Source organism: Anomaloglossus baeobatrachus, chromosome 11 (genome assembly GCF_048569485.1).
Source record: "Anomaloglossus baeobatrachus isolate aAnoBae1 chromosome 11, aAnoBae1.hap1, whole genome shotgun sequence".
Lineage (NCBI taxonomy): Eukaryota > Metazoa > Chordata > Amphibia > Anura > Aromobatidae > Anomaloglossus > Anomaloglossus baeobatrachus.
In genome coordinates, this window is record NC_134363.1 from 101,496,803 (window position 1) to 101,640,981 (window position 144,179).

Here is a 144,179-nt window from a genome sequence, read left to right on the forward strand (position 1 = left end):
CCAACCCTCAGCTGTCAGCTTTATCTTGCCTGGGTATCAAAATGAGGGGTACCGGGTTTTTCAATCATTTAAATAAAAAGAAAAAAAAAAGCTGCATGCATTTCCTGTTATTTTGATACACAGCCTAGATAAGCCCGCAGCTGGAAGTGGCATCCTGTAGCCGTGGCTCTATCGGTGCTGGTATTGGTATATGGGGGGAACCTACGCCATTTTATTTTACACTGCAGTTTAAGGCCGCTTGCAGCCAATCACAAGCGCTGTTCGAGAGGGTGTGGGCGTGGTCTACCGGCAGCCAGAGCCGTTGGTAGTCGGGAAACTAGTGAATATGTATCAGCGGACTGATCAGCGGACACAGAAGTAAATCGGGTTCACTCATCACTATTCAAATGCTATGTGGTGGTTTTGTAAATTTTGTTGGCAAATGAGAAATTGCTGATGAACTTTGAACCCTTCTAACTTCCTAACAAAAAAAAAATATATGTTTCAAAAATTGCACTGATGTAAAATAGACATGTGGGAAATGTTATTTAGTAACTATTTTGTGTGACATAAAAGATTTAAGAGAATAAAAAAAATCTAATTTTGAAAATTGTGAAATTGTCAAAAGTTTGCAAAAGAAATTCCAATATTTTCACAATTAAAAGCAAAAAATATGAGCCTAAATTAAAATGTTGCGAAAAAACACTCAGAATCACCGGAATCCGTTGTAGCATTCAAGAGTTATTACCTCATAAAGTGGCACTGGTCAGAATAACAAAAAATGGCTGGGTCATTAAGATGAAAATTGACTCGGGGGGTGAAGGGGTTAAAAAAAAGTTAATATTTTAAATTCAAAAAAAGAAAAGAAAAAATTTTTTTTTTTTTTTAAACGACAGTCCGTTCATAAATTGAGTTGTTTTGGGCACAAATATTAATGAATACGCCCATGAATTAATAGGATAATGAGTTCTATTTTTATTTATTTTTTTTTTAAATGTCAATAAATCTTATGTGGAAATTGGTACTATATGAAAAAAAAAAAAAAAATCACAAACGTCATGTTTTTTTTCTATGTAGCTTTTTTCCTGTATTTAAGCAACACACGAACTACATGATAGTATGCATATTAAATGTTTTACTTCAATTGGTTTGTAAGAATATAAAATTTTGTAATTTTTACATACATACTGGAATGATCAATTTGTAACTTAGTATATTGGCAATATATTTTCAAACTAGTAGAAAAAATACAAATAGTAAAATACAGTACAGAAAAATCTAAACATTAGGAACTATTTGAAAAACGTATTCCATTTTTTTTCTCATATGACAACATAACCCTCTATCTTTTTTACAACTTGTTTAACTACAGCGATCACCTTTTCTTCTTCAGCTGGGTGTAAACAGGTATTGGGGATACCCGGTGGAGTGTAGGAGCTCGGATACTGCGTTCGTTCTTTGTCCACTCCAGATGCTTTCAGTTGACTCACGTCATCGCGAAGGCTTTGAAGGCTGCTACAGTAAGAGGATACCTTTGTTGCTAAACAAACAATAGTGTCATCTTTGTTTATTTTTCCTACTTTAATGTACTGTGCAGCAAATAAAGCTTTCTGTATAGCCTGGTGTACTTTGTAAAATACCCACTCTGTATGGCCATGACCAACATCATGTTCTGCAGCTTTAAGATCACATAATGCCTGCCTTAACCACCTGTCGGCTTCTTCAGGTTTTGGGTGGGTGGCTGTGCTGTAGTATCCCCAAAAATCATAATTACATCTGGTTGTTCTGGAAAAATGTTCACGGTTGTTCCTGTGGTTGAATGCTTGACTGTCCCATTGTGCCCAAGAGTTGAACAAACCGCCAGCATTTCTAGTATGATAGGTTGATGATGGTGAGCCATGATGGATTTTTCTGGACCCCAATTCCTTAATTCTGTACTGAAGATATTTGCAAATTTCTGTGTAAAGTTCCTCTTGGGCCATGTTTTTGTCCGGATGGTATTTCAGATAAAGTCGTCTTATGGCCCGCCTGCGTTCACTTTCAGGCAATCCCCATATTTTGGTCAAATAAAGATCAACCTCTTTTTTAATATGGTCAATGGAAGAATTCTGAATGTTTGACTGCATTTGAGGTTGAGGATTTCCAAGGAACAGAAGAGCTTTTGTGGTTTGGCCTGCAGATCTTTTGAACTGATATAAATCAAAAACACCAACCTCAATGTTATCTTTTTGACCAATGTCTATAAGATACATTTCAACTTCACAGCTTCCAAAAATCTTTTGACCAAGTTCCTCAACAATCACAGCATATAAATAAGATTCCTCTTCGGTGGGAATCATGTAACCCACGTAGTCACCAACTTTGAATGTATTTGTGATGCTCATATCCAAACAATCATACCATTCAGTAGAAATTTTGTCACCTGGCCTTGGTAAAGAAAAAGTACTTTGAGTACTAATCTTATTCCACAAATCATTGTCTTTGAGTAGGTCAGTTATTTCATTGGGATCACCACAGGAAAGCATTTGTGTAACAACTTCTAATGAGGTCATTGTCAATTCTTTTCTTAGCAGATTGTTTATTTCATGTGCAAGAACTTGTGCAACTCGAATCAGCTTTGGAGTCTGCATTGAGTCAGTATGTTTAAAATATATTTGACAACCATTTTCTTTGTTTTTTGTTGCAAACACTGTTTTTTTCATTTGAGTACCATCCAAAGGTTTATCGTCATACATTAATATAGTTTGCAAATTAGCACAACATATTATTTCTATTGTTCCGAAGAGAAGGTTCCAGTTCCTTCCAGCCTCCTCCTGCATAATTTTTCCTTTGCTTTGGTTTTGAAGAAGGCAAACCAAAGCTTCTTGAAATATTGAAGAGAAAAATAGTTTTTCAAACTTTAATTTTAATGGACATTCATCGCCATATGGGCACAGGTTTTCTGCATCAAAATTAAGAGACTCCATTGTAATATCCGAGAGAATCCTAGGGCAAATCTTTTTTGGTAAACATTCCAGAAGTTTTTCTTGTGGGTAAATGGGAGATGGCACTTGTATGCCTGCCATGCAAATAAATTTAAATACAGACTGCAATTTGTTTTCAATAAGAGGAGATCGGCAATTATTCAATACCAGGGTACTTGACTCATAGAGTTTACCATCCACAGCTAAAAGATGTAGAGAAGAAAGCTGTGTAGTATCTTTCTTTTCTCTTAATAAGTTGAAAATTTGTTTTGTAGATTCTAGAACAGTCTTTTTTAGATTTGCATGCAAAGATGTCTTATCTAATGTCTCTGTATAAATTGTTGAAAGTACATTGGCAAAATGGAGGACAGTTGGCTCAGCCTCAATGCCTACTTTTTGAAAGAGAATGCTAAAACATGCATTGTATGGAGACAACTTATACAAATATGGTGAAAAATGGTTTTCGTTGTGCAGATTGAAAACTACTTGTCTTGGTAATGCAATATTTTTTTCATCATTTACTAAAATGAATGGAACTTCCTTTAAAGGAGTAGTGTCAATTTTATCACCTTCATTTTGAAGAAAGGTATACATTTGTTTCAAAACCTTACTTCTGGTTTCCTGTAAGTCTTTGCTACTACATGAAACTTTGCATACATTTTTTATGTTGCCAATAAGTTTTCCACTAGGTGGCTCAAGCAGCACTCCACATTGTTTAAGAAATTCAGTGATGATCTTGCTGTATCCAAATTTGTTTTCAAGTAACGGCATGGACGTCCAAACCAATGACTCATAACCATTGCTCATCAGTAATGAACCATTAAGTGCAACTGTAGCAATTTTCTCTGTAAATGAAGGGTGCAATGCTTTTAGTTCAGTGCGAACTTCTAATGGAATGACAAAAGCAATTTTTCCCACTTCACCAGCAAATGTCCAGTCCATTTTATCAAAATGCATGGAAAATAAATACTTATACAATGCTTCAGCCTTGATCTTAAGTGACTGGAAAGAAGTATTCTCTCTTGCGTTGTTCTCAATCTCTGTTGCAAATTTAATAAAATCTGTTTCTGTAAGTGAACATTTCAATCCAAGATTTCGCAGAAGTATAAGTAATTTGTGATTAATTAATCTCTTTTCAAACATTTTCCAGAAAGAAGCAGGGATGAAATGCTCCTGAAGCTCTAAGATAGAAAACAGTTCTACTTCCCGATCATAGAAATAGGACACCCTTTGAAGTACTCCACGCTGATCTCTGATCAGTTTTACAGATTTGAGTGATGCGAAAATCTGATCCTTCTTATTTTGGAAACCATCACAATTTTGCAGTTGTATTACCATATATAATATGTGCAGTAACTGATTTTCATTGAAGATTGCAAGATCCACGAGAAGATGGTCAGCAAGTAATTCCAAGTCAGTAATTTTGGGGATTTTCATATATTTACAAACCATCATGTTGTGAGATTTATTTTTTAGGTAAATTGTTGAAGGATGGAGATCAGAAAGTTGAAAAGGTTCCAAGTTAAATGTTGTATTAAGCAGATAAATCTTTTTGCAGCTAAGCAAATTCTGCCTTTTGCCTTGAATCGTTTCAAACAAGGGCAAAGACTTGATCTTCTCAAATGAAATTCTGTTTTTTTCTGATGACAATTTATTTAAGATACAAAGCAGAAGCCCATCAAGTTCTGTTGGCTTCATATGTTTCCAGTTAAGATCATTTCTAGAACCCAGTTGTTCTAGCACCAGATCAAAATTGTCTGTGTTCAACGTGTAAGGCTTAAAATACGTAACAAAATAACTATCAATTACAGACCAATCCAAATCAGGAAATCCTAATTTCAAAAGGTACTCGTACATATCACTGTCGCTTGGAAAGCAAATATTTTTTAGACCAGTAAAAGGAAAAACAAATTTGTTATATTGTTTGCCAGACGACATTTGAAATTTGACTGGTACAATTGCCCATTGATCAAAAGTAGCAAGAATCTCAGCAAAAATGTCTTTTTCCTGACCAGCTTTTTGCACCCTTAATTCATCTTTAAAGAATAACCATAGAGTTTTCAGCCAACCAGCTGCATCTTGCGAAAGTGGAAGATTGGATACATCGGTTCTTGAAGACATTTCATACATTGGACCCAGGTGGTTCTTAACTAAAGAAGCAGAACTCTTTATATCTAAATGTCTAACAAAGCCATATTTTTCTGAAGGAGAACTATCCCTGTATTTTATGAATTCACTGCTTGCATCAGGAAAAAGTGCAGAGAAATAAGAAGAAAATTTTGGTTTATCTTTGTCAAAGTAATGAAGCATGCTATCCACAGTAATTAGCAGAGGAACTCCTTGCAGATCAACTTTTTGTTTGTTATGGGATTTCAAGCAGAATTTTAAAAGGGAAATACAGTTGTCCTCCTTTTTGAATACAGAACTACTGACAGGGGCAGGTAGAGAAGCTCTACTGGGAAGTAAAGGAATTTTCTTCAAGAAACAGCATAGACTTTGTGGGTTTAATTCAATGATCTCTACTCCAGCTGCTTTAAAAGCATTGCACACAACACCTCCATATGCCAGCAGCATGTTGATGTTCAGGAGTACATGTTCAATATCTTTGATTTCTTCTGGAACTACAAAGAATGGTTCTTCAGTGATGGAGGATTTTCCAATGTTTGACCATTCAACGATTACAATATTTTTATTAGATATTTTTTCTGTATTTTTCTTGTAAACAGGAATTATTTGCAATCTTTGCTTAAAGATGGTTAAATAGACTTGCTTAATTACATTTTTCCACAACGGTGGCACATGTTCAGTATTTGTAGGGAAAAATGATAGATAATAATCAAGGAATAGCCTGCAGGAGTCAAAACTTTGAAAATGTAATAATTTTCTTGAAAATTCTTCATGTAAACATTCAAGAAGATAGCAGTATAGTGGTACTGTAACATTTGATAGGAGAAATATGTTCCATAAAGTCTTTTGGCTATTGCCATCCTCTTTGCAAATATTTCTACGTGCTGCATCCACAATAAAATTTGCATTTATGTGTACTGGGAGACCTGTTTCTAGAGGAAGAGGCAAAGTACAGAAAGCCCTACCTTCTATTGATTTATTAAAACAAGCAGCTATTGAGCCATGTGGTACAAGGATTTGACGGAAATTGTTTGACATCTCCTTTAAAGTATTTAAATCATTCACACTTTCAACTCCCAGTTGTCTAACTATAAGCCAGCGGGTGGTAGTGTTCGAACTGCTGCATTTTATTTCAACCTTTGATGATATTCTCATATATGGTAAGCTTCCAGATAAATCACCCTCACTCTTATTACTGTTGGAAAGTCTTTGTTGAAACGAAGATATTTCTTTTGAATGCATCTCGTCAATTTTAGTTTCAATAGAAAATTTCTCTTCCACAATTCCTGTGCTTGAAATTTCTGAGAAAATTATTTTTCTAATATGATTTAAAAACAGAATCATATCCACATCTTTATCAAGTTCTTCACACATATGTCTGATCTCTTCGATCGATGAAGTTTGGTCACTTATTTGGGATTTTGACACGGTGTTTGCCATTCTTAGTGGTAAGCGGAAAATTGTTCCTTCTTGTAGATTGAACATGGATGGTAGAAAAGTGTCATAAACATCTTGAAATGTCCCTTTGAATTCATTATTAACATTAAACATTGCGCCTGGGCTGGTATCCTCAGAATTTTCCAAAAACATAAGGTTGGGATCAAAGACACACATTATGGTATCAGCACTTACTAAAGAAGGACAATCTGTTATGTGGTAGACAGAATTAAAGCCAAGTCCAAACTTTCCTGTTTTGTCTAAAAGATGTTCCTTGCCACCAATACCAAGATGTTGAATTCCATCAATATCTTTAGAATTAAATGTTCTGTTGTTGTAAACACAAAGGGCAGGACCTTGTAGTGGGTGCCATTCTTGTCCAAACACTCTTCTTGTTTTATGCTTTCTGCTGTCTAACACAAAATGAATTTCAGTAGCCTCCGCATCATCTGAATTCTGAAGCAGCTCTTTAAGTATATCTTTTTTCAAAGAATATTCCTTCAAAATATTTTTGATGCGCGTAGTAATTTTTTCTTTTGGGCCAAATTGGGAAGACCATTTGGAAAGATTTGAAAGTTTTAATTTTTGAAGTGTATGATGGATTCTGGTTTTGACTCCCAATTGTGAAACCACTGCTCGAGGAATTCGTTCATTACAGAAATTAAGTTCTTTTTCACAGGGAAGCCATGGAGTGTCATTGTAAAAGATTTTGTCTACATGGCGTAATATACAGTTTAGGTCTGGTACAAAGATTTGACTTGTGTCAAGTGAATTACTTAAATTACTATCTGGTATTTTCTCAAGGCAATGACTTATCAAATTTACTACCATAGTAAGTTCATTTTGTGAAAGTGGGTTTCCTTGATGATTTATAGCAATTTGTTCCAAGATGGAAAAGTAATGGCGAAAGGAAAATTCCTTGCATATTTCAACACTATCCCACAGTTTTTCAAAATTTCCAAAATGTTTTGGTAGTTTATACAAATAAGGGGCAGCATCAAAAGGAATTTTGTGTGCAACCATATCCACTTGTACAAATTCATTATCAATGAACACAAAAGGGAAAGCAGAAGCTTCTTCCTTTATAAGGCCAGCAAGGCTCGGTTCCTTTTTTAGGAGTTTATTCAAATAATTGTAACACTCTTTTGTAATGTGAAACGACTCATCGTTGTTCAGCAAATTCACTCCTTCAGAAGCTTTCTGTAGTTGAGACATAACAACCTGGAGAGAAGGTTGACGATCAATGCCAAGGAAAGACATCACATTTTTAGTCAATTTAAGGTCTAGCAAATACGGTGGGCTGAGGATTGGCTGAATCATACAGACAAGAGCCTTATGTTTGTAGTGATACAGATCTTTTGCATTCATTAAAGTTAGATCTTTTAGATCAGTAGCATTGCTTTGTGGAGGCACTACAGGAAGGAAAACAATGTCTCTAAAGCCTTTGTTATCAATGGGACCATGCTCTTGAAGGAGATCATTTAATAGTTCCAGTATGCAAACAATTTGTTTTAATGCCTTCTTACGATCATATTTCCAGGTATTTTTTATTTTACATGCTCTCAATATCAGTTCTGTTAGAGGTAGTTTGTCCTTCAGTAAACCTAGCATATGCAGAGATTCTAACCTCTCCAGTTCAAGGAATTCTGAGCCATGAGGAAAACATCCTTCTTCTGGGTCATACAGTGCTGACACTTTTCCATTTGGGTGCACCAGATTTGTTATAAATTGTAAGTTGGCATGCAAAGATGATGGAATGCAAGGTTTTAACAGCAATAAACTATTAATCTGTCTATTTTTAAGATCAATGGCATAAATGATTAAGGCATTGCGGTCTTCTCTCTCCAGACGGTGCAGATTTTCAAATACTATCTCCCTGTAGAATCTTTCAAAGTTGTAAAAGTTTTTTTCTAGCTCGCTATAGCCGTTACTCACACTGAAGCTGTGTTTTACCCAGTCTGGCAGGTCAACTGCCAAGTATGGTTTTTTTAGATGAATGGAAAATACTTTTCTGGCAAGTTTTTCTATGGGTTCATCCTTGAACATTGACAAATCTAGAAAGCACGCATGTTCTATTGTGCAACATTTTTTCCCATTGTTAAACAGATGAGGTAAAGAGTTCTCTAGCCCAAAGGCTATTGCATGGTAAAAGCTTTTGACAAGTTCCAAGAAACGAGAGTTCACTTTTGTGATGTCAGGCCAAAATGTGTAATAGTAGTAGTCCTCTAGATCGCCAATTTCATTCAACGCTTGTAACTGCAGTAATGCAGTTATAACAGCAACTATCACGGCATCGCAGAGTAAATGTTTATTCCATTCACCTTTTGCAGTTGTCTCCCATAAGGTTTTCCTATTTGACATAACAGAGAAGGTTCCATTGATATGAAACGGCAGTCCAGTAGAAACTGGAAGGGGAAGGAAACAGAACACCAAACCTGTAAAATCTTCTAGATTAGAGGTCCATTTTCCAGTGCTATCACTTTTCTTCAAAGGAAGAGCAACTCCAGCAATTGGAGGACAAAATATTTTTTCATTTTTTATTACACTCTTGACAGATTCTTTTACTCCAAGGCCGGACTGTATTATATAGAATTTTGTGCCAGTTATGTTACTTTTCTGTGTGGAAATTGATATGATGTTTGTGCATTTAAAATCAGAGCTATCAATATGCTCACATAGTTGTTCAGATGCATTGGATTGCTCATGTTGTAGTGGCAAGTCTTGGGAAACTTGCAGTTTTTGAATTATTTCTTTTTGAAGATGTACTTTTGTGGTATAACATCCAGGACGAAGGTCATTAGACAAAAAACCTAAACTTACTTCTTTTACATTTTTTAAGAAAATTAAAAGAGTTTCTGAAGAGTTTTCAAAATCCAACATAAACAAGTTGATCTGTTCTTCTCCAAATGTTTGGCAACAAATTTCTGTGGTTTTAGCTTCTTCTTCTGTTCGAAATGGGAGACGAATTAGTGTTCCATTAAAGTAAAAAGGCTGTGCAAGTGTACAACCAAACACATTAGCGTATGGCTGAAATTGGTCAGAAAATATATCAAGCAGCTCAGAATTATTTTGAAGATCCAACTTCATGCCTGGATTTCTCTGTGAAATGTGTTTTTGTAGGTGGTTTGCATTTGGGTCAAATATCAGAACTTTTGATCCACTCATTATAGAAGGTACATCTGTTATATGGTACACAGTGTTGAATCCTAAACCAAATTTGCCAATTTTCTGCACCTGGGTTTCTTTAGTGGCTGCTCCAATGCGTATAATATTGGTAAAATCGGCATCCGTAAATTTATTGTTGTTGTAAGACCATAGTGCTGGCCCATGACAACTGTCCATTCCAGGGTCTATTAATTTCTTCCTCACTTCAGAGTTCTGTCTCATATCTACTAAAAAATGGCAGGCTGTTGCATCTGCGTCATCTGCATTCTGTATCATTTCTTTGAAAAGTTCTACATGTTCACTGTATTCTCGAAGGATATTTTTTATTCTTAGAGTCACTGGCTCAGAAGGTCCCCAGGGATCAAAAAACTCTGGCCTCAATATCTTGGTGCTTAGAAACGGAATATTCAGGTATTTGGCTGTAGCCATGGAAATTTCTTCATGTACAAAATCAAAGTCCATATAATTACCAGAAGCATTGGTTAAATACTTTTTCTCCATGTCACAATACAAAGTTTTTGACAATGGTTTAAGGGTAAAACACTCTTTGTCAGATTGCACTGGTATAGGGAGCTCATCTGTTCCACTTACAGAGTTAACCTTCATCCAGTCTAAGATGGAAATTACAAGCTTCAAGTGTTTGGGAGATGCAGAATCTGGATCTTTCTTGTCATTACAATCTTTTAGTGTAGACAGAATGCGAACGACTTCATTGGGTGGTAATGTACTTTTTACTCCACATCTAGTGAAAAGGTTTTTGTAAGGTAAAAAGTCAGGTGACACTTTATTGACATATGAGGAAAGATCCAAGCCTCCAGGGTAACATAAAACGGTCTCATCTGGGAAAGAGAAATCATCTTCAGTCCATATCACAACTCCATTGAGTAGATCACTATGAAAATGTTTAATATGATCTTGTATATACTTGTAAATGTCGTGGAGTTTCCTATAAAAGGAGTACTGGTCCACTGACTTGTAGTTAAGACTGAGTGCTTTAAGATTTTCAACAACTTTTTCAGGAGGTGGAAGGTCATTTAAGCCAAGAAGATAATTTGCATTTTCAATAAAGCGGTTAGTTAGAGGCATTGAAAGGTCAACTATATTACAGTATTTCATACTTCTCATATTTTTTGGCTCAATTAGTGTACTGTTCGAACTCCCACAAACAGGGACCCAAGAATGGCTACAGAGTACCTTTAAGTTCTGTGAGTTAAACTGTGTTAAAACCTCAGTGTTGTTGCAAACCTCAATGAGCGCATCAGCTTTTTTAAAGGAAGAAGGTACATTCTCATCTTGACTTAATTGTTGAGCAATTTTCATCACTTCCTTTGGTGTGATCTTATGGATGGAATCTATCAAGCCTAACATTCTTAGTGACATCAGTATTGAATCTTCGTGGTAGTTTTCCGGTGGAAATTTATCAGACTCAAATAAAATTCTCAATGTGTCGATTTTAGGATCGTAAAGGACAGATGGTGGTTGAAGATAACCATTGCAAGGTATAAAGCCAAGGTTTCTGCACATATATTTCAGTTTTTCACTCTGAGTGAATAATGCATATCCATTTCTCAAAATCCAGAACATCACGCATTGAACTTCACTTTGATTATTAATGTAAGAGCCTTTTTGAATAGCTTTAACCAACAGCAAAGCAACGTCTACTGCATTTAGAAGTTTAATGTTCATCAGTTGTAGTAGCCTCCTATCAGATTCATCTCTACATTGTATCATAACATCTGGGAACACTAAGTTGTCTGGTACAGATGGAACAGTGTTGGAGTCCAATGCAATCAAGCACCAGGAAGCTGCCAGCTTTGAATGAGCAGATGTAATGGTTTGGACACTACAAAAGATGGGCAACTGGTGTAAAATATCCAGTTCAGATAAGGAGAATTTGTAAGCTTGAGAAAACTTGTCACAAAATCTCTTCATATTTTCATTTGAGTCATTCTTGAAGGCTTCCAAAATTTGATTAAGATCCAAGTTGGAAAGTGCTTTTAGAATATTATTTGGTGTTGGAGTCAATATGAACAAATGAAGGTTTTTGTGCCACATCCAAGCATTCTTGTCTCGTATTACAGTGCAGCCAGCTTTCTCCAGTAGTACAGTTATGCTCTCTGTGATGTTGTGGCCATCATTGTTTTGAAAAAGAATTGTTTGCTTCTTCAACCTTGCAAGTAAAATGTCATTCGAATGTCCATTGATTAGTGATAAAGGTACAATTGGCTGGTTCTCAAAGAAATGCAAGATGTCATCGTATTGCTGGAGGAAGGTCCAGATTTCAATAATCCATTGTACAGGTGGGTTATCAGAATCTCGTGGATACCAGTGAAATTGGTTAGTACAATTCTGCCATTTCTGAGGAAGGGCCTCATGTAATGTCTTGTATATGACGTCTTTAGTCAAGCATACCAGATTCTTAAATGTTCCTGCAAAAAAAATAAATGAGAAACTATAATTAAAAAAATGTACAAGATAAGTTATTTCTCATACTTTACCTATTCTAACCCCTTTACCATCAATTGCAAGACTGGCTAAATACTAGTAAAATTATGGCTTCATATGTTGCATTTTTTTTTTTTTTTTACTAAGTTTTTGAAAATAACTACACTCTAAGTGATTATGATCTTGGTAGACAGCTTCAGACCAAATGAGCAATCAACAGGAAGTGAGTGGCAGCCACAGGGTCACTTCCTGTTGATTAACTAATGTGGTCTGAAGGCGGGGAGAGAAGCCGGAGGCGATTAGACATGGGGATCACGTGATTTCACAATGTCACGTGAGCCATGAACCATGGTTAACAGCAGCTATGGAACGGCGCCAGAAAGGAAGGTAAGTACAGAGTCTTTTAATGTAAATGGGGGAAACAAGAGGAAACAGAACGGTTTTGTCCAAGTAGTGGAAAAGCTGAAATTAATTTACGCAGGTAATTTGCCTTGAACACAAATATTGTGCCAATCAGGAACAGCCAAAGTATTTTGATGTTTGCCTGCGATTACATTAGAGGGACAAAGCACAGTTGTATCATTCCAAGGGTCTAATTATGTACACATGGAAAATGAAATAATGGGTTTATATAGGTTCACAGATACATCATCATTTACCAAAACATTGGCAAAGAATTAATAATTAAATATTTATGTTTGGTGCCCAGCAAGCTGGTTGTCCATGATTTTTCAGAATACTATTGCGGTGTCGGAATATGATAGGAACAGACATACTGCACATTGTTATTAGTAAGAGTTACACGGTAACACTGGAGTGTTGGACTGAGCTGCCCAGGGCCCACCGGTAACACTGACTCTGGGGGCCACCGTTCAGCTACCCCATTCACAAATGTTTGTGTACTATGTAATAATGCACTGGGTAGCTTGTTGAGTGAATGATCAGATGCTGCTTTTTTGTACATAGTGAATATTGTAATGGGGCCAAATTCTGCTCATATTGGGGGGTAAGTGGCTCACTCCAATGCAGAGGCCCACCAGGGAATCCCCTGATCCCTTGTGAGCCAGTCCAAGCCTGGCTGCTAATATAGATCTGGAATCATTGTTAGACGTGCACCGATAACGATATTGTACAAGTGCTGTCAGCGATCCCGCACTTTATTTTTTACAGCAAGTAGGGTTACCGGACACACTAAGACATTTATTGCTGCTAACAGAGCACGTTTCTCTGCTGTCAGTGTATTGTGAAGGTGCTGTCAGCGGTAACCACACTGTCACCAGGTTTTTGATATTTAATCTGAGAGCATCATTAAATATTGCAACAGACCTTGATTCCAAGGATGTGTGTTGTAGTTTCAATACCATCCGTGTTTTAGCAGCAGGAGATTAATCACTGCCTGACTAGGTCTCCTGTATATGCCAGATGATCTAATCCATGTAACCCCGCCCCTACCACTGATTGGCAGTATGCTCACTGCACAGAGTACACATGAAGCTGCCAGTCAGGGGTGTGGACTTGGTTATATACAGTTAGAGATCTGAGCACTGCTCTACATCTATAACAGAGAAAACCAGGATTGCAGCAAAACTGGTGTCAGCAGTCCAGTAAATGGCAAATTACTGGAATCGGATACTCAGCCATTACATATCGCTGCCCTCTGATAACAGCAAAAACGTGCTGACAGATTTCCTGTGCTTCTGACAGGCAGCAGAGCTACAGGACACACTGTAATCATGTCACAGATTGCCACCGATAGTGCACCCAATGTACTACTAGCTTATTATTTAATGAACATTACCTGTCCCACAATTTTTCTATTCCTACATAGTTCAGGGCATGTTAACACCTTCACTCCTAGGCAAGTTTTGCGCTGTTTTTCCTTTTCTTCCAAGAGCCATAAATATTTAAATTTTTCCATTAATATTGACATATGAGGGGTCGTTTTTTGTAGGCCAAGTTGTACTTTTGAATGAAACCATTAATTTTACCATATATTGTACTGGAAAATTAAAAAAAAAAATTCCAAGTGTGGTGATTGCAAAAAAAGTGAAATTTCACAATTGTTTTTTGGATTTTATTTATTTACCATGTTCACTATATGGTAAAACTGACCTTGCAGTAGGATTCTACAGGTCAGTATGAGTACACAGATACCAAACATGTTTTCTTTCAATTTAAGTAGTGGTAAAAAATTCTGAAGTTAGTAAAAAAATAAAAATTAAAAAAAAAAAAAAGTGCTTTTGGCTCCATTTTCCGAGACCCATAATATTTTGTTTGGGATCAAGGGCTAAGTGGTGGATTATTTTTTGCGCCCTAAGCTGATGTTTTTAATTGATACCCTTTTGGGGTAGATAAAACAAGAGTTGAACAAAATATTATATTTTTTTGCAATGTTGTTGCGGCCAAAAAACCCTTAATTCTAGAGTTATTTTTTTTCTTTACGCTGCTTACCGATAAAATAAATTAATCCTATGCTTTGATAGATCAGACATTTCTGAAAGAAGTGATACCAAATGTGTAGGGTTTATTTTTAATTGTTTTATTTTTAATGGGACGAAAGACGGTGATTTGAACTTGTGTGTTATTAAAAACTTTTTTTCTTCACTCTTTAATGAATTTTCTAGTCTTCTTAGGGGACTTGAAGCTGCGATCATCAGATTGCTTGTGCTGTGCAGAGAGGTGCATCAGCACTGCTCTGTACAGCAGAAATCTATGAAAGCCGGTTCGCAGCTGGTGTTCACAGGAAGTTTGTCATAACCGACACAGCGGTCATCAGCTGACCCTGGGCTGTCATGACAACCCATCCGCGCCCCATCTTCACGTCATGGGACCGCCGATGCGAGTGTGGAATGACAGTGGGATTTATCTGGTTATGGGTCAGCACACACCGAGTAATACGGAGCGAGTGGAATACGATAAAAATAAATAAAAAAAAATGCATTCCACTCGGACCAATATTACTCTATGGGTCCGCTCCCACGAACGATTATTTTCTCAGCGCTAATCGGACTGACAAAACAGTTGCAGCATGTTGCAGTTGGAATGCGATCCTGTTTAACTCGCACCCATACAAATCTATGGGGTGAGAGAAACATCGCACTGCACTCGCATTACACCGGTGTAACAAGTGCAGTGCAAGAATCGCATCAGCCGGCAACGAAGGATATAGGGAGATAAATCCCTCCCTCTCCTCCGCAGCGCCGGCCCTCCCCTCCACAGCTGTGGTCTGATCGCACGATCGGACCACAGTCGCATCACACTCGGCTTCCATTGTGCTGCAAGCGTGTGCAGAGTATCATGTGAGGACTCGCACAAATCCCTGTGTGGCCTCAGCCTAACTGTTGCGGGCAGATCTCCGATCCACCCTCGCTGTTACAGGCACATGGCGGCTGATCATCAATGTTTTTAACATTATTCTTTAACCCTAGAACGCATACCTGGGGCCTCGCAGGCCTGCTAGGATACTTGTTTTCTATTTTTTTTGTTTTATGCACATAATTATAATGGTTTGAAATATTCACATCTCAAATAAACTTTGAAAAGTATTTCTATTTGAGTTACTCCATGTTATTTGCACACAGGCCTAAAAGGCACCAGGTATGTGAAGGTGTAGATTTCTATTGTTGTGCATTCTAGGGTTAATACAAATTTAGCTTATTTTATCAATGTTTCTGTCACTCCTACTGTTTCAATTAGTACACTGATTGAATGTTGAGATTTCTGAACCTTTTTGAAGTGCTGTTTATCTTACCGGTGTTGGGACATTTTGGTATATTCAAATTTATAGAAGTTATCGGTGCATTTTGGACACTATACTGTATGTATATATAGCTCCTTGTACTTATGTAGGTTCCCCAAAACATAAATAGCAAAAATAAAATAAAAAAACCCTAACATTTGTATTGCCATTGGAGTAGTTGCCCGGTCTAATAAAATGTACAAATATTTATGTAATAAGACAAAATAACAACAAAACAAAAAAAACCCAACAGATTGAAATGCAAGAAATGCCTTTTTTAGTTTTCGCAGATACCCCATATGACATTATAATGCATTTTATAGGGATCAGAAAAAAGCCTGGTACGCAGAAAAACACAAGCCCTCCCACATCTGCACTGGTGGAAGAAAAAAAAAAAGTTACAGGTCTCAGAAAATGGCAAAAAACAGAAGGGTTTTTTTTTGTTTTACAAAGTTCAGAATCATATTCTTTTTAACCTCTAAAATATACAAGAATACATATAAGTTTGTTATTGTGTGAAGACTGAAGAGCCATGTTGCCAAGTCATTTTAATGTACAATAAACACTGTAAAAAGAAACCCAAAAAAAGACAATGGCGGAACTTTGTTTTTTCACTATTTCACCACACTTGGAATTTCTTTCCTGTATTTATGTACATCATATGGTAAAATGAACTGTGTCATTCATAACTACATCTCATCCAGCAAAAAATAAACTTTAAAACATTTTTTTATCACCGTCCTTAAAGAGTTAAATAGGACCCGTTACTTGCCATAAACATATAGGCTTTGTGCACATGTTGAGTATTTGGTTGCAGAAATGTTTGCACCATTTCTGCATCTCTTGGCAGGAAAAATGCAGCAGCAAAAAAAGTTGTTTTTGCATGAATTTGTCAAATTAAAGTAAAAACGATGAAAGTATTGACACGCTGCAAATTATTTTCTGCATCAAATCTGAAAGGCGAAAACACTCAGTGTGTGCATGATACTTCAGGATTCTTATTGAATTTGTTGGCATCAGGATTTGCTTGCTGTTTTGTGACAAATCTGCACTCAAAACGCATAAAAAAAGTGACAAAAATGCAACGTGCGTACACAGCCTTACACTGACGAGCAAAAGGGTAACAATGTATTGAACTTTTGACTTTCAGGCTCCATATCTCACCATCCACTACAATTTAGAACGGGAAACTACCTTCATTTTATAGTCAATCATCTTGGCTATTGCATACATAAATTTGACTTAATATGATTAGTTATGCAGATTCTTGTTATGTCACTGCATTGTTACAGTTTTGCTCCTGGTGGTGGAAACATATTTTTCTTTCTCTATACTACAAATTACAACCTGTTCTCACATTCCCTAATAGCTCAGTGTGTTATTGGGTTGATTTTCAAGTAAAAGATCATTGATTCGAATTGAGTATCTGTGAAGATTTGCCAAGAAAACAGCATCAACCAGCTGAACTGATAGGCCTGTGTTAGTTGCTCCAGACATGATAGACCTTGTCATGAGCTGACTTGTTGACTGTGATATTTTGCCTAGATATTTATGAAATTAACCTAATTACAAACTGAGCTCTTCTTAGGGAATGTGAGAACAGGTTGTAATTTGTAGGGTACAGGAAGAAACATTTTCCTCCACCAAGACCAAACCAGTTAACAATGAAGACCTAACAAGAATCCGCATAACCAATCATATGCTAAATAGCTGCAAGTCAAATTTATGTATGAGATAACCATCTCTAGAAAATAAAGGTCGTCTCAGGCTCCAAGTATATAGTGGATGGTGAGATATGGAGCCTGAAAATGAAAAGTTCAATACATTGTTACCCTTTTACTTGTCAGTATACTTTTTTAAAGTTGATCTAAATGTCAGTGTTCTCCCAAATCTGTTTTTTTTTTTTTTTTTGCTCCTGGGCTTCTCTGTTCCTTAGATTTCATTACCTACCCATCTTATATAAAAATATAGTCTCATTAGCCAAGGGGGCATGATCCTCAACTCTTGTCTATGAGAGACTTCATAAGGAAAACACAAGACACGTCCATTAGGTTTTAATCCGTATAAACGTACTTACTTGACTTTCCAATATTCACAAGAAACAAATGAAGATCATCAGGCAGGTCTTGTGGAATAAATCTTTGTGCAAGCCCAGGTAATAAGATCCTGTTAAAAATTAGAACATTTTAGCTTAACGTTTACACTTCAGCTGAGAAAAGCAAGTTCCACTTTTTATGTACTTTTTACCCCAATTAAAAACTTGTTTTCCTATAAGCAACAGTATAACACTTAAGGCCCCGTCACACTAAGCAACATCGCTAGCAACATCGCTAGCAACATCGCTGCTAACGAACAACTTTTGTGACGTAGCAGCGATGTTGCTAGTGATGTCGCTGTGTGTGACATCCAGCAACAACCTGGCCCCTGCTGTGAGGTCGTTGGTTGTTGCTGAATGTCCTGGGCCATTTTTTAGTTGTTGCTGTCCCGCTGTGAAGCACAGATCACTGTGTGTGACAGCGAGACAGCAACAACTAAATGTGCAGGCAGCAGGAGCCGGCTTCTGCGGAGGCTGGTAACCACAGTAAACATCGGGTAACCAAGAAGCCCTGTCCTTGGTTACCCGATATTTACCTTCGTTACCAGCCTCCGCCGCTCTCACTGTCAGTGCCGGCTCCTGCTCTGTGCACATGTAGCTGCAGGACACATCGGGTTAATTAACCCGATGTGTGCTGTAACTAGGAGAGCAGGGAGCCAGCGCTAAGCATTGTGCGCTGCTCCCTGCTCTGTGCACATTTAGCTGCAGCACACATCGGGTAATTAACCCGATGTGTGCTGTAGCCAGGAGAGCAGGGAGCCAGCGCTAAGCAGTGTGCGCTGCTCCCTGCACGTGTAGCTGCGTGCGCTGGTAACCAAGGTAAATATCGGGTTGGTTACCCGATATTTACCTTCGTTACCAAGCGCAGCATCTTCCATGCGGCGCTGGGGGCTGGTCACTGGTTGCTGGTGAGCTCACCAGCAACTCGTGTAGCCACGCTCCAGCGATCCCTGCCAGGTCAGGTTGCTGGTGGGATCGCTGGAGCGTCGCAGTGTGACATCTCACCAGCAACCTCCTAGCAACTTACCAGCGATCCCTATCGTTGTTGGGATCGCTGGTAAGTTGTTTAGTGTGACTGGACCTTTATCCACAGGATAGGTGAGAAATGTATGAGAGCCATAGGCTGCAAACAATGGGACTCCAATCAATCCTAAGAGGAGGGGCCCAATGACCCCTGTGTACACGAGTAGTGGTCCGCATGAATAATCATCATTCCATTCACTACTGTAGACTACTGTAGACTGATCAAGGTAGCCAAACAGTAGGTCCTATGAAAGCGATCTCACATGTCCACTATCACGCCACACAGATGGGATTTGCGGAACCCTTTTATAGGATCAGTGATGATTCTAGTGCTTTGAGCCCCAACAATGATACATTTTTCACCCATCCTATGATTAACAGGATACATTGAGCACATTGAGCAGAATGTCTGTTAGTCTTCCTGTAAACAAAGGGTGCACAACCTGAGACCATGGGGGCCCCCATGTGAGCTGTGATGTCATTCTGGGCGAGCCTCAAGTATCTGGTCATATACACGTCTATGCCTGGCCGTGTAAAGGTAAGACCGCACTTTGCGTTCTCCTACTTGCAGATCTAAATGCACGTTTTGGGCTTAATTGATTTGACCAAAGTTGCCTTTTTCTGAACTTTTAGCGCTGAAAACGCATGCGTATTTACCGCGTTTTAGATGCGTTTTCAGCGCTTTTTACATGCTTTTTCACCTGTGTTTTGACAGATGCGTTTTGAATATTAAGACACTGCTAAATAAAGATTAAATAGTCAAACAAAATAAAAAAAAGTGGAAAAAAAAGGAACACACATAGAATTGTAGAAATAATTTAATAGAAATATTTAATAAAATTATAGCGGTAATATACTATTTATTGGAAAAATAGGAAAAAATTAGTAATTTTCTTAAATTTAATTGTCGGACTATGTGTGTGTGTAAAGGGACATATGAAATCATTATTTTAATGTCAGAAAAGCATGCATTTTTGAAGTCCAAAACGCATGTTTTCTGCACATAAAAAGCAGGTAAAACGCAGGAATTTGAAGGATTCTTGATTTTTGCCATTTCTCATTGACTTCAATGTTAGCAAAACGCACCCAAAATGGCAAAAACAACTGACATGCTGCTTCTTTGAATGCATGTTTTTTGCCACAAAATATGCAAATTAAACGCTGCATTTAGAAACGCAAAGTGCGGTCTAGAAATCACCATTTTCCATTGACTTTGCTGGAAAATCAAAAAGCAGGCCATTTGGCATGAAAAAGGTGCTTCTCAAAACGGACCTAAAAAGCAGCTGAAACGCAGGTGGAAACGCAAAGTGCGGTCTTAGCCTAAAAGATAAGAAGATGGAGACAAGTGTCTCTGCTCTAGCATTGTGTATTAACCCCTTCACGACCGCGGGCAGTAAAATTCCGTCCTATTTTAACGTGACTTAACGAACAGGGACATAACTTTACTGCCTAAAGTTCATTCGATTGCCGTGGCCATAGCAACGGCTTTCAAATGATATCCCCTGCTGTTTCTTACAGCAGGGAACCTTTGCTTGACCCCAGGCGATGCCACCCCCCATAGGCGATTGATGTGATTGGCTGTTGAAATCGGAACCGCCAATCACATTGATCACACTGTTTTTGGCAAAAAAAAAATGCCCAAAATGGTGTGATCCGGTAAAATCCAGCTAGGACAGGGGCTGCAGCAGCTCCGATCATTGGCTGGAAGCCAGCAGACACGGTGCCCCCCACCTAGCACTGATTGGAGCGATCGTGCTATGACATGCAATCGCTCCAATCAGCGTGGAAAGGGGGCTGTCTGACCTGGCAGTGACCGCTCTCCCAAGGCTTGTTTTAGCCTGGAGAGCCCTCCCACAGCCATTCTGCGATGTGCATCCGCTGGGAGTTGTAGTGCCACGCTGCCCGCCGCCGCTTTCCAACCGCCTGATCACTGCTGCCGCCGCCACTTGATCTCTGCTGCCGCCGCCATCTTCACAGGTGCCCGACCTCTGCTGCCCCCCCTGATCTCTACTGCCCCCTGCCCCCCGATCTCTGCTGCAACCCCTCCCTGCCCCCCGATCTCTGCTGCCGTCGCCACCTTCGCCGGTGCGCGACCTCAGCTCAGCTGTGGCGTGATCTGTGCTGCTCCCCCGTGATCTGTGCTGCTCCCCCGTGAGCTCTGCTGCCCCCCCGCGATCTCTGCTGCCGTCGCCACCTTTCCCGGTGCACGACCTCAGCTCAGCCGCCGCGTGATCTCTGCTGCCCCCCCGATCCGATCTCTGCTGCCCCCCCCGATCTCTGCTGCCATCGCCACCTTTCGCTGCCTAATCTTTGCAGCCGCCACTGCCTGATCTGCCCCCATCCCCCCCCCTCTGATCGCTCTGTGCCACCCCCCCTCGTCGGCTTCTCCTGTCCCCCCCTCCCCGTCATCCCCTTGCCTGCTGCCGCTGCCTGGATCCTCCTGCCTGGGTGTCTGACGTCTTCATCATCCAGACTCATCTGCGTCCTTCCTGGGTCCTAGCTGCCTTCTGTACCTTCTGCAGTGACTGATATTCCTGCTGGTCCTGTGAGTATATATTTTTTTTTTTTCTCCCTATCCCTTGTTGTTTTTTTTGTACTTCATCTGTCTGTGCGTCCTGCAGCCGCCGAGCGCAGATCCATGATGTATATCACGAATCTGCGTCCGAGCTCAGTTTTGCGCAGGATTTTTTTTTTTCCGTATCAGTGGTTGCTTTTTGCACCTCATCCGCCGAGCGCAGATCCATGATGCATATCACGGATCTGCGTCCGAGCTCAGTTTTGCGCAGGATTTTTTTTTTTCCCGTATCAGTGGTTGCTTTTTGCACCTCATCCGCCGAGCGCAGATCCATGATGCATATCACGGATCTGCGTCCGAGCTCAGTTTTGCGCAGGATTTTTTTTTTTCCCGTATCAGTGGTTGCTTTTTGCACCTCATCCGCCGAGTGCAGATCCATGATGCATATCACGGATCTGCGTCCGAGCTCAGTTTTGCGCAGGATTTTTTTTTTTTTCTTTTACGGACGCCTGTTTAGTATGTTTCTTTTTTTATGATTCCAAATTTTAAATCTAGTTATTTTCTTTTTCTTTCTTTTTCTTTTTATTTGTCTACTCAAAGAAAATACAGAAATACACACACACACACACACACACACACACTTACACTAATAAAGTTTAGTTTGTTGTTTTGGTTTTTTTTCCACGCCCCACACACCCTACACAATGTCCCACTTGCGCAGCTAATCCCGACCACAACTTTTTTCGGCCCAGGAGGCATATGCCCATATTGCCTCCGAAACCGAGAGTGAGGGAGAAGACCCCACATTCTTGTACTCCTCCTCCTCTTCCTCCTCCTTCAGTGAAGAAGAAGTACGAAGAAGCCGCAGAAGAAGTGGACATCAGCCAAGGGTGAGTGACCCCCAATCCAGCACTAGTGCTACTGTCCCCCAATCCAGCACTAGTGCTACTGCCCCCCAACCCAGCACTAGTGCTACTGACCCCCAGCCTAGCACTAGTGATCCCCTCTGGTCCCCGGCCCCTGCAAACTTTGCATCACGGATTCCGGATTTCATCCCCCAATCAGGAATCCAGTTTGAGACTGCCAACCTCAGTGAACTAGATTTTTTCAAAGTCTTTTTCACTGAGCAGTTCATAAGTCTCATGGTGGTGCAAACCAATTTGTATGCCGAACGTTTTTTGGATCAAAACGCTGCTTCCTCATTTTCTGACTGGTCTCCCATTGACGCAGTTGAAATGATGAAGTTCTGGGGTCTGGTTCTTCATATGGGGTTGGTGAAGAAGCCTGAAATCCGCCAATACTGGAGTGTAGATATTTTATATAACACTCCAGTATTTCGCATGGTAATGACCCGTCACCGTTTCGAGTCAATCCATAAATTTCTTCATTTCAGGGACAATTCGGAGTGTCTTCCCCGAGATGACCCGAATTTTGAAAGACTGTTCAAAATTCGTCCGGTCGTTGATCACTTCAGCAACAAGTTTGCTGAAGTGTACATTCCCGAAAGGGAAATCTGCGTGGATGAAACCCTCATCCACTTCAAGGGAAGGCTGGGATTCCGTCAGTACCTGCCAAACAAGAGGGCCAGGTAAGGAATCAAACTCTATAAACTCTGCGAGAGTACCTCAGGGTACACTCACAGGTTTAGAGTTTATGAGGGAAAAGACACCCAGATCGAACCCCCAGAATGCCCACCTTCTCTGGGGGTGAGTGGGAAAATAGTGTGGAATTTGGTGCACCCACTGCTGGATAAGGGTTATCACTTGTATGTTGATAACTTTTATACCAGCATCCCACTATTCAGATCCCTCTCTGCCAGAGCTACTGCAGCATGCGGTACTGTGTGCAGAAACCAGAGGGGTCTGCCTACGTCACTAACTGGGCAGCTGCTCCGAAAGGGCGAGAGCAGAGCCCAGTGTAGCGACAACATGCTTGTGGTCAAGTTCAGAGACAAGAGGGACATCTTTTTCTTGACCACAATCCATGATCCTGGCACCACCACCACCACAGTTCGGGGTTCTCTTTCACAGGTCTAGAAACCTAACTGTGCCCTGGGGTACAACCGGTACATGGGGGGAGTTGATCTCTCTGATCAAGTCCTCCAGCCCTACAGTGCAGCACAAAAGGCTAAGGTGTGGTACAAGAAGCTGGCTGTGCACCTCATACAGATGGCACTGTACAACGCGTTCGTGCTATCACGATGTGCAGGCAGCACCAACACCTTCCTTCACTTCCAGGAGGTAGTGGTCAAGGCCCTGATGTTTGTAGATCAGGAGGCAGCGGCCCCCGGTACCTCTGGAACTGAAGGTTCTCGTTTTGTACAAGGGCAACATTTCCCAGGCAAGGTCCCGCAAGCAGCCAGAAAAGGTAGGACACAGAGAAAGTGTAGAGTGTGCCACAGGAACGGGATTAGAAAGGACACAACATGGCAATGCGACACCTGCCCCAACAAACCTGGACTCTGCATCACGGACTGTTTCAGAATCTACCACACATGCATGCCAACCTGACATACTCAACTCACACAACATACACAAAAAAAAAAAAAAAAAACAGCACTCACACATACCATTCTGACTTATTCCCCTCAACTCACATAACACACACACAGCCAAAAAAAATAAATAAATAAAAACAAAACAAAATACACTCCAATGCCAACTTGACATTACCTCCATCACATGCCAACCTGACGTTCACTCCCATAATAAAAACACATAGTTTCATCTTCAAGACGCAACACTGATTTTGGGATGGGGCATTGATCCAGGGAACTAGTCTGATTGCCATATGAGGAGTCGGGAAGGAATTTTTCCCCTAATGTGGAGTTTTTGACGCATGGGGTTTTTGCCTTCCTCTGGATCAACATGGGGGACATGGGGGTTCAAAGTGCTCAGCACATATCTACATAGGTTCCTTGGGGGGTTCTAGTTTCCAAATTGGGGTCACATGTGGGGGGTTTCCACTGTTTAGGCACATCAAGGGCTCTCTAAATGCGACTTGACACCTGCAGATCAGTCCATCAATATCTGCACTCCAAAATGTCACTTGTTCCCATCTGAGCCCTGCCGTGCGCCTAAACAGTGGTTTTCCACCACATATGGGGTATCTGCGTACTCGGGAGAAATTGCACAACAAATTTTATGGGGCAATTTTTCCTGATATACTTGGGAAAATTAAAACTTTTTAGCTCAAAGAACATTTTTGTGTAGAAAATATGATTTTTTTATTTTCTCGGCTCAATGTTCCAATCTAATGTGAAGCACCTGGGGGATAAAAGGTGCTCACTAAACATCTAGATAAATTCCATGAGGGGTATAGTTTCCGAAATGGGGTCACATGGGGGGGGGTTTCACTGTTTAGGCACATCAAGGGCTCTTCAAACGCAACATGGCATCCGCTAGCGATTCCATACAATTTTGCGTTTGAAAAGTCAAAATGGCGCTCCTTGCCTTTGAGCCCTGCCACGCGCCTAAATAGTGGTTTTCCACCACATATGGGGTATCTGCGTACTCAGGAGAAATTGCACAACAAATTTTATGGGGCAATTTTTTCTGATATACTTGGGAAAATTAAATTTTTTTTAGCTCAAAGAATATTTTTGTGGAGAAAATATGATTTTTTTATTTTCTCGGCTCAATGTTCCAATCTAATGTGAAGCACCTGGTGGATAAAAGGTGCTCACTAAACATCTAGATAAATTCCATTAGGGGTCTAGTATCCAAAATGGGGTCACTTGTGGGGGTGCTCCCTTGTTTATGCACCTCAGGGGGTCTCCAAATGCAACATGGCATCCGCTAATGATTCCAGACAATTTTGCGTTCGAAAAGTCAAATGGCCCTCCTTGTCTTCTGAGCCCTGCTGTGAGCCCAAACAATTGATTTCCACCACATATGAGATATCTGCGTACTCAGGAGAAATTGCACAATACGTTTTATGGTGTTTTTGTTTCCTGATACCCTTGTGAAAAAAAAGCTACCTGGTTGAAGTAACAATTTTGTGGTAAAAAAAATTTTTTTATTTTAACGGCACAACGTAATAAACTTCTGTGAAGCCCCCAAGGGTTCAAAGTGCTCACTAAACATCTAGATAAATTCCATGAGGGGTCTAGTTTCCAAAATGGGGTCACTTGTGGGGGAGCTCCATTGTTTAGGCACCTCAACGGGTCTCCAAACCCGACATGGCGTCCACTAATGAATCCAGCTAATTTTGCTTTCAAAAATTCGAATGGCGCTCCTTACCTTCCGAGCTCTGCCGTGCGCCCAAACAATTGATTTTTACCACACATGGGGTATTAGCGTACTCAGGAGAAATTGCACAATTGTAGGGTGCACTTTCTCTTTTCTCCCTTGTGAAAATGTAAAATTTTATGGCTAAAGAAACATTTTTGTGTAAAAAAGTAAAATTTTAATTTTTTCCTTCCACACGGCTTTGGTTCCTGTGAAGTACCCAAAGGGTTAATAAACTTCTTAGATTTGGTTTTGAGCAGTGTGCAGATTTTAGAATGGTGTCACTTTTGGGTATTTTCTGTCACCTAGGCCTCTCAAAGTCACCTCAAATGTGATGTGGTCCCTAAAAAAAATGGTTTTGTACATTTTGTTAGAAAAATGAGAAATTGCTGATGAACTTTGACCCCTTCTAACTTCCTAACGAAAAAAAATTTTGTTTTGAAAATTGCGCTTATGTAAAGTAGACATGTGGGAAATGTTATTTAGTAACTACTTTGTGTGACATATCTCTCAGATTTATTGGCATAAAATTTGAAAGTTTAAAAATTGCAAAATTTTCAAAATTTTCGCCAAATTTCTAAAATTTTCACAAATAAACGCAAAAAATATCGTCCTAAATTTACCACTACCATGAAGTACAATATGTCATGAAAAAACAATCTCAGAATCGATTGAAGCGTTCCAGAGTTCTAACCTGTCAAAGTGACACTGGTCAGAAATGCAAAAAATGGCCCGGTCATTAGGGTGTTTTAGTGGCCGGGGGTGAAGGGGTTAATAATACAATAACTGGGCCCTCCGTGTATCTGCTTCATGATGGTGTCCTTACCTCACTCCAGTACGGAGCAGGTGATGTGGAGAGTTGGCCATGCACATGTACAGCTACTGACCCGCCCTAGGGCTATGGGGTACTTGGTCCTGGGCCGTATATGTATGGGGATGCTGTGTCACAGATGTGTAATGGCCGTTGCCCGGTTCCATGACCCTGGGGGTTGCTTGAAAAGGGGTTATATATGTAACAGGGTGAAAATGTACATACGATAAACTTGCATGTTTGTTTATGTATTTTATATATTTATGCTATAATTTAAATGGCCACTAGGTGTCACTAGAGGGCAGGCACACTGCTAAACAGTAAGGGGTTACATTAGGTTTCCCTGGTAACATAGACAGAGAGACGGTTGAAAATTTCAGTCAAGATCTGAGGAACTGCGCAAGAGAAAGACGGCTGTTTTCCAGTATTTGGATTTATAGGATTGCCTTTTTTTAATTTTTTTTTCTTCTTTTTATGGACTGCTTACTCGTTTTTTTTTCTTGGAGCTCCTACTGCCCCTGACAAGGGGAATTTATCTGAGTGAATTTTTCTCCAGAAACTTTGAGAAAGTTTGAACTTCATAGGCAGGTGTATCCAATCATGAGAAAAGGTATTTAAGGTGGCCACTTGCAAGTTGTTCTCCTATTTGAATCTCCTATGAAGAGTGGCATCATAGGCTCCTCAAAACAACTCTCAAATGATCTGAAAACAAAGATTATTCAACATAGTTGTTCAGGGGAAGGATACAAAAAGTTGTCTCAGAGATTTAAACTGTCAGTTTCTACTGTGAGGAACATAGTAAGGAAATGGAAGTACACAGGTAGATGCAGCCACCGCTGCACAGTCTATTGCCACTGGGGCTGATGGTGATTGCAGCTTGGATGTAGGGCCGAGCCACAGGGGATGGATGATGGAGTGCGGCGTGGAAAGAAGGGAGACCACATGATGGAAATGCAGTGCAACTGTTGTTTACTCACAGCGTGCTGGTTCACTGAGGACGACTGGTTTCGACCCCTGGACCCTTTATTCCCAGTGGTGGTGTGGTAACCTGGTGGCTTCTTTCCCTTGCACCTCTCACTGGTTGAAGGAACCCCGTGGCTTGGAGCGTCTGGGGGTCCCCTACTGTTGGTTGTCAGTCTCTGGTCCGTACGGCGGGCGGGCATTGTGTCCCAGGGTTTTCCATACTGCCATCATATCTTAATAGTCATAACGACTGGCATTAAGTCGTTACATATTTGGCATAGTCGGCAGGATACGGTGCTCGCTATGGATAACCTCGATCAGGTGGGAGACGCTTTAACACCCCCTGTAGTACTTCACCCCCCCGTCCCCCTTGGGGACCAGTAGTGAGCGGCTAATAGGGGCCTCTGCAACGGGTGCGCTGCTAAATCACCTGGCTAAATTCGATGGGTATAATTTATTGTTCAGTGACTGGGTGGGTCGGCTGAAGAACGCCATTGCCTTGCACGGCGTACACCCCAAACTGCAACCCGAGGTCGCTCTGAATGCTCTGGAAGGGGATGCCCACAAGTTGTTCTGCTGAAACCAGAAGGCCAGCGGAAGACAGTGGATGAAATAATTCAGGTCTTGGAAAAGGCTTTTGACCATGTGGCAGTGGCTGGACATCTGCGAGTACAGTTTTTCGCTCGTACCCAGAGGAGCGGACAAAGTCTGATCCAGTATGGCATTGCATTGGAAGAATTGTATCAGGAAATTAAGAAGAAGTCGAAAGTAACGGTGGGCGCTGAGACCGAGGTTGATCGCATTTTACGGGATCAGTTCATTGAGGGGATCCAAAATGAGATGTTAAGGAGTGAACTACTATTGAAGGCAAGGAGTACCCCTGGTGTTACCTACGCTGAAATACAAGAAGAGGGAGTGGCGCGGACTCTGGAGGTGAAGCCTGCCCCTAAATGGAGTAACATGCAGGCGGTCGACACAAGGGAATTGAGTCGAGACCCTGTCCAGGTACAGCTAGCAGCCTTGCAGAAGACTGTGGAGGGTCTGGCGGAACAGATGCAACAAATGCGGGCTCAGGGGATGCCTCCAACTTACCCAGCACCAATGGACCCTTGTGCTCCCATGCCTAGACAAATGTCGCCTCCTATGTTGGAGATACAGTCATGGCGTTATACACAACAAGGAACAATGGCTCGCCCAAGATCAGAGGCAGCAAGAAGTGAGATGAGAAGGCCTCTTCAGTGTTGGAGATGCGGAGGGCTTGGACATCTGCAACGAGATTGCCGGAGGGGCAGAACATAAGAAACTGTGACGGCGGTAAAAGGGAAGCCCTCGCTGTAGCCGGGCATACGGCGAGGCAGAACCGAGAACCAATGCCCGAACTCTGCTCAGAAGATCTGATTGTGGAGAGTCCTGTACTGGAGGTACAGTGTGCTGGGAAGAAAGTTGTGTGTCTGGTAGACACTGGATCAGAGGTGACAACTATGCCGGTAGAATATTTCCAGACGTACTTCAAGGAGGCTGCTACACCAGAATCGGGGCATTTATTAAAACTGAAAGCGGCTAACAATGAAGAGATTCCAGTAGCGGGTATCACATGGATGAAGGTGCAGCTGTGCGGACAGGAGCTGGGAACCAAGGGTGTTATACTCGTGAAGACGCAGGCAAGGCCAAATCTCCCGGTGGTCCTAGGGATGAACATCCCGAGGGAACTGGATTCTCTTCTGTTTGAGCGCGATGGCCCAGGATACTGGAAAAGAGCAACAACTCATAAGGTCACGCAGAGGGCCCTACAGCAGGTGGTCCGTTTGTGTGGCATACAGAAGAGTTCAGCAGGAGGAAAGGCAGTGGGAGCGGTGTACGTCCCACGTGGCCCCGCTGTAACTATCGCTCCGGGTCAGGAAAAGCTGGTGTTGATGCCGGTGGGGACCCATAGGAAGCTTAACTGTGTGGAAGTAATTCTGGAGCCAGTGAGACAGTCAGAAAACATGGACGGCATCATGATCGCCAGGACGCTAGTCACTGTACAAAATGGGAGGGTGCCGGTTAGGTGCCTGAATTTGCACAGCCATGAGGCGACTTTGGTGGCGGGCTCAAAACTGGCCGATGTGTATGTGTGCGGTGGAGAAGTTCTCCACAAGAATCAGTTCACGTTGACAGCGAACCGCCAGACTGCTTGGACTCTGTCGATGCAGGCAGCAGAAGAAGAGTCACCCACGCCCATGTGGAATGGTAAGAAGATCATAGAGCTGATGGGGATGGATACAACTCAGCTAACGCTGGAACAGGTGCACCAGCTACAGACTACCCTATGGGAATACCAGTCTGCCTTTTCAAGGAGTGATGAAGACTTTGGCTGCACAAAGGCGGTAGAACACGAGATACCCACAGGGGTCGTGGCCCCAATCCGAGAGAGATATCGCCAGATTCCCCCGAATCTTTATCAGGGGGTCAAAAGTATGTTAGCGCAAATGTTGGATAATGGCGTGATCTGCCCGAGTCAGAGTCCCTGGGCTGCGCCGGTTGTACTGGTTCGGAAGAAGACGGGTCCATACGGTTTTGTGTTGATTACCGCAAGCTGAACGCGCAGACCATGCGTGACTCATACCCGTTGCCAAGGATTGAAGAGTCTCTGTCTGCTCTGGGAAAGGCAAAATACTTCTCCACATTGGACTTGGCTAGTGGCTATTGGCAGGTACCCATGGCAGCTAAGGATCGTCAAAAAACAGCTTTCATCCTACCAATGGCACTCTTAGTTTAATCGAATGCCTTTCGGCCTGACTAATGCCCTGGCCACATTTCAGCGACTGATTGAGTACTGTCTAGGTGATTACAATTTTGAATCTGTATTGATATATCTGGACAATGTAATTATATTTGGAGATTCGTTTGAGGATCACCTGAGGAAGCTCCAGCAAGTGCTACACCGGCTAAAAGACAATGGCCTCAAGATCAAACCCAAGAAGTGTCGCTTGTTCCAGACCCAGATTGAATATCTGGGACATGTGGTGTCAGCGGATGGGGTGCGTCCGACCGAGAGCAAGATAGAGGCTATCCAGGAGTGGCTCACCCCCAGGACTGTGAGAGACGTGCGGGCCTTCCTCGGTTTGGCCGGATACTATCGTCAGTTTGTGAAGGACTTTCCTAAGATGTCTGAACCGTTGAATGAGTTATTGAGGGGGGACATCTCAGGGCCCCAGGATTCAGCCTATTCGATGGACCGACCGACACCAACAAGCGTTCGATCAAATTCGGGCCGCTCTCGTACAGGCACCTCTATTGGCATATGCTCGCTTTGACCGACCCTTTACTCTGTATACAGACGGAAGTCTGCATCGGCTGGGAGCAGTGTTGGCCCAAGAGCAAGAGGGACGGGAGAGGGTTGTCGCGTATGCCAGCCGGTCCATACGGGACACTGAGTGCAACCCTGATAACTATAGTTCGTTCAAATTGGAGATGTTAGCCCTGGTGTGGGCCATGACTGAAAAATTTTCTGAGTATCTAGCAGGGTCGGAGGTTCTTGTAATGACAGACAATAACCCGCTAGCTCATCTGGAGAACGCTAAACTGGGAGCGTTAGAACAGCGATGGGTGGCGCGAATGTCCAAATTTAATTACCGGATTCGCTTCAGGTCCGGCAAAGAGAACTCCAACGCGGATGCCCTGTCACGGGTAACGCGAAATGTGCCAGAGCGTGAGGTAGACGAAGATCTCAAGGATACCGAGATTCCTGACCTGAGGCGATTACCTGAATTTGTAGATCAGGTACGTTCAAGTGGTATGGTGACACGAGTAGCCAGATTGCTGGGGAAGACTCGTCAAAAATGGGCTGATCTACAGAACGCAGACCCTGGTCTGTCACGAGTAAAGAGGTGGGTGAATCAGAAAACTTGGCCTGATGTGAAAGCTAGAGCTCAGCTGAGCTTGGAGGAGCAAAAGTTGTTACGGCAGTGGGACAGACTGAGAATAATAGAGGGAGTGGGAGTGTTGTATAGCTGGATCTACTTGCCGGCTGAGTTAGGATACCGATGGCAGGTGGTAATCCCATCCTCGGCAGCCCCAGACATTACTCGCGAGGCCCATACCCAGGGTGCTCACCTTGGGCCTGAGAAAACGTATCGATTTGTTGCACCGATTTGTATACACTCCCGGCTTAGAAGAAGTTGTGAGGGAGGTGTATGCTAGTTGCCGGCCCTGCGAGTTGAATAAGTCCCCTGAACAAAGGGCCCCTGTTCAAACCATCGTGACATCCGCCCCGCTGGAGGAGCGAATGGTAGATTACCTGACGATCGGGTATTCTAGGAGTGGGCATCATTCGTGCCTGGTGATCACTTCACAAAATTTGCCATGGTTGTCCCCACCAGAGACCAGACCGCTGAATCCGCAGTGGAAGCAATCTGTAAACATTTTATCCCGACCTAAGGGTGTCCACAACGGATACATTCAGATCAAGGGGCCTGCTTCCAAGGTAAACTCATGGCTGAGTTTCTGCAGGTCTATGGCATCAAACAATTGCGAACGACACCCTACCATCCGCAAGGGAATGGGGCCTGTGAGCGGTTCAATCGTACGCTGCTACAGATGTTGAGGACGCTTGAACAGCAACAGAAGGTGAGGTGGACTGAGTTCATCCCTGAACTTGTGTGGGCCTATAACAATAGAGTCCATAGCACTACCGGGTTTACCCCTTACATGATGTTTGGGCGGCCTGGAAGGGAGGTCGAGCAACTGAACTTGTCAGTACCTGGGGAACTCGAGTATCGCACAGCCAATGAATGGGTTCAGAGTCACCAATGGAAGCTGCGGGAAATCCACAGGACAGTGAGGGAACGAGTGTGGGATCATCCCCATCGAGATCGTGGACTGGTGCATGGAGATGAGTTCCTAGTGGGCGATAGGGTGCATGTACGAGTTACTCGCCCAGGTGGAAAGTTGGAAGATCAGTGGGAGGCTACACCTTACACTGTGGTGGACAGACCATTTACAGGGGGAAGTGTGTACACTGTGATCCCTGAAGGATGTGTCGGGCCGCGTCGTACGTTGCACCGGACTGGTTGAAAAGGTGTATCTCCGACACACCTACATGCCCCCCTGTCTCGCCTGATCCACTAATCATGGGTCGGCCAAATAACCTTGTGTATGACTGCTGTGATGATTTCAGCAACGTGGCACCAGATGACCAAGATCCAGATTCCAGTTGCTCCAGAGCTACCTCCAACTGTCGTTGATCCGCCAGACATGGAAATCACCCCCACAAACACGACAGGTACTGAATTACGAAGATCTGAAAGGAATACGGCTGGTGTTCCTCCGATACGGTACAACCCTGAAGAATATGTACTGCATGTAAGATGATTTGTCGGGATGCCAAATCTTAAGTGGGGTGGAGTGTAACGGTGAAAATGTACATAAGATAAACTTGCATGTTTGTTTTTGTATTTTATATATTTATGCTATAATTTAAATGGCCACTAGGTGTCACTAGAGGACAGGCACACTGCTAAACAGTAAGGGGTTACATTAGGTTTCCCTGGTAACGTAAACTGAGATAGACGGTTGAAAAATTCAGTCAAGATCTGAGGAACTGCGCAAGAGAAAAATGGCTGTTGTTTTCCAGTGTTTGGATTCATAGGATTGCCTGGTTTTTTTTGTTTTTTTTTCTTCTATTTATGGACTGCTTACTCGTTTTTTTTTTTCTTTGAGCTCCTACTGCCCCTGAGGAGGGGAATTTATCTGAGTGAATGTTTCTCCAGAAACTGTTTGGACAAAATCATCTAAGAGTGAATCAGAAGCAGTCTGAGGGGACGAACGCCATCTTGGGTGAAGACTTCAGTGAGTAACAATTGACCTGAGACCGATCGGTGTATAATAGTCAGTCAGGGACAGATAGATAGATATGATAAAGAAGGAAGATTATTCTATAGATTATTTACTGAGAAGGAGCGGTGTTTGCTTATCCTGAGGCGTTTGCTCTGAACCGGAAGTTATTGGAGGTTAAGCTGTGCTGTGCTGATAACAACAGACTATTCTGCCTTTGCTTCATCACACTGTCTGGGGGCAGTGAGGTACAGAATATCGAATAGAGGTACATGTAGAGGTAGAGGTATAAAGGTACATGTACATATATTTACTTGTTTGTGAATGTATATGGGAAGGTCGCCGGGTACCCTGATTGAATTGTAAACATAAGGGGAGGTGGTTGTAAGATTATATCCTTGGAGGGATCACGTGCCATTATCTGTAGTAGTGTACCCGGGTAAGCCCCATTTATAGATAAGGGAGGGAGCGGTATAGTGGGGGGATATATAGTCCAGTTCATCCCTACAGACCGACACTTGAAGTCCTCCAAGTTGCATATACTGTTATTGTTTATTCCGGGCTGTTGTGGCCCATAATTTGTAAGAGAACAGGTTTTTTTTTGTAAAATAATTTTTTGAGACTTATAAAGAAAACTGTTATTCACCATGTTTGTGTCCCAGGGTTTTCCATAGTGCCATTGTATCTTAATAGTCATAACGACTGGCATTCAGTCGTTACATATTCAAGAGATATTAGAGAGTTTATGTTGTGACACCACTTGCGGGTTGCGGCTAGGTAGATGGAGCAACCGCTGCACAGTCTATTGCCACTGGGGCTGATGGTGATTGCAGCTTGGATGTTGGGCCCTCCACAAGTAGGGCCGAGCCACAGGGGATGGATGATGGAGTGCGGCGTGGAAAGAAGGGAGACCACATGATGGAAATGCAGTGCAACTGTTGTTTACTCACAGCGTGCTGGTTCACTGAGGACGACTGGTTTCGACCCCTGGACCCTTTATTCCCAGTGGCGGTGTGGTAACCTGGTGGCTTCTTTCCCTTGCACCTCTCACTGGTTGAAGGAACTCCGTGGCTTGGAGCATCTGGGGGTCCCCTACTGTTTGTTGTCAGTCTCTGGTCCGTATGGCGGGCGGGCATTGTGAACCCTGTAGGGTCGATGTTCTGTTCAGGTCACTGGCTCTCTCGTTACTGCTGGTGCCCCTAGACTCTTGGGTCAGTGAGGTCCTGGATGGACCTCATTTGTCAGGTAGCATGAAGCGTTCACCTGACCTAGGGCCCTGTGCCCAGTCTGTGCTATTGTTTCAGGGGTATCTGCTCGTACCCTCCCTGGCAACCACTCTCCTTCCCCACCTAGGTCACTGCTACTCAACCCCGTCTGGAGACACATCTGTCTCTCACAACTGTCACTACAGACTGATCCAATATCTCTCTCTTCCCCCCCAGGTTGTCGGCTAGTGGACTGGATCGGCTCCACCCCTGGATTCATTGGGTCCCAATCTAGTCAGTTACACCTGATTGGGAGAGGGAAACTGGGGATGTTATGTGTTTTGATGGTACTGGCACTAGTCTTCCAGGTCCCTGGGGGTAGGCCCTGCATTTTTGACAGCATGCAGTACCTAGTAGTGCCCTGAAGGGTTCAGAGGCGCTAAACTACCAGCTATGTAGTTTGACTGGAGTAATAAATCACTCTGATGGATTAGCAGCTTACAATGCAATGGAGAGAGCAGTATGCAAGGTCACCGCCTTTGTGCAGTAAGAATAGGGAAGAGCAGGACCCCATCACCATGTTACAGGTTGGAGTCCTAGAAATAGAACAGTCAGAGACAGATAGATAGATAGATAGATAGATAAATAGATACATAGATAGATAGATACATATGCTTTCAAGAAGCCATTAATGTCTTAGAAGGAAATGCCCCTTTACATCTCATTATGACTCTTGGGACTGGTTCAATCTGACAATAAGGCCCTTGGATCAGAAAAGGTTGTGTATTCCCGGCTGTAAGCAGCCTGTTTTAAACAGGTGAATTTATAACATGTAATACCAATCTGTAATGCAGACACTGCACGGTCATTACAGATCACTAATACTACCTAGCTGCCCATTTGAAAAAAAACCGATGCTAAACTAGTGACACATTCATCAAATCTAGATGCATCTGTATTTAAAATATAAAATATCTGTCACTTGTTTGATGCAAATAGAAATATACAGTGGAACCTTGGATTAAGAGTAACTTGGTTTGAGAGCGTTTTGCAAGACAAGCAAAGCTTTTTAAAAATTTGTAACTTGGTTTAAACGATTTGCAATAAGAGCAAATACTCACCGTGCATACTTCCAGTTCCATCCTTTCACCACGCTTCAACCCGCTCTGTAACTTTCTGTACTGTATACAGCACAGTATATATTATATAGCATGTCTATCAATTTGCATTTGTGGATACAGTATTGTACTTTCTTTGTGCTAATCAGTACAGCACGTTCCTTATACTGTACCTCTCGCACACCAACAATTCTATTGTAAGCTAAAGTGCAGTTTAATTTCTTTTTTTTTTTACTGTACTGTTCAGTATTTTGTATTAGTGTCCTCTAATCTATATACTGTACATAAGAGCCGTTGTGATTACTCATGGTTACTTCACTACCACACGCGACTCCCCTCACCCCCGCACATCACTACCATATGCGGCTCCGCCCCGGCACATCATTACCACACGCGGCTCTGCCCCCCGCACATCATTACCACATGCGGCTCTGCCCCCCGCGCATCATTACCACACGCGCACCCCGCACATTAGGGTATTTTCACACTTGGGTTGTGCGGCATCCGTTGCAATCCGCTGCCTTGAGGAATTACGGTAACCGTTGCAGGAAGCCGTTTATTCCTCATAGGCTTCTATTAAGGGCGGATTGCAATGGATGGTCTTGTGTTGCATCTGCCCCACAGCGCATCAGTTGTTTTGTCGGTGACCGTCAATGCTCGTCGGGCGGAAGGAACGCTGAATGTAGCGTTTTTTGTTGCTGTAAAAAAAACGCACTCCAGGGGATTCCGTCGGGATCCGTTAAGAGGCGTAATGAATGTCTATGGTGCTGCATTCCGTTGCCATGCATTTGGCGACGGATTCCAGTGCAGGATTCAGTCACGTTCTACTGAGCATGCTGAGAATGTCCAGCAGAACGTTCTAAATCGTTTAAAATCACTCCTGGTTTCTATCTCTCTCTGTCGGTCGGTCTCTCTCGGTCTCTCCCTCTCCCCCCCTCACCGATCACTGGCGCGGTGCTGCACAGCTGTCACACTGCTCTGGTAGCTTTTCCTGCTTGTGAAAATGCCGGCTGCTCATTATTCCATCTCGTATTCACTGCCTCCGCTGCCCACCAGCGCCTATGATTGGTTGCAGTCAGACACGCCCCACGGTGAGTGACAGCTGTCTCACTGCAACCAATCACAACCGCTGGTGGGCGGGTCTATATCGTGCAGTACAATAAATAATTTAAAAAAAACAAAAACGCTGTGTGGTCCCCCCAATTTTGATACCAACCAAAGTAAAGCCACATGGCTGAAGGCTGGTATTCTCAGGGTGGGGAGCCCCACGTTATGGGGAGCATCCCAGCCTAAAAATATCAGCCAGCAGCCGCCCGGAATTGCTGCATCCATTAGATGCGACAGTCCCGGGACTCTACCCGGCTCATCACGAATTGCCCTGGTGCGGTTGCAATCGGGGTAATAAGGAGTTAATGGTAGCCCATAGCTGCCACTAAGTCCTAGGTTAATCATGGCAGGCATCTATGAGACACCCCCAATGATTAACCTGTAAGTGAAAGTAAACACATACACCCGAAAAAATGCTTTATTTGGAATAAAAGACAAAAAAACACCCTCTTTCACCACTTTATTAATCCCCAAATACCCCTCTAGGTCCGACGTAATCCACACGAGGTCCCGCGATGCATCCAGCTCTGCCACATGAAGCTGACAGGAGCGGCCGTAGAACACACACAGAGCAACTGAAGTGAATCGCGCTGTCAGCGGGGACGTCACTGAGGTAGTCCCTGCGTGTGTACGGTGATGATGGGTGCGGTAGTGCCTGTGTGTGTGCGGTGATAATGGGTGCGGTAGTGCAGGGGTGTGTGCGGTGATGATGGGTGCGGTAGTGCCTGCATGTGTGCGGTGCTGATGGGGGCGGTAGTGCCTTCGTGTGTGCGGTGATAATGGGGGCGGTAGTGCTGGGGTGTGTGCGGTGATGATGGGGGCGGTAGTGCCGGGGTGTGTGCGGTGATGATGGGGGCGGTAGTGCCGGGGTGTGTGCGGTGATGATGGGGGCTCTCTCTCTCTCGGCTACAAAAAACTAACGCAACGTGTTATTTCACAGGAAGCCATTGACTTTATTATTACACTATTTACAACGCATCCATCACATGCGTCACACAACGCATTGTGACAGATGCCAAACGACGCAAGTGTGAAACTAGCCTTACACACACAGCTCTGCTACATCCACACTCGAAATTCCTCCTGACCCACACAAACTTAACCTCATCCTGCACCATGACAACCAGCACAACCAGCACAGCAAAGTCCTACATACACTGAGAAACTGATCATGTGACCCCCTGACTCACAAATCCTGTTGTATACATTGTACACTCGGGGGAGAGCTGTATACCCTTTGGGGGGAGGGGAGCTGTATACCCTTTGGGGGAAGGGAGCTGTATACCCTTTGGGGGAGGGGAGCTGTATACCCTTTGGGTGGAGGAGAGCTGTATACCCTTTGGGGGAGGAGAGCTGTATACCCTTTGGGGGAAGGGAGCTGTATACCCTTGGGGGAGGGGAGCTGTATACCCTTGGGGGGAAGGGAGCTGTTTACCCTTGGGAGGAGAGCTGTATACCCTTGGGGGAGAGGACAGCTGTATACCTTTAGGGGGAGCTATATACCAAGGAGGTGAGCTGTATACCCTTGTGGGGGAGGAGAGCTGTATACCCTTGAGCTGAGCATTAGCTGGCTGAGAACAGCTAGTAATTTTATATGACTACAGTATAATATTTTGTATTACTGTAATAACTTTGTATAAATACAGAAAATATTTTTGGGTTGTGGAACAAATTGTCTGTGTTTCAATTATTTCCTATGGGAAAATTTGCTTTGATATAAGAGTAAATTGGTTTAAGATCACACTCCCGAAACAAATTATGCTTGTAATCCAAGGTTCCACTGTATTAGGAAATGCAATCCAATATAAATGATGTCTTGGGCTGTAACTTAAATTGTCATCAGACGGATTGTCAGAGGAAAAGATATCCGTGATGGTAGCATAGTAAGTGAACAGTCCAAGGAATGTGCACATGTAACAGAATGCCAAAATATTCATAAGAAACTCCAGAGAAGACTCAAAGGTTTTGATAACTCATCTCTAAATAACTTCAGACTCCAAACAAGAGGTTAGAATTTTCTGAGACTGCAGACTAGACCAAAAACCAAGACAGACCCCTCATCAGATTCCACCATTAGTTTATTTAGCCTTCCAGGTCCTCTTAGTGCAGTTACGCCTAGAGAGTATGTCCAGAACCTTATGATCTGGACTTTGGTGGTGCTCATGAGGTGAAAATTGGTGAGGACAGGCAACCATAAGTGAATTTGCTTTCCATCACAGCATTCACCACTAGTTCCTGGCTCACACACTACATACACAGACTGCATGCTCTAAACATACAGAATGGACTACATATATCACACACACATTATGTACACACACACACACACACACTACTATAGATATTATAGATAGATGCCCCTATGCATCAAAACTAATGGAACAGCATATCCATCTTGAACTGTACTCATACCTCTCCTCCTGCTCCCTCTTTGACCAGCTACAATCTGGCTTCCGACCACATCACTCTACTGAAACTGCCCTAACCAAAGTCACTAACGACCTACTAACCACAAAAGCCAAGCGACACTACTCTGTCCTCCTTCTCCTGGACCTGTCTTCTGCCTTCGAAACAATAGACCACTCCCTCCTATTACAGATTCTCTCCTTTCTCGGCATCACAGACTTGGCCCTAACTTGGCTCTCTTCATACCTAACCAACCGAACTTTCTGCGTCTCCCACTCTCACACCACCTCCTCATCCCACCCTCTATCCGTTGGTGTCCCCCAAGGTTCAGTTCTTGGACCCCTGCTGTTCTCCATCTATACCTTCAGCCTGGGACAGCTCATAGAGTTCCACGGCTTTCAGTATCATTGCTTGTGAGCGTTAGCAAGTGCACACTATATACTTTCTTAGAATGGCTAAAGGTATGATATAAGTGGATCATGGTCTATTTGGATAATATGCAGATTTATTGAGCCATATCAGACTGATGTCTTTATTTTGAATTTGGGCTATGTGCAATATTACTGAGTATTATATTACCTATAGCCATCTTATATCATTTTATAGCCATCTTATTTATTAATGTACACTTATTGAGCCTGATTGATTCTGCTATTTATATCATTGTGTATTATATCAGAGACAGCCACGCTATATAGAGGTGAGAGCTACTTGGACATTAGACACATTAATTGAGTCATAGCCTAAATATAAAATAAGTCTGGTATGTACAATATTACGGAGTACTATATCACATATAGCCATTATTTAGTGATGCCATCACAACATATTGTCTGTGTGTTCTGGTTTCCCTATTACCCATGAAGGGGTATGTTATGTATATAATGAATATATTTAACTGTGATGTAAAAAAAAATCTTGTCATTAATAAAATTGAGAATTTTTTTTTCAATTTTAGCCTCAGTACCCTTTGTAGCTTTATAGAGAGTAAACTTATAGTAGCTGAGTATAAAGCAACTTAACTTGCGACTATAGGAAGCTTAATTTCAGGTATCTAAAAACTGCCTTACCTTGGGAATACTTGGCTGTCAATGTATATAATGCCATTTAACTCTGTATTTTGGAAGCATGTGAATGATCCATCAGATAGCGGCAGTAGTTTCAGGTTCAGTAGTTCCTCGTGTCTTCCATCCCAGATTATGTACTTCAGAAGTAACAGTTTCTTCTCAGTGGGAAATTGGAGCCAATCGTTCTTATGCAACAGGTTTCTCACAAACTTTGGAGACACAATATTCAAATCGGACTCTTCTTTCTTAGCCATCTGAAGAATGTTAAAGACATGACTGGGAACTTTAACGAGAGGAACATTCAGAAGGAGAAGCAACTCTTCTAAACAATTATGGATGTCCATATCTTCAATTATTAGGAATACAGCTTCCTTTGCAGTAATCCACTGGGCCGTACCCATTGTTTGCAGTACTTCCTCATTTTTGAGGCAATGGGCAATCTTTTCTACTATATGGTGCCATCTTGATTTGTGTGTGGTATTCTCAGGAATCGGCCAAATGCTATATGACATGTCTACTGTAATCTTTAATGCCTTCACTAAAGACACGCTATTTTTTACTGCCTGAATATAAATCAAGGGTAAGACTTTCTCTACTAAGATTTGGTTCCATTTAGCACCATCATCATGCTGTTGGTCAATTTCAGGCCACTTCAAGCCTCTCCTGTCATCGGTAAGGTCAAAACATCCATTAATAAGACATGGCAGTCCAGACTGGTTTTCCTCCTTGTCAGGAAGTGGGAGGATACAATGCAGACGTCCCGCAAATAAATTCCTATCCTCCTTAGATAATGGGTGGGCTATATCTAGAACAGGTCTGTTGCACAGTTTGTTGCTTAACTCTGTCAGTTCTGGAAACACGTTGTCGTGATCTTTGCTGGTAGTTACAAGCCATTTACAATCTTTGTTATCCATGTGCTTTAGGGAAACAACTTTACAAACTGTTTGTATGGCAATTCCTGCACACTCCATGTCTAGTAAGTCTTCAGAACGTACACTAACCGTAAGAAGAGTTTGCATTATTCCATCTTTTCCAATTTTCTTCAAAGAAATGCTTGTAACATGGCGAAGAAAAAGAAGGGCAATACTAGAATCTTTCATGAAAGACTCAAATAGTTCTTCAACCCTTTCTGTATTATATATGTTCCCAGATATCTCTGATGGGCATATTCGAAGAGGAAAGCAGAAGAGAGTTCCTTTAAAACAGCCCGACTCAAGGACTTCCTTCCAACAGCCTAAATCAAGTTTCTCCAAGACATTTTTGAATGGTTGAAATTGGTCCCTTAAATCTTCTGTAAACTGATCTTTTTTCTCAATGTTCCATAAACGACCTCCTCGGTAGAATATGTTTTCTTGTGGATCCAGAATCCCAATATTTTTTCCACTGAAGATGGCTGGATAATCTGTACAATATAAAAGACAAGAAAACTGCAGAATAAATACAGGGCTTTAGAAAATGTATGTAATAATAACACATAAGCACTGTGAGGCTCTGTACGGGGCCTGCAGGAAGCTTTGGATTTTCTCTTAGAAGTAATGATTTTTGGGGAGAATGTCTGCACAAGTCAGCAAAAAATAAAATAAAACAAGACTTTTTTTTTCTTCAAAGATTCTGTACGTAAAAAAACAAACAAACAAAAAAAAACTACCGCATTTATGTGAAAATGGAGGTTATGGATGCAGTATAGGCCCATAATGTACGGGTGCTATATTACAGACCCAATAAGGATTTGTAACACTACCTTGTGCGAGAAGCTGAAAATTAAGTACGGTAGTTTATTAAAACACACAGACAAGAAATGAGAAATAACCATGGACATTCTTTAAATTCTCTATACATTCATCCCTGTACTGTATTTAAGGTCACAAAACTTAACCCCTTGATCATTTAGTGGAGGTATACTGGCAGCTCATTGTGAAAACAAAGGGACATATCCTCCATCTATACAGAAATTGGCCATGTCCACTTCACATTGCATCATAAACTCTACTGTTATTATCGTACATGCAGGGCACATTCAATAAGGTCTAATAAATGGGGTGGAATCAACTCTTCCAATGGGTTTGCCACTTCATAATAAAATTTCCTAATATGTCATAAGCTACCATGATGTGTCTCAAAGTGTAAATTCACATAATCATAAGCCTGGTAACTTAAAGGGCCCCTACTGCCTGTGTATGGCATGAAGGACCGGCCAGGGGTTCTGCCGAGGCTAGAGTCATGTTGTCGTCATGTCCACGACCAACTCTCTTCATGAAACGGGGGATGTGAGGGGATTAGTTCTGGTGTGGGGCTTACTGTCACCAGCTGTAGTTCTGTTCCCTTCGTGGCAGCCTCCCGTACCACCAAATGAGAGACTGCCACGAAAATGTCAACATTCGTTCTTTAATGGCTTTATTATAGCGCCCAGAGAAGGGGGTACTCGGTCCCGGGCGGTAACAAATAGGAATGTCACTCTGGTGGCCGTTGCCCGGTCCCGTGCTCTGGGCCCCTTTTGTTAATGGGGGGTATTTACAGGGGAGATAAAGAGTTTTTGTCATGTGACACCACCTGCGTGTTGCGGTTAGGCATGGAGAACCATCGCTGCTTAACGTAGGTACTCCCAGGGCTGGTGGTAATAGCAGCTGTGATGGTAGGCCCTCCGCAGGTAGGGCTGTGCCTGGGAGATGTAGAGGTGCAATAACGGAGACCACACCAGGTTGTCTTTAACAGTCTCTACTCACTGTCCAGGGGTTGCTGGTTCAGGTCCCCGGAGGACCAGTGCCAATGTAGTGACCCAGGTTGCTCTGTCCCCGGCACTCTTCGTAGATTGAGTCCCCATACCGTGGATCGTTTGGGTACCCCCACTGTCCCTTTTGGGGTACAGTCTCCTTCTCCGTACGGCGGGCAGTGCGGACCCTGTGGGGAGGTAAGTGTCCGAACCCCAATCCTAGTTTACTGCTGATGCCCCCAGATTATTTGGTTTGGTGAAGTCCATGAAGGTGTCCTCACCGGGCAGGTATTTGCCAAACAGTCTAAAACTTGCACTTGACCTAGGGCCCTGTGCATGCTCCAGTCCCAGCGGTCTCTTGGTACCCATCCTGGCGACCTCTCTCCTGTGCCCCCGGGGTCACCGTTACACGGACCCAGCTCAGGCACGTCTGCACACCTTTCTAGTGTGCTACTCAACTCTCTCCTCACTATCGACTCACTGACCGCTGACCCCTCCCACCAGGCTGGCTTATACCCAGGGACTCGTTCCCATGACGACCATACCCTTACGTGGTTAACCCTCTATGCCCAGTGTGGAGAGGAGAACTAGGATTTAGATTGTGTTTTGGTGGAAAAGGCACTGATACTACAGGTCCCAGGGGGTAGGTCCTGCATCCCCCTCAAGAGGATACAGTTCCCTGTAGTGCCCTCAGGTCTCTGGGGCGCTACATTATAAACACCTTTTCCAGAGGAAAGGCACAATTTCTTCACTGGGCAAGATATACATTTCCACACTATTCTAATCACCCCCGCTGTCAGAGAGTTACACCGGCCTCCTGGATTACCAGCCTTTCTCCCTGTGGGTTTAGATACTCTGGCCATGCTGATCCCCACTTCCCGGAGCTCCTCAGCAATACTACACGGTGGTGGTCCTTAGGACTGTGCCCATGTGTTCTCCGCCAGTCCACAAGCCACATGAACGGCCTTCTACACATCAGGATCTGCTGTCTCTCGCAGCCTCTCTCTCTACCTTGTTTTCTTCATTACTCCCTCTAAACTACTCCTCTCCTCCTTTTCTAACTTGTGTCTCTCCCCCATCTCCTCTGAGCTCATCCCTTCCCCCTGAACTCAACTATGGGGACACTGTGCCATCTACTGGTGAACTATGGAACTCCACCTCAACCCACCTTTCTACTAGAACAGGGGTGGGGAACCTTTTTACTGCCGGAGGCCATTTGGAAATTTCTGCCAACCTTCGGGGGCCGCACACAATTATCAGTGTGAAAATGAAGCGGCTATATTTGGTCAAACAGTTAATTAACTCACCCCAATTGTGGTGGCCGGAGCGGCTTCTCTTTTGTGCGACTGTGATGTTCAGTGATACTTATGTTGCTTCTCTCTTTTCCAAGTTTGTCACGGTCTGGAGCGCAGGCAACACTTTGTGATAATAAGATTGGTAGACTATATACATCACACAACAGACACAGGGACTGGTGTATATAAATCACAGGAGACACATACATGACTGAAGGGGCTGTTGGTATAAACATCACATAGGAGACGCTGGGACTGCTGTATATACATCACATAGGAGACGCTGGGACTGCTGTATATACATCACATAGGAGATGCTGGGACTGCTGTATATACTGTACATCACAGGAGACGACACCTACATCACTGGAGACACTGGGGGCACATACATCACACGAGGGGCTGGGGACTTGTATATGCCCCCATCCCCCTCCTGTGATGTATATGCTTTCAGACTTTGATGTATATGTGCCCAGCCCCTCCTGTGAAGTATATGCGCCCAGCCCCTCCTGTGAGGTATATGCGCCCAGCCCCTCCTGTGAGGTATATGCGCCCAGCCTCTCCTGTGAGGTATATGCGCCCACCCCCTCCTGTGAGATCTATGCGCCTAGCCCCTCCTGTGAGATCTATGTGCCTAGCCCCTCCTGTGAGATCTATGCGCCCAGCCCCTCCTGTGAGATCTATGCGCCCAGCCCCTCTTGTGATGTATATTCCCCAGCCCTGTCTGTGATGTATATGCCCCCAGCCTCTCCTGTGATATGTATGGCCCCAACATTTCCAGTGTGATGTATATGCCCCCAGCGTCTCCACTGTGATGTATATGCTCCATCCCCTCTTGTGATGTATATGCTCCTAGCATCTCCAATGTGATGTATATATCACAGGAGGGGTTGGGGCATACACATCACAGGAGATGCTGGGGCATATCCATGACAGGAGGCTCTGGGAGCATATACATGACAAGAGATGCTGGGGGCATATACATGACAAGAGATGCTGGGGGCATATACATGACAAGAGGGGCAAGGGAACAGACATTACTAGTTCACTCGGAGGCATAAGCATTACTGTGAGGCACAGATGGCACTGGGGGGGCACAGACATCACTAAGGCGACACAGAGAACACTAGGGGGGCATGGACATCACTAGGAGGGCACAGGCATCACTAATGGGGGGGCACACAGACATCACTAATGGGGGGGCACACAGACAAGACTGTGGGGGGGACACACAGACAAGACTGAGGGGGGGCACACAGACAAGACTGAGGGGGGGCACACAGACAAGACGGAGGGGGGGGCACACAGACAAGACTGAGGGGGGGCACACAGACAAGACTGAGGGGGACACACAGGTATCACTGAGTGGGGGCACACAGACATCACTAGGAGGAGACTGGGGAGGCTGCACACAGCACTTGGAGCTGCACACAGCAGTGGAGGAGGCATGCTACACCAGAGAAGGGGCGGGTCGCAAGCGGCACACAGCACCGTGCAGCGGGCAGCACACAGCGCCGTGCAGCAGGCGGCACACAGCGCCGTGCAGCAGGCGGCACACAGCGCCGTGCAGCAGGCGGCACACAGCAGTGGAGGGAGCATGCTGCACCGGAGAAGGAGCGGGCGGCACACGGCACCGTGCAGCGGAAGGCACACAGCGGCGTGCAGCGGGCGGCACACAGCAGTGGAGGGGGCATGCTGCATCGGAGAAGGGGCGGCGAGCGGGCGGCACACAGCACCGTGGAGCGGAAGGCACACAATCGCTGGAGAGTGGGCGGCACAATGCTGGAGGCGGTGAAGGTGATGTGGGATGGAATCGCAGAGCGATAAACCCGCCCACAAAGTGAGTCCTGAGCACGCTGGCCACTGCCACCAAGAGCGCTCATTGGTGTGCGTAAGCAGCGCATGTGGAGATTTAAAGGGGCGGCAACCGGCAATATCGCGGCGGCCGCAGCACTGCCACCCCCGGAAAGCTGCCCGCGAGCCGCATAAAAGGTCATGGCGGGCCGCATGCGGCCCGTGGGCCGGAGGTTCCCCACCCCTGTACTAGAACATGAGGCCAAGTCGTCGGAGAGGTTTTGGGGCTCCTCCCACCCATTGACAAGCACACGGAAACAATTGAGAGCAATGGCCTCTGGTTCATACGATGGAAGATACTGACGATCATAGGACTGCTTCCCTGGTTTTCCTATTTATGCTGCCTGCCCACACGCTGGATGCAGAATGCACCAATGCAAAGAGGACAAAGCAGGGAAAAACAGGAAAGCAGAAACTCAGGCAAGCCACATGTGTGGCGCCCCTGAGGCTTCCGTCGCCACAGGTCATTGCACCCCATCTGCGGTGTGATGCCCCATTCTGGGAGAGGAAGAGAGTGAACTCCGGTCCCCTGGTAAATTCACACTACACCCATTGCTAGGGACACACAGGACCAGGGAAAGTGGCAGGCAACCCTCCCATGCTGCATGCTGAGAGGGGCTGTAAGACCCATCCCTGCTCCCATAGGGTACAGCTTAGCAACAGGGGAGGTGGGAGGAGCCACAGAAAGCAGACACAGATAGGGAAGGTGAAGTTTAGTCAGTTCGCTCAGGGAGTGGGAGAGTGAGGAGTGAGCATGTAGGACGAGAAGAGAAGAAGGAGTCGCAGGGCCACGGGTAGTCCTGTAAGGTGCCACGAGCAGTCCTTGTTGGGTACCGCTGCCGAGGGCCCAGAGGCGCTACGGGTAGCTGCAGGCTGCGGTGGCCCGTTCCACAGTGACATCGGTGGAGTGATTAGCTGCGACAGGGGACGGTCCCTAGAAACTGAAGGAGTGGAAAGACAGTCTCCAGACAGTAAAAACCGAGGCCCAGGGAATTGCAAGCTCCCAGGGCCAGAACCCAGAGCAGATCTCCAGAAAAGGGGTAATCAGCCGACAGGTGACCCTCCAGCCTGGAGGCTGTAATGGAGGCCAAGCCAAGTCCATCTACCTAAGGCAAGGCTAGTGAAGTCAGCAGAAAAAGGGACACTAAAGAGAGGGAACCGGATTTCACGCTCGGAACCATCCAGAAACGGCGGAGGTCCCTGACAGTGGTCCCAGCAGTCTGAGGGTCCTTGCAAGTGTGACAGAAACAGTGAGTAAAAGAACTGGAACTGCACCTTGGACTCGTCTCTGTTATTCCACCTACATAGACACTTACAAGCACCAACTGTGCCCCGGGCATTGCTCCACCTGTGGGGAGCAGTACCAACACTGCTGCCATAACATCATCCCGGTGGCCTCACACAGCAGCGGCGGCTTAATAGCCGCATACCACAGGTGGCGTCACGAATACACTTTAACAACCAAGCCACACATTCAACTGACACCCACCAGGGCCACGGAGCCGGGCCCAGCCACCACTGACTACCACCGGACTAGTCCGGCCCGGCACCGGGTGTCCCATCGCCCTGGGGTGGGCGAGTCAACTTTTGGCGTCACGAACAGGATTTCGTGCCCGGTCACACCGGGTACTGTGCGCCTGAAGAACTGTGTATTATAACGAGAAACCGCCGCCATTAGCGCTGCTGAGAGCGGGAAGAAGGGGGGCGTGCCAGAAGAAAGGGCGCGAAGAGAAGCCCCGCCCCCTTGTCCAAGAAAAGCGCGCGAAGCGGTGTCCGCCATAGAAAGCGAAAGAAAAAGAAGTGGTGACCAAATAAGCTGGCCGGCTGGCAGAAACAGCTTAACGACCGACCAACAGATAAAGAAAAAGAAAATGTACCTGATACTAAGTGGAGCGGTACCAGCCGTGATGGGCTGGGCGCCAGTCTGGCGCCAGTTGCTAGTACAGCCTCCAGCCCCGCCTCCAAGAAGGAAAAGGGAACAGCCGAGTGGCGTGGTCGAGCACTCGAGCAGTGTTCCAGGCAGCATTTCCCAGGCCGGAAGCATGGCGGAGGAGCTGCAGCGAGGTGCACCAGGGACCGGAGGAGAGGACCTCGAGCTGGACCTGCTGAGAGAGGAAGTGCGAGCCCTGACCCGGAGGCTGAGCAGCGTGGGGGTGGAGGCGGACCGGTGGAGAGAGACACCGCTGATACCGGAAGGCCTGGGCCGGTGGATGGATGCCGCGGAGCAGCAAAAGGGTGAGCCAACTGAAACCCCGACCCGTCCGGACCCATGGCCCCGCCACGCACCCCTGACCAGTCACTTCACCGACCCTCTGGCCTCCCCCGCCGGACCCGCGGAAGCCCGGTGGGGCACCGGAGGCCTGCCTGAGACCCCCGCAGATGGAGCTTGGGGGGGGGCGGACCCAGAACAACCAGCAGGCCCTCTGCCGAGTCCCCCTGTGAACCTCCTGGGAATGGCATCCCCGGGAGTGAACTGGGACGCTGTGCCCATAGAAACCAAGGGACTGCAGCGGCCGCTGCGCCCCAAGGCAACTCCCCTGGCCAATGAGCTGACGTGCCAAAGGCTGGTGGTCGAGTACCGGCAGGAGCAGGAACTCCGGGAAGAGAAAAAGAGGGCCCGGGAAGTCGCCAATCTGGCCTCCAAGGAAGAGGTCAGGAAGGCCCTGAAGGGAGCTGAGTGCCCAGTGAAACGGGGCACTGTCGTAGATTTCCGGCAGAAAGGTGGCTGGGGCTTCATCCGGGAGCCTGGCCTGGGCAAGGACGTGTTTGTAGCACGAAGAGACATTGAGGAGCACCTGCCCAGAGGCCACCCAGGCCGCGACGCCAAGCTGGGTGATGAAGTGGAGTATACCCGGCTGATGGGGGATCGTGGGTGGTATGCACTGCATGTGCGCATTGTGCAGGAGGAAGCGGCCCCAGGAGAGCCGGAGTGGCGCCGCACAGCACAAGAGCGCAGCATCTCCTCAAGCAGCAGCGCCAGCCCTCGACCGACCCAGACCACAGAATATTGCAGCCGGCCTGCCACAGTTACCCAGGAGACGCAAACCAGGATCTCCATGGCGCGTGTGATGCAGGGTGCCCGGCCGAAGCAGGGCCCCAGAGACCACAGCAATAGCCCCCTGCAGACAAGCAGCCCTCTGCAGCAGCGCCGTGCAACGTCTACAGGCAGCCCCACTCCAGCCCAGGCTGCGGGACAGCGCAGAAGGTTGGGGACCAGTGCTCAAGGGACCCAGACGATGATCTCATCAGCGGACCTGCTGCCAAGAGCTGTGCCGGAGTGGGATCCTGACATCTATCCTGGAGAGTAAGGAAGATGAAGAGCTGCCAAACTGTAAATAGCCCCTGTCTGCCCCTTATTCTTTTTGAAGAAGTCCCTCGTGTTTTGCCCTTGATTCTTTTCGAAGACGACACCCCTTCCTACTGTGCTGTCCCTGATTCTTTTTGAAGATGTCACCCCCCTGTTATGTGCTACCGGGCCACTGAACTGAATTGTGGGCCCCGGTGAATGGTTAAGTGACATGTCATGCCAGGCCACTGGACTTGGTGGCTGGTGTGTGGTGTATGTGTTTTATGTCCTACCAGGCCATTGGACTTAATGGCTGGTATGTTGGTGTTATGTTTGATGCAACCAGGCCATTGGACTTAATGGCTGGTTGAAGATGTTACTTTGAAACGAACTGCCGGGCTACTGGACTTGTTGTAGCCAACCATGTAATTAGTTGCACCTGTTGTGCCCCCTACCAGAATTATGGGGGAAGTGCCCAAACTGTGCAATGAACTGAAAGTGCACACATAGTTTCTTTATAAGAAGTTTGCAACGTTCAAGAATTTGTGCCTCCCATAAAGGGAAGAAATGTTTTACAGTTTATGTTATCGCATACCAAAAATGTTTTGCAGTTTTCCATATGTTTTTGTTGTTTTTCAGCCCGAGGACGTGCTGGGATTTGCTGTGGGGGAGTGTGGCGCCCCTGAGGCTTCCGTCGCCACAGGTCATTGCACCCCATCTGCGGTGTGATGCCCCATTCTGGGAGAGGAAGAGAGTGAACTCCGGTCCCCTGGTAAATTCACACTACACCCATTGCTAGGGACACACAGGACCAGGGAAAGTGGCAGGCAACCCTCCCATGCTGCATGCTGAGAGGGGCTGTAAGACCCATCCCTGCTCCCATAGGGTACAGCTTAGCAACAGGGGAGGTGGGAGGAGCCACAGAAAGCAGACACAGATAGGGAAGGTGAAGTTTAGTCAGTTCGCTCAGGGAGTGGGAGAGTGAGGAGTGAGCATGTAGGACGAGAAGAGAAGAAGGAGTCGCAGGGCCACGGGTAGTCCTGTAAGGTGCCACGAGCAGTCCTTGTTGGGTACCGCTGCCGAGGGCCCAGAGGCGCTACGGGTAGCTGCAGGCTGCGGTGGCCCGTTCCACAGTGACATCGGTGGAGTGATTAGCTGCGACAGGGGACGGTCCCTAGAAACTGAAGGAGTGGAAAGACAGTCTCCAGACAGTAAAAACCGAGGCCCAGGGAATTGCAAGCTCCCAGGGCCAGAACCCAGAGCAGATCTCCAGAAAAGGGGTAATCAGCCGACAGGTGACCCCCCAGCCTGGAGGCTGTAATGGAGGCCAAGCCAAGTCCATCTACCTAAGGCAAGGCTAGTGAAGTCAGCAGAAAAAGGGACACTAAAGAGAGGGAACCGGATTTCACGCTCGGAACCATCCAGAAACGGCGGAGGTCCCTGACAGTGGTCCCAGCAGTCTGAGGGTCCTTGCAAGTGTGACAGAAACAGTGAGTAAAAGAACTGGAACTGCACCTTGGACTCGTCTCTGTTATTCCACCTACATAGACACTTACAAGCACCAACTGTGCCCCGGGCATTGCTCCACCTGTGGGGAGCAGTACCAACACTGCTGCCATAACATCATCCCGGTGGCCTCACACAGCAGCGGCGGCTTAATAGCCGCATACCACAGGTGGCGTCACGAATACACTTTAACAACCAAGCCACACATTCAACTGACACCCACCAGGGCCACGGAGCCGGGCCCAGCCACCACTGACTACCACCGGACTAGTCCGGCCCGGCACCGGGTGTCCCATCGCCCTGGGGTGGGCGAGTCACATGCCTTTCACCATCTTACATCCGATGGATGAGGATACTGTTGCGACCCATTATTTATATAGCTAGTCCACTGGCAGCAGCTTTTGCAGTGAATAGTAAGGGACACTCAGGAAAAGCAGCAGCACTGACAATAGGAAAGCGTGGGTGCTCACCTCTGTGGACTTGATCCAGTATTCACCATATGACGAGTTCGCTCCAATAAGCTTTTCTCATGTATTAGATAAGTTCATTGGAATAGAAACATCAAAAGGAGAATAATAAACTCTTTCCTATGCTTTAGTAGAAAGGCAAAAGCTAAAGTATGAGTGGGGTGTATTTTTGTGAAATCTGACTAAGACCTGTGCTTAATGATGACATATGGGGCAGCTGTGGCAGTGTGGAGTCATTATGGGTAAATACCCATGGGGCTGGTAAGTTACTAATTAGAGTTTGCTATAAACAAAAAGTTTGCTATGGGTATGTTAGAGGGCTTATAGCAAAGTCCAATGATTAGCTTAACAGGCAGAGGATGAAGTGCTGCAGTGGCTCTATAAATGTAATGAGAAGTGAAGTAAACGTCATGTCGCACAAATTTGTATCAATAAGAACCCCATAAAGCCCCATCGACAGAAAACTTAAAACAGTATCAAGAGTGACGACAAACTTTTTGTTTTCTATTACGTGAACCTGCCAGGTCAGATAATGCAATTAGGCTGTAAGTATAGGGCAATCTGCAGGTTAATAATGTTAGGGTATGTGCACAGGTTGAGCATTTGGATGCAAACATTTCTGCATCTCTTGGCAGAAAAAATGTAGAGTCAAAAATGTGTTTTTTGGACACCAATGAATGCTTTAGAGATAGATAATAGATAGAGATAGATTGAGATAAATATATAGTCACACAGACCGCCATATAGACAAACATATAGAAAGACAGACAGACATAACTGCACCAACACCAACATATAAAAATTGCACCATGTGGAGCTTTTTAGACAGCTTTATATGATTAAATAAATTAAAATGCCAACATGCCCCCAACCCTATTTCTGATAGCCATCAAATGTAAGGCAGCAAGTTGTAGGCCATTATCAGGCTGGGAAGGTCCATGGTTATTGTGCCCTTCTCAACCTAAAAATACCAGCTTACAGCCTCACCAGAAGTGGTGCATCACATTAGATGTTCCATGTTTGGCACTTTGCCTCGGCTCTACCCAATTGCCCAATCGGGGTAATGGTTTTTACTGTTTACATCAGCAGTGTAGCGTCAACTATCATCAAGCCCAGGGGTTAGTAATGGAGAGGTGTCTATCAGACATCCCCATTACTAATCCAGTAAGTGAAAAGAAAAATATCAGAGACACAAAATAGTTTAAATAAAGCTCCCCCACACTTTCCCTGTTTCACCATTTTTATTTTTTAAATAAAGACTCATGCAGGTCAAATTTAGGGACTCAGAGATTCAGAAGTAGTCCAGCGAATCCGATATAGTCCACAAATAGAAACCTGAAAACACACAAAAAGAGAAACAAAAACAAGACACTCACTGGTTCACCAATTTTTTAGAAAGCAAAGTTACCAGGTCCAACATAGCCCAGTAGTTCTCATGACGTTCCTCAATTACGTAGATTAAAGGCTATGGAGCATCAGAACGAGGCTCCATAGATTGTTGAGCAGCTGCTCAACACAGTCACCGCGTATCAGTGATAAGAGGCGACATTCCTGACATCACCGTTCATAACAGTCGATGGATATCAGAGTGATGAGCAGTAACGTTTCTGACGTTACCACTCATCAGAGTCGCTGGTCTCATGGTGCGCAGTATGATCCCGGAGTGGCTGCTGCTCAAAGTCTGTGGAGCCTTGTATTGATTCGATATACCCTATTATCTACGTAAAAAAAGAACTTCGTGGGAAGCGCTGGACTATGTCTGATCTTTGCTTTCTTATAAATTGGTGACTAGGGACAGTGTTTTGTGTTGGTTTCTCTCTTTTTATGTTTTTCCGGTTTCCATTTGTGGACTAAATTGGAATCTCTAGACTACGTAGGACTTAATCCTGATATATATGAGCCCCATCATGACCTTCAATCCCGGTATATATGTACCTATCCTGGTATGGTTGAGCCTAGAATGTATGGGCCCTTCCAGGTTAGTGGGCATGACCGGTTTGGTTAGTGGGCGCCACGATGTTTCCTTTTGTCTACTATAATTATGCAAGGAGGGGCCATGCCATTTCCCCCTCCCGCAATCCTCCCATGGGTTTTGCCCATAGATCAAAAAAAAATTCAATTTTATTATTACTTTTAAAAAGCAGATAATTCCCACACAAACAAAAAACAATTACTGGGGACAAAAACAGTGCTTGAGTGCAAACAGGGTGTCAAAAATATAACCTCATTAAGTCCCCCCATATATCAGTGCTAAGATGACAGCAGCCGTGTCGGCTGGAGTAGAGGTAAAAAGCCTGTATTTTGTTGCACTGCAGGTAAATTTTAAATAATTCCAAATGTCACACAAACCTAAATGTTGCCCATCAAAAAATACCAGTAGTGAATGGGAAAGTACAATGTTGCAGTGCAATAAGGGGTGTGGCCAAAAAGATTCCTTTTATAGTCCTACCTTGCCGCGGAGGTTGGCAACCTAGACGCAATGGCGCCCCTCTCATCGACGGCTCACCCTTCTTTCCCTCCGCTGTTCTCAAGTGGGAATTATCTGCTTTTTAATAGTAATAATAAAATTGAATTTTTAGGAGTTTTTCTTTTGTTTTTTCCATAATAATGAGCATTCAATTCACAGAGATTAACTTCACTAAAAATTGAGTTTCCTTTTAAATCCACGTGATTTGCCAAATACAAATCTTGACAGATAAGATAATCTCTATTGTCTATAACTATTTGGTAAGGCCACATCTTAATTTTAGGACATAGTTTTGGGCTCCACATTCTAAAAAGGTTATTGGAAAGCTAGAATTTGTTCAAAGGCAGCAGCTAGATCATTATGGGGTAGAGACCTCATCTATTATGAGAAAAGAAGAAACTAGGCTTGTTTAGCTTAGAAAAAAAAGATGTCTCAGAGGAGATCTCATTTATATGTATAAATACATGTGTGGTCAATATAAAAGGACTGGCACATGACTTATTTCTTCCAAAGACAATACTAAGGACCAGAGGACATTTGTAGCGCCCTACGAGGCAAGTGTATTTAACATACTTGTCACCGGGCTGTCGACTGTCGTTGTCACGGGCAGCCTTAGCCCGGCTCCGTCGCCCCGAGGCATACAGAAGATGGATGGGGAAGGATGACGGGGGTAGTAGTGAGGTGTTTGTCGTGACGCTACCTGTGGTACACGGCCAGGGAATGGGCCGCCGCTGCGCTCCGGGGCAGATGGTACTAGCAGCCAGGGATGGTATCGCTCTCCACAGGTAGAGCGGGCCCCGGGAGGATGATGAGGGGAGTAGTAATGGCGGCTCAGAGCGGCAGTATGGGTAATAAAAGAGTCAGAGTCTATGGCTGCGGTTCCAGATTGTTTACTCACTTTTGTACGCTGCCGCTCACCCAGGTAATACCGGTCACTTGTTATGATGGGCGCCGTCGAACCCAAATCCCTTTAGAGATCAATCCGGTTTGGGGTTTGGTGGTTTTCTCCTTGTAACGCCTGTCTGTGGATCACCTAGCTTGAAGCTACGAGGGGACCCTGGGTTTCACAAGATGTACTCTTGTTCCTATCTGCAGTTCCAATGTGGGGCCCGGCTTGAAGCGAGACCCGTATCCTACATGGCACTGTGCTGTTGTGTGCAGTGTGGTCAGGGAAGCTTGAAACTTTCCCCGTCCTGAAAAACCAACGTGAACTATGATCTTCCATAGGGTCCTGCCGCCCTGTGTGGCGTTGGGTCCGAGGGGAGCAGATTCACTCTCCCCACGGCAACTGTGTGAACTTTTTCCTTCTTCCCACTGGAGCACCTGTGAGGCACGTCTGCTCCGCTGCTCTCCTGCTGGAGAATTGCTTAACTGTTGTGTTGGCTCCTGACTCCCCCCTACTGGCTGCAATTTCCCCCTCCCAGGTCCTAAGCTAGTGGGACTGGGGCCCCTTTTGAGGGCATTCTGTAAATGCCTCTCTGTCGGCGACCCCTTCATTACCCTACCCTGCCCAGTCCCCAGTGGGAACAGGGCAAGTTGGTGTGTATTTGAGTGTGTAAGTGGTGAAACCGGGACTGACCTCCTCAGGAATTGGGATTAGCATTACACCCAATGTTGGGTGGAATACTCGGTGGCCACTGAAGCCTCATGGGCGCCACACATTCACTGAGTGAAGATCAAAAAAATTGGTCTGCACTCAGACAAGTGGATGGTGGTGCAAGTGAAAAATGGGTCCAATCCAAGATAATAAATACGGTACATTCACTGCACTCAGATTGTGATGCAAATTTTTTTTTTAAATTTATTGAGGCGACTGAAGTCAGTCATTCGACGTTTCGACCCCGCCTGGGTCTTAAGGGCCATTTACACGCTGCGACATCGCTAACGATATATGGTCGGGGTCACGGTGTTTGTGACGCACATCCGGCGCCGTTAGCGATATCGCAGCGTGTGACAGGCAGGAGCGACCTTAAACGATCGCAAAAGAGACAAAAATCGTTGGTATATGAGAGGTCGTTCATTTACCAAAAATCATTGTCTCGTACGTAGCGATGTTGTTAGTCGTTCCTGCGGCATCACAAATCGCTATGTGTGACACCGCAGGAGCGATGAACATCTCCTTACCTCCATCCACCGGCAATGAGGAAGGAAGGAGGTGGGCGGCATGTTCCGGCCGCTCATCTCCGCCCCTCCTCTGCTATTGGACGGCTGCCGTGTGACGTCGCTGTGACGCCGAACGCACCTCCCCCTTGAAGGAGGGATTGTTCGGCGGGCACAGCGACATCGCAGAACAGGTATGTGCGTGTGACGCTGCCGTAGCGATAATGTTCGCTACGGTAGCGATCACCACATATCGCACCAACAACGGAGTGGGTGCTAACGCTCGCGACATCGCTAGTAATCACTAGCGATGTTGCAGCGTATAAAGCACCCTTTAGTCAAGAGTCTCTTAAAGATGAGTGCCTGGGATATGGAAATTTGAGTGGATTATAGCATTGGTAGAGAATACCTTGAGGATAAAGGTCCTGGGTTTAGCCAGCACAGCAGCACCCTGGGTGGTGATATGGTGTATCCATGCATGTCCTCACGCTCGCCAGTGGGACCGCAATGATCACATCTGTAAAGCACTGTGGGATTAACCCCTTCAGCCCCGGGGCACTTTCCGTTTTTGCGTTTTTGTTTTTTGCTCCCCTTCTTCCGAGAGCCGTAACTTTTTTATTTTTCCGTCAATCTTGCCATATGGGGGCTTGTTTTTTGCGAGACAAGTTGTACTTTTATATGAAACCATAAGTTTTACCATATGGTGTACTGGAAAACAGCAAAAAAATTCCAAATGCGGAAAAATTGCAAAAAAAGTGTGATGACAATAGTTTTTGGGATGTTTTATTCACGGTGTTCACTATATGGTACAACTGAGTGTGGGTATGATGCCTGAGGTCGGTGCGAGTTTGTAGACACCAAACATGTATAGGTTTACTTGTATGTAAGGGGTTAAAAAAAAATTCACAAGTTTGTCCAATAAAAGTGGCGCACGTTTTGCGCCATTTTCCGAAACACGTAGCGTTCTTATTTTTTGGGATCTATGGCTTAGTGATAGCTTATTTTTTGCGTCTTGAGCTGATGTTTCTAATGGTTCCATTTTTGCGCAGATGCTACGTTTTGATCGCCTGTTATTGCATTTTGCGTAAAACTTGCGGCGACCAAAAAACGTAATTTTGGCGTTTGGAATTTTTTTGCCACTACGCCGTTTACCAATCAGATTAATTGATTTTATATTTTGATAGATCGGGCATTTCTGAACGCGGCGATACCAAATATGTGTATATTTATTTATTTTTTAACCCTTTAATTTTCAATGGACGGAAAGGGGGGTGATTTGAACTTTTAGGTTTTGTTTTTTTTTTTTATTTTTTTAAATTTTTTTTTTACTTTTTTTATTTTTTTTTTTATTTTACTAGTCCCCCTAGGGGGCTATAGCGATCAGCAATCCGATCGCTATTATCTATCTGCTGATCACAGCTATACAGCTGTAAACAGCAGATTCAGTCACTTTGTTTTTCCCTCTGCTCTCGGCCCAGGGAAAACGAAAGTGAAACATCATAGCTGCAGGCGTCATCACATGACCCTGTGCTACGATGGCAACCACCGATAGTCACGTGATCACGCACGTGACTTCCGGTGGGGGCGGCGGTAAGTAAAAAACATGGCCGCGCGCATTTAGATCTTGCTGCCAAACTTTGGCAGCAAGATTTAAGGGGTTAATGGCCGCGGGTGGAAGCGATTCCACCCGCAGCTAGCAGGCACACATGTCAGCTGTTGAAAACAGCTGATATGTGTGCCGACCGCCGCCTGCCCGCGGTCGGCACACAGGGGGCGGGGCTTAACGGGACACGCTCCATGACGGATATATCCGTCCATGGTCGTGAAGGGGTTAATAGTGCTATATAAGGGAGTAAAAAATAACTCACATCTGAGCACAGCTAGAACATGATGAACAAATCTCCACATCTTTTCACATCTGCATAAATGCTTCAGTTTATCAAAGAACCCTTGCATAAATATTTTATTTTCTTGTTTAAGTGATACTATTGACTATAACAGGATTCTGAGTTTTCTTTACTGATTTTAATAGACAGTTTTTATTTACACTACTCACAAAACGTTAGGGATATTTGGCTGGTGGCTGAAATTTCAGGATTATCTTAAAATGCTCTCTAACCTTTTCAGGTGAACTTAATGTGACCTTCTCTAAACGTCTGAATGCACAAGTCCAACTGTTCAGTGTTTCTTTACTTTTTGCACAACTTGCTGTTCTCGAACAAGGAGCCTAATGGCAAAATTCACAACAGGTGTTTCATCCATGAATCGCCCAATACATTTCAAGGTTCAATTAGAATTGGTATTTTAAGGCTATGTGCCCACGCTAGAATGTCCCTGCGGATTTTTTTGCCTGAAAATCCGCGACTTTCGCGGCAAATCCGCACCCGCGGATTTGCCGCGGATTTACCGCGGATTTGCCGCGGATTTTGATGCGGATTTTTTTTTTTTTTTTTTTTCCCATTCAAAGCCAAAAATCCGCACCAAATCTGCACCAAACAATTGACATGCTGCAGATTTTTCCGCATCAAAATCCGCGGCAAATCCGCCGCGGAAAAATCCGCAGCATGGGCACAGCATTTCCAAAATGCCATTGAAATGGCTTGGAAGTGCTGCTGCTGCAGATTTTCGGCAAATCCGCGGTAAATCCGCGGCAAAATCCGCGGTAAATCCGCGGTAAATCCTGTAGCGTGGGCACATAGCCTCACAGTCCTCCTCATGTCGTCGTTCACATTTTGACATCATGAGACCAAGACGACACCTAACAATTGATCGACAGTACCTCGACATTGTGAGGCTTCCAGCAGGATATTCTCAGACGGAAGTAGCTACTGAGCTCACAGAATATCATCAGCAGGTTGCAACAAAAATACAGGGAGACTGAAAGAGTCACAAAAAGGCTTAGAAGTGGACATCCTTTGGCCACATCCCACACGGATGACTGCTTCATTGTGAACAATGCCCTTCGAAACTGGATGATGAATGTCAGACCATTTGAAACAGTTTACATCAGTGTAGGTCCAGAAATGATGGCGTCCAACGATGTTGGAAACGTCAAGGAGAGTGCTATTGTGACGCCCTGGCGCCGCCAGGTGGTCACACACACCAAATAGCCCCCCGCATAAAACACTATCCATCACAGGATTACACCAAGCCAACAAAACCCTAGTCACCCCCCCCAGGGTAGGAAAGGCACACCAGTAGGCGGGACCAGGCAGAAGGAAAACGCCTACCTAGGGGTCTAGAGAACCCGGTGCGGGAAAAGGAGTAGTGAAGTTTTGGAGTGGAGTTGAGTAGCTGGAGTTGGAGGTTGGAGCTGACAGTTGGAGTAGGAGAAAGTGAAGTTGAAGTGCAAGCCAGAGAGGAGAGGCGTTGGGGTTGGAGCCCCGGCGTGCTGGCTAGGTGGCAGACGGTGGTCCATGTCTGTCAGGAGATGGGAAGACAGCTGCCGGAGATCCGAGGTGGACCGGGACAGGGTAGGAGCCTGCTGGTACCGTCACCGAAGAACCAACCCGGAAACCGTGCACAGAGGGGGAACCTGGACGCTGAAGCAAGGACCGAAACAAACGGCTTTGTTAATTAACCAGTTGAGGACAGGATTTCAGGTCCTGTCCCAACCAAAGTCCCAAAAGAGCAGACCGGCAGCCCACCGCGGGGGATAGAGCATCCTCCAGGGCCCCATAGGTCCTAAGAGTCAGCATCTGCGGACAAGGCTCCCACCCGTAGTTCTGGGAGTGAACTCCCGTGTTCTATACCGAGAAGTCCAAGGAGAACTAAAAATAGTGCAGAGGAAAGTGACACAGAACATCACCCCGGGTGAGGGACCAGAATACACCCGGCCGCGGAGCTCGGGTCAGTGGCACCTTGATTTACCACAGGACTTGTGTGATTTCTTTAACTGTGAGTACACTAACCTCCCCTGGTCCGACCGGGCGCGCCGGCCCCTGTAGCCACGATCCTCAGCAGAGAGACACTGGGCCCCGGGGGCATCCACCCCTACCCACGGAGGGTTAAAAACAACTAGCTGCCATTCCAACGCCCCCGCGTGCTCCCTAACAGCAGCGGTGGTACCCCATCTTACCACACTCCATGGGTGGTGTCACAGACTATACAGCAAATCCCACATACAACATTCCTCCTTTTTATTCGAAGTGTCCGCGAGACCCCTGGGTCCGGAGACCCCTCGAGCCACACCATAGATCCGGATCCGAGCAGCCAGGCTGCTGGCGTGGGGCGGCACACCTCCAAACTTGGCATCACGAGCAGGATTCTGACCCATCCACGTACCTGGTGGAAGTGCGCCTTGTTCTAGACTGTCAGCGGTGCTTCGCTGTAAAAATTTTGAAAAGTCGCCATTTTGCCACCATCTTTGGGCGCAAGAAACGACAGCCCATCATCTTTTTCCCCGAGAAAGAGCGCAAACAGGAAGCCCCGTCCCGTGGGAACGTGGGCGGAAGGAAGTGCTTGCTGAGAAAACAAAAACTAGTAAGACAAGCTAAGAGACTGCTCCTGAAAAACCAGGGGGGAGGGCGGAAACAGCGGTATGTGACCCGAGTAGATAAGAGGCAGAGACACCAGGACTCTGCCATATTCCGTTCCTGGACACCACCAAGAGAGGATGTCTTACCGGTCCGGAAACCCGACCAAGAAGGAGCCTGCTCCCGGGACTGCTGACTGGGTAGAAGCCCAGACTGCACGGATGTGCCACAAAATCCAGGCCCAGGCCAATTACCTGCTGGCTACATGGACGGCCGAGATGGGGAAACTGGCTGCAGCCGTACGGGCACGCAAAGAGGAGAGGGCCTCATAGGAGCAGGTAAGCAACCCACGACCTTATATTCCACCGGAACTGGCCCAACCAGCTGAGGAGCTCGGTCTGCCCCAATCTGTCACGTCGCCTCCCTCACCTGCGGCTAGTGCCCCGATCCGCTGCCCCAAGCTACGGCAGCAGAGCCCGTTGCATCTACCTGCGAGGACCCGGCAACGGGGACCTCGGGCCATGAGCACGCCACCGCTCCGGCACCCGTAGCAGCCCCGGGCTAGACCAAGGCCCCGAAGACATCCCCTCCGGCCTAGAGCCCGGCCAGGCCTAAGATGACGTCACCCCCGGCTCCGAGAATGGCCGCACATATGACGACACCGGCCCCAGCAGCCCACTCAGCCAGATCAAAGGCAGAGCCGACCCAGAAGACAACTGCAGCAGCGACCCAGACTGCCGATCCGTACCCGGTCCCGGCTGTGGGGCAGCCGGGACATACCTGCAGGGAAGCGGAGCAGGCTAATGTGGAGCGGAGCCCTCAACCAAGAATGGAGCCGGTCGTAGCCGGCAGCGAGGTTGTCCGCGTGAGACGAGCTCCCGAGCAGGAGGAGGAGCCCGAAGACTGCGCTCCATACTAGGAGAGGCAGCAGAGGCAGCTCAAGATGGAGATAGCCGCCCGGGAAAAGAGAAAGGCAGAGGTGTTGTCCCGGACATATCAAGAGAAGAATCACCTCCGGCAAGCCACCTTCCGGGTGCGGGGCCCGACTTACCGTGGGCAGGTCCGCCATTTCAACCCCCAAAAAGGCTGGGGCTTCATTTATGAGCCGGGCATGGATGCAGAAATCTTTGTGTCCCGGATGGATGTGGCCCCTCACCTGCCCACAGGACACCCATATCGAGACCTGGAGCCCAGAGATATGGTTTCATATACCCGACACTGTGGAGAGAGGGGGTGGTTCACACTGGACGTGAGAATGTGGGTGAAGATTGATGGTCAGCTGTGCCTCCACCATCTCCAATTGCAGAAAGGGAGTAAGGTAGCGGTTTCCTGGCTACCCCAGTTGTATACCCCCCCATTGAAAATCATAGAGTTTAAAATGGACCATGGCTGAGAACTGGCAGGCCAACCAAAAAACGTTTGGGCCTTGTAAATACCCCCATCCACCTTCTTGTTGTGCACCGGCACGGCCTCCGGAGAGGCTGATTGGAGGAAGGGCCTGCGGTAGAGTAGGCCGAGGCCCAGTTACTACCAAAACCAGTGGCTAACCGCCAGGCCAGGGGTCCCCCGGACATGGGGCCCTTGATAAGGACTGCCGGGTAAGGAACTTTGTACCCGGCCTGTGTGGGCGTCACCCGGAACTGTTTTTGGACTTGGGCAAGGGGTGCTAACCAGTTTTAGCGGTGGCACCAGGGAACAGGTTTTCTTGGGTGGCGGGTGCAATGGGAAAGTTGTCCAGTTTGAAACGTTTAAGAAATGTTCCTCCCGTAAGGGAAGAAATGTTTTACTGTTATTTATGTTTTCTACTTTTCTATTTGCAGTTAAAATAAATGTCAGTGGTCGAACAGCCCGCGGATGGTCTGCATTAAACCAAGGGGGACTGTGACGCCCTGGCGCCGCCAGGTGGTCACACACCAAATAGCCCCCCACATAACACCATCCCTCACAGGGTTACACCAAGCCAACAAAACCCTAGTCAACCCCCCAGGGTAGTAAATGCACACCAGTGGGCGGGACCAGGCGGAAGGAAAACGCCCACCTAGGGGTCTAGAGAACCCGGTGCGGGAAAAGGAGTAGTGAAGTTTTGGAGTGGAGTTGAGTAGCTGGAGTTGGAGGTTGGAGCTGACAGTTGGAGTAGGAGAAAGTGAAGTTGAAGTGCAAGCCAGAGAGGAGAGGCATCGGGGTTGGAGCCCCGGCGTGCTGGCTAGGTGGCAGACGGTGGTCCATGTCTGTCAGGAGACGGGAAGACGGCTGCTGGAGATGCGAGTTGGACCAGGACAGGGTAGGAGCCCGCCGGTAATGACACCGGAGAACCGACCCAGAAACCGTGCACAGAGGGGGTACCTGGACCCTGAAGCAAGGACAGAAACAAACGGCTTTGTTAATTAACCAGTTGAGGACAGAATTACAGGTCCTGTCCCACCCAAAGTCCCAAAAGAGCAGACCGGCAGCCCACCGCGGGGAATAGGGCATCCGCCAGGGCCCCATAGGTCCCAAGAGTTAGCGTCTGCGGGCAAGGCTCACACCCGTAGTTCTGGGAGCGGACTCCCGTGTCCTATACCGAGAAGTCCAAGGAGAACTAAAAATAGTGCAGAGGAAAGTGACACAGACCATAACCCCTGGTGAGGGACCAGAATACACCCGGCCGGGGAGCTCCAGCCACTGGCACCTTGATTTACCACAGGACTTGTGTGATTTCTTTAACTGTGAGTACACTAACCTCCCCCGGTCCGACGGGGTGCGCCGACCTCTGCAGCCACCATCCTCAGCACAGAGACACTAGCCCCCTGGAGCAACCACCCCTACCCACGGAGGGTTAAAAACAACTAGCTGCCATTCCAACGCCCCCGGGTGCTCCCTAACAGCAGCGGTGGTACCCCATCTTACCACACGCCATGGGTGGCGTCACAGACTATACAGCAAATCCCACATACAACATTCCCCCTTTTTATTCAAAGTGTCCGCGAGACCCCCGGGTCCGGAGACCCCTCAAGCCACACCGTAGATCCGAATCCGAGCAGCCCGGCTGCTGGCGTTGGGCGGCACACTATGAATCAATCACTGTTGTCACCAGACAACCCAATGGTTGTGGTGGTGTTATAGTGTGTGTGTAGTTAATACAGCACTGCTCTACACTTTGAAAGGCACACTGACAAGCCCCTACTACTTGAATAACATTAATCCGGTCATTGTGTCGTGGGCGGGGAGGACGCCACTGCGCTGCGCTCGCTAACGCTCGGGTCCAGCGCTGCTGCGGCTGCTGCTGCTCGGCGGCTAGAGCAGTGGGCCGGATCCGGGGACTCGAGCGGCGCTCCTTCCCCGTGAGTGAAAGGGGTGGTTGGTTTGGGGGATTTAGTCCGTGACGCCACCCACGGGTCGTGGTGAAGATGGGCACCACCGCTGCTGGTGACGGGGATCCCGGGAGCGATGGTAGGGAGCAGCTGGGATGTTATTTTCCCCCTCCGTGGGTAGGGGTCGGTGGTCCCGGGGCCCGATGATGTGACGGGGAGGCAGGGTTGGTGAGGTGCAGGGTTGCAGGGACAGCGCGACGCGGTGCCGGATGACACGGGTGTACTCACTCAGTAAGAAAGGTACAAAGTCCTTGGTAAACCAAACAGCTAGATGGACGGGGCCGCAGCCGGCTGCAGTGTCTCTCCCCGGACAGGTGATGGAGGCTGTCTTTCCCTGCACCTTGATGTTCTCGTTTGACTACGATGGATTCCCAACGGTAGTCCGCTCCCCGGTGTATGGGTACCGGAGGAGCCCGTTTGCCCGCAGGCGCTGGCCCTTGGGTCTCTAGCCTTAGGCGGTAGCTGTTACCCTCACGGTGTGAGCGGTTGCCTTCATTTGGGACTTTTGCTGTTATGAAACCCCCGGGGTTCCAGTCACATTCGGATTTGACTATTGTCGGCGGCTCCAAGCCTGGTCGGGGTCCAATGGCCCTGCCTGTGTGTGCTGGCTTCACTTCGCTCCCCGGTCGGTACTGGCGGGCCGTTGCCCGTCCCCGGTACTACGGTTCCGCGTCAATTCACCACTGCTGCAGACGGCCACCACTGTCTGCCAACCTTGCTGTCAGTGCCTGGGCCATAAACCCAGACACCCAAGTGTTTACTCCTCACACTTCAACCTCCTAAACTGTTCTGTCACTTTTCCCGCCTCCAGGCTTGTGAACTCCTTGGTGGGTGGAGCCAACCACTTGGCTCCGCCCCACCTGGTGTGGACATCAGACCCTGGAGGGAGGCAACAAGGGTTTTGTGTTTGGCTGGTGTCCCTGTCTAATGGGGGGTGGGGTGTTTGTGTGTTATCTGTGACGACCTGGCTAGGCCAGGGCGCCACAATTATGCCTCTGCATGAACAACACAGTCCTAATTTTATCTTCATGGATGACAATGCTCCAGCTCATCGAGGTTGAATCTTTAGGCAATGGCTGCTTGAGGCTGGGGAACCTCAGATGGAGCGGCCGCCACTTTCTCCAGACATGAATCCTATAGAAAACCTAGGGGATCAGCTGAGTCGCCATTTAGAGGCTTGTAACGCCTTACCCCAGAACCTCAATGATCACATCATTAAAGTAGTACCACAATCATTAAAGTGGTACCTCCATAATAACACATTCGATGTAGTGGTCTATACAGCGCTATGTTTGTACGGAGGCATTATACAACCCTGTGTATGAACCTTCAGATATGGACAACAGAATAATAAAAATACTAATCTGTACTGGTATATAAATTATATTTAGAGTAAATGATTTGTTTTAATTTCCAGGATAAGGACAAATTTATGAATCTAACTTTATTGCCCCTGATGGATGTTAAAAGTTTGCTTATGTAGTGGGCAGTAGCTGTGTTGGTAGATTTCCCCCAAACTGTAAGAAAAAATACACAAAAACTGCATTTCATGACCAGAGTCATACTGTCAGAGGGGTTGTCCAATGCCGCTCACTTTCACATTGGGATGGCAACGATATGTCTACATGTACTTTTTATGACGCATGTTTGATCGGCCGGTATCATGCTTGCAACCTATTATAATGGTGACAATAGGACAATCCCGACGATCCTTTCCTGATCGGTACGTGGAGATAGATCATGATTAGTGCCACTCACCTATCGATGCTGAAGTGTGCGGTGTCAGATACCGTAACCGCTTAACATTTGTCATTTTTTATTTTGTCCAACAAAAAGAAACCAAAAACTTCACCAATACACATGAAATCAATTTCAGACTAACCTGTTATGTGATATACGGAGTTAAAGCCCAGTCCAAATCTCCCCACAGTGTCCGGGTCTTTGCGTTTAATGCTATTTCCTGGTCTCTGGATTCCTTCCCAGTCACGATCACTAAACATCTCATTATTGTAAACCAGAAGAAAAGGACCTGCAGCAAAAACAAATCTCATCCGTTATTCTTTCACATATAATAGCACGTCTTTCAGCTTTATCATGATTTATGCGGGCATCACACGAGACGATCTATCGTGCGATGCATCGTCGGGGTCACGGTTTTAGTGACGCACATCCGGCATCGTTTGCGACGTCGTTTCATGTGACACCTCCGACCAATGCTGAATCGGTCACAAATCATGAGTCGGGTACACGTCGCTTAATTTTAAAAAATCGTTTATTTTTCATGGCGCCGGTTGTTCATCGTACCCGGGGTAGCACACATCGCTGTGTATGACACCCCGGGAACGATGAACACAGCTTACCTGCGTCCACCGGTTCCCGCCGGCTATGCGGAAGGAAGGTGGTGGGCGGGATGTTTATGTCCCGCTCATCTCCGCCCCTCCGCTTCTATTGGCCGGCGGCTGTGTGACGTCGCTGTGAAGCCGAACGTCCCACCCCCTTCAGGAAGAGGATGTTCAACGCCAACAGCGAGGTCGCTCAACAGGTAAGTACATGTGACGGCGGTTTAACGACTTTGTGCGACACGGGCAGCGATTTTCCCGTGACGCACAAACGACGGGGGCGGGTACGATCGCATGATAGATCGTACTGTGACACGCCCGCATTAGGGAAAGGAACTTTTAAAGGGGGATGTGCTACAAGGAAACGGATCATTAATTGAGGGCATCCAAGGTGAACTTTATTTATTGTTATTTATGATGAAATCACTTTACATTTAAAATGGATATAGAAGCAATAAATCCCAAATTAATTATTAATAAGGTTTATAATATTTTAGCAGAGAAAACACCTAATAAAGTGATATAAAAAGAGTAGGGGACACAGTGGTCCCACCATCCAGAAATCCAATTATTAGATGATAACAGTCATGGTCAAGCATGAATAAACGGTCATAGGATGCATAGTAGCTTCGAAACTGTGGTATAAGTCATTATTCAGTCCCATCACAATGAGGTCACATCACAGTAAAAGCTAAACCATGGCTAATGTGTAGAGCAAACATGAAAAGTCATCATAGTAGAAGGAGCAGAAACCTGGGAAGGCCTGGACCTAAACCCTGATGCAAGTTTCGAGTTAGCTTTCCCCTGGAAGAAACAAATGGGGAAAGCAGTGTCAGGGTTTTGGTCCAGACCTTCCCAGGTTTCTGCTCTTTTTACTACTTTTGATATTTGCTCTATTCTTTAGCCATGGTTTAGCTTCTAACTTGACAGAATAGTGATTTATGTCACAGTATAGGGACTACTATGAATATATATATATATATATATATATATATATATATATATATATATATATATATATATATATATATATATATATATATATATATATATATATATATATATATATATATATATATATATATATATATATATATATATTATATATACACACACACACACACACACACACACACTATAGATAAAATCACCCTCTATCACCATTGTTTTCCTAGTTCAAAAACATAAAAATTAAATAAAAAAAAAAACAAAAAACATTTTGTGCCATGCTTTTGATTCTAAAATAAAGACTCCCAACCAACACAAACTTCTTTATTTCAGTGTTAAATTAACAGCGTCCAGCAAGGAGAACTAATCTCCTCAATGTCACATGTACTCTTGCTCAGTGTTAGCATGTGACCCAGGACCAGAAGTTGACTCTGGATTTCTCTCATATTATCAACCTAGAGACTGACAGAGTGATGTGTCACTTACTGGGCTGTTTGTTGTAGTTTTGATAAAAGAATCACAGTTTTATCAACAGGAGATTATAATAAAGAGGACTAGTAAGCCTCCTGCTAGGTAGTCCTCCATATTCAGGAACTCTGTACAACCCAGCCCCCAGCACTGACTGGCAGTTTTCGGCCTATGCACAGTGTATGCAGAAAGCTATCAATCAGTGATGTGGGCGGGACTATACAGAGCTTAGCATTCAGAGAATTTTTTTCTTCATCAGAGATTGTATTGAAGCAGCACCAAACAGTCCAGTAAGTGATATCGCTGGAATCTGAGTCTCTGCCCCTACATCATGTTGCTCTCACATGGGGCAGCAAAAACTTGGTGACAGATTCCTTTTCATGATTACATGCTCACGTCACCTGTACAGTAGCTACCACATTTAACTTTTCATCCCTGTGGAAATACTGTAATTGAAGCCGTTTTCCACTCCCCACTTTTCACCTAGAATGTAGCAGCCAGTTCATTTTTCTGTACAACCAACATGTTAATGAGTCTACCTCTCTGCCGGTCACTATCCTGGCTGCTCATTCAATGTCAGATTCGAACTCCACATCAGGACACCCAAGCTCTACACACCGCCACCAATCTAACATTAACCAAACCTCCCATTCGTGGCTCAACAATTTTTCTTGTGCTGCTCCTTTTCTTTGGAATTCACTACTCTGGATAATCAAATTCATTCTCAACATCCACGTTTCCAAGGTTTTGAACATTTCCTATGACGATCGTTTAATGTTTCTTTACTTTGTAGTGTTATGGTGCCGCTTTAGCCACTCAACATTGCAGCCTTTATATAGTACATTGACGATTCTGTGCTCTTGCGGTCTCTGAACAGATTTTCAGATTTCCTACTGCTTATAATAAAATACCTTGGATGATATGTGGGTCCATCGCATACAGAGTATCTGTCCCACATTCCCTTTCATCATAAACAAAGATGACTTCTCTGGCTTTAGCATCATCAGCGTTCTGTATGAGCTCCTGGAAAATAATGAGATATTTCTGAATAATTTCTTCTTACAGTCTATATCACCAACATATATGGGGAAATCTAACAGGGTTACGACCCCACACATACTGTCAAGCTGCATAGATGATTGGCAGGTATCAGTCTAGCACCATGTCTTATTCTAGCAAACAGGACATGTGCTTGATACTTGTACATGTGTTATAGGCATATCTATGGCATTGGACCATCACGATAATCCATTTTAACTCATCTTTCGCTACCCCTCCTCCAGTGTGTAGCGGATATAAAATATAAACTCTGGCCATCATCTTCCTTGAGTTAATTCATTCATGCTAGAAGGGATAATGAGTATTAGTTATTCTGATAGCCCAAGAAATAATTTAACAGTTTTATCAGTTTTCCTTTATCCTATTGAAAAAAATAGGCTCACCATGAAGGTGAAACTAGGTTCGGGGATGAAGGGGTTAAACCTGGCTAAACACCCTATATTGCCCCATGAAAGGCACAAGTGTACAATATGTACAAGGTGGTACATTAGATATCTCCCATGTATCATCTACAGTATCTCGCTATAGGTTTATATTTTTTGTGTCTATGTGTTTTTGTGCATTGGGACATGGACGGTTATAGGATTACAGAGAAGCCACTATTCCCCAATAGTGAGTTTCTACTTAAAGGACATTACCAATTAAGCAGCCTCTAAACCTGACTTATCCCCCCCTGCCACAGACCTGGCCACATGACACCTTTTGTGGCCTGGTCTAGCAAAACCTCTCAGGTTTGTTCAATATCGTCCCTCAAGCCCAACATCTATATATCAGTGCCAATTGCTTTGAGATGAACAATGTCCAACCTTAAATGTTCCATCAATGACATTTCCAACTCCTTATGTTTCACCACTATCCTGTCATTCCTAACAATAAAAGGAGACAGTGTCTTAACTTCAATTCTAGCTTTATTAATCTGCTCTACCGGTCTCACATACTTATATGTAGGCAGAGCCAGGATGTCTGACCACAATGATAATCACCGAATAGGAACACCACAAACTCAAAAGGTCAAACTTTATATCTCAAATCAACTTCCAAGAACATACAACTCCAATGTTATTGCCTACTATATGCAACACTAGCACATCCGGTGGTCGGACAGATGTGCAATAGCAGAATTCCACTAAAACCCGCCTCCTCCAAGTCATATTGCGAATTCCAAACCATCAATGCCTGGGACCTAGCCCGCTCAAGTTGTAGGTTACCAGGGCAAACATCAGACCGCAATGTTCCCCCAGAACACGTAAACATGCCCCCAGGATCCAAATTAAGCATGCACCTATGTTGAAACCTAAACATCTATGACATAATACACTAAAAATGCAACTCGTAAAATAAAAAAAAAACAATTAGAAACCCTAACAGTCCTTTATGAAGCCACTGAGCATAAAAACGGCACCCCCGTGCACCCAGAACAACCAACAGTTGTGCTTAGCTATCGAAATTCCCTTCTAACAGTCCTTTTATTACATTAGACACAAACAGATCTTGCGCGTGGTTTTGTTCACCTGCATCATTGAGCCTCTGAAGTCGGGTGTACGTGTACGCTTCAGAGAGGCACACTGCACATGATTGGAAGTGCAGAATCATATAACACCAAAACTGTGTCGCACAAGGGGTTGTGAAACAAAATGTGTAAAAGGTGACAATGCACAACTGCAATCCCCATGTAATCATATGGAAAAAGGCTATTTGAAAAACAAACATGTTTCACCCATAGCAAAAATTAGCCAATACAAAAATATAAAATGTATAAAGTTTATTGATACATAGAATAAAGGGAGAGGACAAAGAAGGAAATGGCACTTGAATGATTGCAAACAAGAATAAAGTTTATTGAAAAATATTATCAAAATATTTAATCATTAGTATCAAAACAGTCAATAAATTTGCAAGGAGAATAAAATCGAGGTCAAAGAGATGTAGGTGGAGTGATGAGTACAATAGAGAACACAATTGTAATAAAACCAGAACACCACCTCTATTAACCCTGCCAAGATGAAGAGGGGTTTGTAAAAGAACCAGGTAAGTGGCTCTTGTAAAAGGCTGCAGTAAAACAAACACCACAACGATGACCAAAGGTCAACAGGGGCCCCTGTAGTCGTGTGGAGGTAACCAGGGGAGTAGGTGTGTGACAGTGGTGGGTCACAGAGGTAAGGCTGCAGAGGATAAAGGAATGGGGTTACCCCAGACAGAATAATATTCAAAGTGGCTAGAAAATATAGTCATGGGTCACGAGGTAAGGCAAAAGATCACTATATATGCAGCCCACCAATTGGTAAAAACATATACCCAGAGGTTATAGTACGTGAAAATAGTTGTAGGTCACGGAGGTAAGGCTGCAAAGATTAGGAGATAAAGGCTACCTCAGATGGAAAGTCAATCAGTATGGTTAGAAATCAACCATAGAACACAGGGGTAAAGCCAAAAAGTACCTACATAAAATATGTAGCCCCCTTATTATCAAAACCAAACCATATGGGGTATATGAAAAAACACAGTATTATGTGTGTGTAAGGTGGGAAAGAAAAAGGGGGGGGGATTGTGCGGTAAACAGATGTGCCAATGTCAACCAGAGCAGCAAAATAGTAAATTAAATATATATAGCCCAGATACATAAACCTGTATAAAACAGGGAATGCCAAAGGGTAGACAAAAGTACAATTTTTAAAAAATTTGTTCCTGTGGTGGACAGTGGCACATCCGCAAACCGGACCATCCAGTAGTAAAGTAGAGGAGAGGGGACCGGAAGGTACAGGAGTATGGAAGGATAAGTATACTGCAAGCAAAGTATAAGGAGAGAGACCGTGTCAGCAAAACACAGTGTAAATGGATACCCAAAGTATCGCTGGCACGTGCAATCAAAGAGCCAGAAATTACCTGGTGGGGTGGCAGAGTGAGGTGGTGGAGGGATGGCTCCAACGTCCGTTTCGCTTAGGCGCTTTTTCAAGAAGATAGTCTGTTTGAGAGCGCTGACAACGTATAAGGAATCAGCGCAAGTGTAACAGATCATGGCATTAGTGGCCGCTACTGCGCATACGCCGGGGGCGGAGACCAGAGGACGGAACAGACGGAGGACCACTATTAACAGGGCGCATGCACGGGAGAGCGGACGTTTCCATAGCTCCCGTGCATGCGCTCAAAGTGGACAGCGTCATGCAACCGCTCTCCAGCAGTCAGCCAACCGGCAGACGCGCACAGCCACAGAGGTATGTATGAAATAAAATAACAAGCAGTGTATGATGACCGGGAAAGGAAAACACAGACAAGAAAAGAAAGATAATTTAGAATGACTTTAAACAGAATTAAAAACAAGATAAAAACAACAATTGTGTTCAAAAGGATGGTGCAACCTATTAAACAGGGACAATTTAATGAACAGGAATTAGATGGTTATATCAATACATATTGATTATACATCAAGTGTTAATAAAAAGAGCTCCTAGGGGACCAGGATTACAAGCCCAGATGCACAGAATGTGTCCCCGAACGGGGAAAGAAAAGAGGAAGAAATGACGCAAAGCCCCTTTGGCTCTGGTGCTCCTCTTCGGGGTTGTTTTCCATGCGGCCATTGTGTAGCATTCCCCAACATTCTGAGAACTGCATCTTTTGCTTGCTCAGAGGGGAAAAGAACGTTCTCCACTGACCAGCGCATTACTTGCGCATCTACGCATGTAGTGTATTACGCAACCTGTCCGTGCTCCCTAATTTACGTTTGTCTTACTTCACGCGAATTGCGCGTATGTGTTAGGGAGCACGTCAGGGACATTAATGCTGCTGGTTCGGTGGAGGACGTTTCTTTACTTAAGACACTCCCCCGTCATTTTCACAGACATCACGGATGTGACACAAGGTCCTTGAAAGTTCAAGGTATTGACGTGGTCCACGAGGGTGTTCGGGGGGGCAATCTGCGTAAGACTCTCGCACAACGAGAGTCGAAGTGGATTGTCTCCCTTAACACCCTGGTCCCCCATGGTCTCAACGAGATGGTCAGCTATTCTCTCTTTTTATAATCCCTAGATTCCCCTTCTTTGCGTCATTTCTTCCTCTTTTCTTTCCCCGTTCGGGGACACATTCTGTGCATCTGGGCTTGTAATCCTGGTCCCCTAGGGGCTCTTTTTATTCACACTTGATGTATAATCAATATGTATTGATATAACCATCTAATTCCTGTTCATTAAATTGTCCCTGTTTAAAAGGTTGCACTATCCTTTTGAACACAATTGTTGTTTTTATCTTGTTTTAATTCTGTTTCATGTCATTCTAAATTATCTTTCTTTTCTTGTGTATGATTTTTTTTTGTACAGGTATCTCCATTTCAATTTATTTGTGGCCATCACACTTGTCACGATCTCCATCACTACTCCCTCCCCATTGGTGGACCTCCTGAATATTTGGAAAGACTGGATTCATATATGACTGTTTTTACTGCCAATATGTTGTTGTAGTATATACCCTTTCATCTCCCTGCCTGTGTTTTCCTTTCCCTGTCATCATACACCACTTGTTATTTTATTTCATACATACCTCCGTGGCTGTGCGAGTCTGCCGGTTGGCTGACTGCTGGAGGGCGGTTGCATGACGCTGTCCACTTTGAGCGCATGTGTGGCACCCCTGAGGCTTCCGTCGCCACAGAGACATTGCACCTCAGCCAGAGGTGTGATGTCCCATCCTGGGTAAGGACAGGAGTAAACGCTGGTTCACACTACACCTATTGTTAGGCATATTTTGGGACCAGGGATAGTGGCAGCTACCCCCCATGCTGCATGCTGGGGGGGCTGTAAGACCCATCTCTTCTCCCATAGGGTGGGGCCTAGCAACTGGGAAAGTGGGAGGAGCCAACAGAAAGAAAGAGCAGACACAGGAAGTTCAAAGTTAGTTGTTAGTTGAAAGGAGTTGGTGAAAGGAGTTGAGAGGAGTCAGAAGTGAGGAGTTAGAGAGAGAGAGGTTGATACCTCGGAAAAGCAAGAGAAAGTGAAGCTTCCTGGTGGAGACCCTGGGGCCCAGCTAGGCCCAGGTGACACCACAGACTCAAAGAACGGATTCCAGGGCCACTGAAAGGCTTTCAAGCTCATGGCCTGTTCCACTGACCATCGGGTGGAGGGATCAGGCTGCATACAGGGACGGTCCCTAGGAACCAACGAAAGAAAAACATTTCCAAAGTGAACACCGATGGCCCAGGGTGGTTGCAAGCGCCCAGGGCCACATCCCACCGTAGATCCCCTGGGAAGAGGGCAAGATCCATTCAGGCAAGCCTTCTTGACCAGAACCTATAGTGGAGACCGAGACAGGTTTATCCAGAGAGGTCAAGGCTTGAAGATAGCTGAGGAAAGAGACACAACAAAAGGGTGCACCGGCATTTACTCCCAGAACTACCCGGGATCGGCGGAGGTCCCTGACAGGAGATTTCAGCAGTCCAAAGGCACCAGTGTGCTGTAGCCCTGGAATTGTGAGTAAACATCTTGAAACTGCACCCCCTGGTGTTGCCTCCTTTATTTCACCCTGCACTGCACCCTTTCCAAGCACCAACGGCAGCCCTGGGGTACCGCTCCACCTGTGGGGAGCAGAACCATCCCAGCTGCTAGTCCATCAGCCCCGGAGGCCCCATCCAGCAGCGGCAGCTCCATAGCCACATTCCACAGGTGGCGTCACGAATAACCTACAAACTCTATTATTGATTACCATCCCCACCTCTGCCATATTAGTTGACCCCTCCAGGGTCACGGAGTCGGGCCCCGCCACCACTGACTACCCCCCGGACTAGTCCGGCCCGACACCGGGTGTCCCAAACCCTGGGGAGGGCGAGTCACATGCGCGGGAGCTATGGAAACGTCCGCTCTCCCGCGCATGCGCCCTGTTAATAGTGGTCCTCCGTCTGTTCCGTCCTCTGGTCTCCGCCCCAGACGCATGCGCAGTAGCGGCCACTAATGCCATGATCTGTTACACCTGTGCTGACTCCTTATATGTTGTCAGCGCTCTCAGACTATCTTCTTGAAAAAGCGCCTAAGCGAAACGGACGTTGGAGCCATCCCTCCACCACCTCACTCTGCCACCCCACCAGGTAATTTCTGGCTCTTTGATTGCACGTGCCAGCGATACTTTGGGTATCCATTTACACTGTGTTTTGCTGACACGGTCTCTCTCCTTATACTTTGCTTGCAGTATACTTATCCTTCCATACTCCTGTACCTTCCGGTCCCCTCTCCTCTACTTTACTACTGGATGGTCCGGTTTGCGGATGTGCCACTGTCCACCACAGGAACAAATTTTTTAAAAATTGTACTTTTGTCTACCCTTTGGCATTCCCTGTTTTATACAGGTTTATGTATCTGGGCTATATATATTTAATTTACTATTTTGCTGCTCTGGTTGACATTGGCACATCTGTTTACCGCACAATCCCCCCCCTTTTTCTTTCCCACCTTACACACACATAATACTGTGTGTTTTTTCATATACCCCATATGGTTTGGTTTTGATAATAAGGGGGCTACATATTTTATGTAGGTACTTTTTGGCTTTACCCCTGTGTTCTATGGTTGATTTCTAACCATACTGATTCACTTTCCATCTGAGGTAGCCTTTATCTCCTAATCTTTGCAGCCTTACCTCCGTGACCTACGACTATTTTCACGTACTATAACCTCTGGGTATATGTTTTTAACAATTGGTGGGCTGCATATATAGTGATCTTTTGCCTTACCCTCGTGACCCATGACTATTTTCTAGCCACTTTGAATATTATTCTGTCTGGGGTAACCCCATTCCTTTATCCTCTGCAGCCTTACCTCTGTGACCCACCACTGTCACACACCTACTCCCCTGGTTACCTCCACACGACTACAGGGGCCCCTGTTGACCTTTGGTCATCGTTGTGGTGTTTGTTTTACTGCAGCCTTTTACAAGAGCCACTTACCTGGTTCTTTTACAAACCCCTCTTCATCTTGGCAGGGTTAATAGAGGTGGTGTTCTGGTTTTATTACAATTGTGTTCTCTATTGTACTCATCACTCCACCTACATCTCTTTGACCTCGATTTTATTCTCCTTGCAAATTTATTGACTGTTTTGATACTAATGATTAAATATTTTGATAATATTTTTCAATAAACTTTATTCTTGTTTGCAATCATTCAAGTGCCATTTCCTTCTTTGTCCTCTTTGTGTAACATGTTTCTGTTTGAAGTTGGCACCCCTCCTGTGGGAACCTTTGGAGTGCTTCCCCCAGAGTATTAACTTAGCCATGTATTTTTTGTTTACAATAGAATAAAGGGACAAGGTAAAAAGTAATGAAAGTAGTGCAAAAAAAAAAAGCACCGCAAACGGCAGAGCAAGGGACAAAAAAGGAGGACAGTTAGAGAATCTCTCAAAAGCAGTGTGTAGCACCCCTCAACCCCTCAGGGCACTACGAGGTACTGCATCCTGAACCAGATGCAGGGCTTACCCCCAGGGACCTGGAAGACCAGTGCTGGTACCACCAAAACACATAACAACCCCAGTTTCCCACTCCCCATTAGGGATGACTGACTAGTCGGGGACCCAACGAATGGCCGCCCAGAGTTGGAGCCAGTCCAGTCCACTAGCAGACAGCCCGGTGGGAGGGGACAGACAAACCCTGTCTGACTGAGTGTCTGTTAGTCCGGTAGTGACAGTTGAAGGGGACGGACGTGTCTCCAGACGGGGTCGTGTAACGGTGACCTAAGTGGCAAGGAGATTGGTTACCATGGACGGTACAGCCAGGTACCTCTGGAACCAGAGCACCGATGGGGCACAAGGCCCTAGGTCAGGCGACAGCTTCAGACAACCTGATAAATACCTGCACAATAAGGGGACCTTCACAGACCTCACTGACCCAAGAATCCGGAGGCATCAGCAGTAAAGAGTGAGCCAGGGGCCAGAACAGAACACCGACCCCACAGGGTTCGCACTGCCCACTGTACGGACGAGAGACTGGCAAAAGACAGTAAGGGACCCACAAACGCTCCAGGCTACGGGGTCCCACCAACCAGTGAGAGGTGCCGGGGAAAGAGACTATCAGGTCACCACACCGGCACTGGGACAAAAGGGACCAGGGGTCTAAACCAGCCGTTCTCAGGGCCACAACTCAACAACACTGTGAGTAAACAGAAGTTGCACTGCATCCCCATTGTGTGGTCTACCTTCTTTCTGCGACGGACCCCAAAATTCACTCTCTGGGGCCCTACCCTACTTGCGGAGAGCCTACCATTCCAGCTGCCACAACCATCAGCCCCAGAGATAACAGACTGTGCAGCGGTGGTTCCATCACCATAACCGCAACCCACAAGTGGCATCACAATACAAACTCTTCCACTCCCCTGTATATACTCCTTTTAAAAAGTGTCCCCAGGGTCACGGAACCGGGCATCGGCCATTATACAACAGTGACACAGCATCCCCGTACATATACGGCCCGGACCGAGAACCCCATAGCCCTGGCGACACAAGTGCACCACAAAAAGCATATATTTGTATATAGTGTGTATATAGCTATACAAAATATAATTCACAGAGGAGGGGAGTATAACTACCTCAATAAATACAAGATAGCAAATATATACTATACAAATACTATGTGGAATAAATATATGAGATATAAATAAAAAATTATTATAGCACACCAAAATGGCCAATATATATCTGTATATCACCATATGCAGTCTAGTGAAATATACACTAACCACAAAGCAAGCCAAACACTGGATGGTACATATCCTAAATCAAGAATACTGGCCACAGATAGAATATAAAAAAATGTGTTCCCAAAGTTGGGTATACGTGAACTGAATAAAGTGCAGAATTATATAAATAATCAGTATAAATAGTAACAAAGTGCACAATAGTACTCAAGATAGTCGATCTAATAAATGGATCCAGCTAACAATGTCTGGTCTAGTATGATGTGTACTAATCAGGAGAAAAATGATAGAAGAATGCAATAAACAGGCAGAGCACAATAATATGTAAAACTGGTAAGTACCTAAAATAGCAAGTGTTTACCTGAGGGCATGTCCCACTATGACCGTGCCGACACCAGGACCCTACATGTGTTTCGGCGTGTAGCCTTCATCATGGGGAAGGCTACACGCCGAAAGAATTATTTGCTGAAGAATTTGCTGAAGAATTTGCTGAAGAATTATGCACAGTACGCATCTCTAAAGCCAGGACGAGTACACCCGTCTTCAGAGGCTCAATGATGCAAGTGAAAAAAGCCACGTGCACGCATGTGATTTGTAGAGCACTGGCGTGGACACCGGCTCTTGTAAATCATGTTATAGCACCCCTGTGGGCGTGATAACATGCTAATTGACCCTCCTAGTCTGGGGAAATCTCTGGCAGAGAAAGAAGCAAAATTTGTCTGATGAGATATATTAAAAAATTCCTTATTTACATGTGTACTGCACATCACTTAAGAATGGACATATCTTAGCTAAAACATACAGAAATAAAATCTTACTTTAAGTATTTGTCCTCCATCTGGGTATTTTCTCAAAATATTCTGTAGCTGGATTAGGAATGGTGGAGCTTTTTGAAAGAAATCTGCAAAACAAAAATTGTCAAATGTAAAATGATAACCTTGCATACACCAAGAACATAACAGACCTATAGCACATTCATATTAATATTTAGTAGCATAAATATAAACACCGGCCATATTCCATTCTGCACAGTCAAAACTCAAATGTCACAGTCTTGTTCATAGTAGTGCATCTTATACAGTGGGTACGGAAAATATTCAGACCCCTTTAAATTTTTCACGCTTTGTTTCATTGTAGCCATGTGGTAAATTCAAAAAAGTTCATTTTTTTCTCATTAATGTACATTCTGCACCCCATCTTGACAGAAAAAAAACCAGGAATGTATAAATTTTTTCAAAATTTAAAAAAAAAAAAAAAAAACGGAAATAAAACATGGTCGTAAGTATTCAGACCCTTTGCTCAGACACTCATATTTAAGTCACATGCTGTCCATTTCTTTGTGATCCTCCTTGAGATGGTTCTACTCCTTCATTGGAGTCCAGCTGTGTTTTATTAAACTGATAGGACTTGAATAAGAAATGCACACACCTGTCTATATAAGACCTCACAGTGCATGTCAGACCAAATGAGAATCATGAGGTCAAAGGAACTGCTCAAGAAGCTCAGAGACAATTGTGACAAGGCACAGATCTGGCCAAGGTTACAAAAGAATTTCTGCAGTAGACAAGGTTCCTAAGTGCACAGTGGCCTCCATAATCCTTAAACGGAAAATGTTTGGGACCACCAGAACTCTTCCTAGACCTATAGATATACTCCAGCACACTAGAAGAAAATATGAAAGAGTCCAAAGTGGTGCTCAAAATTTATTTTATTTTGTTTCCTGTATACTGTCCAACATTTCAACCCAAGTAGGGTCTTCTTCAAGATCTATGTATAAAAGGATCACTTCTCTACAAGCACCCAAAAAGGTCAAATAGATCTGAATGGCCTAAAGTACAGGTATCTAATGTTTGCTACAATATCATGCACACATTGCACAATGTAAATCATCAGTAAAGGCTCTCTGTTTCACTCAGACTTTGCCTGTTTGGATTCCTTTCAGCCTGCACCTCATTCAGGCACCACAGTAACCAGCAGTGTGTGTCCCTGTTTCCTGCATTGTGTACCTCATCCAACACCAAGAGGTCTCATAGGCTGTTCCTGCAGTGTCCCCCACATCCAGCACCTAGAGGACACTGGGGTTTACCCTACCTGAGGAGGGTGTTAACACACTTGCTGCTGATTCCATCAGCCCCAGTCCCTCATAAGCAGCAGCGGTGGCACCTATTCCCCTGCCGCACTACCGCAGGTGGCATCACGAACATTAACTTTATTATCCCTTGTAAATAGCCCCTGCCATTTCATTAAGCTTCCCCAGGGCACGGGACCGGGCAACGGCCACCAGAGTGACATTCTCATTTGTTGCTGCCAGGGACCGAGTACCCCCTTTTCTGGGCGACACACACACAGCTAAAATAACAAAGGAGTGACTTCAGAACAACTCTATGACTATTATTCACCGGCCCAGCCAGAGCCCTCACCTAAACCCAATTGAGCATCTCTGGAGAGACCTGAAAATGACTGTCCACCAACGTTCACCCTCCAACCTGACGGAACTGGAGAGGATCTGCAAGGAAGAATGGCAGAGGATCCCCAAATCCAGGTGTAAAAAAATTGTTGCACCATTCCCAAGAAGACTCATGGTTGTAATAGCTGAAAAGGGTGCTTCTACTCAATACTGAGCAAAGGGTCTGAATACTTATGATCATGTGATATTTCAATTTTCTTTAAAAAATTTGCAAAAATTCAAACATTTCTGTTTTTTGTCTTTCAAGATGGGGTGCAGAGTACATTAATGAGAAAAAAAATGAACTTTTTTAAATTTACCAGATGGCTGCAATGAAACAAAGAGTAAAAAATGTAAAGGAGTCTGAATACTTTCCGTATCAACTGTATATAAGACAGAAAAAAAAAAAAAAAAAGATTATAAAATGTTCTTGCTGCATTGTACAGAATATACAAGGATATGCCATTTGAGCACCTTATTATGTGGTGCCCAGTTTGTGTCTGGCCCCAATCTGTTGGCTGAACATAGGGTAAGGAGTGAAAAATTACCATGCATATTTGAGGCTTGATTTGGGAATTTACAAAAGCATTGGTTGACAAATGCTGAGATTCTAAGGTGAGAAAATAAAAGACCTCGATGATATGACCCCATTTTAAAATCATACCCCTCAACTCATTTATCAAGTGGTATAGGGAGCATTTTGACTGCAAAAGTGTTGTTCAGAAAAGTAACATGTGGCAAATGGTAAAATATGAACATTTACAATTATGCTAGGTTTGGTTTGTTGGATTTTGAAAGCAATTGACTTTTCGGTAAAAAGTGACATTAACTTTACTCTGTGGGCAGTACTATAATGGTATTATTTATGCTTAAAGGGAACCTGCCAGATCAGTCAGAATGCACAAACCGCAAATCTGTCAATCACGTGGAGTGGTGTGGGGAGAAGCACCAGACTAGTTGTGATGCTAACCTGATGTAGTTCGGGGTTGAACCACCAGGTATCGCCCAAGCACAACCAGATAGGAACTAATAAAAGAAGACACTAGGTGGCGCAGAACCTAGGGGAGAATAATCAAACAGGCCGAGGTCAATGCATTGAAAGGTAATGTCAGGACAAAAGGGAAAACAGAGAGTCAAAAGCACAAGCCGAAGTCGGTACACAAAGGGACTCACTCAGTAGGAAGGGATGAACTAAATAACCAGGATGGGAATGAGAAGAGAAGGTGGGTAACACAGAGGGAGGTAAACAGAGGGAGAAGGACAGAACACCAGGAGGAGAAGAACAGAATAAGTGGATGAGATGGAGGGGGTCACGGGTAGGTCAGGGAATGCAGACACGGGCACAGGGAGGAAATTGGGAGAGCTGGAGGACAGAAGCGGTAGCGGGACAGGATCAGGGTAGACACGAGCAGATCAGAGCCGAGTGCTTGCCAAAACTGGAAATATAACTGGCAACGCAGCAGCAGGGTCGGCTCCATAATAAAGTGGAGGGGAATTCAAATCCCCTTCCCCAGGGTCAGGGAGAGGCCGAAAACCCGGAGGGGACAAAAAGAGTAAGCCAGCTCTGCAGGAGACCGTCCTGCAGAGCAAATGCTAGAAACTGGCTCTGCAGGACGGCAAGGGGAGAGCAGGATAATGGGGGGAGAGCAGGATAAAAGGAGGAGTAGTCCTGGGGAGAGAGGAGGATAATAGGAGCAGTAGTCCTGGGGGGAGAGGAGTATAATAGGAGGAGTAGTCCTGGGGGGAGAGCAGGATAATAGGGGGAGTAGTCCTGGGGAGAGAGGAGGATAATAGGAGTAGTAGTCCTGGGGGAGAGGAGTATAATAGGAGTAGTAGTCCTGGAGGGAGAGGAGGATAATAGGAGGAGTAGTCCTGGGGGGATAGGAGGATAATAGGAGGAGTAGTCCTGGGGGGAGAGGAGAATAATAGGAGGAGTAGTTCGGGGGGGGGGGGTAGTCCTGGAGAGAGAGGAGGATAATAGGAGTAGTCCTGGACGGAGAGGAGTATAATAGAAGGAGTAGTCCTGGGGGGAGAGGAGTATAATGGGAGGAGTAGTCCTGGGGGAGAGGAGTATAATAGAAGTAGTAGTCCTGGGGGGAAAGGAGGATAATAGGAGGAGTAGTCCTGGGGGAAGAGGAGTCTAATAGGAGTAGTCGTCCTGGGGGAGAGGAGTATAATAGGTGGAGTAGTCCTGGGGGGAGGTGTATAGGTGCCCAATGTGTGTGGGAGGCGTGGCCAAGCGGGCGGAGTGTGTGGGGGGCGTGGCCGAGCGGGCAGAGTGTGTGGGAGGCGTGGCCAAGCAGGCAAAGTGTGTGGGGGGCGCGGCCGAGCGGGCAGAGTGTGTGGGGGGCGTGGCCGAGCGGGCAGAGTGTGTGGGGGCGTGGCCGAGTGGGCAACTATGCACAGCGGTTTCCATTGTTACCCGATGTGTATCATGGTTACCAGCGTACGCCGGCTAGGGGACACGTGTGCCGGGAGCCGGGGTAAGCTAGTAAGCATGGTACACATCAGGTAACTATTCAAAGCGACAGTGCTGGTTCACTTTTTGCTTGTTGGTCTCCTACTGTGCAGCACACATTGGCGTGTTTGACAGCGGGAGACCAACAATCTGAATGGGCAGGGAGCCAACATACGCTAGTAACCATGGTACACAATCGGGTAATTAAGCAAAGTGGCTTCCATGGTTACCTGACGTGTATCATGGTTACCAGCGTACGCCGGCAACCCCAGCAACGTGAGGGCATGTCTCGGCTTGGTTGCCGGTGTGGGCTCCCGGGGGTGCAGCACTCACCTTGGAGTCGGGGCTCCGTGTGGGTTCGGGGAATGCGTGCGGGGGGCAGGGCCAGGCCGAGCGTCCAATGCGTGAAGGGGCGGGGCCTGGCCAAGCGGCCAATCCGTTCGGGGGGGGCAGGCAGAGCCCAGCGACCAATCCGTGCAGGAGGGCAGGGCCAGGCCGAGCCCAGCGGCCAATGCGACGGTTGTCACTGTAATGACGTCATTTTGGTGACAGACAGACAGACAGACAGAATAAGGCAATTATATATATATATAGATATATAGAATTTTATAATTTTTTTAGCTTTTTATTGTTTTCCCATTAAGTAAAAGGTACTGAAAAGGGCAATTTCAAGACGTTGTCTGTAGGTTTATAACAGTCTTCTAGTATTCAAGACAAAAAACAAAACACATACAGTGCATACAAGTAGTATTCAACCCCCTGCAGATTTAGCAGGTTTACACATTCGGAATTAACTTGGTATTGTGACATTTGGACTGTAGATCAGCCTGGAAGTGTGAAATGCACTGCAGCAAAAAAGAATGTTATTTCTTTTTTTTTTTTTTTTAAATTGTGAAAAGTTTATTCAGAGGGTCATTTATTATTCAACCCCTCAATCCACCAGAATTCTGTTTGGTTCCCCTAAAATAATAAGAAGTATTTCAGGCACAAAGAACAATGAGCTTCACATGTTTGGATTAATTATCTCTTTTTCCAGCCTTTTCTGACTAATTAAGACCCTCCCCAAACTTGTGAACAGCACTCAAACTTGGTCAATATGGGAAAGACAAAGGAGCATTCCAAGGCCATCAGAGACAAGATCGTGGAGGGTCACAAGGCTGGCAAGGGGTACAAAACCCTTTCCAAGGAGTTGGGCCTACCTGTCTCCACTGTTCGGAGCATCATCCGGAAGTGGAAGGCTTATGGAACTACTGTTAGCCTTCCACGGCCTGGACAGCCTTTGAAAGTTTCCACCCGTGCCGAGGCCAGGCTTGTCCGAAAAGTCAAGGCTAACCCAAGGACAACAAGGAAGGAGCTCCGGGAAGATCTCATGGCAGTGGGGACATTGGTTTCAGTCAATACCATAAGTAACGTACTCCACCGCAATGGTCTCCGTTGCAGACGAGCCCGTAAGGTACCTTTACTTTCAAAGCGTCATGTCAAGGCTCGTCTACAGTTTGCTCATGATCACTTGGAGGACTCTGAGACAGACTGGTTCAAGGTTCTCTGGTCTGATGAGACCAAGATCGAGATCTTTGGTGCCAACCACACACGTGACGTTTGGAGACTGGATGGCACTGCATACGACCCCAAGAATACCATCCCTACAGTCAAGCATGGTGGTGGCAGCATCATGCTGTGGGGCTGTTTCTCAGCCAAGGGGCCTGGCCATCTGGTCCGCATCCATGGGAAGATGAATAGCACGGCCTACATGGAGACTTTGGCCAAGAACCTCCGCTCCTCCATCAAGGATCTTAAGATGGGTCGTCATTTCATCTTCCAACAAGACAACGACCCAAAGCACACAGCCAAGAAAACCAAGGCCTGGTTCAAGAGGGAAAAAATCAAGGTGTTGTAGTGGCCTAGTCAGTCTCCTGACCTTAACCCAATTGAAAACTTGTGGAAGGAGCTCAAGATTAAAGTCCACATGAGACACCCAAAGAACCTAGATAACTTGGAGAAGATCTGCATGGAGGAGTGGGCCAAGATAACTCCAGAGACCTGTGTCGGCCTGATCAGGTCTTATAAAAGACGATTATTAGCTGTAATTGCAAGGGTTATTCCACAAAATATTAAACCTAGGGGTTGAATAATAATTGACCCACACTTTTATGTTGGAAATTTATTAAAATTTAACTGAGCAACATAACTTGTTGGTTTGTAAGATTTATGCATCTGTTAATAAATCCTGCTCTTGTTTGAGGTTTGCAGGCTCTAACTTATTTGCATCTTATCAAACCTGCTAAATCTGCAGGGGGTTGAAGACTACTTGTAGGCACTGTACTTGTGTAGAAAAAGTGGCTTTTCCAACAGTAGTCAATCCCTTTAGAATTACTTCTTTTTGGTTTTCTAAAACATTTATTTTTTTTACTTTTTTAGTAAGTCTATAGGTCATTGGTATAACAATCATCAGCACCCTGTGATCACGTCATGGAGAAGGGTGGCAACGAGGATATAGATACTCCCTATTGACAGATACTCCCTCTGTCAATAACTTGCAGAATTTGGTGCCTGCCATTGCAGAAGCCTGGCTGGATGCTACCGCTTGGTCCGGATACCAGTGGCGGAACCTCAGTTTCTAAGTCGGTGCCATCTTTACGTTATACATGTACGCCTGGAGGGCGAAGTGTTGCCCACTCATAATATAAATGGGTGTCATGGGGCAGGAAGGTGCTCACAAAGCTTTCTATTGATAATGTAAATGTTTTCTTCAATGTAGAAAAAAGAAGCAATGTTAAATCTTGATGTATTTTTGCCTGACAAAAAATCATGAACATTGATTACTGAATCAACAAGACCAGAAAAAGTGCCCGATGCAGAAAAAAAGTGACAAAAACATAGAAAAATGTTTAGCTAGAAAAATCTACGTCAACAAAACTCAATGTGAACAAACTCTAAAAAAGTTCCACTTAATCAAATACAAAAATAAATTCTTGTACGTATTTATGCAAAATAAAAAAGAAAACTGTATGGTATTCATATTTTATATGTAAAGTCTTACCCATATTTGCGTTTGTGTCTTCCTAGGCTTTCATCACAGCTATAACAGAAGAAAAAAAACTACATTTAGTATACGACAAGATATGAAGATTACTGACGTATGCACATGGTGGGTGACTGATAGATGACACAATGACTAGTGATTGCACATAAACTAGTATGAATCAACAAGAAAGGATTTTAAATTCAAACTACTGAAACTCGATTACAGGGCATTCTGTCTTGTCCTTAACCTCATAGCAGATGAAGCCTGATTTGATCCCTCGACAGCCCCATTTTTTATATCAGACCTGTGTCACTATATAAAGATTATGTGCAAACAAACCACCACTGGTAAAATATAACATTAATTGGTATTAAAAACCAGTAATATCACAATTGGCCAGTGGGTGGCCCCACATGGCAGAAAAACAGGTTGTTGCTAAGGCTGGGGCCACACGGGTACTACTGCGATCCCCTTGCATGACACTGGGCTCACGCTGGCAGTACAGCAGAGCCGAGTGTCATGGGTGTGTTCTTGCAACTGAGGTCCGTTCGTGCAAGCAGACCTCAGCTGCGGGGGGAGGGCCGGCTCTCAGGAGGGATTTATCTCCCTCTCTCCTCTGTAGCCGGCTATTGCGTTTCTCGCTCTGCATGCGTGGTACACCGGTGTACTGCGAGTGCTGTGCGATTTTTCTCTCACCCCATTCACCTGAATGGGTGCGAGAGAAAGAGTCTCGCATTACAGTCACAGCATGCTGCGATTGTTTCTCGGTCTGATTAGGGCTGAGAAAATAATCGCTCATGTGCGCTGACACACAGGCTAATATTGGTCCGAGTGGAATGCGATGTTTTATCGCACTCCACTCGCACTGTTTTTCTCGCCGTGTGGCTTACGCCTTAATTCTGACACTCCCAGGGTGATAGTACATACTCCAATAATACTTGCGAATTCATAATAAGGTGCTAAAGGTCATCAAACTAGAGTCAAGCGCATGTAATTAACCCAAAGCATAAATAACCTGTATTTGGATGTGGTACCACTTCCATAACATGCATTTCAGCGCTGTGCCTTTTACTGATTCTTCATTACTTTCAAGTGGCATGCTCGCTGTCTTGGGGTCAGATTTGACACAGAACTTTCCTTCATTCCCCATATACAATCACTAACTCATGTCACCTGCACCTTAAAAACATCTCCAGAATGCGAGCATTTCTCACCTCTGAAACTGCAAAGTCCCTCATTCATTCTCATCTGGACTATTGCAACTCTTTACTGATCGGTCTCCCTTTAACCAAACTTTCTCCTCTCCAATCCATCCTGAATGCAGCAGCCAGGGTCGTATTTCTGTCCAATCGCTTCACAGACGCCTCCACCTTGTGTCAGTCACACTACACTGCCTCCCTATCAGCTACAGAATACAATATAAACTGATATCTCTCACCCACAAAGCTCTCCACAGCTCTGTACCACCTTATATCTCATCCCTCATCTCTGTCTATCATATTATCTGCCCCCTTCGTTCCGTAAATAATCTTAGGGGTGCTTCACACACAGCGAGATCGCTGCTGAGATCGCTGCTGAGTCACGTTTTTTGTGACGCAGCAGTGACGTCATTAGCGATCTCGCTGTGTGTCACACTGAGCAGCGATCTGGCCCCTGCTGTGAGATCGCTGCTCGTTACACACAGCCCTGGTTCGTTTTTTTTATTGTTGCTCTCCCGCTGTGACGCACAGATCGCTGTGTGTGACAGCGAGAGAGCGACGAAATGAAGCGAGCAGGGAGCAGGGGCCGGCATCTGGCAGCTGTGGTAAGCTGTAACCAGGGTAAACATCGGGTAACCAAGGTGGTTACCTGATATTTACCTTCGTTACCAGCCTCCACCGCTCTCACGCTGCCTGTGCTGCCGGCTCCTGCTCTCTGCACATGTAGCTGCAGTACACATCGGGTTAATTATCCCGATGTGTACTGTAGCTAGGAGAGCAAGGAGCCAGCACTAAGCAGTGTGCGCGGCTCCCTGCTCTCTGCACATGTAGCTGCAGGACACATCGGGTTAATTAACCCGATGTGTACTGTAGCTAGGAGAGCAGGGAGCCAGCGCTAAGCAGTGTTCGCGGCTCCCTGCACATGTAGCTGCAGGACACATCGGGTTAATTAACCCGATGTGTACTGTAGCTAGGAGAGCAGGGAGCCAGCGCTAAGCAGTGTGCGCGGCTCCCTGCTCTCTGCACATGTAGCTGCAGGACACATCGGGTTAATTAACCCGATGTGTACTGTAGCTAGGAGAGCAGGGAGCCAGCGCTAAGCAGTGTGCGCGGCTCCCTGCTCTCTGCACATGTAGCGACGTTATGATCGCTGCTTCGGCTGCTGTGTTTGACAGCTAAGCAGCGTTCATAACAGCGACATACAGGGTCGCTGTTACGTCACAGAAAATGGTGACGTAACAGCGACGTCATTGTCGCTGTCGCTATGTGTGAACCCAGCCTTAGACTAACATCCTCCATAATACGAACCTCACACCTCTGTATCCAAGACTTTCTCATGCTTTGCCAGTTTTCTGGAATGCACTACCACAAAGGATGCAACTAATATGCAGCTCCTTCGTTTTTAAGCGTACATTAAAAACACATCTCTTCAGACAAGCTTATCATAACTCACTAACCTAACCCTCCCCTGTTCCTACCTTGTAAATGCTATTCGTAACCGTCTCCTTCCTAGTTCAGTTCTGACATCCTCCATACAACCAAAAGCACGTTAGTGCACTTACAAGGTTACTGTCTAATGACCGGATCATTCAACTTTATATGAAATCTATTATTTGTCATATTGATGGCCGGACCAGGCATTTTGTGTCCCCCTATTTCCCCATAGATTGTAAGCTTAGCTGTTGAATTATGTGTTATGTGCTACTTTGTTTTCTTTTTGTCTGCACAAGCCCCCACTTGATTGTAAATTCCTTCGGAATATGTTGGAGCTATAAAAATAAACGTTATTATTCTATATTAATACAGGAGGAGTGGCCCGCTATCCCACATCACATCCTTTTATATAGACGACTAGCCAATGAGGGCTCACAAAAGATATGACCATTATAATGTGTAGTGAGACACTAATTTCTATTGAGTGGATTTCCGCTCAGTCCCATCCCTAGGAGCGTCAAGAGCAGACGACGCGGACACCGGAACCATGGCAACGTCCACATAATCACGTGAGCAGGTGCCCAGTCAGGTGTCCGTGGCATCACCAAGGAGTCTGGTGCAGCCAGGGGTGGCATTGAGGGAGCGCCAGCGCACCATTGCAATGCTTCACTCGTACATCATTGAATGTTGAGGGAGGGTTTTTTTCTTGCTAATGAAGCGGATAGACCACGGGTTACAAAGATATAAGACATGGACTATTTAACATACAGATGCACGTCACGTCATGAAATAATTACAAATCTTAAAAAAAAAGACAAAACAAAACCTAATTTACATTATACATGGATAATACATGAAAACTAAATATAAATTATGTAAGGAAAACAGAAAAGGAGTGAATGACAAAAATATGTATGTATCAGACAGTGGTCGTGTAGTGAATGTCATTGTATAGTTCATAAGCCGCCCATTATTAGGTTGGCTGACATCTCTCATGGGTTTACACGCGAGGACAGCTGCATTAACCATTTAGGGCCACTCACTGCTCCCAATTATAAATACTAGGCACATTGTGAATAGAATAGGAAAAGTGATGTATGACAGCCTTTGTGATGAAGATGGTCTTGGGTTAGGAATATCATGAGTTTGTTGGGCAGTGTGTGCAGTGAAATGGTTGTGAGTGTAAATGTTAGTGAACCATTCAGTGTATAAAGCAAAACAATGTGTGATATTTTTGAAACAAACTCAAAATTTAAGTAGTGTAACAGAAAAGGGCTGACAAATACATACACATGTATACATTTTGTGCCTCCCCCATTTCCTCATAGACTGTAAGCTTACGAGCAGGGCCCTCGCTCCTCCTGGTATCTTAATTTAGTTTTTTTGTATTGTCTCATATTGTCTGTACATGTCCCCTCTGAATTGTAAAGCGCTGCGGAATATGTTGGCGCTATAGAAATAAAACTTATTATTATTAATCTACATACGCACTATTCACAAAAAGCTAGGGATGTTTGGCTTTCGGATGAAATTTATGGAAAATGTAAGACAGTGATATTTTACCATGAAAGCAGGCCATTTATGTAGAAGCATGCAATGAGGATTTCCTCATCGCAAACAATTTATTGATACAAAAGCCAACAACAGTGGTGTTTATACCCAAAAGAATGTCAATGTGAATAAATGTGATGTGGCTTTGAGCATCAATTACAGCTGACAACAATGTCTCCTGCTGTTCACAAGAGGAGTTATTGTCTGCGGAGGCATGGCTCCCACTCTTCTAGAAGGGCGGCCCTCAGGTCATTGAGGTACTGGGGTACAAGGTATGCTCTCTACACAGCAAATCATCTGATGCAATTGGTTTTCTACGAGATTCAGGTCTGGAGAAAGTGCAGGCCGCTCCATTTGAGGTACCACAGTCTCCAGCAGCACTTCTCTAATGATGCGACCTCGATGACCTGAAGCATTGTCATCCATGAAGATGAAATTAGGCTGGTGTTGTTCATGCAGAAGCACAATGACCAAATTATTGATGTTATGCCAGTAGTAGGGGCTTGTCACTGTAACATTCACAAACCGTAGGGCAATTCTGTATTGACTAGACACACCTGCACACACTAACATCACCACCACCAAAGGCTCTTCTGGGAACAACAGTAGCTGACATATAGCACTTTTCTTGACATCACCAAGTCGCTGACAGCCATCATTTCTGCCCAGTGTGAATAGACTTTCATCAGTGACCAGCAATGGTCTCTCGTCCAATATAGATGCTCCCTGGCCCATGCAAAACGATGATGCCTGTGCCTGGTGGTGCGGTCAGGTAACCCATGCAGGTCATCTAGCATGTAGATCATGCTGATGTAAACAGTTTAGAATGAGTCTGACGTGACACTTGGGTACCTCTTCTTTTAAATGTGCCTGGAGTAGTTTTCAATTTTTGGGATATATAGCTTGGTAAAGGCTTGTTTTTTGCGCTCTGAGCTGATGTTTTTATTGATATCACTTTGGGGTGGATAAGATATTTTGATCACTTCTTATTAAATTTTTTTGTGTTGATGCGGTGGCAAAAAAGCCGCAATTCTGGTGTTTTGATGTCTTTTCTTCTTACGCCATTCACCAATCAGATTAGGTTATTTTATATTTTTTATAGATCGGACTTTTACAACTGCAAAAGGTACCAAATATATGTATTTTTTATTTCTTAATTTCTAAAGGCTGGTGATTTGAACTTTAATATTTTTTTCACATTTTCTTAAACCTTTTTTGGAACACTTCTCACTGTTTTTCTTTGTCCCCTTAGGGGACTTGAACCTGTGATCAACTGATCGCTTGTGCCATGTACAGCAATGCCAAAGCATTGCTGTACATATCAAAAATCACAGTCTCCTATGAATGCCAGCCATGTGCTGGTTTTCATGGGAGAACCATCGTAACAGGCACAGGAGTTTTCAGAAGCCCCCTGGCCATCACGGCAACACTGCAATCAAGTCACGGGTGTGCCGATGGGCGGACCCCCATTTCCGATGCGCTGTAAATGCCACTGTAAGAGATTGACAGCAGCATATAATAGGTTATCAAAGTCAGGGAGTTGGGATATGACAAAACTGTACGCCATATGTCGGTAAGGGGTTAAAGTTCAGATTTTTACAGATGCGGCCACACAAAAAGGTTATAGTTTTATTCTTTTTCCAATTAAGAAGTACTTAACCCCTTTATGACCTACGCATACATCTTAGGTCATCTTTCTCCCTTTAACGTGATTCTGCAGTACTCTCCGCACATGGCTGCTGATCTGCTCAACAAACGTGCAGCTATCAGGTGCAGGTGGATCTTTCATTAATCAGTTATAGCTCGTTGTCAAACTCTGACAGCATGATTTAACGTGCTCCAACAGGCTGTTCCCTGCCGCTATCAGCGCTCCCGTGACGTGATCATGGGGCGCCAATGGGTTATGAGAGCATGAGGTTAGATGATGACCCCTGTCATGACTCACATCCTGTGAATGCTCAGAGTTGATGTGGAAAGACGGGTGTCGTGCTGCGCTTATCACCATTCAAGAAGCAGATGTTTTTAATCCATGTCCTTTACTCAAAACACATAATACAGGTCTACGCATTTCAAGGGTCTCAGCCTCCTTCCTCAGGATAATTTTGAGATGACAGGATAAACAAAATTGTCCTGAGGAAGGGGGCTGAGAATCTTGAAACCCGTTGACCTGTATTATGCTTTTTGAATAAAGGACATGGATTAAAAACATTTGCTTCTTGAATGGTGATAAGCGCGGCATGAGATCCATCTTTCCACATCAACTTTCATTCCTATCCTGCGGGGCTGCGGCTATTCACCCCACTACCACGTTTTTATAGGAGTTGTGACTTTCACAACCCCTATAGGTGAATGCATCCATTTATATTATCTACGGTTATACCAGATAAGACCCTAATGTACTCTTTCTCCACAGTCTCCTCGTCCTGTGAATGCTGCTATTAACAGGAGAACAGCATTTCTTCTGGACAGAGGGATGCTAAAGCATCACTCTGAACAGCAGAAGCGTTCAGATAGTACAGGGTTCAAAAATCAATAAAAATTGGAAAAGTTTCTAAAAATATGAAAAAATAAAAATAACTAAAAGTTCCACTCACTCCCCTTTTGCCCCAAAATGGTATAATTAAAAGCACCGGCTTAAGAAAGAAAAAAAAAGCAGGCTCTCAGACAGCCCCGGATTTAAAAAAATGAGAACGTCATGGGTCTCGGAAAATGAAGATAAAAGTGATTTTTTTTGTTTTCTTTTTACAAACTTCTGATTTTTTTTTTCACCACTTAGATAAAAGTAAAACTATACATGTTTTGAATCTATGAACTCGTACTGACCTGGAGAATCATAATGGTGGGTCAGTTTAATGAAAACGGTAAATAAAAAAAACAATCATTCAAGTGCACTTTTTTTGCAATTTCACGGTGTGGCGCCCTGGACAAGCCAGGGGCCACAGGTAACTACACCACCACACCCTACACCCCGGTTAGGCACATCTAAGCCAGACACAAAACCCTTGTTGCCTTCCTCCAGGGGCTGATGTCCACACCAGGGGGCGGAGCCAGGCGGTTGGTCTCCGCCCACCGAGGAGTTCACAGTCCTGGTGGCAGGAAAAGGAAGTTCAGTTAAGCTAGGGAAGTGAAGGAGAGAAGAGTTTAGTGTTGACAGTGAAAGTGGAAGGAGGGAAAGTGAGGAGTAGTGAAGTGGCAAGAGAGCAGACTGAAGTGAGTCCGGGTGTGTGGCCCGGACGGAGCAGCAAGGTTGGCAGACGGTGGTGACCGTCTGCATGAGTGGCCTATCAGAGTTTGCCGTAAGGACCGTGGACGGGCGGTACCGGACCGATACACAAGGAGAAGCCAGCACCATTGGCAGGGGCTTTTCGGACACGGCTAGCAGTCGCCATGAATTTGCCGAATCCGTTAGTGAAGGGGACCTCCTGGGTTTCCAAACAGTCAAGTCCCGACAGAAGGCAACCGTCCAACCGTGAAGGGGAGACACCGCCACCGCCAAGGGCAACCGTTTCCCAGGGCCAGCGCCTGCGGGCAAAAGGGGCTCCTCCGGCCCACATCCAAGTCGGGGAGCGGGTTACCGGTGGGAACCCATCGGAATCAACATAGAACATAGGTGCAGGGAGAGACAGTCATCACTAACCTACAGGGAAGAAACAACCGCAGCCGTCTGGGGGACCCGTCCATCCAGCCGTGTGTTTTACCGAGAACTGTGTCATCGTCTCAGGCTGAGTGAGTACCCCCGTGCCGTACGGCACAGCGCTGCCCCTGCGACCCTGCACCTCACCAGGCCTCGCAACCCGCCTGCCATCATCCCTACCTACCCCATCACCGGGCCCCGGGACAACCAACCCCCTACCCACGGAGGGGAGAAATAACTCAGCTGCTCCCTGTCACCGCTCCCGGGATCCCCGTTCAGAGCAGCGGTGGTGTCACCAAAATCGTCACGGACAATATCCATAATCAAAACCCCCAACAACCAATCATCCCCCTTTTCACTCACGGGCGTGGAGCGCCGCTCGAGTCTCCGGGATCCAGTCCACCGCTCGAGCCACCACCGAGCAGCAGCAGTGGCCGCAGAGCAGCGGCAACTGGACCCGAGCAGTGGGAGAGTGCAGCGTCCCCTCATCCGCCCGCGACAACTGCACTTGGAATTTTTAACCCATTTTCCAATTCCATTATAAGGGAGAATGAATGGAGTCGTTCAAAAGTACAACTCGTCCTGCAATATGGCTATATTGACGGAAAAATAAGAAAATTTATGGCTCTTGGAAGAAGGGGAGGAAAAAACAAAAATAGAAAAGCGCCAGAGGGATTAAAAGTGAACAAGAGGTATTAACATTTATTCTAGTGTTTTATTTAGATCTACTATTGGGCTTGAACACTTAGGGTATGTGCGCACGTTGCTTTTTACCTGCTTTTTTGCTGCTTTTTCTTCTGCGCTGTTTAATGCCAAAATGGATGTGTTCTTCTATTCAAGCAAAGTCTATGGGAATTTGGGTTTCTTGTTCACACTATGTTGTTCAAAATGCTGCCTTTTTGTGGCAGAACTTTGGTCAAAAACTCAGCTTTGCAGTGCAAAACCCAAATGGCAAAAACAATTGACATGTTGCTTCTTTGAAAAGCTGAGTTTTTGACCAAAGTTCTGCCACAAAAAGGCAGAAGTTTGAACAACATAGTGTGAACAAGAAACCCAAATTCCCATAGACTTTGCTTGAATAGAAGAACACATCCATTTTGGCATTAAACAGCGCAGAAGAAAAAGCAGCAAAAAAGCAGGTAAAAAGCAGGTAAAAAGCAACGTGCGCACATACCCTTAGCAGTTCATTGCTGACTATAGTACGGCAGGATTGTAGTGCATTTTACCTGTCAGTTTTAGACCTATACAGCCAATGAGACCCGACATCTACTGGGTCTGAAAGGCTTCTGTAATGGCAACTCCAGAGGTCCTTGTTGGACAAGTTGTTATAGCACCAAGCGGTCATAGCCTTCATACACAGCTGACATTTTGCAGTACCACTATGATCTTTTCACTTTTTCACTGTCATCACTTTATCTAGCATATAAACAGCTGTGAGACTGAAAAGCTGCAGTCTTGGCAAAAAGTCCAACTGCATTAGATTGTTTTGCGATTTGCTTGTCTCAATTCGACTCCTTTCACTTATATTGTACTGCAAGGTAACAGCTGCACCTAGAAAAGTTTGGTCGCATGAAGGGTGTCACTGCCGAAGTCACCGTGTAGGGAAATGGCTCTTTCACGTATAAACTTGTTGCAGTACCCTTGGGGGGGGGGGGGGGGGGGGAGTCGTAGTGCAACCCAGTTCACTTGTATTGCCCTGTGATATAGCAGCAACACCAAGTAAACACAGCTATTGCCAATGTTGGTAGCACGTGTGCATTGCTAGTGCCATGTTTTCTTTAATAAAATGGCTCTGAGATTGGCTCATGCGCATACCGTGATCTCCGGTGCCATTTTACTGAGCACAATTTGGTGATCACTATAATATCGCTGATAAAAAAAAAATAAAAAATTTGTGCATGCTGCCCATATTAGTCTCCGTAGCGTCTACTGTTGCTGGATAATGTGGTGTGTGCATGCGCAGATAGCAGCAACATTTTATTTAAGGCACCATCACACTGGCAATGTGCATACGCCACCAATGGCGGTGGAAATTTTAACCCCTTAGTGACGGAGCTAATTTTCACCTTGAAGGAGTTGTCCGACATAAACTCAAAAATTTTTGTTAAGCTAATCTTGCTGTATTGTTATATAAATAACCCCTACATTGTTATTTTTTGTTTTCTAACTTTTGTTCCTCTTGAATTATCCCTTTATTCTCTGCAGCTCTTTGTTTACATTAAGCTCTAGCAAACATGACCACTTCCTGTGCTGAACCTCCCAGTCAGAGCTAGCTCCGCCCGGCCTTAGTGTCCAGCCTCGCCCTCTGTCCACCCCCTGCACACACATTCCCTGTCAGTATTTTGCCCCAGCACTGACCTGTTATTACTACAGCATTGCAAATAACAGCCCCACATAGGGCTCTGCACCGCACACACACATAGGGCTCTGCACCGCACACACACATAGGGCTCTGCACCGCACACACACATAGGGCTCTGCACCGCACACACACATAGGGCTCTGCACCGCACACACACATAGGGCTCTCCACCACACACACATATAGGGCTCTGCACCACACACACATATAGGGCTCTGCACCACACACACATATAGGGCTCTGCACCGCGCACACACAGATATAGGGCTCTGCACCGCGCACACACACACATATAGGGCTCTGCACCGCGCACACACACACACATATAGGGCTCTGCACCGCACACACACACACACATATAGGGCTCTGCACCGCACACACACACACACATATAGGGCTCTGCACCGCACACACACATAGGGCTCTGCACCGCACACACACATAGGGCTCTGCACCGCACACACACATAGGGCTCTGCACCGCACACACACATAGGGCTCTGCACCGCACACACACATAGGGCTCTGCACCGCACACACACATAGGGCTCTGCACCGCACACACACATAGGGCTCTGCACCGCACACACACATAGGGCTCTGCACCGCACACACACATAGGGCTCTGCACCGCACACACACATAAGGCTCTGTACTGCACACACACATAAGACTCTGCACCGCACGCACGCGCACACACGCGCACACACACACACACACAGCGCTCTGTACCGAGCCCCCATCGTTCGCACGCTGTCTGTGCTCTGGCCATATCAGCACAGTAGTGACGTCACCGCTGCACTGAACTGTCAGACACAGCCAGCACGGGCAGTGATGAGAAGCTGCGCTCCCTCTCATCAGGGCTTTCAAATATATCGGCATCTGTGATCTGTGATGCCGGTACATTTGAATGTGCGATCCTGAGCAGGGGGCCCGGTGCTGGCGCTGACACCACGGCAGCCGCAGGCAGGCCCCTCCCCCAGGTCACGGACCCCACAGCAGTGCAGGGGGAGGTTGCGGGGAGAGTACGGGGTGCGGGGGAATGTGTGGGAGGGTGCAGGGAAGGGGGGCGGTGACTCACGCATTGTACCCGCCCATCATGCTGTTTCCAGATTTGCATGTCAACATGGTCCTGCCCATGTTGACATGAAATGACCGGAAGCAGCAAAATCGCGGCAGGAGCGGTCACATGACCACTCTGAGCCGGGGAGAGGGGCTGACAGCAGGGCAGGTAAGTGGTCTCTATCTACTTACCTGCCCCAATGTAGCCCAATAGGGAAATAATAAAAAAAAGGAAATTAAGCCAGATAACCCCTTTAATGCCCAGTCCATTTTTTACAATTCTGACCAGTGTCACTTTCAGAGGTCATAACACTGGAATGCTTTAACGGATCGCGGTGATTCTGAGACTGTTTTTTCGTGATATATTAGGCTTCATATTAGTGGTAAATTTAGGCCGAAATTTTTTCCTTTTATTTGTGAGATGAAAATTTTGCAATTTTCAAACATTGAATTTTTATGCCCTTAAACCAGAGAGTTATGTCACACAAAATAGTTAATAAATAACATTTCTCACATGTCTACTTTACATCAGCGCAATTTTTGAAACAACATTTTTTTGGGGTTAGGAAGTTTTTCAACAAAATTTACAAAACCATTTTTTTTAGGGACCACATCACATTTGAAGTGACTTTGAGAGGCCTGGGTCACAGAAAATACCCAAAACTGACACCATTCTAAAAACTGCACCCCTCAAAGTGAAAACCACATCCAAGAAGTTTATTAACCCTTCAGGTGCCTCACAGGAACTAAAGCAATGTGGAATGAAAAAAAGCAAAGTATAAAAGTTTACCTAAAAATGTTGCTCTACCTAAAATTTATTCACTTTTTGAAGAAATAACACAACAAAATGGACCCCCAAAACTTGTTCCCCACTTTGTTATGAACGCACCGATACCCCACATGTGGTAAAAATCTTCTGTTTGGACCAATGGAAGGGCTCGGAACAGAAGGAGCAATATTTAGATTTTGGAAAGCAAATTTGGCTAAAATAGATTGCGGGCACCATGTTGCATTTACAGGTCCCCTAAGGTACCTAAACAGCAGAAACCCCTCACAAGTGACCCCATTTTGGAAACTAGACCCCTCAAGACTTCTATCTAGGGGTATAGTGAGCATTTTGGACCCACAGATACTTCACAGATTTTGATAACGTTACGTTGTCACATCAAAAATTTTATTTTTTTTTTCACAAATGTTGCTTTAGCATCAATTTTCTCACTTTTTCAAGAGGTAATTCCAAAAATTGGACCCCAATGTTTGTTACCCACTTTCTTATGAGTGCAGTGATACCTCACATGTGGTCAGAAACGTCTGTTTGGACAAATAGGAGGGCTTGAAACGGAAGGAGCAATATTTGAACTTTGGAAAGCAAATTTGGCTGAAAAGATTGCGGGTACCATGTTGTATTTGTAGGGCCGTTAAGGTATGTAAACAGCAGAACACCCCACAAGTGACCCCATTTTGGAAACTAGGCCCCTCAAGGAATTTATCTAGATGTTTGGTGAGTACCCTGAACCCCCAGGTGTTTCACAGAATTTTATAACGTTGAGCCGTGAAAATAAAAAAATAAATTACCACAAAATTGTTACTTCAACCAGGTAGCTTTTTTTTCAAAGGTAACAGGAAAAAACGCACCATAAAATTTATTGTGCAATTTCTCCTGAGTTCGCCGATACCTTATATGTGGTGGAAATCAACTGTTTGGGTGCACGGCAAAGCTCAAAAGGAGAGGAGCGCCATTTGACTGCAAAATTGACAGGAATCATTAGCGAACGCCATGCTGCGTTTGGAGACTCCCTGAGGTGCCTAAACAGTGGAGCGCTCCCACAAAAGACCCCATTCTAGAAACTAGACACCTCAAGAGTTTTATCTAGGGGTATAGTGAGCATTTTGAACCCACAGGTACTTCATAGAATTTGATAACCTTAAGTAGTCATATTGAAAATTTTTATTTTTTTCAGAAAAATAGCTTTAGCACCAAATTCATCACTTTTTCAAGAGGAAATACCAAAAAATGGACCACACAGTTTGTTATCCAATTTCTTATGAGCGCAGTGATACCCCATATGTGGCAAAAAAATTCTGTTTGGACAAACAGTAGGGCTCGGAACGGAGGGAGCATGATTTGATTTTTGTAAAAGTTGAAATAAATTGCGGGCATCATGTCGCATTTGCTGGGCCCCTAGGGCACCTATTTAGCAGAAACCCCCCCAAGTGTTCCCCCACAAGTGACCCCCATTTTGGAAACTAGACCCTTCAAGCACTTTATTCAGGGGTCTAGTGAGAATTTTGAATCTACAGGTACTTCACAAAAATGTTGCTGTAGCGCCAAATTTATCACTTTTAGGCTATGTTCCCACAATCCGGCAACACTGTGTCTAGGATGCAGTGCCAGACCTCCTGCAGAGAGAGAGTGTTGTTCACAGGAGAACGCAGCTGCCTGTGCATATCATCCGGGTTCGGGCCACTGCGAACTTTATTCTCATTCCGAAGAACACTTTAGTCTCCGCAGCATAAATTGATATGCTGCTGCTTAGGAAGCCGCGCTGCAGGGGTCAGTTTATGTTGCAGAGAAAAGAAGTGACATGGGGAGGAGATTTCTAAAAATCCTTCCACTGCACTTGTACTACACAACTCAGCATTATAGACGCAGCAAAAACACTCTGCATCCAAAACGCTGCAAATCCTGATTGTGGGAACATAGCCTGAAAAGCTACAATGGATGGATGGATAGATGTGTGACGCCCTGGCCTATCAGGTCGTCACAGGGTATTGTGCAATCTGCCCTCCTGTACAATATTATCCACCTCCTCCTTGGTTACGGGTCCCTGGCCTTTGGTGTTGCCAAGAACAAGCTAATCAAAATCCTAGGAACACTCTGCACCACACCCACCAGACACACCAGTGGCTGACCTGAAGAGAATAGGGTCGCCCACTTGGGGGGGTTGGTTAGGGGAGGTCAGGAGTGTTAGGAACAGTACAGTGTAGTGTTTGAGGTGGAAGTGAGAGGAGGTCAGGAGTTGGGCTCTTTGGTTTACTAGGTGGCAGACGTTGGTCTGGGCCTGGTAGGAGCTGAACCCCGGTCACAGGGGAATCGTGACAAGGGGTACGGACTGTCAAGGACAGCCGGCAGCTGTGCCATCACTGGGCAGGGGCCAGGGCACGACGGGGTGGGTCGAGAAGGAGCTTCAAGTGTCTTGACAATTTACCTGACGAGGACGGAGCCTTCAAGATCCATTCTCCACCCGCTCCAAAATCGGGGTACTAGCGCAACGAGGGGGATAGGACTTTCCCAATACATAGTCCAGAAAATCCCAAGCGTGAACCCTGAGAGCAAGCTCACCCAGTTAGCCATACTGGTGAGCAGGACCCGATAGTTCTATGCTAGAGGGACCAGTCAGAAGTAATGTGCCACGGAAAAGGCCACAGGCTAACAAGCAACACCAACGGGAATGGGATCCAGGCGTACTCCCTCCCTGCTGCAGTGGCATCAAGAACTTTGGTTTACCAAATTTATTTTATTTTATTTTAGTTTATTGGACTGAGTGAGTACTAAAGTGGTCCCTGACCGTCCCAACGGCACCTCCCTGTCACCTACACCGAGTCCCGGGGCATTCCCTCTACCCGTGGAGGGGTTAAACATCTGGCTGCCCACACCATCGCCACTGGGTACTCCCCATTGCAGCGGTGGTACTACACCTTACCACGCACCACGGGTGGCGTCACAAACTGTCCATACAATCCCCTGTAAATACCCCTTTAATTCCGAGAGGACACACGACTCCGACCCCTCGGGTCCGGAGACCCCTCGAGCCACCGCGGATCCGGATCCGAACAGCGGTGGCAGGCTGCTGGCATGGGGGCAGTACAGAAGTCTAACACATACAGTATATAATGTCTCACCCCCTGCATATCCTAACCTAGCACCTGTTGTTGACTTTCATTGTGCTTAGCTTTGTATTTAGCCCAATTTTAAATAAATTAAAAAAAAGAAAAAGCGAAGTTGGGTCCCCCCCATTTTTGATAGCAAGCTAGGGTAAAGCAGACAGCTGCAACCTGTAGACCACAGCTGGCAGCTTCACCTTGGCTGGTGATTCAATTTGGTGTTCCAAAAAAATGTGGGGTCCCCCTCAAATTCGTTCACCAGCCACGGTAAAGCAGACAGCTGTGGTCTGGTATTATCAGGGTGGGAAGGGCCATGGTTATTTAGCCCTTCCCAGCCTAAAAAAAAGCTGACCACAGCCACCCCAGAAATGGCGCATCGGGTGGGAGAAACCTAGCGGCGGTGAGGACCGGAGGAGGGCTCAGGGGGAAGACATTTCTCTTCGATCTGAAATGTTTGATCATTTCAGATCGGAGGGAAATGAATGCAGTGGCGGCAGCTTTCCGTGCGCTCCGGCACCATTTTGGATGTTCTGGAGGGAGGGGTGGGGGTGGGGGGATTTCTCCGGTACCGGGGGCCTTGGGGGCACTAGGGGCTTATTTTTCTTTTTCATCTGACATGTTTGATCACGCCAGATGAGAAAGAAATCAGTTTTACTTGCAATTTCTTTTTTTTGTAATGTGGTCGGCGGTATACGGTGTATACCGGCGATCACATTATCGGGGTCCAAAAAAACCACCCAGATTCATAATCTGGGGGGTCTCAGCTACCTCCGGTAGCTGAAACCCCCGAGATTTTCCGTCGCTGGGGGGCGCTACAAGCTTTTTTTGGCGGGACGTCTCAAAGCGTCGGTACAGAACAAGTACCCTGCTTTTCTGACATTTGAGACGTTAGGCCGTTGTTATGGGATTAAATCAAGAGAAGGAGACAAGCATGGAGAAGGAATCATCACAGACGACCCAGCCCACAGTCCCGCTGCACCAATGATGTCATTTCTGAAGCTTTGATAAAAGGATTTTTCAGGAATCAAGCATCCAATCTCTAAACTGAAGATACAGTATGACATGAATCAGAATCTTAGCGCCAGTATAGCACCGCCTGTACTTTATAGGTGAAAAGCCTGCTGGTTGGTTACCTTTAAATAAAATGGGAACAAACCATACTTCACGGTAAATGTAAGAAAACTAAAACACAATGTCTGAATTGCATTTTTTCATGTCTCACCTTCCAAATAAACAAACAAAAATAAACTACCAAAACTTTGTGCACATCTATGAAAATGCTAGCTATTCTGGCAAACAACATGCACACACAACTATGTTAATGAAAAAAATAAAAAGGCGCCATTCCCACGATGAGCCTCTGATGTTGCAGAATTCCTGCACCCATTATTTAAATTTGGCTACCTGCATTTTTCCATTGTGTTTTTATCACTTTTTTGACGCTGTGGTTTTCATGTCGTGGGTGCGTCATGCTTTGAATAAAGCAGCTTTGTTTATACTTCCTGGTATTTGGTTGTGATAAAATGTTATTGATATAATTGTGGATTACATGTGTCTTTCCACTGCAGTAACGCACTAAAAAGACATGGAGTTTTATCTGCAGATGTTCCGCATCTAATGTATGTCTATGGGAAAAATCTGTACAGAAAACTCACATTACCAACAAGAGAAGTTGCCATGCTGTGGATTTGAAACACTCACCTCAGGGCAGTTTACGCTATAGGCTATTTTCACACACGACATCTTTTTTTGTCAGTGCAACAAAAATGAACCAAAAACCCACTGCGTTTTTACAGTATTTTGTCCAATGCATTTTTTAAGTAAAATCTATTGACTGGAAGGCTCAAAAACGCTTTAAAAACGCAGAAAGAATTGACATGCTGCATCTTCAAAAACACATCCAAGATGCAGCCAACAAAAGATGCCCAGTGTAGACAGAAAAATAGAAATCTCATAGACTTTGCTGGGGGAAGGAAATGCATGCATTTTGGTGCATATTTATGACCTCAAAAACACACCAAAAACAAAGCAAAAGATGTGTGTCGCCCTGGCCTAGCCAGGTCGTCACAGGGACTACAACAACACAACACCCCCACCCTGAGATAGGTACATCAGCCAGACACCAAATCCTTGTTGCCTCCCTCCAGGGGCTGATGTCCACACCAGGTGGGGTGGAGCCAGGCGGTTGGCCCCACCCACTGAGGCGTTCACAGGCCTGGAGGCGGGAAAAAGTAGTTAGTTCAGTTTGGAGTTGAGTGGAAGTGGAGTGAGGAGTTCAGTTTGGAGTGGAGAAACTGCTAGTGTCTGGGTAGGAGCCCAGGCACTGTCAGCAAGGTCGGCAAACGGTGGTGGCTGTCTGCAGGAGTTAGTGGACCTCTGCGGAACCGTAGGACTGGGGTCGGGCGGTGGCCCGCCGGTACCGAACCGGGGAGCGGAGTGAAGCTAAGCACAAAGGCAGGGCCATCGGACCCCGACTAGGCTGGGAGCCGCCGACAACGGTCAAATCCAAGAGTGACCGGAACCCCAGGGGTTTCCTAACACCCAAGACCAGACAGAAGGCAAAAGTCCACACAGTGAGGATAAAAAGCCACTGCCATAGGCTAGAGATCCAAGGGCCAGCGCCTGCGGGCAAAACGGGCTCCTTCGGTACATATACGCCGGGGAGCGGACTACCGTTGGGAAACCATCGGAGTCAACACATTCTACACAGGTGCAGGGAAAGACAGCCACCATCAACCTGTCCGGGGAGAGCAAAGACACTGCAGCCGGCTGCGGAACCTGTCCATCCAGCCGTTTGGTGGGGAGCGGGTTACCGGTGGGAAGCCATCGGGACCGAAGATACACAAAAGGTGCAGGGAAAGGCAGCCACCACCAACCGTCCGGGTGAAACCACAGCAGCCGGCTGCGGGACCTGTCAATCCAGCCGTTTGTTTTACCAGAGACTCTGCATCCATTCTTGGCTGAGTGAGTACCACGGTGCCATACGGCACCGCGCTGCCCCCGTGACCCCGCACCTCACCGACCCTGCCTCCCATTCACCTCACCGGGCCCCGGGACCACCAACCCCCTACCCACGGAGGGGAGAGAAACATCCCAGCTGCTCCCTGCCATCGCTCCCGGGATCCCTATCAATAGCAGCGGTGGTGCCCCAACCTCACCACAAACCGTGGGTGGCGTCACGGACCAAATCCCCAAACCAAACCACCCCCTTTCACTCACGGGCGAGGAGCGCCGCTCGAGTCCCCGGATCCGAGCCACCGAGCAGCAGCAGCGCCGGACCCGAGCGTGGTGAGCGCAGCGCCCTCCCCACCCGCGACAGATGCTCTGTGTGAACTTACACACAGAGGGCAGGAGATTTCTATAAATCCAATCCACTTTGCTGTCATTGACACAGCGACAATACACAGTGTGATAAACTCCCCAAAAGCTCATCATGGAAACGTAGCCTAAAATATATGTATCTCAGAGAATGGTGACTCAAAAACTATTTTTAATGTGCAAAAGTAGTCAAGGGGAAAACCACTAAAACAATAACTGTGAATAACTAATCATAGTGGCTCAGACTAGAAACACGAGCAGTATTTTTACACACAAAGTGGTCTATCAGTCTCCATAAAACAAGATTACCAGGCTATATGATACCCACCAGCTTCTTCCACCAATTCCTGTGTGACTGTGATTCTGCAGCACAATGTGGGAAGGATCTCACTGCTTGTCACATGACCTCTACTTGATGGGGGATGGGAACTACATTTCCTACAGGAGTCCTGGATTTTTCTGTGCACTGCTCATGAGCCACATCTCCAGAATAAGGCTGCTTTCACACTACGTTTTTTTAGCATGCGTCATGAACGTTTTTTGCTGCAAAAGCGGATCCTGTTTTTGCAAAGAAAAACGCATGCAAACGCATATGTTATTTTGCAGGATCCTGTCACTTGAAGTTTATGGGTGGGTATTGGAGTCATGTGATCGGGAGTCAGTGGAAGTGAACGTGACAGACTGGGAGCCTGCATCTGACAGCTGCGGTAAGCTGTAACCAAGGTAAACATCGGGTAACTAAGTGAAGTGCTTTGCTTGAATACCCGATATTTACCTTGGTTACGAGCCCGCAGCTGCTAGGAACCGGCTCCCTGCAGGCGTAACTAAGGTAAACATCGGGTAACTAAGAAGCGCTTTGCTTGGTTACCTGATATTTACCTTGGTTACGAGCATCCGCCGCTCTCAGGCGGGGGAGTGAGAGAGGAGAGAGAGGGAGGGGGAGAGAGGGACTGATCACGCCAGGCTGGTTTCTGGGCATGCTCAGTAGAGCAAGCAGGATTCTGTCTATCAGCATGCCAGCGTTCACATGCGTTTGCGTGCTGTTTAGTCAGGATCCAGCAATTTGCAGTATTTGGAGCAGCTTAAAAACTCTACAAGTAGCGTTTTTGAAAAAAGTTAAAAAACTGCAAGTCGCTGGATACTCACTATAACGCACGCAAACGCAGGTGAACGCATGTTGACGCGAGTCTATTGCAAATGCATTGAAATGAAAACACATTTGCACTGGATCAGTTTTTGCGTTAAAAAAACATTCATGACGCATGTTAAAAAAAGTAGTGTGAAAGCAGCCTAATGCACGCAAACGCAGGTGAACGCATGTGAATGCATGTTGACGCGAGTCCATTGCAAATGCATTGAAATGAAAATGCATTTGCACTGGATCCGTTTTTGCGTTAAAAAAACATAGTGTGAAAGCAGCCTAAGGCCAGCGCCACACTTGTGAGTGATTCGGCGAGTGTCGCATCAGCATCACCCGGCACAGCCACACACTCTCCTTAAAGGAGCAAGTTGGCTGCATGTATTTCTATGCAGCTGATACGCTCCAGAGAGTGTGCGGCTGCGCTGGGTGATGCCGATGCGACACTCGCCGAATCATTCACAAGTGTGACTCTGGCCTAAAGGGTGCTTTACACGCTGCGACATCGCTAACGATATATCGTCGTGATCACGTCGTTAGTGACGCACATTCGGCGCCGTTAGCGACATCGTAGCGTGTGACACCAAGGAGCGACGATCAACGAGCGTAAAAACATGAAAAATCGTTGCTCGTTGACACGTCGCTCCTTTTGATAATATCGTTGCTGCTGCAGGTATGATGTTGTTCCTCGTTCCTGCGGCATCACACATCGCTGTGTGTGACACCGCAGGAACGATGAACATCTCCTTACCTGCGGCCGCCGGCAATGAGGAAGGAAGGAAGTAGGTGGGCGGCATGTTCCGGCCGCTCATCTCCGCCCCTCCTCTGCTATTGGACGGCTGCCGTGTGACATCGCTGTGACGCCGCACGAACCGCCCCCTTAGAAAGGAGGTGGATCGCCGGCCAGAGCGATTTGCCCATAACGCACAACCGACGGGCGCAGGCGTGCTCGCTAGCGATATCGGTACCGATATCGCAGCGTGTAAAGTACCCTTAACACTGTGTCCTGTTCTGGCATGAACGGGTGTTTACTGATTCATGGTATGGAACAGTGCCAAGTTTCTTTTGTTATAGTAATAAACGTCATTATTGCATTTGTGTATGTTTTTGTTGCGTTTTTATTCTTTTACGCCTTTTTTTTACTTTGCACCATATTCATCTTTCCATTTCACAACTTCTTTGAGGTCTGTTTTCTGAGTTCGCTGTTCACTGTGGGCAGAGTGTAAGTTTTTAAAAATTTTGCCTGATTCATCAATTGTGACTTTTTTAAAAGATTCAAACTCTGTCAAAAATGAAGTTCGCATTTCCAGAGTGATTTTATAAAGTTATTTTGTCCCATTTTGCAAATGAAAAATATACGAATTAAGCCTCATTCAGACATCAGTGATTTTCTCACGCAAGAAAATCCGTCTGAGTTTCATCAGTGATTTTGATCAGATTTTCATGAGCATTCTGAGGACACTCATGCGCATTCATGCGCACACTGCACAGAAATAAATGCACCCTCTGGCAGACTTGACGCTGCGTTTTGACAAAAAGAATGCATCCAAAACGCATGTATTTTGGATACATTTTGCATGCATTTTACATGCGTTTTGGATTCATTTTTGTAAGTGCGGTCCCCCAGCTCTGCTACATGCCCGCTGACAGCAGACACAGATAGAGCCGGGCGATGAGAATGAACTCGGATGAACTTCACCCGACTTCATTGTCATCCCGAGGCTCTGTCTCTGTGTGCTGTCATGAACTCAGATGAACCTCCGAGGTCAGTGCCAGGACTCAGGAGTCCGCAGCAATGACATCAGAGCTTTACCCGATTTCACTGACATCGCGCCTCTCTCTCTCTCTCTGTGTCGCAGCCTGATTTGCGGTCACACGTAAAGCACTCACCTAGACCGCAAATCCCCTGAGTGACTGAAGTGAGCAGCGCGATCAGCAGTGCCATCACTCAGGTGACCCGCGGCCACAGCTGGAATTCTCCACCTGAGAACGGTGGCCGCGAGAAACCTGAGTGACGTCATTGCTGATCGCGCGGCTCCCTTTAGTTGTTGCGTGGAGCTGACAGAGAGCGGTCGTGGTCTGTGGCCGCACGCTGTCAGCTTCATGTAGCAGAGCTGAAAGCGTTGTGGGACCTCATGTGGATTCCGTCGGACCTGGAGGGGTATTTGGGTATTAATAAAGTGGTGAAAAAGGGTGTTTTTTTGTCTTTCATTCCAAATAAAGGATTTGTTGGATGTGTGTTTATTTTCATTAACTTACAGGTTAATCATGGAAGGTATCTCGGGGAGATGCCTGCCATGATTAACCTAGGACTTCGTGGCGGCTATAAGCTGCCATTAACTCCTTATTACCCCGATTGCCACCGCACCAGGGCAATTCGGGATGAGCCGGGTAGATGGATGCGGCAATTCCGGGAGGCTGTTGGCTGATATTGTTAGGCTGGGGGGCTCCCCATAACGTGAAGCTCCCCATCCTGAGAATACCAGCCTTCAGTCGTGTGGCTTTACCCTGGCTGGTATCAAAATTGGGGGGACCGCACGTTGTTTTTTTTTTTTAATTATTTATTATTTTTTACTGCACAATATAGACACGCCGACCGGCGGCTGTGATTGGTTGCAATGAGACAGCTGTCACTCAGAGTGGGGGAGTTTCTGACTGCAACCAATCATAGGCGCCGGTGGGCGGGAGAAGCAGGGAATACGAGATGGAATAATGAGCGACCGACATTTTCAAAAGAGGAGAAGCCGCCACAGCGTGAACACCGTGCAGCGCTGTGCCGGTGATTGTGAATCGGTGAGTATGAAAGAGAGAGGGAAAAAACGATATCGCTAGCGAGCGTACCCACCCCCGTCGGTTGTGCGTCACGGGCAAATCGCTGCCCGTGGCGCACAACATCGCTTACACCCGTCACACGGACTTACCTTCCCTGCGACGTCGCTCTGGCCGGCGAACCGCCTCATTTCTAAGGGGGCGGTTCGTGCGGCGTCACAGCGACGTCACACGGCAGCTGTCCAATAGCAGAGGGGCGGAGATGAGCAGGCGGAATATCCCGCTCACCTCCTTTCCTCCTCATTGCCGGTGGACGCAGGTAAGGAGATGTTCGTCGTTCCTGTGGTGTCACACATAGCGATATGTGATGCCACAGGAACGACGAACAACCAGCAGCATGCACCACCAACGATATTATGAAAAGGAGCGACGTGTCAACGATCAACGATTTTTGACGTTTTTACGCTCGTCGATCGTCGCTTCTAGGTGTCACACGCTGCGATGTCGCTAACGACGCCGGATGTGCGTCACTAACGACGTGACTCCTACGATATATCGTTAGCGATGTCGTAGCATGTAAAGCACCCTTTAGAGTTTCATGACAGTTTGGTCAGAGTTTTTCCCTGATGAGAAAAAAAATTAAGTTTTTTCTGCTTCTCCTATCAGTTTGTAAAACATGGATAGCACTCCAATGGTATCTCAGTGCTGTGCAATATTTTCAAGGATCCATACTTTCATTGCCGAATTTATAGGACACGTGTACGCAATTTTATACAGTTCACTCGGTCCACAAAAATCACGGACATATGAATAACCCCATTCTCGGCCTGCACTCGCGGAACACCAGTGTACTGCGAGTGCTGTGCGATTTTTCTCTCGCCAAATGAATGGGTGCAAGAGAAAGAGTCTCGCATTACAATTGTAGCATGCTGCGATTGTTTTCTCAGTCCGATTAGGGCTGAGAAAATAATCACTCATGTGCGCTGACACACAGGCTAATATTGGTCCGAGTGGAATGCAATGTTTTATCGCACTCCACTTGCACCGTTTTTCTCGCCGTGTGTCTTAGGCCTTACTGAATGAGTAATCTATGAAAGTGTCAGCATCACAATTATGTCTGTTGTGATCAACCTGTGATTGCTCTGCCATGAGATCTGGGCAGGACATCATTACATCTCACACAGAAGTAGCTCAGAACAGGCAGGTTACGCCTTTGTGCAATATAATATAGGCCTGATCTCACTGCAAAGCGAGTATAAGTAGAGCACAACAAACATAAGTGTGCTACTGACACTCAGTGCTGACTGACAGTCAGTAATCAGGAGAACTGATAGAAGGGTTTGTAACGTGACACAGATAAACTCAGCAGTGCTGCCCCTCACTGACTCAGGCCTCTTTCACATGTCCGTGCATTTAACGCACCTTTGTGATGGTCTGTGGGGCAGGTCAGTAAGTTTGTTTGTGGGCATGTTCTCTGTGTGCTGTTTGTGTGCTATCCGTGTGACATCCAGATAGCAGACGGACAGCATGAACTTGTATACTTTCCTGTCTCCGGCGCTGCTGTCTATGGCACTGCTGTTACATCTGGGTCAGTGCAGTGAATATGCATGAGCATAATGAGCGGGATCTAGAAGAAACCGCAGCGCCAGAGATAGGCAAGTATAAAAATTATATATTTGTTTTAAGGGACGGGTGTTTTCTCCAGTATTCTCCAGTAGTTCTCCACGGATCACATCACTGTGTGGTCCATGTGGCATCCATGCTGCAAGTAGAAAATGTACATGTCACCGTGTGAAGCACACAGACACGCATGTACTCCACACAGTCGTGTTCGCAAACCTATTGAATTTAATGGGTCTACGTGTGTCTGTATCTCTACATAGTATGTGTGGAAACAGACACCGCATGTACCAGAAACACGGACGTGTGAAGGAGGCCTAATGCAGGACTTTACACCAGGAGATCAGGCTGTCTGTCATTATAGGTCTCAGGAGAAACCTGCTGTAACTTATGGTGGGGGCGTGTTTTTCATTTGATTGTTGCTGCCTGCTTATGATTGGTTAGCATCATACAGAGAGAAGAAGTACACACCCCCAGTGAAAAGGCAAAGAAAAAAAACACCTTAAAATAAATAGACCATTTTTTACATGATGCAAAATTCCTGAATTATGCATGCTATTTTGAAGAATTTGGCACAAAAATTAGCAATGAATATGACAGGAGGACAAGGGATTTAAAAAAACAGAAATGATGGATTGATGGCATGTGTTTCTTCTCCCAAATCCCATCTATGACCCGCACACACATCCGTTTGCGGATACGTGTGCGTACGTATTTGCACGTACCGGAGACACGGAGACAAGGAGACCCATGTTATTCAATGGTAGATGGCACACATACGTAAAATCACACGGAACGTGTGTCCATGTGGTAAGTACGTGTGTGCGCTTTTCTACACGGACGACATGTCCGTTTTTGGCCGGCAGCACGCAGGCACGGACCCGCTTTTGGCTGCTTTCACACCTCCGGTTTTTGCAATGCGGCACAATCCGGCACTTTGCAGGAAAATCGCAACCGTTTTTTTTTGCTGCCGGTTGCGTTTTTTCTGCATAGACTTTAATTAGTGACGCATTGTGCCGCATGGCATTGCGTTCCATCCGTTTTTTGCCGCATGCGGCAGATTTAGCCGATGCGGCGGCCGGATCGAACGTTGCCTGGCACGTTTTTTCGTGCGGCAAAAAAAAAACACATCGCGCAGCATTCGGCCGATGCGGCGCATTTTTCAATGCATGCCTATGGTGGCCGGATGCGGCGCGATGCGGCAAAAACCGCATCCGGCCGCCGCATGCGTTTTTTGCCACTGCGCATGCTCAGTAGCATGCCGCAAGCGGCAAAAACCGGACGGGCCGCATGGGAAAAACTTATGCAAAGGATGCGGTGTTTTCACCGCATCCGTTGCATAGCTTGCACAGCCGGATTGAGACGCACAGCTCAAGCCGGATGTGCGAAAGCAGCCTAAGTCTATGGGTCCGTGCCTGCACGGACCGCACACGGAGTATGTCCGTGTTCAGCACGTATCGTCCGTGTCCGTTTTTCATCACAAAATCTACAACACTTGTTTCCAATCTATCAGGTCAATTGAAAGCAAACAACAACACCAGGATCTCATGATGAATGATTAAAATCGTTAATTGGGTAAGAATGCGGGCCTTTAAAAACGGACAGCAGCACACGGACTGCACACGTACGTATTTTATGTCAATACGGACATTCCACATGCACACACGGCTTGCATACGCCATCACACGGATGCTATACGTACCGGAGAAACGCCCCTAAAAACGGAACACGGACCCGAAAAACGGACCGTAAGACACGTACGTTTTTTTTGCGGAAGTGTGTTTTAGGCCTATGAAAGATGTCCTCTACATTGCAAAAAGTTGATAACAGCTGTGCAACAAAGTAATAAAACAATAATAATACAACTCATTCAACAAAAAGTGTCATTTCAGAGAGAAATATAGTTTGCAGATGCAGGGATTGTAGGGAGAGGCGAGACTAGTCAGATGCCACATGACGTGTCTCATTTCTCCATATATACCCTGTATTGCCTGTATGGATGGTGACGTGTCCTCACACGTATCTGATTTTTTTTTTTTACCTGCAGTCACATGCAAACTGATTTTGTCAGGTTACTCTAAATCAGGAGTCCCCAACCCGTAGTTCACAAGTCACATGTGGTTCACCTGCTCCTGACATGTGGCTCGCCGTCGGTCACCGAAAATGTAGCTGTACACCACGGGGTCATCTGTTTCTCAGGGCTGGCATTTGTTGGTGGGCAGACTGGGCAGCTGATTCAGGGCCCCCATGCTCTGAGGGACCCCCAGCCTTTCAATCATAAACTTCAGTGATAGTACAAGTTCTGTACTATCACTAAAGTTTCCGAAATTGCAGAAAGGCCTTTGGTGACATCACAGTCCTAACACTGCACTGCAGGAGTCCAGCCCTACACATATGCGTTGCGCAGGACCTGGACACCGTCTCGCTATTCAAATGTATGCGTGCCTTTCAAACGCACATATATGAGGGAGAGGAGCACTGCTCAACCCTGCACCGACATACCGTTATCACCGGGGCCGCAGATGCAGAGGTGAAGAGGACAATGCGCAGGAACAGGTAAATGCTCCAGTAGAAGCCGAAGAGGACATGTAGAATAGTTTTAGATGAGGGGGCCGTGGTGAGGGAGGAGCCGTCTTACTTTACAAGGGACATTATGAGGCAGTGACAGACTTGGGGACATTATAGAGTAAATTGGGACATTATGGGGAAATGGGGAATATTAGGAAGCAATTGGGACATTATACGGCAGTGGGGGACATTATATAGTAAATTCGGACATTATGGGGAAGTGGGGGACACTATAGATTAAATTGGGACATTAAGGGGGAGTGAAAAACATTATGGGGTAATGGGGACGCTATGAAGCAAATTGTCACATTATGGGGCAATGGAGGACATTATAGAGCAACGGAAGAGATTATGAAGCAAATTGGGACATTATGAAGCAATGTGGAACATTATGGAGCAATGAGGGTCGTGGAGCAGATTGTGAAAGGCGGTATAGTATAATGAGTAGTGGGGGTGTAATTTATGCAGAGATGTAGTGTGGGGGGAGATATTATAGAAAGGGAAAGGTTTGGGGGCAGGGCCGTATTTACCATTAGGCACCCGTGGTCCGGTGCCTGGGGCGGGGCGGCAGGTTGCGGGGGGCGGCACCTTCTGGCAGCAAAAGAAAAAAAATTATTTCAATTTTTTTTTTTTTTTACTCCCCGGAGGGGGGAGAGGGGGAGAGGCGCACCTCTGTTTATTTGTGTCCACGTCAATTAAGACGCGAATGGAAACAAACTGCGGCCGCCGAGCACAGGGAGCTGATTGACCCCGGAACTGCCGGTGCCGGCACTTCCGGGGTCACAGGCGCGCGCCAATCAGCTCCTTCCTCTGTGCTGCGTCCACTGCTGTGTGGATGTCACATGCAGAGTTCACAGCAGGACGCCGCGGAGGACGACGCGATGGAAGCCGATGTCAGAAGAGGATACTCACGTGAGCCAAGAAGATGGCAGCGGGCACTGGATCAGGTAAGTGCTCGCAGAGCTGAAGATTCATAAGGAGCGTGCATGGGGGTGTTTCTAATGCAGACCGGAGATATGCACATGCGGGGGGAGGCTGGAGGGAGGCAGAGGCTGAGACTGGGGGGAGGCTGGAGGGAGACTTGAGGGAGGCTGAAGCTGAGGGGAGGCTGGAGGGAGGCAGAGGCTGAGACTGGGGGCATGCTGGAGGGAGGCAGAAGCTGAGACTGGGGGCATGCTGGAGAGAGGCAGAGGCTGAGACTGGGGGGAGGCTGGAGAGAGGCAGAGGCTGAGACTGGGGGGAGGCTGCAGGGAGGCAGAGGCTGAGACTGGGGGGAGGCTTTAGGGAGGCAGAGGCTGAGACTGGGGGGAGGCTAGAGGGGGCAGAGGCTGAGACTGGGGGGAGGCTGGAGGGAGGCAGAGGCTGGGGGGAGGCTGGAGGGAGGCAGAGGCTGAGACTGGGAGGAGGCTGCAGGGAGGCAGAGGCTGAGACTGGGGAGAGGCTGGAGGGAGGCAGAGGCTGAGACTGGGGGGAGGCTGGAGGGAGGCAGAGGCTGAGACTGGGGAGAGGCTGGAGGGAGGCAGAGGCTGAGACTGGGGGGAGGCTGGAGGGAGGCAGAGGCTGAGGCTGGATGGAGGCAGAGGCTGAGACTGGGGGGAGGCTGGAGGGAGGCAGAGGCTGAGACTGGGGGAGGCTGGAGGGAGGCTGAGGCTGGAAGGAGGCAGAGGCTGGGGGGAGGCTGGAGGGAGGCTGAGGCTGGGGGGAGACTGGAGGGAGGCTGAGGGGAGGCTGGGGGAGGCTGGAGGGAGGCTTAGACTGGGGGGAGGCTGGAGGGAGGCAGAGGCTGAGACTGGTGGGAGGCAGAGGCTGAGATTGGTGGGAGGCAGAGGCTGGGGGGAGGCTGGAGGGAGGCAGAGGCTGAGACTGGGGGGAGGCTGGAGGCAGGCAGAGGCTGAGACTGGGGGGAGGCTGGAGGGAGGCAGAGGCTGAGACTGGGGGGAGGCTGGAGGGAGGCAGAGGCTGAGACTGGGGGGAGGCTGGAGGGAGGCAGAGGCTGAGACTGGGGGAGGCTGGAGGGAGGCAGAGGCTGAGACTGGGGGGAGGCTGGAGGGGGCAGAGGCTGAGACTGGGGGGAGGCTGGAGGGAGGCAGAGGCTGAGACTGGGGGGAGGCTGGAGGGAGGCAGAGGCTGAGACTGGTGAGAGGCTGGAGGGAGGCAGAGGCTGAGACTGGGGGGAGGCTGGAGGGAGGCAGAGGCTGAGACTGGTGAGAGGCTGGAGGGAGGCAGAGGCTGAGACTGGGGGGAGGCTGGAGGGAGGCAGAGGCTGAGACTGGTGAGAGGCTGGAGGGAGGCAGAGGCTGAGACTGGGGGGAGGCTGGAGGGAGGCAGAGGCTGAGACTGGGGGGAGGCTGGAGGGAGGCAGAGACTGAGACTGGGGGGAGGCTGGAGGGAGGCTGAAGGGAGGCAGAGGCTGAGACTGGGGGAAGACTGGGGGGAGGCTGGAGGGAGGCAGAGGCTGAGACTGGGGGAAGTCTGGAGGGAGGCTGAGGCTGGAGGGAGGCAGAGGCTGGGGGGAGGCTGGAGGGAGGCCGAGGCTGGGGGGAGGCTGGAGGGAGGCTGAGACTGGAGGGAGGCTGAGGCTGAGACTGAGGGGAGGCTGGGGGAGGCTGGAGGGAGGATGAGACTGGGGGGAGGCTGGAGGGAGGCAGAGGCTGAGACTGGTGGGAGGCAGAGGCTGAGACTGGTGGGAGGCAGAGGCTGAGACTGGGGGGAGGCTGGAGGGAGGCAGAGGCTGAGACTGGGGGGAGGCTGGAGGGAGGCAGAGGCTGAGACTGGGGGGGAGGCTGGAGGGAGGCAGAGGCTGAGACTGGGAGGAGGCTGGAGGGAGTCTGAGACTGGGGGGAGGCTGGAGGGAGGCTGAGGCTGGGACTGGGGGGAGGCTGGAGGGAGGCAGAGGCTGAGACGGGGAGGCTGGAGGGAGGCAGAGGTTGAGACTGGGGGGAGGCTGGAGGGAGGCAGAGGCTGAGACTGGAGGGAGGCTGGAGGGAGGCAGAGGCTGAGACTGGGGGGAGGCTGGAGGGAGGCAGAGGCTGAGACTGGGGGGGGAGGCTGGAGGGAGGCAGAGACTGGGGGGGAGGCTGGAGGGAGGCAGAGGCTGAGACTGGGGGGAGGCTGGAGGGAGTCAGAGGCTGAGACTGGGGGGAGTCAGAGGCTGAGACTGGGGGGAGGCTGGAGGGAGGCTGAGACTGGGGGGAGGCTGGAGGGAGGCTGAGACTGGGGGGGAGGCTGGAAGGAGGCTGAGACTGGGGGGAGGCTGGAAGGAGGCTGAGACTGGGGGGAGGCTGGAGGGAGGCTGAGACTGGGGGGAGGCTGGAGGGAGGCAGAAGCTGAGACTGGGGGGAGGCTGGAGGGAGGCAGAGACTGGGGGGAGGCTGGAAGGAGGCTGAGACTGGGGGGAGGCAGAGGCTGAGACTGGGGGGAGGCTGAGACTGGGGGGAGGCTGGAGGGAGGCTGAGACTGGGGGGAGGCTGGAGGGAGGCTGAGACTGGGGGGAGGCTGGGGGGAGGCAGAGGCTGAGACTTGGGGGGAGGCTGGAGGGAGGCAGAGGCTGAGATTGGGGAGAGGCTGGAGGGAGGCTGAGGCTGGGGGGAGGCAGAGGCTGAGACTGGGCCTAAACCTGCAATATTAGTAAAAATGTATATGGTTTAAGAAATATATTTATTTAGTAGTAAAATTTTGGTTCGATTTTTGCAAAAACTTCCTTAAAAACTGCCGTTTTCAGCTGTCCAAAGTCTATTCACATTTCCATCAATGAGAATGAGATGTTCTGAAGATAAAAGACATACAATTTGTTAATGTTCATGGTGGATAATTCACTGCCCTGATGATTTTAACCTGTCTGTGCTTGCTAATCCACTTATCAGTTGTTGTGCACATAAAGAGCCAATCGGTTTAGAGATAACGATCCTCCTATATTCACAGACATCCCTGCACTCCCAGTAAATCCAGTTCAGATAACCCGGAGTAAGCTAGGGATGCCACAATACAGCAAGCACCCGTGGCAGGTGTTTGGTGCAAGTTACCTGGTCACTGTCATCAGTGGTTCAGTGTTTGATGGGTATAGTTAGGCAATCGGCCCTGGAATAAGATTCCCACAGAGCAAAAGCGAGCTTACTCACCCAGGGCCGATTGCCTAGCTATACCCATCAAACCCTGAACCACAGATGACAGTAAATTCCTTCAGGGTTGCTTTTCTAGCCATTACATTAGGATACTGAACCACCAATGACAGCTATACTCTTCTTTGGGAATTTTTTGCAATCATATACCCACAACACACTAAGGCTATGTGCGCACAGTGCGTTTTGCGCGGCGTTTTTGCGCGTTTTTCGGGTGCGTTTTTGGCCTTAAAACTGCAGAACTTTGCTTCCCCAGCAAAGTCTATGAGTTTTCATTTTTGCTGTCCGCACACATCTGTTTTTATTACATGCGTTTTTGAGTTAAAAAAAAAAAATGGACATGTCAGTTCTTTCCTGCGTTTTCCACCCATGCAATGCATTGGAAAAATGCAGCAAAACGCAGACATCAAAAAAGCAGCAAAACGCAGCCAAAAACGCACCAAATCGCGGTAAAAACGCGTGCGTTTTTTTATGCATTTTTTCGACCAAGGTGCGTTTTTGTGCGTTTTTAGAGGCCAAAAACGCAGCGTCAAAAAGACGCAGTGTTCGAACCTAGCCTAAACCACCAACGACAGTAAACTCTGTGAACAAGGCCATTAAATACTGTTCACTTCCTTTGCTTGGCAGCTCCTTCAGAGCTGCTTTTCTACAGCTACTCCCCTCTTTGGGCATGTTTTGCAAAATTCCCGCAGGGGAAGATAAAAACTGGCTGAGACTGGGGGGAGGCTGAGACTGGGGGGAGGCTGAGGCTGAGAATGGGGGAGGCTGAGGCTGAGACTGGGGGAGGCTGAGGCTGAGATTGGGCAGAGACTGGGGCAAGCTGAGGCTGGGGGGAGTCAGAGACTGAGACTGGGGGAGAGAGGCTGATGCTGAGGGAAGATAGAGGCTGATGCTTGGGGAGGCTGGGGAGAGAGGCTGATGCTGTGAGAAGATAGAGGCTGATGCTTTGGGAAGATAGAGGCTGATGCTGTGGGAAGATAGAGGCTGATGCTGAGGGAAGATAGAGGCTGATGCTTGGGGAGGCTGGGGGAGAGAGGCTGATGCTTTGGGAAGATAGAGGCTGATGCTTTGGAAAGATAGAGGCTGATACTGAGGGAAGATAGAGGCTGATGCTGAGGGAAGATAGAGGCTAATGCTGGGGGAGAGAGGGGCTAATGCTAGAGACAGAGGACAAGGGTTGAGGGATAGTGCAATGACAAAATCGATTTGGTGGGGGGAGTGTAAGGACTCAGAATAAGAGGGGGGCAGCATTGGGAGCTCATTATGGAGAAGGGGCAGCATGTGTGGGCTCAGTATGGAGTGGAGCAATGTAGGGGAGTCAACATCAAGAGTGAAGTAGTGTGTGTGTGTGTGTGTGTGTGTAGGGGGGTGTCTCAGCATAAACGTTAGTGTGGTGGTCTTAGCATGAGTGGGGCAACATGGAGGTGTCATTATGGAAAAGAGGAAGGCAGCATTAGGAGCTCATGGAGAGGGGCAGCATGCATGGGACATTGTGAGGAGGGGCAGCATGCATGGGACATTGTGAGGAGGGGGCAGTATTCATGGGACATTGTGAGGAGGTGGCAGCATGCATGGGACATTGTGAGGAGGGGGCAGCATGCATGGGACATTGTGAGGAGGGGGCAGCATGCATGGGACATTGTGAGGAGGGGGCAGCATGCATGGGACATTGTGAGGAGGGGGCAGCATGCATGGGACATTGTGAGGAGGGGGCAGCATGCATGGGACATTGTGAGGAGGGGGCAGCATGCATGAGACATTGTGAGGAGGGGGCAGCATGCATGGGACATTGTGAGGAGGGAGCAGCATGCATGGGACATAGGAGGAGGGGCAGCATGCATGGGACATTGTGAGGAGGAGGCAGCATGCATGGTACATTGTGAGGAGGGGGGCAGCATGCATGGGACATTGTGAGGAGGGGGCAGCATGCATGGGACATTGTGAGGAGCGGGCAGCATGCATGGGACATTGTGAGGAGGGAGCAGCATGCATGGGACATTGTGAGGAGGGGGCAGCATGCATGGGACATTGTGAGGAGGGGGCAGCATGCATGGGACACTGTGAGGAGGGGGCAGCATGCATGGGACACTGTGAGGAGGGGGCAGCATGCATGGGACACTGTGAGGGGGGGGCAGCATGCATGGGACATTGTAAGGAGGGGGCAGCATGCATGGGACATTGTGAGGAGGGGGCAGCATGCATGGGACACTGTGAGGAGGGAGCAGCATGCATGGGACATTGTGAGGAGGGGGCAGCATGCATGGGACACTGTGAGGAGGGAGCAGCATGCATGGGACATTGTAAGGAGGGGGCAGCATGCATGGGACATTGTGAGGAGGGGGCAGCATGCATGGGACACTGTGAGGAGGGAGCAGCATGCATGGGACATTGTGAGGAGGGGGCAGCATGCATGGGACACTGTGAGGAGGGAGCAGCATGCATGGGACACTGTGAGGAGGGGGCAGCATGCATGGGACACTGTGAGGAGGGGGCAGCATGCATGGGACATTGTAAGGAGGGGGCAGCATGCATGGGACATTGTGAGGAGGGGCAGCATGCATGGGACACTGTGAGGAGGGAGCAGCATGCATGGGACATTGTGAGGAGGGGGCAGCATGCATGAGACACTGTGAGGAGGGGGCAGCATGCATGGGACACTGTGAGGAGGGGGCAGCATGCATGAGACACTGTGAGGAGGGGGCAGCATGCATGGGACATTGTAAGGAAGGGGCAGCATGCATGGGACATTGTGAGGAGGGGGCAGCATGCATGGGACACTGTGAGGAGGGAGCAGCATGCATGGGACACTGTGAGGAGGGAGCAGCATGCATGGGACACTGTGAGGAGGGGGCAGCATGCATGGGACACTGTGAGGAGGGGGAAGCATGCATGGGACATTGTAAGGAGGGGGCAGCATGCATGGGACATTGTGAGGAGGGGGCAGCATGCATGGGACACTGAGGAGGGGGCAGCATGCATGGGACACTGTGAGGAGGGGCAGCATGCATGGGACATTGTGAGGAGGGGGCAGCATGCATGGGACATTGTGAGGAGGGGGCAGCATGCATGGGACACTGTGAGGAGGGGGCAGCATGCATGGGACATTGTGAGGAGGGGGCAGCATGCATGGGACATTGTGAGGAGGGGGCAGCATGCATGGGACATTGTAAGGAGGGGGCAGCATGCATGGGACACTGTGAGGAGGGGGCAGCATGCATGGGACACTGTGAGGAGGGGGCAGCATGATGTGAGGACAATGTGCAGATCATATTTCATAATTGTGGAAGGTGTGGTGGGTATAATTTATAAGGGAGGGCAGTGTGTAGTTTATTAGGGGCAGTGTCACAGTCACAGTATATAAGTGGGGACGGTGTGGTGGGAATATTTTATACTCATGCTATGTTTTGATGTGCCTGTGGTGATCCCCATTGGGGGGGTTAGTGCCCTTCGTTTCTCATTGATACTTGTTCAAGTGTTTTACAGAGTAGATCTGCCTTAAACAGATGTCGTGTGTGAAAACTCAGTTTTACGTTGTCACTAAGGGGCGCGACCACTTAAAGTGCCTAGGGCAGCATGAAGGCAAAATACAAAAAGGCACTTTGTGGGGCTATTTTGGAGGAGCAGTGTGTGGGAGGATATTTTGTGCAGGAAGCAATTATTAACCCCTTAGCCCTGATACACCTCGGAAATACTAATGCAGTATTTATTTTCTGTAAAATTCTTATAACTCAAAAATCTGTTAACTACATCTTAATATTTATGGTATATTAAATCTATATTATTGGAGGGTCAAATACGGGTATCTGATCAAATTGATGTTAATGTACACTGTAGAAACAGAATAGATTACTCAGCTCACCAATATTGCAGTCCCACAGTGTAAATCCAGCGCACGGATGGTCAGGAATACCAAGCAATAGCAATAAAGATGTATAAATCCAGCGCAGACTTGTATTGAATAAAAAAGTTTTTTTCTTTCTTTATTGGAATAATAGAATGAATAAAAAATCCAGGGACATGCAAAAGTAAATTTTAGCCCCAGTTCCGAGCGACACGTTTCAACAAGTTGTCTTAATCATGGTTGTTATGTGGTCTGATCATAGTGTCGTGTTATTTCTCCTTTGCATGTAGTAATATTCGGTTACTACGTTGTATAATTATGGTGTGATGGTATTTCTCTCTAGTGTGTAGTTGTATTTGATCACTATGTGTTGGTAATATGTTATCTGGTCATAGTGTTGCGGTATTTCTCCCTTGTATGTACCTGGTCACTATTTGGTGGTAATATGTTGTCTGGTCACGGTGTGGCGGTATTCCTCTCTTGTATGTGTTTTTTTGGTCTTGGTATAGTGGATTGTGTTGTGTGTGGAGGTCACTTTTTCTCTGTGATATTAATATGGAGATTTTTTATTTCCAATTGCTATTTCCTGTTTTCTACTGCTAAATTTGCTTTGACTACTCCTTCATCTCTACAATGTGGCTCAGTCTCGACCAACTTTTAAAGTCAAATGTGGCCCTCAAGGGAAAAAGGGTTGGGGGGTCAGGGACCCCTTCTCTAAACTCTCCTCTTTTGAGAGGAGCTGGGTGATCACCCATCAGTACTGTTCAGTACTCAGAACCATTACGTCTCCAGCATCCACCCTGAAAAACGTCATAGCTTAGGAAGCAAACAACAAAATGAGCTCCTCCTGGTTCAGATGAGATTACAATAGTAAATCCGCACCTTCCTCCTGTCCCAACTGCAGTCTAATGCACAGCCCCTGTCTCTTGTATGTATGAATAATTCTAATAAAAGTAATAATAAGTGTCCCCTTTATTCTGCACCTCTGATAGACTGCAGGTATAAGAAGAGATCAGTAATTATAGACCATTAAAATAGATTCTAACATACCAGGAATGGGTTAATCTGTTTTTAGATAAATGTTCCAGTACAGGAAGCTGTGATGTCTGCAGGGTGTGCAATGTAAAGGGTAGCATAAAATGCAGTCCTGACAATCCAGAACTCAGCAGAGATGTGAGGTATACACAGGTGTGCGATGTACAAAGATGTGAGATATACACAGGTGTGCGATGTACAGAGACAGGTGTGCGATGTACAAAGATGTGAGGTATACACAGGTGTGAGGTGTCAGTGTGCAGAGGTGAGCGGTATGCAGAGGTGAGTGGTATGCAGAGGTGAGTGGTATGCAGAAGTGTAGAGGTGTATAGTGTGCAGAGGTGAGTGGTATGCAGAGGTGTATAGTGTGCAGAGGTGACCGGTATGCAGAGGTGTATAGTGTGCAGAGGTGACCGGTATGCAGAGGTGTATAGTGTGCAGAGGTGAGCGGTATGCAGAGGTGTATAGTGTGCAGAGGTGAGCGTTATGCAGAGGTGTATAGTGTGCAGAGGTGAGCGGTATGCAGAGGTGAGCGGTATGCAGAGGTGTATAGTGTGCAGAGGTGAGTGGTATGCAGAGGTGTATAGTGTGCAGAGGTGACCGGTATGCAGAGGTGTATAGTGTGCAGAGGTGACCGGTATGCAGAGGTGTATAGTGTGCAGAGGTGAGCGGTATGCAGAGGTGAGTGGTATGCAGAGGTGAGCGGTATGCAGAAGTGTAGAGGTGTATAGTGTGCAGAGGTGAGCGTTATGCAGAGGTGTATAGTGTGCAGAGGTGAGCGTTATGCAGAGGTGTATAGTGTGCAGAGGTGAGCGTTATGCAGAGGTGTATAGTGTGCAGAGGTGAGTGGTATGCAGAGGTGTATAGTGTGCAGAGGTGACCGGTATGCAGAGGTGTATAGTGTGCAGAGGTGAGCGGTATGCAGAGGTGAGTGGTATGCAGAGGTGAGTGGTATGCAGAAGTGTAGAGGTGTATAGTGTGCAGAGGTGAGCGGTATGCAGAGGTGTATAGTGTGCAGAGGTGAGCGGTATGCAGAAGTGTAGAGATGTATAGTGTGCAGAGGTGAGCGGTATGCAGAGGTGTATAGTGTGCAGAGGTGAGCGGTATGCAGAAGTGTAGAGGTGTATAGTGTGCAGAGGTGAGCGGTATGCAGAAGTGTAGAGATGTATAGTGTGCAGAGGTGAGCGGTATGCAGAGGTGTATAGTGTGCAGAGGTGAGCGGTATGCAGAGGTGTATAGTGTGCAGAGGTGAGTAGTATGCAGAGGTGACCGGTATGCAGAGGTGTATAGTGTGCAGAGGTGAGCGGTATGCAGAAGTGTAGAGGTGTATAGTATGCAGAGGTGAGCGGTATGCAGAGGTGTATAGTGTGCAGAGGTAAGCGGTATGCAGAAGTGTAGAGGTGTATAGTATGCAGAGGTGAGCGGTATGCAGAGGTGTATAGTGTGCAGAGGTGTATAGTGTGCAGAGGTGAGCGGTATGCAGAGGTGTATAGTGTGCAGAGGTAAGCGGTATGCAGAAGTGTAGAGGTGTATAGTATGCAGAGGTGAGCGGTATGCAGAGGTGTATAGTGTGCAGAGGTGTATAGTGTGCAGAGGTGAGCGGTATGCAGAGGTGTATAGTGTGCAGAGGTGAGCGGTATGCAGAGGTGTATAGTGTGCAGAGGTGAGCGGTATGCAGAGGTGTATAGTATGCAGAGGTGTATAGTGTGCAGAGGTGAGTAGTATGCAGAGGTGAGTAGTATGCAGAGGTGAGTAGTATGCAGAGGTGAGTAGTATGCAGAGGTGAGCGGTATGCAGAGGTGTATAGTGTGCAGAGGTGAGCGGTATGCAGAGGTGTATAGTGTGCAGAGGTGTATAGTGTGCAGAGGTGAGCGGTATGCAGAGGTGTCAGTGTATAGAGGTGTGAGGGTGGCAGTATACAGAGGTGTGCCGTGTCAGTGTACACAGCTGTCAGTGTACGGACTGTACCTACCAGCCTCCCCGGTGACCTCCTCCTCTCTGAGCTGCTCTCCCTCTACACTCAGCCTTTATAGGACACTCTAGTTTCAGATCAGTTAAAACGAAACTAAGATAGGTTTCATTTCTGGAATTTTGGCTACAAAAGTTTCATGTCAAATGAAATGTGGTGTGTGGGGCGGGGGTCACTTTTTCCTCATCCTGTGTTGGGAAACATGGCTTTGTAGCACTTGCTGATGTATCAGTATATACAGCCAACTCTCCAGCATTTCACCTGCATCTCCAGATCTTAGAATGACAGATGATTGAGGAACCTGTCACAGAACCCGTCCATCAGCATCATTTGCTTGAAGAACAGCTTTCTCATTTGTAGAGTTATCACTGTGTCATCTGTATTGTTACATAGGACTGCATATTGGATATTTTGCTCTCCCATGTAAGACCAAAGATAACACAATGATAACCCTCAGTATAGATCGTATAGCAGAAGTTTCCTGCAGTCCTATGTAACACCACAGATATCACATTTTCCTTTCCTGGTATATATCTCCGCTTGCTGTGACCAATAATAATAATATTTGGCTGGGTCACAAAAGAGCATATTTCAGAACTTTACAGCCCTTGCCAAGTAATTTTCCTCCTATTAAAGCCCCTAGTCCTAGATTCCCCTTTCATTGCAGCCATAAAGTATGATAGCAACAAAAGTGCCCCCACAAACGCTGTATGATCCCACACAGTAAATTCTTCCACAGTACCCTCCACACACATAGTATGAGATAACCCTACTGTACCCCCCCATCAACTACCCCAGCAATGAATGGTGACCCCCAACATAGCACTCCATGCAGTATAATGGACCTTACTATCCCTCTAAATAGTATAATGGCCCCCACACTGTACAGTATGACGGACTCTACACAAACCTTCAATCAGTATTAGTTCTTGCACACAGTGTAATGACCCTCATATAACTCTAGATAAAGTGAAAGCTCCCACATCGCTCTCCAAATAATATAATAGCCCCACAAAGCCTTCCATATAGTATAATGGGCCTCACATAGTCCTCCATATAGTAATAGGCCACACAAAGCCTTCCATATATTATAATGCTCCCTCATAGCTCTCCAAAAGTTATAATGGCCCCACAAAGCCTCCCATGTTGCATAATGGGCCTCACATAATCCTCCAAACAGAATGGGCCCCACATAGTCCTCCATATCATCTAATGCACCCCATAGTCCTCCATGTTATATAATATACTCCCCATATACGGACAATTTAACAATATAACAATACAGATGACACAGTGATAACTCTACAAATGAGAAAGCTGTTGTTCAAGTAAATGATGCTGATGGACGGGTTCTGTGACAGGTTCCTCAATCATCTGTCATTCTAAGATCTGGAGATGCAGGTGAAATGCTGGAGAGTTGGCTGTATATACTGATACATCAACAAGAGCTACAAATCCATGTTCTCCAACACAAGATGAGAAAAAAAGTGACCCCTCCACGGTCCACCACATTTAAGAGTGCTTTCACACTTGCGTTCAGCGCAGTCCGTCACTATGGAGAATAGCGCAGTCCGTTAACGCACTGCGCTATTCTCCATAGACTTGTATAGACGACACACTGTAACGCAAGTGTCAGCGTTGCATCCGCTGGACGACGCAGCGTCGTTGTTTTGACGCTGCGTCGGGCAGAATGAATTCAGCATGTAACTTTTTTGAGCGGCGGAAACCTTTATTTTTCACTGCGCATGCTCATTTTTTTTTTTTTTTTTAATCACAGAAACTTTATTTTGTTTCTCGGTGGCCGAACGTTCAGCCGAACGCCCGGCCGCCAGCATGTGAGAGCTCTTAGCTGAGCGCCGCCGGCCGCCGGCTATTGAGAGCGCTCAGCTAAGCGCCCGGCCGCCAGCTATTGAGAGCGCTCAGCTGAGCGCCCCCCAGCCGCCGGCATTTGAGAGCTCTCAGCTGAGTGTGACGCCCTGGACTAGCCAGGTAGTCACAGACATAACATCACACACACCCCCTCCCCTGGATAGTCTACATCAGTCAAACAAAATCCTTGTTGCCTCCCTCCAGGGTCTGATGTCCACACCAAGTGGGGCGGAGCCAGGTGGTTGGCCCCACCCACCGAGGAGTTCACAGGCCTGGAGGCGGGAAAAAGTAGTTTGTTCAGTTTGGAGTTGAGTGGAAGTGGAGTGAGGAGTTCAGTTTGGAGTGGAGAAACTGCTAGTGTCTGGGTAGGAGCCCAGGCACTGTCAGCAAGGTCGGCAAACGGTGGTGGCTGTCTGCAGGAGTTAGTGGACCTCTGCGGAACCGTAGGACCGGGGTCGGGCGGTGGCCCTCCGGTACCGAACCGGGGAGCGGAGTGAAGCTAAGCACAAAGGCAGGGCCATCGGACCCCGACTAGGCTGGGAGCCGCCGACAACGGTCAAATCCAAGAGTGACCGGAACCCCAGGGGTTTCCTAACACCCAAGACCCGACAGAAGGCAAAAGTCCACACAGTGAGGATAAAAAGCCACCGCCATAGGCTAGAGATCCAAGGGCCAGCGCCTGCGGGCAAAACGGGCTCCTTCGGTACATATACGGCGGGGAGCGGACTACCGTTGAGAAACCATCGGAGTCAACACATTCTACACAGGTGCAGGGAAAGACAGCCACCATCAACCTGTCTGGGGAGAGCAAAGACACTGCAGCCGGCTGCGGAACCCGTCCATCCAGCCGTTTGGTTTACCAGAGACTCTGTGAATTTGGGCCTGAGTGAGTACCACAGTGCCATCCGGCACCGCACCGCGCTGCTCCTGCAACCCTGCACCCCGGGCATCCTGCCTCCCCGTACTGCCATCGGGCCCCGGGATCACCAACCCCTACCCACGAGGGGACAACATCCTAGCTGCTCCCTACCATCGCTCCCGGGATCCCCGTCACCAGCAGCGGTGGTGCCCTTTATCACCACGACCCGTGGGTGGCGTCACGAACTATCTCCCAAAACAAACCACCCCCTTTTCACTCGTGGGCGAGGAGCGCTGCTCGAGTCCCCGGGTCCGGCCCACCGCTCGAGCCACCGAGCAGCAACAGCAGCCACGGACCCGAGCGTAGCAAGCGCGGCCCCTCCGCCCGCGACATGAGCTCCCCCGACCGCCTGCTATTGAGAGCGCTCGGCTGAGCGCCGCCGTCATGTGAGAGCTCTCAGCTGAGCGCCCGGCCACCGGCATGTGAGAGCTCTCAGCTGAGTGCCCCCGGCCACCGGTATGTGAGAGCGCTCAGCTGAGCGCCCGGCAGCCGGCTATTGAGAGCGATCAGCTGAGCGCCCGGCCGCCGGGTGATCAGCTGATGGTTCACAATAGTCTGCTGCCGGTAAAACTGTAAAGAAGAAAAAAAAATAAAAGAAAAAAGCTTTCCGTTGTTTTGTACGATCCGTTGCATCCGTTGTGCCATTATATGCAACGCATCCGTTGCATCCGTCACACAACGCAATGCAATGGATACCGTTCAACACAAGTGTGAAAGTAGCCTAATTTGTCATTAAACTTTTGTAGCCGAAATGCCAGAATTGAAACCTATCTTAAGTTTCGTTTTAACTGATCTGAAACTAGAGTGACCTATAAAGGCTGAGTGTAGAGGGAGAGCAGCTCAGAGAGGAGGAGGTCACCGGGGAGGCTTGTAGGTATAGTCCGTACACTGACAGCTGTGTACACTGACATGGCACACCTCTGTATACTGACACCCTCACACCTCTATACACTGACACCTCTGCATACTACTCACCTCTGCACACTATACACCTCTACACCTCTGCATACCGCTCACCTCTGCATACCGCTCACCTCTGCACACTATACACCTCTATGCACTGACACGTCTGCATACCGCTCACCTCTGCATACCGCTCACCTCTGCACACTGACACCTCACACCTGTGTATACCTCACATCTTTGTACATCGCACACCTGTGTACAGTCCGTACACTAACAGCTGTGTACACTGACACAGCACACCTCTGTATACTGACACCTCCACACACCACTCACCTCTGCACACCTCACACCTCTATACACTGACACCACTGCGTACCGCTCACCTCTACACATCGCTCACCAGGGCTGCCACTAGGAATTTCAGGGCCCCTGACTGGCATAATTTTGGGGCCCCCTTGAGACTCCACCCCAGCTCCGCCTCCATCCCTGCTCCGCCTCCACACCTCACACACAAGCCAATAAATGACGTGTGAAGGGGCCCCCCTTCTGTTGAGGCCCCGGACTAGAGTCCTGTTTGTCCTCCCCTGGTGGCGGCCCTGTTGCTCACCTCTGCTCACCATACACCTCTATACACTGACACCTCTGCATACCGTTCACCTCTGCACACTGACACCGCACAGCTGTGTATACCTTACACCACTGTACACTGACATCGCACACCTATGTATACCTCACACCTCTGTACACTGACACCTCACACCTGTGTATACCTCACACCTCTGTACACTGACACCTCTGTACACTGACACCTCACACCTGTGTATACCTCACACCTCTGTACACTGACACCTTTGTACACTGACACCTCTTACCTATGTATATGTCGCGGGCGGAGGAGGGGACGCTGCGCTCACCCACTGCTCGGGTGCGGCTGCTGCTGCTGCTCGGTGGTGGCTCGAGCGGTGGGCCGGATCCCGGGGACTCGAGCGGCGTTCCTCGCCCGTGAGTGAAATGGGGTGGTTTGGTTTAGGATATTGTCCGTGACGCCACCCACGGTTGTGGTGAGGTTGTGACACCACCGCTGCTCTGGACGGGGATCCCGGGAGCGATGACAGGGAGCATCTTAGATGTTGTTTCTCCCCTCCGTGGGTAGGGGGGTTGATTGTCCCGGGGCCCGGTGTGGGGTTAGGGATGGATGGCAGGCGGGTTACGGGGCCTGGTGAGGTGCAGGGTCACGGGGGTAGCGCTGTGCCGCACGGCACGGTGGTACTCACTCAGCCAATGATGAATGCAAAGTCTCCGGTAAAACAAACGGCTGGATGGACAGGTCCCACAGACGGCTGCGGTGTTTTTTTCCTGACCCCAGGTTGGTAGTGTAAGTCCTTTCTTTCACCTTCGTGTACGCTCCTCCTGTGCTCCGGTTTCCAGCTGGCTCCCCGGTTCAGTACCGGACGGGCCACTACCCTGTCCCGGCTACCTACGGTTCCACCAAGACCGTCTTCCCGGCTCCTGCAGACGGCCACTACCGTCTGCCTCACTGGCTACACGAGGGACCTAGGCTCCAACCTAGGCCCCAGACTGCGTCTGCCTCTCTGCAGACCTCCTCTCTTTTCCTCTGCCTGGACTTGTCTGCATTGTTTCCTGCCTCAGACCAGCTAGACTCCTGGGTGGGTGTCTCCATCTGCCTGACTCCGCCCACCTGGTGTGTCTGTCTGAACCCGAGGGAGGAAATCAGGTCTCACTGGGGATGACTGCTGTGAACTGCTGGGGGTGGGGGGGTGTGTGTGTTGTTACCTGTGGCCCCTGGCTTGTCCAGGGCGCCACATATACCTCACACCTCTGCAACTGCAACTACCTTGACGCAAAGTGCGCACATAGCCTAAGGCTGAGAACGCACTTTGCGTTTTTACCTGCGTTTCTGCAGCGTTTTGAGCTGCAGCATTTTCATGCCAAAAGGCATGTGTTTTGGTTTTCCATGATAGTCAATGGAAAATGATGATTTCTTGACCGCACTTTGGTTTCTAAACGCTGCGTTTAATTTGCATATTATGTGGCAAAAACCATGCGTTCAAAGAAGCAGCATGTCAATTGTTTTTGCCATTTTGGATGCGTTTTGCTAACATTGAAGTCAATGAGAAATGGCAAAAAACAAGATTCCTTCAAATTCCTGCATTTTGCCTGCTTTTTCAGTGCAGAAAACATGCGTTTTGGACTAGCAAAACGCATGCTTTTTGGACATCAAAATAATGATTTGATATGTCCCTTTACACATAAACAAAATCCGACAATTAAATTTATGAAAAATTGCATTTATTGCTATATTTCCGATAAAATGTATATTAACGCTATAATTTTATGTCTTGATATTCAAAACGCATCTGTCAAAATGCAGGAGTAAACGCATGTAAAAATCGCTGAAAACGCATCAAAAAAGCGGTAAATACGCATGCGTTTTTAGTGCTAAAGTTCAGAAAAAGGCAACTTTGGACAAATCAATTAAGCCCAAAAGGTGCGTTTTGAACTGCAAGTAGGTGAAGTGCGTTCACAGCCTAACACCTCTGTACAGTGACGCTGAACACCTGTGTATACCTCACATCTCTGTACATCGCACACCTGTGTATACCTCACACCTCTGTACATCGCACACCTGTGTATACCTCACATCTCTGCTGAGTTCTGGATTGTCAGGACGGCATTTCATGCTACCCTTTACATTGCACACCCTGCAGACATCACAGCTGCCTGTACTGGAACATTTATCTAAAAACAGATTAACCCATTCCTGGTATGTTAGAATCTATTTTAATGGTCTATAATTACTGATCTCTTCTTATACCTGCAGTCTATCAGAGGTGCAGAATAAAGGGGACACTTATTATTACTTTTATTAGAATTATTCATACATACAAGAGACAGGGGCTGTGCATTAGACTGCAGTTGGGACAGGAGGAAGGTGCGGATTTACTATTGTAATCTCATCTGAACCAGGAGGAGCTCATTTTGTTGTTTGCTTCCTAAGCTATGACGTTTTTCAGGGTGGATGCTGGCACCTGAGGTTTTACTGTTTACACAATGAGTGGTGTGGTTACAAGACAATCCACATGGGATGTAGCAGTTTATGGAGACGTAATCTGGTTCTAAGTACTGAACAGTATACAATCGGGTAAAAGTATGATTACTGAAACCCCACAGTCTGAGAAATGTGTATATAATGCCCCAAATCCTCCTACATTCTGTACATCTGTTAAAAGTGGTGTCCAGTCTCAGAAGAAAAGTCTGCAGTCGCTCAATGTTTAGACTGATTCCCCGATTTACACCATACAGGTGGGTGGTGACGTGACCGGCCGCACAGATGGCATTTTTTAAACTTGCGATCACATGAGTGATCATCCTGCTCCTCTCAAAAGAGGATAATTTAGAGCAGGGTTACCCGACTCCCCAACCTTTTGTATCTTGAGAGTCAAATTTGACTTTGAAAGTTGGTCGAGAGCCACATTGTAGAGATGAAAACATAGTCAAATCCAATTTAGCAATAAAAAACAGGAAACAACAATTGGAAATAAAGAATCTTCCCCATATGTATCAGAGAGAAAACGTGACCTCCATTCTCAACACAATCCACTATGCCAAGACCAATAATACCACATACAAAGGAGAAATACCGCCACACCGTGACCAGACAGCATATTACCACCACATAGTGACCAAATACGGGCACATACAAGGGAGAAATACCACAACTCTATGATCAGACAACTTATTACAAGCACAAGGTGATCAAATATAACCACATACAAAAATACCACCACATCATAATTAGACCACAAGCTGACTGAATATTACCACATACAAGGGAGAAATAACGCGACACTAAGACCAGACCACATAATGACCAAATAATACCACAAACAAGAGACAAATACCACCACACCATGACCAGACCACATATTACTACCACACAGGGTCGTATAATGCTACAATAATGATAATGAATAAAAACCACAACACTAATGACACTAATATTATCATCAGTGCCATTTTACACAGGAGCTCTGTATATAGTGTCAGTGTACAGATAAAACAGTGATCACCAATGACATTATACAGAGGAGCTCTGTATAAAGTGTATAGTGTGTGTACGTGTACATCTCTAGCTGAAGTTATTCATCTTCGCTTTTTTTCCTCATCTGGCGCTGACCACTATCACTTCTTCCTGCCATGACTCGACTCTACAGAAAATAACACACAGTCACCTATAGCTGATCACATCCAGAGCACATTCCACACTTTTTCACCAATTTCAACACTACATCAGACTTTTTTTTTCTGCCATTGAAAACAGTATCCTCAAAATTAAATTATATTACAGCAGTAATAATGTCCCCTAAATTGCCCCTACAGTAATTATGCCCCACTTGCTACCATAAACCAATTATGTATGTCCCTAATTCTGGCCCCCATATAGTAATTATGTCCCTTATCCTGGCTCCCTTTATTTAATAATGTCTGGGGAAGCAAGGGGAATCAGAATGGGTTAATAATTGCTTTTTGCACAAAATATCCCGCCACACACTGTTCCTCTCCAAAATAGTCCTACAAAGTGCCTCATTCCATAATGTCCCCACAAGACTTGCCCTTGCTATAATATCTCCCCCAATTCTACATCGCTGCATAAATTCCCCCCGTTCCTCATTATACTATGCCGCCTTTCACAATCTGCTTCCTAATTGCCTCATAATGACCCTCATTGCCCCATAATGTCCCCCATTGGTCCATAATGTTCCAATTTGCTTCATAATTTCCTCTATTGCTCCATAATGTCCCTCATTGCCCCATAATGTCCCAATCAATTTGCTCCATAATGTTACCATTGCCCCAAAATGTCCCTCATTGAAATGTGCCAATTTGCCTCATGATGTCTCCATTACCCCATAATGTTTCTCATTCCCCCACAATGTCCCAATTTACTCTATAATGTCCCTTTTTATTCCATAATGTCCCCCCCGCCCTATATGTCCCAGTTTGCTTCCTCATGTTCCCCATTTCCCCAAAATGTCCCAATTTACTTTATAATGTCTCCCATATCCCCATAATGTCCCAATACACTTCATAATGTGCTTCATTACTCCATAATTTACCAAATTGTTTTATAATGTCCTCCACTGCCCTATAATGTTCCAATATGCTTCACAGTGTCCCCCACTTACCCATAGCGTCCCTCATTGCCCCATAAAAGTCTGTCACCACCTCATAATGTTCCTTGAAAAGTAACATTGTTCCTCCCCCACCACATTCCCCTTATCTAAAATTATTCTACATGTCCTCTTCGGCTCCTACTGGAGTTTTTACCTGTGCCTGCGTGTTGTCCTCTTCATCGCTGCAGCTGTACGGCCCCGGTGATGATGGTATGTCAGTGCGGGGCTGAGAAGCATTCCTCTGCCTCTGTCCTGTTGCCTCACTGTTCAATGTATGCGCGTCTGAAAGGCACGCATACATTTGAATATCGGCGCGTCTTCAGGTCCTGCGCACCTCATATGTGCAGGGCTAGACTCCCACAGTGCAGTGTTAGTGTAAAGCCTGCATGGAACCACAGACTCAGACTGGCTGTCACGGACAGGCTAGAGGAAAGCTGCTCACAAAGTAGGACTCCAAGAACCCCGAAACCCTTTAAACCCTATACAGGGATGTGAAATTACTGCAGGGCCCCGCAGATCGCTACCTGTGGAATGCTGCAGTCTAGAGGAGAGTAGTAGTCAGGCAGGGTCAAACCAGGAGATGCAGAACAGGGACAAAATCTGCAGACAAGCACGTAGTCAGGAAACCAGGAAGGGGTCAAATCCGGATCTGGCAGTGAGGTACAGAAACTGCAAGCAGAAGGGTGGTCAGAGGACAAGCAAAGGTCAAAACACAGGAAGAAGAGAGCAAAAACCAGAAAGCAGGAATACAAAACTATCTCTGGCAGTGACCAGCAGACAGGAGGGGGAATTAGAAGGGTGTGATGTCTTCCCATTGGCTGTAGCTGAATGGTGGTAACTTCAGCTGGAAGACACACACCACCTACAGTCAGCCAGTGGTACTTCAGGTCCCAGAGAAACCCAGCTGAGTGGATGAGCGGAGCCTGTAGCCACCAGAGCAACTGGCATTAACTCCTCTCCTATCACCAGCACAGTCCACAGCGGAAACATGGCATTGCCTGGTGATCGAAGCAGAAATCGCAGGAGCAGATTCTGGTGGGGACATGACAGTTAGGACCTTAGATTAGTCACATGACTGTGACATCACCAAAGGTCATTCTGCAACTGCGGAAACTTCAGTGATAGTACAGAACTTGTACTATCACTGAAGTTTATGATTGAAAGGTTGGGTGCCCCTCAGAGCGTGGGGGCCCTGAATCAGCTGCCCAGTCTGCCCACCAATAATGCCAGCCCTGAGAAACAGATGGCCCCGTGGCCCTGTACAGCTGCTACATTTTCGGTGACCGACGGCGAGCCACATGTCAGGAGCAGGTGAACCACATGTGGCTCGTGAGCTACGGGTTGGGGACCCCTGATTTAGAGTAACCTGACAAAGCTAGTCAGCATGTGACCGCAGGTAAAAAAAAAATAATCACATACGTCCCCATCCATACAGGAAATACAGGGTATATATGGAAAAATGAGACAAATCCTGTGCCGCCCCGTGCTGGCTTATCACAGCATATCTCCGGGCTATTAACAGGTTACTCTCTGGTTAAGCAACTGGGAGAGAGACCCGACAGCCAACTAGTGTAGGGCAGGTGATGGTGTGGCGCCCTGGACAAGCCAGGACGTCACAGATACTGCAACAACACACCCCATACCCCGGCTAGGCACATCTAGGTCAAACAAAAATCCTTGTTGCCTCCCTCCAGGGTCTGATGTCCACACCAGGGGGTGGAGCCAGGCGGTTGGCCCCACCCACCGAGGAGTTCACAGTCCTGGAGGTGGGAAAAGGAATGAGTTGAGTAGAGAGAGGAGTTTGAGAAGTGGAGGAGTGAAGTGGTAGCGGAGGAGACTGACCGTGTCCGGGTGCGTGGCCCGGACACATACAGCAAGGTTGGCAGACGGTGGTGACCGTCTGCAGGAGGGGCTGATTGACGTGAACCATAAGGACCGGGGACAGTCGGTGGCCCGCCGGTACCGGATCGGGGAATGAAGAGAAGCCAGCACCATTCGGCAGGGCCTACGGACCCCGACCAGGCTAGGAGTCGCCGTAAAACCGGTCAAATCCGTTAGCGAAGGGAACCTCCGGGGTTTCCCAGCAGTCAAGACCCGATTGAAGGCAAGAGCTCAAACCATGAAGGGAAATACAGTCACCACCAAGGCTACAGTTCCCGGGGCCAGAGCCTGCGGGCAAAAGGGGCTCCCTCAGCCTCCATCCAAGCTGGGGAGCGGGTTACTGGTGGGAAGCCACCAGAACCGAGAACATAACACAGGGGCAGGGAAAGGCAGTCACCGCCAACCTACCGGGAGAAGAACCACCGCAGCCGTCTGTGGGACCCGTCCATCCAGCCGTTTGTTTTACCGGAGACTTTGCATTCATCATTGGCTTAGTGAGTACCGCCGTGCGGCACCGCGCTGCCCCCGCGACCCTGCACCTCACCAGGCCCCGTAACCCGCCTGCCATTCCTCCCTCACCGGGCCCCGGGACAACCAACCTACCCACGGAGGGAAGAACAACATCCAAGCTGCTCCCTGTCATCGCTCCCGGGATCCCCGTCCAGAGCAGCGGTGGTGTCACAACCTCACCACAACCGTGGGTGGCGTCACGGACAATAAATCCCCCAAACCATTCCCCTTTTCACTCACGGGCGAGGAGCGCTGCTCGAGTCCCCGGGATCCGGCCCACCACTCGAGCCACCGACCGAGCAGCAAGCGAAGCAGCAGTGCCGGACCCGAGCGTGGTGAGCGCAGCGCAGCATCCCCTCCCCGCCCGCGACAACTTGGCGTCACGAACAGGATCTTACCGCTCTGCCGTCTGGTAGAGGTGCGCCTTGTGACCACCGGAGGTGTCCGGCCGAAAAATTTGAGAAGCCGCCATTTTGGGCTCGAAAAATCCCCGCTCGAGCGTCTCCTCGAGCAGTGGAGGCGCGAAAGCCGAAACCCCGACCTTGTAGAGGAGGAGCCGGAAAAAGACTAAGGGGGACGGATGGCGTCTGGCCGCATGTAGCCCGCGGCTATAAAAGCAGGGACGCCAGGACCCTGCGGCCATCTTTTGGTGAATGGACGAGGCCGCCGCAGCGATGTACCAACCGTCCCGCAGCACCGTAGCCCCCACGCCCGGGACCGCGGCGTGGGTGGAGGTCCGGACCGCTCAGCTACAACAACGGCTGAAGATCCGTGTGCAGCTCCTCTTGGAGGAGTGGGAGGCCGACATGGCGGAGGTGTTGGCGGCCATACGGAGACGCGAGGTGGAGGGAGTTTTGGAAGAGCGGGTAAGTGACCCACGCCCCTGTACCCCTAGCAGGTCGGTCATCGCGGCCGAGGGCCCGGTCTACACCCGCTCGCCCTGCTACCTCCCCCGCTACCTGTGTTGGCTGCTGCTGCCCCATCACTAGGCCCGCTACCACCACAATCGGTAGCGGTACCTTGCCAATCCGCCCCAGTGGACCGGTCTGCAGCAGAAGCCCGTGACCGCCCTGAACCGCTTCAATGGAAGACGCCGAAGGCTGAGCCCGTCAGCGGAGATCCACCGGAGGCACCTGTGACCGTGCCTGGCCCCGTACCGCCTCCGGCAGCCCGTCTCGTGCAGGAGGAGACGGAGGCTCAGCGGGAGAGGACCCCTGTACCCATTCCCCATGCCTCGGCTGAGGCTGCGTCGGGTCGCCGCTGTAAGGCAGCACCCCAGGCCATGACACCGCGGGACCTGCCGCCCAGAACACTGGCAGTGGGCAGTGTGAAGGAGGTCTCGCAGGGCCGATTCGCGCGCAGGGGCCCACCGTAACCCCTTACTGGGACAGGGAACAGACCCCGCTGGGCCAGGAAATCGTGGAGAGGGAGAGAAGGAAGGCGGAGCTGGTCGCCCGCACGATTAAGGAAAAAGAGAGCCTCCGCCAGGCCACCTTCCGCGTATGGGGCCCGATCTATGAGGGGCAGGTGAGGAGGTTTGACGTCCGTCGGGGGTACGGATTTATATATGAGCCGGGCCTGGAGGCCGAAGTCTTTATAGCCCGACGGGACGTCAATGCCCACCTGCCGGAGGACCACCCGGGCCGCAACCTGATGCCGGGGGATTTGGTCCAGTACACTAGGCATTACAGGGAGATGGGTTGGTTTGCTCTGGACGCTAAGCTGAGGGGCAGTCAAGAGGCCCGAGTACCAGCCCAGACCCCTCCTACGGCCGACACCGTGGATTTGAAGTGAGTCAGCGGTCCACCGTTGCCGGCAGTTGTCCCCGTTGGGACCATCAGTACAGTGCTAGAAGTTTGAATGATAAGATTGAATCAACCGAAGAAGTTTATCTGATTGGAACCGTGATTGAACCGGCCGTTGCCGGCAACTAGTCCCCGTAGGGACTTTCTGCAACCGTTGCGTAAGGAACTTCTTACGGACAAGCCCGAGAACTTGCAGGGCAACCACGAACTTGTGGAATGTAAATAATTCCTGTCTTAAACCGTTACCGCCTCCGGAGAGGCTGATTTGGAGGATGGGCCTGGAGGAAAGGGATGGCCCAGGCCCGCCACTACCGTAACCGGTGGCGATCCTCCGGGGGGTTCAGGGGTCCCCATGGTCCCCTGAAAAAGACAGTACCCGCTCGGGCAACTTGGTTCTGGACTGGGGTCAAGGGGTGCTGCCCACTTCTTAGGGGCAGCATCAGGGCCAGGTTGTTTGGGTGGGAGAAGAGCGGAAGCCGTACCGTTGTAAAATGTTTGTGATTTTTACATGTTTTTACCGTTTTCTATCTTTTACAGTTAACAAAAATAAAACCGGTGATGGACGGGCAGCCCGCGGATGGTCTGAATTTTACTAAGGGGGAATGTGGCGCCCTGGACAAGCCAGGACGTCACAGATACTGCAACAACACACCCCATACCCCGGCTAGGCACATCTAGGTCAAACAAAAATCCTTGTTGCCTCCCTCCAGGGGCTGATGTCCAGACCAGGGGGTGGAGCCAGGCGGTTGGCCCCACCCACCGAGGAGTTCACAGTCTTGGAGGTGGGAAAAGGAAGGAGTTGAGTAGAGAGAGGAGTTTGAGACGTGGAGGAGTGAAGTGGTAGCGGAGGAGACTGACCGTGTCCGGGTGCGTGGCCCGGGCACATACAGCAAGGTTGGCAGACGGTTGTGACCATCTGCAGGAGGGGCTGATTGACGTGAACCGTAAGGACCGGGGACGGGCGGTGGCCCGCCGGTACCGGATCGGGGAACGAAGAGAAGCCAGCACCATTCGGCAGGGCCTACGGACCCCGACCAGGCTAGGAGTCGCCGTAAAACCGGTCAAATCCGTTAGCCAAGGGAACCTCCGGGGTTTCCCAGCAGTCAAGACCCGATTGAAGGCAACAGCTCAAACCGTGAAGGGAAATACAGTCACTGCCAAGGCTACAGTTCCCGGGGCCAGAGCCTGTGGGCAAAAGGGGCTCCCTCAGCCTCCATCCAAGCTGGGGAGTGGGTTACCGGTGGGAAGCCACCAGAACCGAGAACATAACACAGGTGCAGGGAAAGGCAGTCACCACCAACTTACCGGGAGAAGAACCACCGCAGCCGTCTGTGGGACCCGTCCATCCAGCCGTTTGTTTTACCGGAGACTTTGCATTCATCATTGGCTGAGTGAGTACCACTGTGCCGTGCGGCACCGCGCTGCCCCCGCAACCCTGCACCTCACCAGGCCCCGTAACCCGCCTGCCATTCCTCCCTCACCGGGCCCCGAGACAACCAACCCCCCCTACCCACAGAGGGAAGAACAACATCCAAGCTGCTCCCTGTCATCGCTCCCGGGATCCCCGTCCAGAGCAGCGGTGGTGTCACAACCTCACCACAACCGTGGGTGGCGTCACGGACAATAAATCCCCAAAACCATTCCCCTTTCCACTCACGGGTGAGGAGCGCCGCTCGAGTCCCCAAGATCCGGCCCACCGCTCGAGCCACCGACCGAGCAGCAAGCGAAGCAGCAGCAGCGCCGGACCCGAGCGTGGAGAGCGCAGCGTCCCCTCCCTGCCCGCGACAATGGCATCCGACTATTCTCGCCTCTCACTACAATCCCTACATCTTCAAACTATATTTTTCTCTGAAATGGCACTTTTTGTTGAATGAGTTGTATTATTATTGTTTTATTACTTTGTTGTGTAGCGCCCCTGAAGCCACCAGGGTGCTACAAGGTTCTGCATCCCCACAAGGATGCAGGGCCTACCCCCTATGGCCCCAGGAGATCAGTGACGGTAACACCAAAAACCCAGGTAATCACAGTTTTTCCCCCAACAATCCCCCATATAACGGTACTTAGCAAGGGTCGGACCAATGGATGGCCGCCTAGAGGTGGAGATAGACCAGTCCACTAGTTGACCAGGTGGGAGGGGCAGACTGTGGAGAGTAGCCGGCAAGGAGTGAAGGTGGAAGCGAAGTGACATCCTGACTCAGGTTGACAGTAACCTGGTACGCAGGAGAGAAGAAGGTACCAGAGTACTAAACTGGTACTGGGACGAAGGGGACAGGAAGGTGAAACCAGCCGGCCTCGGGTAACCTGTTACCACCTACCAGCAGTGAGTAAAATCCAGTTGCACTCTACCTCTGTGTGGACTACCTTCTTCCGACGCCCATCACAACACCCATCCCCTGGGGGCCGGCCCTGCTTGCGGAGGGCCTACCATCCAGGCTACAATTAACACCAGCCCCAACAGTGACATTCTGCAGCGGTGGCTCCACATACATAGCCGCAACACCGCAAGTGGCGTCACATATGAACACTAACCTAAATCCCCTATAAATACACCCCATTACAAAAAGAGCCCAGGGCACAGAACTAGGCAACAGCCAACACCGTGACATTCCCAAGAGAGACACTGCCCGGGACCGAGTACCCCATATCCCTGGGCACGACAGTTGCATAGCTGTTATCAACTTTTTGTAATGAACATGACATCTTTCATAGATATAGGGCAGTCATGGCGAACCTTTTACAGGCCGAGTGCCCAAACTGTAGCCCTAAACCCAATTTTTTCTCCTAAGTGCCAACCAATCCTATTATGTAAATAATTGATTTTAATCTTACCTTTGCAGTCTTCTCTTCAGCAGGGAGCATCACGCTCATGCGTGCTTACCACACATTGAAGCTGAGCCCTTTCCAGACACAGCAGTTGATCTTTCTGGAAAAAATTGCAGCTTATTAGACAGAGATTTTAGCATGGAATGCAATCAGATGTCACCCTGCAATCCACATCTACATTTCAAAGTCTGAACATCTTGAAATCCCATAAAGACGTACGAGTTGCTCCCCTCCCCTTTCATTGTGTAGTTATGTCCCCTTCCTGGACCCCTTCCTGGTTAACATGTCCCCCATCCTGTTATATATTTCCTACATTCTGGTATATTTGTCCCCATCATGGCCCAATCCTGGTAAATATACCTCATCCTGGTAAATGTACCCAATCCTGACATATTGCCCATCCTTGTAAATGTCCCCCCATCCTGGCATGTACCCCATTCCTGGTAAATGTCCTCCATCCTGGTAAATGTTCCCAATCGTGGTAAATTTACCACCATCCAGGTAAATGTACCCCTTTCTAGCATGTACCCCTTCCTGGTAAATGTTCCTCTTCCTGGTAAATGTACCCTATCGTGGCATGTTTCCTCCATCCTGGCATGTATGCTTCCTCCATCCTGGCATGTATGTTTTGCCCATCCTGGCATGCATGTTTTCCCCATCCTACCATGTATGTTTCCCCATCCTGGCATGCATTGTTCCCCATCCTGGCATGCATGTTTCCTCCATCTTGGCATGTATGTTTTCCCCATCCTGGCATGCATGTTTCCTCCATCCTGGCATGTATGTTTCCTCCATCCTGGCATGCATGTTTCCCCCATCCTGGCATGCATGTTTCCTCATCCTGGCATGCATTGTTCCCCATCCTGGCATGCATGTTTCCTCCATCTTGGCATGTATGTTTTCCCCATCCTGGCATGCATGTTTCCTCCATCCTGGCATGTATGTTTCCTCCATGCTGGCATGCATGTTTCCCCCATCCTAGCATGCATGTTTCCCCCATCCTGGCATGCATGTTTCCCCATCCTGGCATGTATGTTTCCTCCATCCTGGCATGTATGTTTCCTCCAATCTTGGCATGCATGTTTCCTCCATCCTGGCATGCATGTTTCCTCCATCCTAGCATGCATTGTTCCCCATCCTGGCATGCATGTCATCCCCCCCCATGCTGGCATGTGTGTCCCCCCCATGCTGGCATGTGTGTTCCCCCCCATACTGGCATGTGTGCCCTCCCCTCCATGCTGGCATGTGCGTCCCCTCCATGCTGGCATGTGCGTTTTCCCCCATCCCATGCTGGCGCTGGCCCCCCCCATCCCCACCTTGGCACAGCTGCACGCGAGTTATAAAAAAAAAAAAGCAACACACAACTCACCTTCCTGCACACGCTCCCCCGCTGCGCGCCGCTGGGTCCTCAGTTCCCACGCGACCAGAAGACCTCATTACGCCGGCGCCGCTTGCTGACGGTCCTCCGTCTCCTAGGCAACACACCTGCAGCCTGGGAGAGGAGGAGTGTCAGAGCGAGGAGAAATGTCTCCTCTGCTCCAACACAGCTTTGACCTGCTGGCGCGACTGCACCAGCAGATCAAAGCGGCAGGATCAGGCGACAGCATGCGTGCCAGCAGAATGGTCTCTGTGTGCCCCTGGTGGCACGCGTGCCAGAGGTTCGCCATCACTGATATAGGGAATCATTATATTTCACAAAGGCATTTGGCAAAAGACACACATGCCACCAATCCATCATTTGAGTTTTTTTAAGTCCCTTTTCCTCCTGTCACATTCATTGCTAATTTTTGGGCCAAATTCTTCAAAATAGCATGCATGATTCATGAATTTTGGATCAAGTAAAAAATGGTCTATTTATTTATTTTAAGGTGTTTTTTGCCTCTTCATTTGCACTTAATTCTTCTTTTAAAGAGGATCGGTCACCAAATTTTTCATGATGAATGGGACACAGAATGTAATGGTTGCTGCAAAGTGGAATTAATTTTTTTTAATTTCCATTGAATAAATATTAGCAATCAAATTATTTGACACCTCATAAGCTAACTTTTTTTAATTTGACATAGGCGGTATCAGACAGTTTTCACTGGGGTCATGTACTTCTCTATAATGCTGACCAATCATAAGCAGGCAGCAACAATCAAAGAAAAAACACGCCCCCACCATAAGTTAGAGCAGGTTTCTCAGTGCCTGAGACCTATAATGACAGACAGCCTGATCTTCTGGTGTAAAGTCCTGCATTAGGCCTCCTTCACACGTCCGTGTTTCCGGTACGTGTGGTGTCTGTTTCCACACAGCCATGTCCCTGAGTATGGCACACCTTGTGCTTATTGATACTCCAGTAACATTGCAGCTCTGACATATGGCCAAACTGGTGGCAAATGACATCTTGACAGCTTCACGCTTGATTTACCTCAAATTCATGGACAGTTATTTTGCGCCTCTTTTGCCCAACACGCTTCTTGCGACCCTGTTGGCTATTTGCCATGAAACGCTTGATTGTTCGGTGATCATGCTTCAAAAGTTTGGCAATTTCAAGACTGCTGCATCCCTCTGCAAGACGTCTCACAATTTTGGACTTTTCAGAGCCCGTCAAATCTTTCTTCTGACCCATTTTGCCAAAGGAAAGGAAGTTGCCTAATAGTTAAGCACACCTTAGATAGGGTGTTGATGTCATTACACCACACCCCTCCTCATTACAGAGATGCACATCACCTGATTTACTTAATTTGTAGTTGGCTCTCAAGCCTATACAGCTTGGAGTAGGACAACATGTACAAAAAGTATCATGTGATCAAAATACTCATTTGCCTAATAATTCTGCACACAGTGTACATCTATGTGTGATGTGTTTGATCAATAATTGATAATCGATGATTGATAAGGCCTTGGACCTGGTCTTCGGGGACAGAAGATTTGAAAGGGGGGTTTTCTAGGTAACAGGTGCAGTGTTATAGAAAGAGGGTGAGAAAGCCCTGACTGTTACCTGGTACGGTTTTCTTGCTAAGCAGTGAGTTGAATGTTTGTACACTGACTCACTAGTCTTTTTTCGATGTTAATGTATTCTATTACCTAGGATTGCAAAGAATACATTAGGGAGAATCCTTAACCTTGGCCTTAATCAAAGTTATTGAGCTTTGGATGGACCGTCCTCATAAGGTGTATGTAGTGTGAACAGCTGGCGTATAGTGAGGGTGAGTGTAATTTCTTGTCACCTATGTGATACTGGTTTGGCATGTGCTCTGATTCTTCCTGGAAGCAAAAGTTTTCAGACTAGACATTCACGCTGGAGTAGAGGCAGATGAACCTGTTGTGTTGTGTTAAGCCTGCTTTACACGAGTCGATCTATCATGCGATAGCACGAGCAATCGTACCCGCCCCTGTCGTTTTTGCATCACGGGCAAATCGCTGCCCGTGGCGCACAAACTCGTTTAACCCCCATCACACGCACTTACCTTCCGGACGACCTCGCTGTGGATGACGAACTTTCACTTCCTGAAGTGGGAGGGACGTTCGGCGTCACAGCGACGTCACACGACAGCCGGCCAATAGAAGCGGAGGGGCGGAGATGAGCGGGATGTAAACATCCCGCCCACCTCCTTCCTTCCATTAACCCAGAGGGTGCCGTGGGACGCAGGTACGCTGTGTTGATCGTTCCCGGGTTGTCACACGGAGCAACGTGTGATTCCACGGAAACAATGAACAACCTATGAAAATAAACGATATTATGAAAGTTAACGACGAGTACACGACTCATGATTTGTGAGCGATACTGCGTCGCTCGGAGGTGTCACGCGAGACAACGTCGTGCGCTATGCTGGATGTGCGTCACGAAAACCGTGACCCCGATGACATATCGCACAATATATCGTCTCGTGTAAAGCCCGCATTATTGTTGTGCACTGACATAGAATCTAGACGTTTGTATATATAATATATGCAGTTTCTGGTGCAAAAGGACTTGAGAAATGATGAAATAGGGAAAAAATAAAAAAAAGAGAAATTTTAGTTTTCTATTTGAAGAAATCTGTAAGTGACAGAAGGTGAGACGCATGTTGAAAAAGAAAATGGAGAATTCTCACAAGGGGGGAGATTAGATAAGGAGAAAATGGAATGAGAAATGTGATAAAATGGCAGATATTTTATGTTGCTTAGATAATGGCACCTCAGGAAATGGCCTCGCCGAGGGCCATTATTAGAAGCAACGCCCTCCACCCTATAAGCTATCCCCATGGATTGGACTTGTGTACTGTCTGTGGAGCACTGTGTCCACGTAAGCCCACCCCGTTATTTCCTGTCCTGAATGTACAGTGCTGGCCAAAAGTATTGGCACCCCTGCAATTCTGTCAGATAATACTCAGTTTCTTCCTGAAAATGATTGCAATCACAAATTCTTTGGTATTATTATCTTCATTTAATTTGTCTTCAATGAAAAAAAAAAATTGTCATAAAGCCAAATTCGATATAATTCCACACCAAACATAAAAAAGGGGGTGGACAAAAGTATTGGCACTGTTTGAAAAATCATGTGATGCTTCTTAATTTGTGTAATTAACTGCACCTGTAACTTACCTGTGGCACCTAACAGGTGTTGGCAATAACTAAATCACACTTGCAACCAGTTGACATGGATTAAAGTTGACTCAACCTCTGTCCTGTGTCCTTGTGTGTACCACATTGAGCATGGAGAAAAGAAAGAAGACCAAAGAACTGTCTGAGGACTTGAGAATCCAAATTGTGAGGAAGCATGAGCAATCTCAAGGCTACAAGTCCATCTCCAAAGACCTGAAAGTTCCTGTGTCTACGGTGCACAGTGTAATCAAGAAGTTTAAAGCCCATGGCACTGTGGCTAACCTCCCTAGATGTGGAAGGAAAAGAAAAATTGACGAGAGATTTCAACGCAAGATTATGCGGATGGTGGATAAAGAACCTCGACTAACATCCAAACAAGTTCAAGCTGCCCTGCAGTCCGAGGGTACAACAGTGTCAACCCGTACTATCCATCGGCGTCTGAATGAAAAGGGACTGTATGGTAGGATACCCAGGAAGACCCCACTTCTTACCCCGAGACATAAAAAAGCCAGGCTGGAGTTTTGCCAAAACTTACCTGAGAAAGCCTAAAACGTTTTGGAAGAATGTTCTCTGGTCAGATGAGACAAAAGTAGAGCTTTTTGGGAAAAGCCATCAACATAGAGTTTACAGGAAAAAAAAAGAGGCATTCAAAGAAAAGAACACGGTCCCTACAGTCAAACATGGCGGAAGTTCCCTGATGTTTTGGGGTTGCTTTGCTACCTCTGGCACTGGACTGTTTGACTGTGTGCATGGCATTATGAAGTCTGAAGACTACCAACAAATTTTGCAGCATAATGTAGGGCCCAGTGTGAGAAAGCTGTGTCTCCCTCAGAGGTCATGGGTCTTCCAGCAGGACAATGACCCACAACACACTTCAAAAAGCACTAGAAAATGGTTTGAGAGAAAGCACTGGAGACTACTAAAGTGGCCAGCAATGAGTCCAGACCTGAATCCCATAGAGCACCTATGGAGAGATCTCAAAATGGCAGTTTGGAAAAGGCACCCTTCAAATCTCAGGGACCTGGAGCAGTTTACCAAAGAAGAATGGTCTAAAATTCCATCAGAGCATTGTAAGGAACTC

The 144,179-nt window shown here is 47.1% G+C and overlaps 1 protein-coding gene across 1 annotated transcript; it reads right to left on the bottom strand.

The window, feature by feature from the left end:
* Window positions 1-1,129: 1,129 nt before the first annotated feature.
* On the bottom strand, window positions 1,130-85,174 carry LOC142257230 (sacsin-like). Its single transcript, XM_075329383.1, has 7 exons — window positions 85,135-85,174; window positions 78,009-78,091; window positions 68,385-68,496; window positions 65,601-65,747; window positions 40,212-41,610; window positions 17,933-18,021; window positions 1,130-12,100 (listed from the first exon to the last, which is right to left on the bottom strand). The coding sequence occupies exons 1-7, from the start codon at window positions 85,136-85,138 to the stop codon at window positions 1,302-1,304; spliced, it is 12,633 nt and encodes a 4,210-aa protein (XP_075185498.1). The 5' UTR covers window positions 85,139-85,174; the 3' UTR covers window positions 1,130-1,301.
* Between the last annotated feature and the right edge of the window lie 59,005 nt (window positions 85,175-144,179).

Coding starts and splice junctions, on each gene's coding strand:
- LOC142257230 (XM_075329383.1), bottom strand. Junction 18,022..40,211: donor GACAGCCAAGTATTCCCAAG/GTAAGGCAGTTT, acceptor AATTTTTAACAG/GATCTTATTACCTGGGCTTG. Junction 12,101..17,932: donor TGTGAATATTGGAAAGTCAA/GTAAGTACGTTT, acceptor TTTTTTTTGCAG/GAACATTTAAGAATCTGGTA.